We start from the raw sequence: 144,179 nt of genomic DNA, 5'->3' as shown, positions 1-144,179 counted from the left end.
AGCCGGAATCAAGATTGCTGGGAGGAATATCAATAGCCTCAGATATGCAGATGACACCACCCTTATGGCAGAAAGTGAAGAAGAACTAAAGAGCCTCTTGAAGAAAGTGAAAGAGGAGAGTGAAAAAGTTAGCTTAAAACTCAACATTCAGAAAACTAAGATCATGGCATCCGTCTCATCATTTCATGGCAAATAAATGGGGAAATAGTGGAAACAGTGCCAGACTTTATTTTGGGGGGCTCCAAAATCACTGCAGATGGTGACTGCAGCCATGAAATTAAAAGACAGTTTCTCCTTGGAAGAAAAGTTATGACCAACTGAAACAGCATATTAAAAGCAGAGACATTACTTTGCTAACAAAGGTCTGTCTAGTCAAGGCTATAGTTTTTCCAGTAGTCATGTATGGATGTGAGAGTTAGACTATAAAGAAAGCTGAGCACCAAAGAATTGATGCTTTTGAACTGTGGTATTGGAGAAGACCCTTGAGAGTCCCTTGAACTGCAAGGAAATCCAACCAGTCCGTCCTAAAGGAAACCAGTCCTGAATATTCATTGGAAGGACTGATGCTGAAGCTGAAACTTCAATACTTTGGCCACCTGATGTGAAGAACTGACTCATTACAAAAGTCCATAATGCTGGGAACGGTTGAAGGCAGGAGGAGAAGGGGATGGCAGAGGATGAGATGCTGGATGGCATCACTGACTCAATGAACATGATTTTGAGTAAACTCCAGGAGTTGGTGATGGACAGGAAGGCCTGGCATGCTGCAGTCCATGGGGTCGCAAAGAGTCAGACAGGACTGAGTGACTGAACTGAACTGAGTGGAACACCAGCCATGGCTAGGTCCTGATTTATGTGATAGGGATAGATCAGTGAAGACAGTAGATAGTAATTCCTGCCCTCCAGAAGCTAACACTCTGGTAGGGGGACAGCAAGGCTGCAATGGCTCTAAGAATTCACAAAACTGTAAATGACTCAGCCCTGAAATGCTCAAAGAAGACTCTGTGGAAGTAATGGTGAACTGTGTGTTCAATGAAGTGGGATTTAGATATCTGGAAAGGAAAGCCAAGAAGAATGCATTCTTGTAATTTGTTAGAGTTTTTTGTGAATTAAATCAGTGTTTTAGTTGGTGTTGGTAACACACAATCTGAAATCAACTTTTAAAAACAAAGCACATGAGGTCGGCCTTGATTTAAATCCTTCAGTGGATTGCCACTGCTCATAGGATAAAGTGAAAGTCAAAGTGTTAGTCACTCAGTAATGTCCAACTCTTTGTGACCCCATGTACTCTAGCCTGCCAGGCTCTTCTGTCCATGGAATTCTCTAGGGAAAAATCCTGGAGTGTGTAGCTGTTTCCTTCTCCAGGGGATCTTCCCAACCCAGGGATTGAATCCGGGTCTCCTGCATTGAAGGCAGGTTCTTCATCCTCTGAGCCACCATGGAAGCCCAAGTCATAGGATAAGATCATAGGAAAAGACCAGGCTCCTCAAAGATCTGGTCCCAGCATACCTATGAAACTTCTTTTTTACCCTTTCTTGTCCTTGCTCAATAAACTCTAGCCACCCTGACCTACTTTCAATCTTTATACTTTTCCAGTTTCATGCGAGGCTTTTTGATCACTTTGCCTAGAAGGCCTTTTCCCTGTTGGTTTGCTTAACAAACTCCTACTCAGCCTCCACCTCTCAATTAACTGACATTTTCTCAGGGAAGGCTTTTTGTAATGTGCTAGTTTATGCAAGGTCCCCCAGTTATATGCTCTCAATATCCTGTATCTTTCCTTCAGAGCATTTCATAGAATATAATTAACTAATGATCTGTGAAATTACTGGTTTAACATGTGTCCTCCCTCTTGATGGGAAACACTTTGGTGGACATTCAATATTTGTTAAATAAATATAGGAGTAACATGAAACTCTTGTAACCATCGAGGCCCTTTTATGCTCCAGTGACTGTTTACTGCAGGTACTCCTCATGTCTGGGAACAGATGACCCTAGATTTCCTCAGGGTTGGAATTGCCAACAATGAAGTTTCTAGTAGAGTATAAGCTCTACCATCTCCCTTGTCTAGAATAGGGTAGAGACTGAAAGAAGTTGTTACCGCACAAGGAGAAAGAGCCAAGCTTTGAGAGGAGGAGAGATGATGGTGTCATGTGTGTATGTGAAGAAAGAGGACACAGTTCGTGCAGACAGATCTCTATTTTTCTTTTCTTTAAAGATATTAAATATCTTTAAATATCTTTAAATGAAGTTAAAAATAAGATAAGGTAAACTGTTCAAAACAAGGAGGGCATATGAAACAGATGGTTTGGGGAAAGTGTAGGACTGAAATGACCCTCAGGCAGTAGGAGAGAGAGGCTCGGGAGAAATAAAAAAGTGGCTGGCACTGAGGTCCTGATAAGCTTGACAGTAGCCCCTTGGGGAGACACACCAACCTTTAGAGGCTTAGAATTTCCTCCAGCTTGATCAGTAGGTAAGAGAAGCCAACAGATTGATATAGATGTGGGATTTTCCCAGGAGAATATCATGACTAGGTGCAAGTACCTCCCCTTCCTCCTGTGCGTGTTCAGTCATGTACGACTCTTTGCAATCCTGTGGATGGTAGCCCTCCAGGCTCCTCTGACCATGGGATTCTCCAGGCAGGAATACTGGAATGGGTTGCGTGCCCTCCTCCAGGGGATCTTCCTGATCCAGGGATTGAACCCATGTCTCCTGCGACTCCTGCATTGCAGGTGGATTCTTTACCGCTGAGTGGCCAGGGAAGCTCCTTCCTTGGGGCTCCTAATATGTTACTTAAATCATAGAAGAAAGTCTAAAAGTTAGAAAGCAGAAGAATGAGGGAAGAACGCATCTCACCACATGAACACACATACCAGTAGCACTTATACTGGTAAGTATATTATATTTTATATTTATATTTAAATATATATTATATTTTATATATATTATACTATAATTATTTACATTTTTGAATGCCTGATTTTATTGTGTATGTAATGAAAACCAATGAATCTATAAAAAGGTATATATATTTTTTTAATTAAAAATAACCTTTTATAATGATAAAATTATGTCTCAGGCATGTGGCAAATTTAGATTCAAAATACTTTACTGAAAATGAATGGCAGGTGCCCTTGTTCCCTGCCCTGCTTTTAAAATATGCAGAATGGCCTATCTTTTTTAATCTCAATCTTCTTTTGTAGCCAGTTTAATCATTATCAAGTATCTTTTGCCCAGATATGATCTTGTAAGTAAAAGTTTTTTGCAGTTTTCAAAATTGCTGGAAAAGCAGTTTTGGACTGGAGGAAATTGTTGGACTAGAAGAAAAAATAAAGTAACTATTCTCCATGTTCAAAGTCTATAAAGTGCTCATTCAAACATCACCTCTTTGAGAAATGTTTAATTAGAAAAATTATTTTTAAATTATATCATAAAAAGATATGAGTCAAAAGATTGGAAAGTTTCCTGTTTTCATTTTTCACTGTGCTGTAACTGGAAGAAAAAAGCCAGTGAATATTTGTTGACTGAAGAATGAAAAAAAGTAAACATCAATGTACATCTGCATATCTGCCTTCCAGAAAGAAGACTCACAAACAGGCTGCCTCTGATGGTTACAGGCAGTAAAATGTACATCAAAAAACATAAAAGAATTTCAGGGAGGAAGTTCGCCCTGCCTTTCTCTAAGTTAATATCCATCTGAGCCCTGATATAATTATTAATTACATTTAATTAATATACTTATGTAATTAATAATGTAAGTAATAAGGTTAATTACATTTAACCTCAGTTTAAATGCGATGCTTCAGTCCTTCCTGAGCTGATCCTTTTTCTCTCACTTACCTTTCTACCTGTCTAAAGCCAACTATACAGGGAAGTAAACAGCTCAGGAAGAGGAGACCTGTACCCCAGCTGCTAGAAGACCAGTTGCATTATTTTTTTGTATCCTACTGGGATGAACAACATTCTCTGACAGCAGCTGGTTAGCTACCCAACATCAACAGGCTCTTTTTCCTCTCTGTCTTCGTCTATCTGGTACATCTTTGCCTGCTTGGCTTCCTGGCCTGTTGTTCTGCTCCAAGTCATGTTAAGAAGTGCACACTGAATCTTTTTCTCCATTCTTCCTGGACTGTCCAGTGGGATGTGCCAACCTCACATCTTTTCTCCAACCCTCCATTTCTGGTGGGAAGAAATTCAATTCCCTGCCCCCTGTGAGCAAACTCCAAACCCTATCCTATGCACACACATCTTGAATGTTCTAAATCCCTGGGTTACTGCCACACCTAAAGAGTCCAGATTAAAAGGGAAATATTTACAAATGTCAAGCTAGAGTTACCTGAATCTGCTTTTATTTAAATTAGCTGGGTAATAATTCATACCAATGCCATGCTTAAAGGTACAGAATGCGTCTGTCAGATTGTAAGTCATTTACAAGTACTTTTTAATTTCAAGGTTATTTCTGGGAGCTCTGAAGTCCTTGATTTCACAGATACAATTTGACTGACATAAAACATGAAATACAGTTTTATGGAAGGTAGTTTAGATGCTGGGCTTCCCTGGTGGCTCAGACAACAAAGAATCTGCCCGCAATGTGGAAGATTCAGGTTTGACCCCTGGGTTGGGAAGAACCCCTGGAGAAGGGAATGGCAACCCACTCCAGTATTCTTGCCTGGAGAATTCCATGGACAGAGGAGCCTGTCAGGCTGCAGTCCAGGGCTCACAAAGAGTCAGTCATGACTGAACGACTAACACACACACACACACACACACACACACACAGTTTGGATGCTGTCCCTTTCCTCCTGTGACTTTAGAAAGAAATTCTTTCCAGGATTTCAAGTTTCTGTGAGGAAGGGGGTTTTTCTGGGAACTGTGAGATCATGCAGCCCTCCAGGTGTGCAGACTCTTCCTGTTCACAGGGCCAGTGTTTTTCAGAGTCCTCCCTCACCTTCCCTCCTCATAATACTCAGGCTCATAGTTACTCTCTAGGTAGGGAGACCTGGGGCACAGCATGGCCAAAGTTGGACTTAGACTAAGTCAGCTTCTGGAGCTGCAGCCCTTACTCCTGATGTGTTCTTCTTATGTCTGTTCAAGGAAAGAGTTGAAAGAACAGAGATCACCAAAATGTTCCATCATCTTCCCTGCCTCAGAAATAAAATGAAAGGTTTATCCCAAATTAGCATGAGACTGCTCAGTGCTTAGCTTTATCTAAAATATATAAAAGTCAATATGTGCTGCTGCTGCTATTTTCTTGTCTGATTGCCATTGCTGCTACTGCTAAGTCGCTTCAGTCATGTCCGACTCTGTGCGACCCCATAGACGGCAGCCAACCAGGCTCCTCTGTCCCTGGGATTCTCCAGGCAAGAACACTAGAGTGGATTGCCATTTCCTTCTCCAATATGTGCTATATATGGTTTCTTAAAGTTCAATGATGTTTTGCTTAATCCAATCTTTATAAAACATTATCATGTCAATATTTAATCAACACAAAAATTCATGAGCTATTTTACCTTCTTTTGAGGGGTAGCAAGTCTTCCAATTCTGTGTGTATTTTGTACTTATGTTCTGTGCTTAGTCACTTAGTCGTGTCCAACTCTTTGTGACCCCATGGACTGCATCCTGCCAGGCTCCTCTGTCCATGGGGATTCTCCAGGCAAGAATACTGGAGTGGGTTGCTATGTCCTCCTTCAGGGGATCTTCCCAACCCAGGGATGGAACCCAGGTCTCCCTCATTGCAGGCAGATTCTTAACCAACTGAGGCACCAGGGAAGCCCATTTTATACTTATAGCAACTTCATTTAGTGGCTTTGTCAAAATGAAGACAATAAAAATAAATTTAATAGAATGCATGATTATTTATGAACTAGGTTTGTCTTTATTTTATTACTTGTTACAACACCAGTCTATAAATAGAACAGTGAATCTGTGTAACAGTAATCTGTGAATCTGTGTAGCAGCTAACTCTGCTGTTTTTCAGACTTTCAAGTTGTGTGAAAACCATAGTTTTACTGGTATTTTGCAATTTTGTTGTTATGAGGTATGTCTCATTTTGTGCTCTTGTCCCAAACCCGGTGAATATTAGAGGCGGGATTGACTGCTTTCCCTTCACTGTATGACCAGGTGCAGTGGAGGAGAGCCTCCTTAAGTAGTACTTACCACTGAGCTTTCTTATTCCTAAATATCTTCCCACCTTCCCTCTATTCCCCTCAATCTGTCTCCTTCAGTGAAATAGATATCAGTCTTTATTGACTAAATAAATGTGATGTTTTTATTTTATAAAGACTCACTTCTGTTATCTAATTGGTACATAACATCCTCTGAGAGGCAAATAAGGAAATAGGCTGAAAAAGTTTAAGTTCCTGGGGTCAAAGTTTAACAGTTTCACCCAGGGCTCTTCATTTTAAGTTTTCACTCCTTCCACTTCGTAGCTGCATTTTGGACTTGGAGAAATGGGCGTCAGGGAAGTGTTTCAGCATGAGCAAAGAAACAGAAAATAGCTCTTTGGGTTAGCTAAAGCTCATTGCGTTCAGAAAAAAATAGAACGTGTGGGAAAGAGCAGGGCTTTGGTGATGAAGCCTCCGATGTCAGCTTTGGGATCTTGTGTATTATTCTGATAGTTTGCATGCTGTATATTTTTTTTTTAGGGAGAAAGTAATTGAAGTAAAGAAACTTTATTTTTATCCATAAAAATACTGTTTATTTCCTCTTGAGTTGAAGCTGGTCTTCATCTTAGTAGAAGCAGGAGCAAGGAGAGAAGTCGCTCAGCTTACACTTGCCAATGATAACTCCCAAAGCCCACGGACTTCCTTCATTCCCCCGGGGTGAGCAGGAAGCCTCTAATCCCAGCCAGCTGGCTGCTCTGAGAGTACAACTGGACAGGAGAACCCAGATTAGAGAGGGTGGATACCTTAGTTCCAAACTGACCATTTTTCTGCCAAATGCCAGAAAAAAGGAGCCACATTTTTGTACAAAGGACAAGGCATTTCTTTTTTCAATTGATAGATACTACTTTATGGACTCTGTTTTTAAGGTAAAGGAGAACTATTTGGATTTTTCTTTTAAATTCTCAACAAGGCATCAGAGCCATGCCTTTAAAACATGTTTAAGATCTTATCATTCCTTTGCTTAAAGCCCTTCCAGGACTTTTGTTCTCCTTGGAGTGGAACTCTAAGCCCTTGAAACATCTCTGCCAGCCTTACACAATCTAGTTCTTCATGACCCTTCCAGTCTCTTCTATTTATCTCTCTCTTATTCCCTGTTCTCCAGCCACACTGGCCTCCTGGTTGGGCCTTTCACTCACCAGATATCCCACTGCCGCAGGACATTTGGTCTTGTTAATCCTTCTACCTGAGCATATTTCCCCCAGATATCTACAGAGTTCAGTCCCTCACCTTCTTGGCTCAGTGGGTAAAGACTCTGTGTGCAATGCAGGAGTTCCAAGTTTGATCAGGAAGATTCCCCTGGAGGAGGAAATGGTAACCCATTCCAGTATTCTTGCTTGAGAAATCCCACGAGCAGAGGAGCTAAGTGTGCTATAGTCCATGGGATTGCACGAGTCAGACACAACTGAGGGAGTGAACAACAAGAACAAACTCACTTTAGTTGTGTCCAACTCTTTGTGACCCTATGGACCGTAACTCATCAGGTTTCTCTGTCCACGGGATTGTCCGAGAAGAATACTGGAGTGGGTTGCCATGCCCTCATCTAGGGGATCTTCCCCACCCAGAGATTGAATTGAGTCTTTTGTTTCTTCTGGGTGGGCAGACAGATTCTTTACCACTAACACCACCTCGGAAGCCCACCTTCTTATCATCCTGGCTCAAACATCCTCTTCTCAATGAGCCCTCACTAATCACTCTATTTAAATTGAATGCCCATTCCAGCATATTCTCTCTTTTTTCTAGTTCATTTTCCAACACCCTACTCCCCACCTGGCATTCAAAATCTTACCTTTGTAAGTTTTTTCTTGGTCTTTCTTCTTTCAATAGGCCGTAAGCACCAAAGGAAGAGATTTGGTCAACTTGTATTCACCCAGCCCTACAACAATGCTTAATATGTGAAGATGATCAATTAATATTTGCTGAATGAAATAAGTGGGATCTTTTATTCTCGGAAGATTGTGAGTTAGCATTGCTTTGGGTCTTTTGTCTAGTTAAAGTAACTGTTAACCTTCTTATGGATTTCTATGAATCTAGAGGAATTTCTTCATCCCCATGAGTATTTTGGATTACAGTGTTAGAAGCTTCCTTTTTGTTTTTTTATTCAGGAGGACTAGCCATGTCATTAGGGTTTTAATTGGACTGCACAAGGATGGCCTGTTTTTTGTAGGTCATAGAATGGGGTTTAGCAAATCATGAAAATCTTGAAAAAAAAAAAATTTCCATCTGCTGGATGGGACACGGGCACCATTTATGGTTAGGAAAATTATTACTCTATCTGCCTATTCTGTCATTTCCACCCTGATTCTGTGTTACATGTGTGCATTTAATTTGTGCTGTTACAGTATTGTTTTATGCTTCAGTTCAGTTCAGTTCAGTCGCTCAGTCGAGTCCGACTCTTTGCGACCCCATGAATCGCAGCACGCCAGGCCTCCCTGTCCATCACCAACTCCCGGAGTTCACTCAGACTCACATCCATTGAGTCAGCGATGCCATCCAGCCATCTCATCCTCTGTCGTCCCCTTCTCCTCCTGCCCCCAATCCCTTCCAGCATCAGAGTCTTTTCCAATGAGTCAACTCTTCGCATGAGGTGGCCAAAGTACTGCAGTTTCAGCTTTAGCATCATTCCTTCCAAAGAAATCCCAGGGCTGATCTCCTTCAGAATGGACTGGTTGGATCTCCTTGCAGTCCAAGGGACTCTCAAGAGTCTTCTCCAACACCACAGTTCAGAAGCATCAATTCTTCGGCACTCAGCTTTCTTCACAGTCCAACTCTCACAGGAAAAACCATAGCCTTGACTAGACAGACCTTTGTTGGCAAAGTAATGTCTCTGCTTTTCAATATATTGACTGCTAATTTTGGAAATGCTTCAAAGCATGTATATTTTTCTCTATAACCATGTTTTAATACTTGAGATCAAAGATCCATGTGACTATGATATCTAAAATGGTGGTGTATGCAAAGGCTCAATAAAGTACAGGTTGACTCATATTTATGGTGCAGTGATGACTGTCTTTTAATTCTGAAAGTCAAATAATGCCATAAATTATAATCGTAATCTGTGGGTATCAATTATACCAAGCTATTCAAGAGCTACATATGAACAAATAAATCTTGCATGTTTTTAAAATATCAAGATATGTAGAATCAAAGAGTAGGAGAAAAAGAGTAAGTGAAAGAATAATTTTCTATTATACTACTTCAAATTTTATCTCTAGTTTACTTATGCATTGAGAACATTTTCAGAATGCTAATTAATCTTATTCAACTTGATGTGTCTTGCTTCCATATAGTGTTATAAAATTAATTGGTATAGTATTCATAAGAACAATTTTAGTGAATTTTTCAGACTCATAGGTTTTCCTTATGCTTCACTGACAAGGAGTTTTAGAAGAGGGGCAAAGTTGTGGTGGAGCCAGTACTAGTGGTGTACAGCTTTATTCCATTGCAAGATGGAAGCTAGTCAGCTCCGAGCTGGAAAAGAAGCACAAAGAAATGTCCCCTAATCCTAGATCAGAATCTCTTGGCTCTCTTCAAGTCTTACCCAAACCCACGTTATGATTGTGCCCTTCACTTCCTCTCTGGCATGCCTCCTCCCAGTTTCCTGGTGTCTCAAGACTTTAGAGAAACAACACTGTGCCTCAGAATATGTTCAAAGTCCCTGAGAATAAAGTCTAATTATTGGAGATAAAATGGCCTAAGTTTGTAATTCAAAAAATGGTCCTCAGAATTTTGGAGCACTGCAACAGAGAAACAGTTGACATGTGTTGCTATCACAGCAGGGACATCTGTGAAGGGGTTTTAACATTGTTGATGCCTGTAACATTTTTGCCACGTTTGAGTGCCTGCTCAGTCACTTCAGTCCTGTCCAACTCTTTGCTAACCTGTAAGTCGTAGCCCACCAAGCTCCTCTGTCCATGGAATTTTCCAGGCAAGAATACTGGAGTGGGTTGCTGTGCGGTAATCCAGGGGATCTTCCTGATCCAGGGATCAAACCTGCATCTCTTATGAATCCTGCATTGGCAGGCATGTTCTTTACCATGAGAGCCAAGTTCAGTGGTCTGAACAATGTGTTCTGGCTTAATATGGCAGGCTTGAGTTTCTACGTTACGGAAGCCAAAACTGTCAATTTCTTCAAAGATAAAATGTCACAGTCTTGTTTCAAAATTTTCTCTAGTACCCATTGGTTTCCTTAATAAAGTGTAAACATTTTAGCCTTAGCATTTCGGTCTCTCCTGAAATCTCCCCTCAGACAAGCTGGCTCAGTCACTGTTCTTCAGATTCCAGTGGAAAGGCCTCAGGGATTCCTGTTTGGTGTGCTTTTGCCAACAAACTTCTCATTCACTTAACATGACCTCTGTGCCTACATCGTTAAATCCAGCATCTGTCATAAATGCTCTTTTGATAAAGCTATGCTCCAATTTTGATTTTCTAGGCATTTAATTGCCTGGAGTACTCCAGATAGTGAATTTGATGTCAGATCTTATCTCTTACTAGAAGTGAAATCTTGGGCAAATTCTTGTCTCTCTAAATCCCAATTTCTTCATACATTGAATGGTGGTAAAAATATCAAATTCAGAGTTTAGTGAAGGCCAAACTTAGCAGACTCTAATAAATTGTAGAAATATTAGATATATCATAATTTCTGTTCAATACCATGTATGGTTATAGTAGTTACCATTTATATATAAATATCCCATTTCTCCATGTACACCCTGAAATTCTTGAGAGTGTTGTATAGTATATGCTGTATATGCCTGGCTAAGTCTTTTTCCATTCTATATAAACAAAGGCATTTCTCAATTTATGGAATGAATTTAATACAGTGACAAAATGCTTCTGGAGTATCTCATGTTAAGTATCTCATTAGTTGGTTAGTAATATGTAAGGATAGTGCTTAATTCTTTGCTGTTGTTAATTACAGGGGACATGGGGTAATTTAAAATGGAATTGTGACAAAGAGGATCTAAGTTCTGTATATTAATTAAAAAATTATATATCCCTCCTTTTCATCTCTCTGCCAGAAAACCAATGCTGAGTTTGATCAAATGTCACCTGTTATTCATCATTTTAGCTTTAAAAGCTAGGACCCTGCCTTGAGTCTCTGACTTCAGGGTGACTTGTAATTCAACCTATTGGGGTCCGACTGTATATCAAAACACAGTGCTTTAATTAGATCTTTCAAACAGCTGACAAAAGAAGAAACATTGAGGGTGGGGTAAAGAGAGAGAAAAGATGCTTCGTTTTAGGGACCTATTTTTTTTTTTTTTTTTTTCCTTTTTATCTTGATCAAAGGACCTCAGTGGCTGCTTCACAGACTCAAATCAGTGGAGTCTCCAGGGTTTACATTAGTTTCTCTCTAGGGTAAACAGGACAGCCTGCAGCAGAGCAAGGAAAGTATGTAATGTAGCCAAATAGATTATTTTTAAAAACACGTTTTGGTTATTAATTTGAAGTTGAGCAATCTGTTTTTCTATATGAGGATACAATGATTACAAGTGTTCATTAGAGCTTCAAAGCTTGGTCAAAGGCAACATGAGATTCACCCAGTATTCCTTTTTGCTACTGATTGGTTCGTGATGGCTCACTGTCAAGTGATGGCTTCCAATGAGGGCAAAAAGCATGGGCTCGCCTTAGAACTACAAAACTAACAGGAATATTATTTTTCATGATTCCTTATAATTTAAATGCTTTGGAGTATTTAATTGAATTAAGAATAAGGGAATTGTTCAAGTCACTTTTTAAAAATCATAGAAACTGTGCAATTGCTTGAAAAATTAGGGAGAGAAAAATTATTGGATAAGACTTAATTGTATTACTTAGAAAAGCAACTTTTAGCAGCTCAGAGACATCTAACAAAAGCTTTAAAAGACTCATTTGTATTTACTTAAGAATTCTATTTGTATTCTATTTCTATTTGTATTCTAATTCTATTCTATTTGTATTTACTTAGGAGTCCTGACAATCTTTCAAAATGAACTAATGGTAAATATGAAGGAATAAAAGCTTTAACTGCTGTATGAAATGAACCATAATGCAACAATTAAAAGAGTACCATTAAAAGTGATATTTGTAATATGGGATAATGTTAATAGAAAAAGTTTAGACACAAAATTAGGTTTATATTATTTGATTAAAACTATAAAAAACAAAGTAATGTATAAAATATAACAAAATGCTAATAGGATTATATCTAGGTGTAGGTAGATATCGCCTTAACTTTTCTCATAACATTTAAGGGCAAATGCAATTTTATTTATTTTTTATTTTTTTGCAATTTTAAAATAAGAGGCTATTTCTTCCTGTTGAAAATATAGGAAGAGATCTTCCTCTCACTAAGCTCCTCTGTCCATGGAATTTCTCCAGGCAAGAATATTGCAGTTGGTTGCCATTTCCTTCTCCAGAGGATCTTCCCGACCCAGGGATGGAACCCGCATCTCCTGCAATGGCAGGCAGATTCTTTACCACTGAGTCACCTTGGAAGCCCCATAGCTGTGAGTACGTCCTCTCTTTCTGAAATATATGTAAACCCTTTTGGAAACTAGATAGGCCTTTGTCAGCTTCATGAACCAGGAACATTTCTTATCCGGGAACTATCTCTTTGAAATGCAAACATCAAAGTCTTTTCCCTATGAGGACACGGTGGACAGAATAAACCTGGAAGTCTACGAACCAGGAAGCGTCCTTGTGAGTGTGAGTACAGTGTGCTAAGGCAATCCAGTCCTGTTGACTCTTTGTGACCCTATGGACTGTAGCCCTCCAGGCTCCTCTGTCCATGGGATTCTCCAGGCAAGAATACTGGAGTGGGTTGTCATGCTCTTCTCCAGGGGATCTTCGCGACCCTGGGATCAAACCCGTGTCTCTTAGTCTCATACACCGGCAGGCGGTTTCTTTACCACTAGCGCCACCTAGGAAACAACCTCACAGACATCTAATCTGTTCAGTTTGTCTGCCTTGATTTTGGACTTCAGACTTAGCAGCAGCAGCAGCAGAAGGCAATGGCACCCCACTCCAGTACTCTTGCCTGGAAAACCCCATGGACGGAGAAGCCTGGAGGGCTGCAGTCCATAGGGTCGCTGAGAGTCAGATACGACTGAGCGACTTCACTTTCACTTTTCACTTTCATGCATTGGAGAAGGAAATGGCAACCCACTCCAGTGTTCTTGCCTGGAGAATCCCAGGGATGGGGGAGCCTGGTGGGCTGCCGTCTATGGGGTTGCACAGAGTCGGACACGACTGAAGTGACTTAGCAGCAGCAGCAGCAGCAGCAGCAGCAGGGCTTCCTTGGTGGCTCAGGAGGTAAAGAATCCACCTGCAATGCATGAGACCTGGGCTCGACCCCTGGGTGGGGAAGATCCCCTGGAGCAGGGCATGGCAACCCACTCCAGTATTCCTACCTGGAGAATCCCCATGGACAAAGGAGTCTGGCGGGCTGCAGTCCAGGGGGTCACAAAAAGTTGGATATGACTAAGCGACTAAGCACAGCACAGCACAGCCTTCAGAGCTGTGAGAAGGATATGTTTGTTTGAGCTCCTCTGCCCCATCCCTACTCTGGCCCTGGCCCCACCACACATAAAAGGCAATGAAAACATTAAAGGAGACAGTCTCCCAGTCTCTGTGGGAGGACAGGAGCCTTAACTTGAATGGGCACCTCACTCCAAGGTATGAAACTACTTTCTGTCATAAAAATAAGAAAACGGTGTTTTCCCTCTGGCTAGTTCAGTTACCTAGCATAGATGGTCACTGAATTACCAGGTGAATTTAGAATGAATTCTGTATGACTGATGGTGCTGTCCAGCCCTCCCACTTGAGGATTAGTTATTATTATCTTGAAAATAGGTATGTATTGGGCTTCCCAGATGGAGCTAGCAGTAAAGAATCTGCCTGCCAATGCAGAAGATACATGAGATGTGGGTTCGATCCCTGGGTAGGGAAAATTCCCTGCAGAAGAGCATGGCAACCCACTCCAGTATTCTTGCCTGGACAATCCCATGGGCAGAGGAGCCTGGTGGGCTACCGTCCATAGGGTCACAAAGAGTCGGACATGACTAAAGTGACTTAGCCTGCAATGGACTCTATCAGTTTTGCTATATAAGAGGGTAAAACTCCTTTCTATCTTTATAGTCTCCTAGCAGGTTACCTGTGATGTGCATTATAGTCTGCTTTAGTCCTTATTCAAAAATAAAAGTACTGTCTTTCTCTATTATCTTTTTTGGGTTGGGAAAGCATTGTGTTTTTAATTATATTTCTCTAATGATTTCAAATTTTATATAATGAGTATTATTATGAATACAGTGGGAAATATTTTATTTTATAATTAGCTTCTATTTTTGTAATTGATTTCTTAACCTTTTTTGTTAACCACCAGTTAATAACCACTTTATTTGTTTATCCTGCTCTAAACTATAAACTGTTCTTAGCTCTAGATCGACTTTTCCAAGTCAAAAGAATTCTTTTGACTGTCTGTTCCATTTTCTTCTGAGCTGCATGTTGTAGGGTGTTAAGCCTGGGAAATACCTGTTTAACATATTGTTGCAGCTAGGAGCTCCATTGATCTCTCAAGGAGATCTGCTTAAAATCTCCTCTGCTTTTCAAAGCAACCAATTTATTGTTAGTCTGGTTAGCCTTCCTTTGGGCTCTGCCTTCAAAATATTTCTCTTCTTCTTTCTTTCCTCTATTGAGAATCAGAAAACAACAAAAAATATTTTACTATAAGGATGTCCTAAATATTATATTCTATCTTTCTGTCTACTTATCATCATCTATCTTTGTGTTAACAATTGATTCAGAATAGAATAAACCAATAGTGTTTTATAAACTGATTATTGTTTATCTGAAGTTTAAATTTAACTGGGCATCATGTATTTATAATTTTAAATATAGAAACCCCACATGTATGATCATCATAAATATGCTTATTGGAACCATTTTCCTCCAGATGATAATTTCTTTACCCAGGTCAGGGTAATTTTATAGTCTATTATTTAAAATAAGTTGATAGATTAGACACAGTGAAGCTAACAGAAAACACATAATTTAAATGAGTCGAAAGTGACTTATTTCTCAGATAAAAAGATTTCTCCTATTCTTTAGGGAAAATTAAGTTTCCAATTAAGATACTGGAAGATAAGCATCATTTGAAAGAGTAAATCAAAGAAATCATATTTTGTTTATAGATTTTAAAATTTTTTTCCTCTTTACAAATACATTGCTGTAAAATTTTGAGTAGAAAATACAAACGTATTTTGCTATACATAAATGAAATCCCACTACTTTTTTCCCACTCTACAATATAGCAAAATTTTTTCCTTGCAGTCAAAAGAGTAAGTAAGTGCCTGTTTGCTACTAAGTCCTCTAAACTTCTCTATATTCTTCTTTCTCCTTCCCCTGAGTGCTATAGTTCACGTGTATAATGAGAGACACCTTGAGACGGCTGGTGTCAGTAGCTCATTTCCTCCCCCTTTTGGTAGCTAGCTAGACTCCCGTCTGAGGCTGAGGAAAGAACAAGCAGATGGTGGTGCCTGAATTTGGGGTTCCCCTTTTCCAACAAGCCTGTTTTTAATGTCCCATGACATTGTGAAAAGAAGCTCCCTTTGTTACATTGTCAAAATCAAGTGGCCATTTCCTACTCCTCTTTCTCTCTCAGTACGTAGAATAGTAGTATCTGGTGAGGTCTTCTTCTGACAATCCCTGTTCTCCCTCCTCAGCTTGCCCCCCACATGCCCCCCAGCCCCGCAAAGAGCTACACAGCATATGCAGGGCAATGGGATGGCTTTGCCTTGCTGTTTCCCCGACTGTATGTTTTCCCAAAGCGTTCACTTTACTTCTGGTTGCTAATGTTGTGTGTTTCTTTGCCCTCATTGCATGTGTACTTTCTGAATTGGGGGACCGTAACAGTCAGGTAATTTAGAATCAGATCTATCTTTTCATTGTGTCTTATGAAACCTAAAGGGCATGGACCCCTACCCCAGAGTGGAAAACAGACATCAAAGCCATTCTTCATTCCATTCTGAAAATTTCCCTTTGCGCTTTATAAAATTTCAGAAATTAGAACTGCTAAGGAAAAAAAATATTTGAAAAGGTCAAGATTTTCGATTAGGTTTTGCCAGTACCATATTTTTTTCTTCTCTTGAAATGGATTTGAGATTTAAATAATTTTGGAAGCTTTGTTGAATAATCCATGAACATTCTGTTGCAGGAAGAGGGACTCCTTCCAGGGCCTGAAACTGAGCTCTTGTCTAACACTCGGAAATGAATTGTCTGAGGAGACACATGTGCTGACAAAGCAAGAGATTTTATTGGGAAAGGGCACCCGGGTGGAGAGCAGCAGGATAAAGAACCCGGGAGAACTGCTCTGCCACGTGGCTTGCAGTCTAGGGTTTTATGGTCATGGGATTAGTTTCTGGATTGTCTTTGGCCAATCATTCTAATTCAGTCTTTCCTGGTGGCGCACACATCGCCCAGCCAAGATGGATGCTAGCGAGAGGGATTCTGGGAAGTGGACAGACACGTGGCATCTCCTTTTGACCTTTCCCGAACTCTTCCGGTTGGTGGTGGCTTATTAGTTCCATATTCCTTACCAGGATCTCCTGTCATAAAACAACTCATGTGAATGGTTACTAAAGGGCCTGGCCAGGGTGGGTGGTTTCAGTCAGTGTGCTTCCCCTAACAATTCTAGAGTGTAAATTTCAGAGTTAGAGAAGAGATACCAGGTGAATTAATATATTTTCAGGTTTTGTAAATTGATGATCAGGGTAAGAGGTGCTTGCTTGGAGCACAAATGTAAAATGTAGTTTAAAGAATGATCCTCAGTGATTTGTTAATCTTCTTCCCTTTAAAAACAGATTGAATACCTTTATGTGAAAGACTTATTCCATATTCTTCTTCACAAAAATGTTAATATCTGAAGTACAATTTGGGGGGGAAAAAACTCCATAAATTCCTTTATTCTCTTACTAGAAGTTTGAAATTTCCATGTAGTACTCTCTAACAATTTGAGCCTGTAAACTCTTCTGATTTTACTGAGATCCATAAGTAAATGATCCTGCTACACATCAGTGATAATTTCACTTTGCTCTAAAATACTGGAGAAAACAAAAAGTTGGCCAACAGGTGCCATCTTTGATCATTTTTCCTTATGTTTAAGGCATTAATGTTAAGTTAAACGTTTCATTTTAGAGTAAGTTCTGCAGTAACATTTTGGATTTTCCCACTTCCCTTTTATACTCTGCTGTGTATGACGAGGGCTGTGAGACTACACTGTATCTTCTAGGCCCCTTTGGTACTGGAAGGAGATCTGGATGATAAAGAAAGAGAAGCTTCTGTCTTCCAGCTCCCACCCAGTGATAACTGCCATTGTTGTTGTAATGATAGTGATGGTGAGGCGATTTTAAACTCAACAGTCCAAATGGAAGCTGCATTTTTCTATAGGAAATGGTTCTTATTTGGCATCCTAGAACAAGCCCTGACGGAGCTTCCAACAGTGCGGCTTCAACATTAGGGAACATTAGCAGGTCCTAATCTCTAGGTATTAAATCTTCTTTCTTGCTCCTCTAGCCCTCATCATCAGTTTGTTTCTCCAGATATTCTGTCCCTTTGTTATCAATTTCCCGTTCTTATATGTTTCAGTTCCTATTGTTTCTATCCTCCTGACTGGTCCCTGACAAAGTACTGCTTTGAAGCCACTAGATTTCCTAGACTACAAGTAGCTTGGGAACCTTTGTCCCTTTCCCAGGTGGCGCTAGTGGTAAAGAATCTGCCTACCGATGCAGGAGATGCAAGAGACAGAGTTTTGATCCTTGGGTCGAGAAGATCCCCTAGAGAAGGAAATGGCGCTGCATCCAGTATTCTTGCATGGAAAGTTACATGGCAGAGGAGCCTCTTGGGCTTCGGTCCATGGGGCTGTAAAGAATTGGACAGAAGTGTATGTGTGTGTATGCGCACGCGCGCGCACACACACACACACACACACACACACACACACAGATATGTGCAACAAACCAAATGGACCCCAAGGACATTATGTTTAGTGAAAAAAGTTAGATTTTCACCCCCACAATATTAATAGTGTATGATTCCATTTATATAACATCCTTGAAACAATAAACTAGATGGGTAGAGAACAGGTTAGCGGCTGTCTGGGCACAAGGATAGGTTTAGTGGGGAGGCAGCACAAAGGAATTGTTTTGTGATGGTGCATCAAACATGTATTTTGATTGTGGTGGTGATTATACAAATTTGTACATGAAAAAAGGTGCATAAAACTACACACACACACACAAATGAATGCAGGTTTTAAAATGCAGGTCCTAATGTCAGTTTCCTGGTTTTGATTTTACACTAGAGCCTCTATAAGGTGTCATCATCGGGGAAGCTGGGTAAAAAGCTGGGAAGCTGGGACTCTTTGTTCTATTTTCTCAGCTTACTATGAGTCAACTGTTACTTCAAAATAAAAAGTGTATAAAACTGTGTTGGGTACAAGCCAACTCAATAAAAATTAGATAACCTGATTTTCTTTGTTGGTGAATATTTTGTGGCTTTTATGTCAGCCAAGAAAGCATAACCTTTTTAGATACAATTATTGACTGGGAAGTTTAGTACTCTTGTGCTTTGGGGAATAAAGTGCTGTCAACAGTGTGGTCCCACAAAATGAACAGAACATGCTACTAGAGGAAGAACAGTGTGTTAAGATTTCTCCTGGCATTGGCTGCTAGAGCAGGAAAAGCTGAAAAATGGGGTTTCCCCATGTGTCCTCAGAGACCTGGACAGCCAGTCTTTAATTATTCAGTTGCTGCAAGAATCAGTGTTTCTAGCCAAGACACATAGTAATCAAACTGATGAAAAGTAAAGATAAAAATAAAATATTAAAAGCAACAAGGGAAAAATGACAAATAACATACAAGGGAACTCCCATTAGGCTATCAGCTGATTTCTCAACAGAAACTCTACAAACCAGAAGGGAATGGCATAATATCTCTAAAGTGATGAAAGGGAAAAACATACAACCAAGGATATTCTACCCAGCAAGACTCTCAATTCAGATTTGATGGAGAAATCAAGAGCTTTATGGACAAACAAAAGTTACCACCAAAGCAGGTTTACAACAAATAAAGGAACTTCTGTAGGCAGGAAACATGAGAGAAGGAAAAGACCTATAGAAAATAAACCCAAAACAATTAAGAAAACAGTAATAGGATCATTTATATTGATAATTACCTTAAATGTAAATGGATTAAATGCACCAACCAAAAGACATAAATTGGCTGAGTGGATGAAAACACATCCATCGTATGCACTTTCACTTACCACATCACTCTGATTGACCCCTCAAATTCTATGTAGTTATTTTATATTGCTAAGTTAATCATGGAGAAGGCAATGGCACCCCACTCCAGTACTCTTGCCTGGAAAATCTCATGGACGGAGGAGCCTGGTAGGCTGCAGTCCATGGGGTCGCTAAGGGTTGGGCACAACTGAGCGACTTCACTTTCACTTTTCACTTTCATGCATTGGAGAAGGAAATGGCAACCCATTCCAGTGTTCTTGCCTGGAGAATCCCAGGGACAGAGGAGCCTCGTGGACTGCCGTCCATGGGGTCGCACAGAGTCGGACACGACTGAAGTGACTTAGCAGCAGCAGCAGCAGCAAGTTAATCATGTTCCCAATATGGCTTGCAATTATGATCCTCTTTTATTTTTTGTCTGGCTATTGATTGTGAAAACTGATACACATCTTTCACTATTGAAAAAGAAAGAATTAGTGTTTTTAACCTTTAGATTACATGCCACAGAAAGTCATTGATTGCAAAATGGAATTTAAGAATTTCTAACAATTATCGTGATTATGTATTTTGTTTACAAGTGCTTGATTCCTTCTAAGTTCTACTTCCTGCCAATAGAGAATAAGTATTTTAAAATAAGCTGCATTGCATGTTATGTTATCATTTTTTGAAAAGCCCCTGATGCTGGGGAAGATTGAAGGCAGGAGAAGAAGGGGATGACAGAGGATGAAATGGATGGATGGCATCACTGGCTCAATGGACATGAATTTGAGCAAACTCTGGGAGATGGTGAAAGACAGGGAAGTCAGGCATGCTGCAGTCCTTGGGGTCACAAAGAGTTGGACATGACTAAGCAATTGAACAACAACAACAATTTTAAAATTGTATTTCCTCAGGAAATATATTATGTCATTTAAAAAGGAAGTTTGGGTCCCAAGCTGAATATTGAGTAAAGTAAAACAGATAATTTAAACTTCTTAGTACTTCCAGAAATCAGCAAAAGTTGGAGAGATGAGTTTTACCAATGAAATGATGATGGAAAGGTCATAGACCACTCTCTTTACTACTGAACTGGTACTAGGTAGCTGCCATCTAAAAATAGTAGGATGTACTTAGAGGCATATTTGAAATATGAGCTATAATATGGTGGAACTGCCAAAGGTCTAGTTGTTTATATCTTTCAGTGGATAAAACTCTGAGAATAACTGCATAAACCATCACTGTTCTTGTGGTTAACATTAAAATAAACTGTTCAAAGGAGCAGAAAATGTTGCACCAACAGAGGAAAAAAATATTAGCCAGGAGTGAAAAGCACAATTGAAAAGACAAAATTGCCTGATTATTAAAATCTGCTTAAAGAAAATAACCCCAATCTTGGTGAAACTCCATGCTATAGTTATGATTATATCTGTTTGGAGATTAAAAAGAAACCAACAGGATGAAAAAGATACAATTATTAAATGATGTTTGATGTTTGATAGTTCTAACATACAAGAAGAATGACTGATTGAAAGATGAACCCTAACCTTGCTCTTTATTTTAAATTGGAAAGCATGGACACTGATAACTTGGTAATTTAAAAATCTTTATCCCAATTTATACAGATTGAAATTACAGAAAATGATTTTTAAACTGTATATGAGATTTCTTTTTAATTAGTGAAAATGCCCATTGATGAGTGTTTGCAGAGAAATGAATCTATGATGTTGATATTGATGTCAACAAGGGGTCACCCTTTTATATTCTGCATGAATCAGCATCCCTGGGGTGGTGCGTCAATAATATCCCCTCTCAAAGAATTTGTTTTTTTGCTTTTCTTTGTGGATTAGTGGGCTGGACATAAATGCTGAATTTTGTTGAAAATTAACAGAAATAATTATTTAGATGCTTATCTTTTAGATAAATTTATAAAGAAATGGGAAATGAGTTTGAAAATCTGCGCTTTGACATGTATATGTGCTGGTTTAGGCAGAGAAATCTGCTGATCAAATTAGGGCCCTCCCTGGTGGTCCAGTGGTTAAAGAATCCCCCTGGCAATGCAGGGAACATGGGTTTGATCCTAGTCCAGGAAGATTTCACGTGCTGCGTAGGCGTACTGCAACTACGGAGGCCCACGCGCTCTAGAGCCTGTGCTCTGCAACAAGAAGAGGAGCCCCACTCTGCAACCAGAGAAAGTCCCCGCACAGCAACCAAGACCAAGCATAGCCAAAATAAATAAGTAACGATTTTAAAAAGATTTTCAATTTAGTAAAACTACTGTTTTAAGAGGAAAATTAAAAACTTGGAAAAATGGCTAAAATATGGGTTAAAATGATGAATCACGGCTTTATCTAACGGCAAACAGTAGTTCTCAAAGTTGGCTTATTGAGCAAAACCATTTTAAGATTGAATTATCTGTGAAAGCTTTCACCGGGTGTGATAAGACAGCAGTTAAAATGTGACAGCTGTGAAGAACTGACATCGACCATGAAATTTTGGAAATTTTAATTCAGTGACATGTGGTAAAAGTTAGTCCTATATTATTATTTTTTTGTCTTCACAAAAGCCCTTCAACTATGTTTCTTCTCAGACAATAAAAAAGAGAGCCTTACAATATTTCACATAGCACACTGACTTTTCAGCTAAAAGATACTTAAGTTTCTACCAGCAGTCAATTCAAACATTCAAGAATACTATCTCGCTGGTAGTATTCTTGTCATTTTATGCCAGTGATTATGCTTATAAAGTTTACAAAACAGTGAAAACAAATGATCTCTATTTGTAGGCATATTTTAAGTGCTGAAAATATGGTGACACCATCAAGAAGAGAAATTACTATACAAAGTAAATTCAGCTGGCTCAATTTTGGGAAATAAATAATTTCAGTCCATGGTAATTAAATAAGGAAGCAGAGAGGAAAACCTATTTTGATTTTCCTGATAACAAATGATTAAAGCATTTTGTTACTGTTAAACGGTTAACAACAATTTTTTTTTTTATTCAACAAATATTTATTGAGCTTACTTTCTGCTGGCACTTTCCTAAGCACTTGGCACAGTAAGTGAACAAAGCAAACACAATCCTGGCTTGTTTAAGGACTGTAAAAATTTTCAAGTTATGACTACCCTAAATGAAATGATTTTAGACACCACCCTTCATGGATCAAAGCCTTGTTGTAGCAAAGGGGCTTGTATAAGTCAATGAAGCTATAAGCCATGCCATGCAGGGTCACCCAAGGCAGATGGTCAGATGAAGAGTTCTGACAAAACATGGTCCACTGGAGGAAGGAATGGCAAACCACTCCAGTATTCTTGCCTTGAGAACCCCATGAACAATATGAAAAGGCAAAAAGAGAGGACACTGAAAGATGAGTCTCCCAGGTCAGAAGGTGTCCAGCATGCTACTGGGGAAGAGTGGAGGGCAATTACTAGTAGCTCCAGAAAGAATGAAGTGGATGGGCCAAAGTGGAATTGATGCTGTTGTGGGTGTGTCTGGTGGTGAAAGTAAAGTCTGATGCTATAAAGAACAACACTGCATAGGAACCTGGAATGTTAGGTCCATGAATCAAGGTAAATTGGACATGGCCAACACGAGACGGCAAGATTGAACATCAACATCTTAGGAATCAGCAAACTAAAATGGATGAGAATGGGTGTATTTAATTGAGATGACCATTTTACCTACTACTGTGGGTAAGAATCCCTTAGAAGAAATGGAGTAGCCCTCATAGTCAACAAAAGAGTCCAAAATGCAGTACTTGAGTGCAATCTCAAATATGACAGAATGATCTCTGTTCATTTCCAAGGCAAACCATTCAACATCACAATAATTCAAGTCTATGCCCCAACCACTGATGCTGAAGAAGCTAACGCTGACCAGTTCTATGAAGACCTACAACACTTAGAACTAACACCAAAAACAGATGTCCTTTTCATCATAGGGGACTGGAATGCAAAAGTAGGAATAATAGGCAAGTTTGGCCTTGGATTACAAAGTGAAGCAGGGCAAAGGCTAACAGATTAGGTTTGTAAAGAGAACATACTGGTCATAGCAAACACCCTACTCCGACAACATGATTCTACACATGGACATCACTAGACGGTAAATACTGAAATCAGATTATGTTCTTTGCAGCCAAGGATGGATAAAGCTCTCTACAGACAGAGACTTTGGGTAGTTATTTTTTTTACTATTAGAGAGAACTTCCTGGAAATGTTAAAAAACAAAAAACAAAAAACACTGGTCTTGATACTCTCTTATTTCTCTAAACAAGTCGTTAATTTGAGAATCAGAACGGTACTTGAGTGAGTGTGGGAAAAGTGAGCTGATGGAACTGGGTGACCCTTTGGTGCAGACCTGTGGGGCACTGACAGTCTGCGGGAACCTCCTCCCCTAGAGACAGAATGGAGTAGTACAATGGCCAGAAATTTCATGTCCTCAGGCCCTGGCCTTTTGGTTTGTTTTAACTGGATGGCAGAGCATCAGCAGTGGATACTCTTGCTCTCAAGTATCTTTTCCTCTGCTCCATGCAGCCCACCTCCTTTCCATTCAGGACAGAGCTCAGAGAAGCTGATTAAGCTTCACCTTCTTTAGTTATAATATCGCTGCACTTCTTTTTCCCTGAGACCATATTTTATTCCCAGATGCAATATGGGTGTCCCCTATGCTTTTCCACTTCATATATACAGTCATTTTCTAAGTTCTTCTAGACATGGTCTTACTCTTTGATGTTGTGCCTATTTCTTTTTTTTATTGAAGAAAAATGTCACGTTCAGTTTCTGGGGTATCTAATTTTGCTCTTATTATATGAAGATTTTATTTATGGGTTTATCTAGATAAAATTTTAGATGACAATAAAAGGACGGTGGAAAGAACAGAGTATCAGTCTACAGGCACCACCCTTGCCTGTCTTTTAAAGTCAGATGAGATGGCTCTGTGTGATTTCTAAGGTCCTTCCTACTCTAGCTTCTTCTCTCATTTCTAGACTCCATCATAGATTCATAAAAACAGAATCATTTTTCTTTCCAGAAGTTGCCAATCTTACCTGTTGGATTCATGAGATCATTGTAATATGTATCAGATTTTAAGTCTTAAGATTTTTTTTCCCACTGAGACAAAGATTATTTTCTATGATAAGAATTCCCACAATAAAAAATGGCTAGGCACTTGCCTTAAAACTCCTCCTGCAATTTTTTTCTTTGCTTTCTTTTACTTTATGAAGCTCATTTTTGGAGAGGCTTATTTTCTGAGCTGTAATAAAATGAAGGTCATGGGTCTAGATTCTGATAAAGTTACATGCATACTAAGTTGTTTCAGTCATGTCCAACTCTTTGCACCCCTCTGGACTGAAGCCTGCCGGGCTCCTCTGCCCATGGGATTCTCCAGGCAAGAATACTGGAGTGGGTTGCATGCCCTCCTCCAGGGGATTTTCCCAACCCAGGGATAAAACCCATGTCTCCTGCAGCTCCTGCATGTGGATTGCACATGGATTCTTTACTGCTGAGCTGGCAGAGAAGTCCCTCTGATTAAGTACTTGCTACTTAAGAAATGTGCAGAATTTGAAGTGAAATAGCACTCTACTAGAAATCTGTGGGGCTTTCCGGGTGGCTCAGTGGTAAAGAACCCACCTGCCAAGCAGGAGGTGCAGTTTCAGTCCCTGGGTCGGGAAGACCCCTGCAGAAGGACATGACAACCCACTCCAACATTCTTGCCTGGGAAATCCCATGGACAGAGGAGACTGAGGGGCTACAGTCCATGGGGTTGAAAAAGAGTCAGGCACAACTTAGCAACTAAAACAACAATAACAAGAAATCTGTGTGTGTCTAAAAATAATGTAACTGCTTTCATAATGTAGGAGCAAATTTCAGAGGAGTATTTCTTTTTAAAACAAACTTAATCAGACTTAATAAGCAGATAAATAGACATCAAGTGGTGTCACTGCATGAGAAACTAGATGTGTTTGCATATGACTGGGTGCAGGAGTTCAAGCAGGCTTGGTCTTTAGACTACCATCTTGAGATATTTTAGGAGAAGCTAGGTTGAACTGTGTACATATTTGAGTTTAGACTTTAGAAAACTCTCAGCTGGAGTTTCACCAGTAAAAGAGGAAAATATAAATGCTCTTCCTCGTGTATACACATGCCACCACGAGTGTTTCCACACCTATTTTACTTGATAGTTTCCAATGACTGAAAGAGATTTCATTATTGAGTAGCTGTTTGTCAGCAAGTGTGACTAAAAATCATTTTAAAAAGTCTGTGTGGGAAAACAGATTCTCGTATTTAGGTCCAAATGTTTTCTTAGTATGACGTGGAGACTGGCTAAATCCTCTATGTAGAAGTAATCATGTTTTGTGCATGATAATATCTGGTCTTTGTCATTGTCTATGTAAAAATAAATTAAAGTTATGAATAATGTTTAAAAAAGTGAATTATACAACATCATTTGTATTTGGCTTTGATCATAAAGCAACACAGGGAGCATGGGCAAGGGTTGTGCACATGTACACACACACATACACACATACAGGCACACGGGCACAGAAACTCACACTCTCCTCTGCCTCATTCTTCTTCCTTTCTGAGATCAATCTACAACATCAGTAACTCTACTGAAATAATATAAGATTTTTTTTCCCTTCAAAAGTCTGCCAGGGAAAACTTCTAATCAAGTGCCTCTGAAAGGTTTATAAACCCCTAAAATCCAGTAATGATGGTATAATAAAGGTAAGTTTTGGGGGAAGAAAATGCCCATCCAAAGTAGAAAAACTACTGGCTAAAAGTCACAATACATCAAAAATGTATTTTCCAGGATAATTTCCATTTAACTGATAGGTTTTTCCATAAAAAATTATAAAATATGTAAAAGAGAAGACAGAATATTCAAATAATACTTGTTTTAGTTTTTCCAACGTTACAATCAAGGAGTTGGAGTAGATACTAAGTTTTTTTTTTTTCCCAGCGCTAATATTCTATGATTTTTGTCAACATAGGATGTTAAAATGTATCCCACTGTTTTATTCAGATGGTTAGAACAAGTGGCACAAAATTGTGATGTGTGACAATATCACCCTTTTAATTTACAGATAAGGAAGTCCCAGAGAAGTAACATGAATATATCCAATGATACACATCATTAGGGTATCAATGAATGTCACTGCTTCCAAATCTCCCTAATTAGCAAGTATTTTGTTCTGTGTTATTAAGGACTCAAAATTCCCTCCCCACCCCTGGAAATTCTCTTTTAGTAGTTATGGGGTGAGGCCAAGAAGTAAAAAACAACCCTCAATATTTGACTTGTAATTCAAGTTAGGACCACAGACCCACGTCAGACTACCTGGGATACAGCGAAGGAGAGGAGGAGCTTTGTCGCACAGCCCTTGGGCAGGCTTGTGCCCCACTGTTACACAGCAGGATCTTCCGGTTCATTATCTTAGGCCACAGTCTCCCACCTCCCCAGGGTCTTCTCCCTTTTAGATGAACAGCATATTATATGAGTGACATCACTTGATATCTAGGGTACTTTTCTCTTACAGTCTTCCTATGGAAAAGGATATGCCTGAAACAAAAAGAATTAAAAGACTGGATCTGTAGCCCTTTCTTACCATCTGCTCCAACCTCACGTTCTAGAAGTTTAATTCTGCTCAACTCCCGGAAACTCTTCTTATCGGAAAATATGAATCTGGCCATCACCATGCAACAGTCTTGAGCCTTTAAGGCAGTCTGGGATTCAAAAATTAATTACTGTACGTCAAATCATGGTGTGATGAAGTGAATTTTCCTAAATTGTTAGAATGTATCACAAGGAGAAGGCTCTTTGAATATCTTTGTAATAAGAATTCGTTAAGCTTTTGGTAGTAAAAGAAAAGTTTAAATAGAATTACTATCTAATAATGTAGTTGGCTTTATACAGAGACAGTGGACAGCAAAGTTGCTTCTAAGATCATTCATGTAGAATTCCAAGCACCTCAACGTTCCTATTTCTGTCAGCTCTCAGTATATGGATATTCACTGTTGGCAAAGTGCAACCACCAAAAAAGTTTCTGCCCCTTATGCTACCCACGGATGCCAAAGGTTAGTTTAAGGCTTTTTGAATGTAGCACACTGCAAGAAATACAATTCAGCTCTCAATGAAATATCGTTCCTGATTTTCTTTGTTAATAAAAATTTGAAATAGTCTCTTATCTACTAATTTCAGGGAAAAGGTTAAAAAAGGAAAAAGTGAATAACTTACCTCTCACAATATGCATTGCTCCAAATGCTGAAAAAAAGCTTACTAAAATTTTGCCAAAATTAGAATTCAGCCTAACCAAATTTCTTTTTAAACCATATTTAAGGTATGTTTGTTACTGAAGTTGTCAAAATAAATTAATTGTTTAGTTATGTTGTTTATAAAGCAGTCTTATGCTGGCTCTGAGGATCAAGTATACAGCGAAAGCTATAATAGACTGCTGAATGATATATAAAAGTTTTTGTGGACATTTTATGTTTGTTTTATAAGGCTGATCTGTTTCAACCTATTTAAACTTTTTATTTATTAATATTTAAAAGAATAAATGAGGAGATCAATGGTATTAGTCTATCCTTTTTGGGTTAAGGAACTGAGTTGGCTGTAGAAACCTACTAACCTTAGGTATATGTATAGTTAGTTTTCTATGTAGCTGGGGCCAAGAAAGTGGTTAGTTAATATATGTACCTCAAACGCCTTAAGTGGATACCTATTAAAAGGTACAAAAATATAAATAATACTGTGTATTTTAAAAATTTTTAAATAAACACAAAGAATATATAGGTATATATGTTATAATTTCAAAGTCAACACTAGCACATAAGTTTTACTTATCTAAATACATACTGACATTTCCTGTATCAACACATGCACCTACAAAACACATAGCCATGCACATAACCTTGCTTTCTGCCACTTGCAAGAAAGTCAGAATATACAATATAGTACACTGTTTCGATGTAAATCATGTTGGCAAATTAATGAGGATGGCATTAAAAAATTCTGATCTAGGAAATCAAAATACAAGAAGATAATTACTCCATAGATTAAAAACACTGAAGACTGATGGGAAGTTAAGGTTTAAATTGTCCCAGTAATCTTGAAAGATACAGAAGAGATAGAATTGGTTGTAAACACTCGGAATACTCTGTTTGGCAATCAGGACTTTTGTAGTCTAGCAATCCAGGCCAGAGACTTAGACCATCGATGCTTCTGATCGCAGAGGAATGGGGAAGTTGTGGGCAGTTCTCCGCAAGGCAGGGGGTGCTGAAGGAGATCTAGATGCCCATCTGGATGGGAGACGGCGATTTGCTGGTCTGGCAGGTCGGGAAAATCCTTTTCCAGGTGAGGATTTCACTGCCATGGATTCCTAAGACACAAAAGAAGACCTTCACCTCACCATTCAGGCACCAACAATGAGCTTAATATACTATGGATCTCAACTGTAGGATTAATGTATTTACCATGTTTACAAGCAAGAAAAATTGAAGAATCTCTTTGTCTAATATTTGTGGTCTGGGATGTTTTCATCAAAACAGCTCACTTTGAATATGAATATGGCATTTTCTAATCTTGTGGATCTCGTCATACTAAGTTTTAATACAACTAATTTCTAATTTCATAGAACTAACCATGTAAGTTAATCTTATGTTAGAACTCAAAGTTTATGTCAGGTAACATTGATATGATGGAACTAAAGATTTTCCTTAGTGGAGTGTTAGGATATTTCAGTTTTTTAAAGATAATAATTTAAAGAAGAATTAATTTGTGTCCGGTTATTTTATGTCAAGTTATTGACACTTTTAGAGATCATAAACAAAAGGGACACAAATCACCAAATGATTTGTCTGATGCTATCTTTTTTTTTGTTCACTAAGAACCACTCTTATTATCAATCTTTTAAAAGCTTCAAAATTATCTTCAAAAGACTTTAAAATAGAACTTTGTTCTTTTTAAAAATATTTACTTTTGGCTGTGCTGGGTCTTAATTGGGGCATGTGGGGTCTTTTGTTGCCGAGTGGGCTCTCAGTTACCATGTGTGAGGCATCTCTCTAGTTGTGGCTCTTGGGGTTAGTAGCCCCTTGGGCATATGAGATCTTAGTTCCCTGACCAGATATCAGACCCATGTCCCCTGTATTGGAAGGTGGACTCTTAACCACTGGACCACCAGGGGTGTCCCAAATATAAGAACTGCTCTTAAGGATCTACAGTAGAGGACCCTTCTCAAATCTCCAATCATTGCAAAAATGGGAAATATTTAATAATATTTGTTAATGAGAATTTTGGGCTGATCATTGTGTACATGCTCCCACGTCCATGCCCTTCCATGTGAAGCCAGAGGACCTTACAGGTATCTATGGGCTCAACTGAACAACAGACATACAAAAGCAGGATAGTTATTTGCACTTTGGGCAAACAGACAAAGTTTCTGATCAACTGGATGTAAACTGATATTTTTGTAGGACTTGAAAACCACATAAAAATTGCTCACACCAGAAGGAGGCAACTTGCATCCTTTAAAAACTATGCTGCATACACACTGTGCTTTGTAAAACTAGGATTTTCAAAGTATTGCCTATTATAATAATATGTCACCTTGGAGCTTTTTATAAATTATGTGTATAAGGTACTGATGGATAGCTCTTCACTGTAAATACAGATCTCTTCAACCTCTTTTCTCCCCTCTAAGATTATACTCTTTTGCAAGCACACTGTAATAAAAAAAAGGTAACAGTTTGTTTAAATACCCATTTTGGGGGGACAATTTCCACACAAAGAATTTATACCTACAATAATGACTTTAAAGTTTTTATGCTATACTATCATTTTTTTTTTCATATACTGCCTTTTAGCTCCACAATAAGATAACTTTATGAGGCACTATTTTAAACGATTTTTTTTAAACCAAACTCATATTCATGTGAATAATCCCATGAGGAAGAACACAAATCAAATTCTGGGAATGACTGAACCAATCATAGCTAATAACAGAAAAATACAAGTTATTTTTAAAATACTTTCCATATACTTTAACAAATATAAACACTTTAATAGGATAAAATTCTATAAATGAACAAACTCACATTCAGAATATTCTTTAAGAAAGAAACACAACAAATAATTGATCATTTTGTTCTGGAGCCCATTTATTACATATATTTTCTGCTATTTCAGAATTTAAACAAAAGCTGTAATGTGCTAACCCCAGACTTAAAAACTAAACTTTTAAAAGTTCGTGCTGAGTTACAATCCTAAGGTTTATATTTATTCACAAATGAAGGGTCAAAGAACTAAGAAGATGTCAAAACATTTGCCTATGTTCTATTTATATGAATGGGCAAATGACCGAACTCTGAGCCATTGCTAAATATGGATGCAGTTCCACCAAAATATGTTAAATTGCTTTCTCACCTCAGTTACCTTTTTCCGATCTACTCCTTGCCTCACTTGCTGTGCTCCATGCATTGCTGTCTTGTGCTCAAGCTCTTGTTCTATTTGGAGCTTTCCTAAATGTTGACCTAATGTGGCTCCACCACTGACATCAGAACTACATTTGGTCCAGTTGGCCTGGAAGCATCGAGAATTCTGCAATGCAGACCCCGCAGATGTCTCATAGGTTTTCAGCAGCTTTTCCACCACACCATAATTTGACCTGGGGTCCGCAGACCTTGGCCGGCCAGACAAACTACTTGGTCTCCAGTCATGCTCGTGAAGCATATTCCGGTAACTGCGAGGGCTTATGGGCTCCCGCGTTTGTCTGAACTGGCCTGGTGTGGGTTTTTTGGTGGAATTATCAGGCACATTTTCCCTGGGCACAGGCATGGGGGCACTGGTTTTCAGAACGTCAGAAACACTCTCACTGACTGAGACGTTGTCTGTGCACGCAGTCAAGGTCTCACAGCGCTGAAGATCTTCGGATCGTTCTGAGCAGCTTTGACTTTGTTGTACAGCATGACAATTTCTATCTGTTCTAAATACAATTCTGTTAAATTCATCAGTCTTTTTTGCCAGCTTTTCATTCCCAGTAGTCTTTTCAAAGCCATAACTGAAACTTCTCAGTGGGCCGCTGCTCTGTGACGCTAAGGAGCTACAGTCATTGCTTATATGAAGATCAGGAGGAGGTTTAGCAGAGTGATCTGGAATTACCTTTTCATATTTCGGCTTATTGGGAGTAGAGCAGGCTTTCTGAAACCACAGTGTAGAGGGGCTATTTTTTGCACAAACCCCAGTGTTGCACGACCACATGCTAAGTCCAGCATTTTCATTACATGGAGGCTTGTTATCTACTTTGGCTTCTGGTGCCAAAGAAGGAAACGTGATACCATCATTCAGAGTCTTCCCTTCATTTAGACCCAGCAGTGGCATCTCATCATGCTTCCAGAGAAAATGAGGGTGGCTGTTCTTTTCACCTTGACCCTCTTGGGCCACCCAGCTGCTGTGGTCTAAACATTCCTTCCAACTTTCATGGGCTTGTGCAGAATATGAGCTGGGAAAATTTCGAGATGTGCTTCTTGGAGGAGGAATTGGCGGAGTTTCACTTCTTTTCGGATCAGTTGTATCAATTCCATCTTTTTTCTTGGAATTGTTCTGGAAAACATTGGTACAGCTCAGATTTTTTCTGTTTTTCCATTTTTCGTTTTCTAAACTGGTTGAAGGAATGCACTGGCTGTTGTTGATCATGTGACCTCCATGAGGAGTATTCATTACATTTGGTGTTTCCTGGAGAAAAGAATCTGACTTCATCCTAAAATTATAAAGCATGCTATATTAGTGATGACTTTGTTTATGATAAGCTCTTAAAAGACACTGGGCCTAAAACAATGGATTCTGATATAGGAAAAGGAGTCACAACTTCCTTAAACAATATTTTTATATAAATTTCCTAGTACAAAACTTCAAGTCACTTTTGCTGTAGGATAAAGACCACCACTCAGTGTTGTATTCAAGACTATATACGTAGTCTGATCCAAACTGTCTTTTTAACTGTCTCTCATTTTCTTCTATTACCTGAAACTTCACCTGCATTTAGACTTTGTATAGTCTCTTGGGTGTCTCCTATTGGTGTTCCCATTTCCATAGGTTTTCTCTTGCCATTTCCTTATGTCAGCTTGGCCTACTGAATTCCTATTCATAATGTCTTCTGAGCTCAATCTCCTCCCCTCGAATTTGAAATAACACTCTAAGAAATTAATGAAATAACATTCTATTTCATTCCAGAAATCTGAATCAAAGCACAGAGAGACATGAGCAATACCAAATGGGAGGTGTTATTTGGACAAGAAAGAAAAGTGAGCTTTTTTTTTTTTTTCTGATGAGTAAAGGACATATTTTTTTTAAAAAGCTGCAGTAAAAATCATGTGGCTGCTCAAGCTACAGTGAGTAATCTGGCATAGATGGAATATAAAACAGAGTGGGAAAGAATGATGACAAATAAGAGAGAAATGCTAGGTCAAATTGTAATAACTTTGAATTACATATTAAGAATTTTGAGCTTTTTTTATAAAGGCCATGAAGTCACAGTGAGAACTTTATACCAGGGATGGTTTGTAAAAGCAAATTGGAAAGTAAGAATTTTCTGAATTATCGAAATAAAAACCTAAATGTAGCAATAATGTGGGTTCACAAATTAACATTAATTAATCATATTGATAAATAGAAACCACATTTATACCTATTTAACTTCCATTATGAGATAGCTTATAATAAAGCACAGATGAATGCCTACTAGGCAAAAGCTAAATGGGAAAAGTGGAAGGCAAAATTATGTATAAAACATGGTTGGGTAAGTAAAATCTGTTGTTAAGTCAGTACAAAAATTCTCTCTGAACTTCCAAAGAGATGAAGAAAAATAAGGGTTCACATTGCTATAGCTTCTCAGAGAAGTACGCTGTCCCACAAGGAGATAAATGGTGATTTTAGAGCAATCCATCACTTAACTTGCAGAGAATCCAATTTATTTTTCAATTTGGCTAAAACTTACCCTTAGAATTATATAGGTGTTTCTGAACTGAAACAGCATTTTTACAGCACTGTGTAAATACATATGTGGGTATGTATTTACAGTACGTTGTTCTGAAAATTATGAATGCTTTCATTATATACATAATAAATGTAGAGAAATAAATAATTCAGAATATTTCAGCAGAACATCATTATAAAATTAAAACACCATACTGTTAAATTTGACACAGCTTAAAGATGTATTTGGAGAAGGCAATGGCACCCCACTCTGGAGTGGAAAATCCCAGGGACAGAGGAGCCTGGTGGGCTGTAGTCCATGGGGTCGCTAAGAGTCGGACACGACTGAACAATTTCACTTTGACTGTTCACTTTCATGCATTGGAGAAGGAAATGGCAACCCACTCCAGTGTTCTTGCCTGGAGAATCCCAGGGACGGGGGAGCCTGGTGAGCTGCCGTCTATGGGGTCGCACAGAGTCAGGCATGACTGAAGCGACTTAGCTTAAAGATGTATTTAACTAGGTTAACCCAGCATACTGTTCCACTGGGCAAATACTCCAAACAAAAAGAATGCCATTGCATACACTTGTTAATTTACTATTTATTATGGTGAGTGTTGGGGTTTTCCAGGTGGCTCAGTGGGAAGGAATCCACCTGCCAATGCAGAAGGCAAAGGAGATGTGGGTTTGATCCCTGGGTCGGGAAGATCCCCTGGAGGAGGGCATGGCAACCCACTCCAGTATTTTTGCCTGGAAAATTCCATGGACAGAGGAACCTGGTGGGCTATACAGTTCCTAGGGTCGAAAAGAGTCAGATATGACTGAGTGACTGAGCACAAGGGCAAGTATAACTAAACTAAACATCAATAAAAAGTAAAGTACACATAATAGTCAAATTATAAAGAAAACAAGATTTACTTTAAGAATTAATGAACAAAGAAATGTACAATTTAAGCTTTTATCTCCTAAAATAACAGATTTTAGTAACATTACTAATTCTTGCTAACAAAGTGTTAAATGTGAAAGGTAATTTGGATTCATTAACTTAAAACAATATCCGTCTTGATTTTTCAACATAAAAATCATCATAGATGTACCAGCCTACCTTCTGTGGTTAGACCGCTTTCGAATTTCCTCTTGAAAGTTGCATAATTCTTCACTAACTTTGGCAAGTTCTTCAAGAGCCTTTATACATATAAGCAATATCATGTTAGCCCTTTGAAATGTAAATATTTCTTTAGAAACAGTCCAAGGCAAATCCCGTCTTACTTACTGTGTTGAGGGCGCCAGAGCAGCTCTTGTTCTCTGCCTCAGAAGTCCTCAGGTCAGGCCAGGCCCCATGTTCTTTTTGGTTGTCTCTGGCTTCAGAATCCATATACCCTACTTTTGATTTTTTGATTGTTTTTTGTTCCTTGCACACTTGATTTCTTTCCCTGAGTAAACTCTGCTCTGTTTTATCTTTTTTTCCCAGAATGTCCCTGGGATGTATCCCTGTAAATTTACGTTGTCCTGAATTGGGGTAATCTGGAGAAGATTCCATTTTATCTCCAACAGCCTTCTCACAATCAAGATCAATGACCTTAGCACGTTCACTCATGTTGATTTTCCTCCGACGCTTTACTTCATGGCAGAGCTATAAGGAAAACAAAGATAAAGTTTTCCCCCTAACCCACTTTCTCAATAGTTTTGATCCTAAACACAGTGTCCTGAGTTCTCTTAGCCATATTACTATATAGTGGGTCTTCCCAGGTGGCACTAAGGGTAAAGAACCCACTTGCCATTGCAGGAAATATAAGAGACTTGGGTTTGATCCCTAGGTTGGGAAGATCCCTTGGAGAAGGAAATGGCAACCCACTCGAATATTCTTGCCTAAAGAATCCCATGGACAGGGGAGCCTGGTGGGCTACAGTCCCTAGGGTCAGACATGACTTAAGCTACTTAGCACGCATGCATACATAGACTGCTCCAGGGCACTAATGCTTATGCTTCCAAACTATGCTTCTAAAATCTGGATTAGGTGGAGCAACTTTTGATGAACCATAAAGACTACATGTAGTAGGGCAAAGAAGGTAATTTCTATTTGACTAGAAATCAATTCATTCAAAAATGACAGAAACCTGCGTTTATATATAGATGTCATAATGATACAGAGCACTGTTAACAAAATTGGAATGACCTCAATCAATTACTGGCTGCTGCTGCTAAGTCGCTTCAGTCGTGTCTGACTCTGTGCGACCCCATAGACGGCAGCCCACCAGGCTCCCCCATCCCTGGGATTCTCCAGGCAAGAATACTGGAGTGGGTTGCCATTTCCTTCTCCAGTGCATGAAAGTGTAAAGTGAAAGTGAAGTCGCTCAGTCGTGTCCGACTCCTGGTGACCCCATGGACTGCAGCCTACCAGGCTCCTCCGTCCATGGGATCTTCCAGGCAAGAGTATTGGAATGGGTTGCCATTGCCTTCTTCCAATTACTGGCAATGTGCTCTAATTTAACCAACATTAAGGCCATATTTTAAAAATATATGATCCTACTTGTAAGTCAACATTGAACTGTCTAAATGACTGACAATCTCACATAGTAACTCAGCTCATTCTGTCCCCTAAGTAATTGTCTCATCATCAAAAGACGCTTCTTTAGAATGTTACGTGAGTGAGGAGTAGGTAATTCTCAGACTTGCTTTTTTTTTTAACTTCCAAGGCTATATGCATTCAAAAAAAGTTTCTTCCTTTGTCCTAATTAAATGTGAGCCTGTCCTATGTAATACAATTGAACTCTAAGGCTTTGATCATCTATTAGTTTATTAATTGCCCCAAATTATTTCTTGAGGATTTAGTTTAACCTGCAGGCAATTAGTGACTTTCTCTTCAGGCTTGAGTTCTGAGAAAGCTTGTCAAATTCCAAAGACTGTCAGAGAACTATTAAAGCAAATGACTCTACATTTTACAATCACATCCTATATCTGCACGAGATCTATTAATCAAAGAATAACAGATTAATTTCTGCTCAGTATTTATGCAAATCTCAGAGAGAAGCACTAGAACATATTTAATGCCTGAAGGATATGCAGTGCATTTATTGCCCTAGTCATAAATTTGTCATTGGATAAAGTCAGGATAGCATCAAATTGCCATCATGAATCAACCATTTTGGCTCCCGTAAAATTATCTGCACTGAACTTCTGTGGGCATTATAATTTTGGCCGACCTTGAGGGGCATAAGAAGAAGCAACCCTCAAAAGCACCAGGCTAAATCTAAGGATGTTCTTGGTGGCACTGTCCTCTTATAGAGGAGTCATGGGTGAAAACAAAATTGCTTCAATGTAAAATTAGGGACCAAAGTACTATTTCTGGAAAATTAGTCTGATTTTGTTTCCTGAATATTGAGAAATATGCATCTGATAATTGTTTGTTACTTGCTAGAAAGACAGACCTGCTGCATGCATTTTGCAAGGGATCCTTCCTCTTATCTTCATTTCACCTTTCTCTTCTCGTTTTGAAATACTTTAATTTACACAGAATTCTATTTGACATCTTAAATTCTCTTGGGGACTTAGGTGACGTATGAAAAAACAAAAAACATTATACTATTGGGAAACCATTTACTCTGTGCAAGGAAATCTGTTACTTGGTCCTCAGCTGTTTTCAATGGGTATCTGATCATTCAAACAAAGGACACAGGCAGGAAAGATGGCAAAGTGATTAAAAAAAAGAAAAATTCCCAGCTGTCTATTAACTCTGTTAAGAGTAACTATCTGGATCAGTCTAGGTTTCAAAGATCCAAGTATCTACATCTTCACTTTGTAACAGCAAATGCAATGATTGTGGATAGTGGCTGAAAAAAGAATCATTAGCATCTTAATACCCAATACTGATCCTTTCACTAATGATATATTTACTTGGAATCACAGAAGTTATAAGCCTGCACCTAAAATTGTCAAATTTTCTAGCATATGACTTAATAAGTTGTGTCTGATTTAAAACACAGAATTTGTGATAAATAAGAAAGAAATACAGTCTCTTAGTCTGGTGCTACTAAAGAACCTGCCTGCCAATGCAGGAGACATAAGAGACACAAGTTCGATCCCTGGATCGGGAAGATCCCTTGGAGGAGGACATGGCAATGCACTCCATATTCTTGCCTGGAGAACCTTATGGACAGAGGAGCCTGGTGGGCTACAGTCCACAGGGTCGAGAGAGTCGGACACGACTGAAGTGACTAGCACGCACACATGCACACGCTTGTAGTATCTTACATTTTTCCAAGTGTAGACTTTTAATTTTAGTTAACAATATTGTCTTGACTTTCTATGACATGTGAGGACAATTTCCTGTTTTTCCCAATCTTTTCTAACCCAGCTTTGTAGCTTCTAAGCAGGAAGATATTAAAGGTACATTATTACAGGTACAAATACTGGGAGTGGAAAAGGATACATACATACTCTGCCATTTTATATAAGGAACTTGAGAGTATCCATGAATTTTGGTATCCATGGGGTCTCCTGGAGCCATTTCCCGTGTCTACTGAGGGACAACTGTATTGTTATGACAAGGGGGACACAATGCTAGTCTTCAGGTATTGTGGAGCATCCTCTCTGGGTGGGTAGTCTGGGTAAGCACATTTTTCAAACATATTCTCAGGTATGGTGCTGTACCATGCATGCATCATGACATAAATAGCACCACAGCTACTATCCAAGATAAAGAAAAAATATTCCATTCCTTCTGTCAGTATTTTTACGGACTATCACCTAAGTTGGAAGTATGTTTAATGCCTGCTAATTGATAGGGCTCATATCCTCCATAGATGGAATCAGCAGAGCTGTCAGAATAATTATTTGACATTAACAAATTTAACCAGACAGCAGACTGTCTTAGCTACCATCTTAAGCTACATGGCTTAAACAATGGGCTAGACTAATCCTGACTCCCTTAATTATTTTGCTCAGATGCTAGAATTATCTGAGACTATTATTTAATGGATTTTCCAAACCTTGAGAAGCCAGTGACCTATGAGTTCAGGTTTCAAACTGGCATTGTAGACTCTGATTTAGCCATCTCCTTTTTGATCCAATTGAACTCTGGGTGGAGGAGTTAACAGAGGAAGCAAAATGTATTTTCCAAACTATAGAAGGACAAGAAGCAAATTCTCCTTTCAATCTGCAATCATCTACTACATGCCTGACTTCTCAGCTGGATTTTCCAAGAACAGTCTAACGGCCATGTGTTAGTCACTCAGTCATGTCCAACTCTTTGCAACCCCATGGTCTGTCCATGGAATTCTCTAATAGAGTAATGGCTATTCTTTTTTTATTTTTCCTTTTAGCATGCCAATTTTTATTTTATTCATAACTAATTACATGGCTGTTAATAAGAAAATTATTTGCACTATAAACAAAGCATCAGCATTGATTGCCTGTGAATGAAGACCAAGGAGTCTGTTAAAATAACTGTCTTGACAATGTGCCCAAAACCATGTAAGTCAACAGCAGAGATGTTACAAGAAAGCAAGATAAGTATAAATAATTTTCAGTTGGAACAAGCCTGAATATACGTCAATGCAGATAACTAAAGGAAATATTCAAGGTCCAACAGGCTGAAGGGATTAAATTATTATTTGTATCAGATTCTGGGCATGTCATTTTTCATACTCTTTTATAATAAATGTGCCAATAAATGTGGTGCACCTTGCCAGAATAAATATGTCCACTGTCATTTTCTTTTTGAAATACGACACTCCTTTTGGTTATACTGAATTATTGAGTACATAATTTCCTTTAGTAGATGTTATTCATAAATTATCTCAGAAAAGATCTAGTTTTAATGCCCAATTGTAATAATCCAAAGGTATGTTCCACTAATTATGTTTTTCTTTTATTTTCACACTGAGCTCAGCATTTGAAAACTCATGCAAAATACATACCTCACTTTTGATGCCATCAGAATTTTAGTCAGAAAAGAGTAAATTGACATATTTTAGAGTTTTCATGCCAAGTTATAAAATAAGTATAGTCTCTACACTACCAATGGGTTAGGTTATGCTATTTTCAGTCTAATTAAGTATCACTGAGACATGTATCTTTTAGGTAGAATTGGAAAGTAAAAACAGTTTCCAATACAAAACAAGCCAAAAGGATTTTCATTCTGAGTTTTAAGTTTCCAAAGTATTCAAACAAATCAACACGTACCTCTTCTATCTTCTTCTGCATTATCTTCCATTGACTTTCCCATTCCTTTCTTTCATTGTCAAACTGGTCCAGTAATTCCATTTTTTCCTTGTGCCAGTTAGCCTCTGTGTTCTCCCACTGCTTGTGCAGGTCCATGGCAACCGTGTGAGTGTTAGTGAAGGGGTATTTCTGTTCGTCTCTGCCTTCTCTTAACTGTTTCTTGGAAGCTTGGAGCTGTTTTATTTGAAGCCGTCTCACTTGCCTTTAAAACAAAGCCTAATATAAACATAACAAGAGAGAGTTCCAAATCCATGTGCTTTCTGGAAACATTTTATCAGACTGTCAAGAGCCATTGACATAAACAAACCACAGGAAAATTGGACTCAAAAGAAGAGATGACAAAAATATCTGCTTAAGAAGAGACTAGCACAATCAAAAACAAAAAAAAAGTATCGTTCAGGTTTTTTTTCTTCCTCTTTCTGAAACCAGACAGCAAAATTACAGTGGACAGGATGGTTAAATGCATGTGTGAGATATAAGTATTCCTTAAACTAACCACCTAATCTAAAGATAGAATTTTTCATGACTATTTAAGAGTGGAAGTATGAAATTCAACCGGATAGTCACAGCTACACAACTGTGGTAGATTCTTCTGCAGTAGAATTACTCCTTCTGTTCTGATGCAACCAGATTATATAATTTTATGATTTTTAAAGTCCTGAGACAGTGCTATGCTACAGTCTTCACTTTATACTGAAGAGCTCAATCTTGTGGCAAATGTAGTTACTGTATCAATAAGACCCCAATGTTGGTAGTCAATCTGGGACTGATGGTATCAGCAAGAAACCAAACTAAAGCATGGAAAAATATTGTCATTATTTTATTTCATCAAGTAAAATACTAAAGCAGCAAAATTATTCTGAAAACCATGTTAGAACTTATCCATGCTCTCTTTTCCTTCTAATAGCAAATTTGGAAAACTCAGCAGTGGCCACAGGACTGGAAAAGGTCAGTTTTCATTCCAATCCCAAAGAAAGGCAATGCCAAAGAATACTCAAACTACCACACAGTTGCACTCATTTCACACGCTAGTAAAGTAATGCTCAAAATTCTCCAAGTCAGGCTTCAGCAATACGTGAACCATGAACTTGCAGATGTCCAAGCTGGTTTTCGAAAAGGCAGAGGAACTAGAGATCAAATTGCCAACATCCGCTGGATCATCGAAAAAGCAAGAGAGCTCCAGAAAAACATCTATTTCTGTTTTATTGACTATGCCAAAGCCTTTGACTGTGTGGATCACAATAAACTGTGGAAAATTCTGAAAGAGATGGGAATACCAGACCACCTGACCTGCCTCTTAAGAAACCTATATGCAGGTCAGGAAGCAACAGTTAGAACTGGACATGGAACAACAGACTGGTTCCAAATAGGAAAAGGAGTACGTCAAAGCTGTATATTGTCACCCTGCTTATTTAAATTATATGCAGACTACATCATGAGAAACGTTGGGCTGGAAGAAGCACAAGCTGGAATCAAGATTGCCGGAAGAAATATCAGTAACCTCAGATATGCAGATGACACCACCCTTATGGCAGAAAGTGAAGAGGAACTAAAAAGCCTCTTGATTAAAGTGAAAGAGGAAAGTGAAAAAGTTGGCTTAAAGCTCAACATTCAGAAAATGAAGATCATGGCATCTGGTCCCATCACTTCATGAGAAATAGATGGGGAAACAGTGCAAACAGTGGAAGTCTTTATTTTCTGGGCTCCAAAATCACTGCAGATGGTGACTGCAGCCATGAAATTAAAAGACGCTTACTCCTTGGAAGGAAAGTTATGACCAACCTAGGTAGCATATTCAAAAGCAGAGAACAAAGGTCCATCTAGTCAAGGCTATGGTTTTTCCTGTGGTCATATATGGATGTGAAAGTTGGACTGTGAAGAAAGCTAAGCACTGAAGAATTGATGCTTTTGAACTGTGGTGTTGGAGAAGACTCTTGAGAGTCCCTTAGACTGCAAGGAGATCCAACCAGTCCATTCTAAAGGAGATCAGTCCTGGGTGTTCTTTGGAAGGACTGATGCTAAAGCTGAAACTCCAATACTTTGGCCACCTCATGCAAAGAGTTGACTCATTGGAAAAGACTCTGATGCTGGGAGGGATTGGGGGCAGGAGGAGAAAGGGACAACAGAGGATGAGATGGCTGGATGGCATCACCAACTCAATGGACATGAGTGTGGGTAAATCCCGGGAGTTGGTGATGGACAGGGAGGCCTGGTGTGCTGCAATTCATGGGGTCGCAAAGAGTCGGACACGACTGAGCAACTGAACTGAACTGAATAGACTAGATATCAGAATGTATGTTCTGATACTGAATTTAGAGTATTGAAGAAAATGTTTTAATCACTTTGCAGGGAAATCTTTGATCATACTAAGCACTGATTGAAATAATTAGATTTCTAGCATTTAGGGCATGTGTACTCAGGATTTTAAGATGAATTTTAAAATACCTGATTGGTAACTCTTTTATAACTCATCTAAAATTTCTGAGATTTATTTACTTACATTAGAATGGGGGATATCCACAAGGTTATTATAAAGATTAAATGACATGAATAAAAAGAGATTTGAGAAAGATAAAATTTCCCCTATTTCTTGTTTAAAAAAAAATCTTGTGCTGACTTCCACTGAAAGTATTTTTGTTAGTAAAGCCAGATACATTTTTAATGGGTAGAAAAGCATGCTTAAAATGTTCAAATCTCCATCTAAGATAATCATGCCTAAAAGAAGTCTTTAACTCTTCAACTTTTTAGGCCACGACCAAAGTGCCTTGACTTATGAGGTGGCAGATGATGCTACTTTTGAGCTAATTCTCAAGAGCCATAGCTGCCTGGGTGCTGGCATTGTCAAATGAAGCCCACAAAACCAGGCAGCAAGCCTCAGTTTGCAGTCATAGAAGGCCGCATATTTCATATCCCAAATATAAACATTGAAGACATTGGATTTTTTTTTTTTTGGTCAGGCTGTCCTGAATGTGCATATCATGTGCTAAACTGTGCCAAACATACACTCTTGAGCTGCAATCTATTAATGAATTATAAGAGACTAATAAGGGTCAAAGAATATCAGTGCTATATGCAGGGCTCCACCCTCAAAAAACACCCCAATAATGTTAGGACCTATATGGTTATTCTTCTCTCAAAAAATTTGTTACAGATACTTTGATCATTCTTACCTACTTCTTTGGCACTCTACTGTGACTAATTTATCCAAGAAAAAGAAGTAATTTCAGATTTAGCCATTAAAAACACTACCGTGTCTCAATTTTATCCAGTTTTGCTAATCTCATTTTCCATCCTCTCTGTCCCCCTTCCCTCCTTTTGCTACCCTCCAGCCCTATGAGACAGTGACCAGAGGTGCGTGCCACAGCAAATGGAAGTTGCCCCAAAATAATGTGTCGATGAAGACATAACATAAGAAAGAGAGTAAAGAATACACAGAACTTTGTGTCTTAGTAAATCTGTTACTGATTTTGATTACTTATTAATCTTCTGCTGCTGCTGCTAAGTCGCTTCAGTCGTGTCTGACTCGGTGTGACCCCATAGACAGCAGGCCACTAGGCTCCTCTGTCCCTGGGATTCTCCAGGCAAGAACACTGGAGTGGGTTGCCATTTCCTTCTCCAATGCATGAAAGTGAAAAGTGAAAGGGAAGTCGCTTAGTCATGTCCAACTCTTAGCGACCCCATGGACTGCAGCCCACCAGGCTCCTCCGTCCATGGGATTTTCCAGGCAAGAATACTGGAGTGGGGTGCCATTGGGTTCATCTAATTCACAGGAAATGGAGACAGTGCTAATTTTCAGAGAATACAGACTGCTTTACTATATGTAATTACTTGTGAGCTAAAACTATCTTGCAGACTAGCAGATATTTAACATTAAAACCTCTTAGGAAGAGTGGAATGCTTTAAGATATCAAGAGAAAGTTGCAAATTTAACCAATCAAGTTATAGAAAGAGAGCAGGCTAATTTCAAGCGACTAGAAAAGAGGTGCTATGATAGTCCATGTTTCATTCCGTCTTTAAACACTAAATGTACAGAAATCATCATAAGAGTCTCCTACAATTATGTAGCAAATGGCTTCAATTTTTCTTTTCATTTCAAATTCTTCTTGAACCACTTTCAAATCAGGGTTAAAGGGCAACAGACCCCTTTCTTTTTTACCTACTTGAAGAACATCATCCAGGAAAACCTTCAATCAGGCTTGCTCCTGGTAACAGGACTACACATGAATCCAGGTAATGTTCCTGAAGCAGACAGAACCCTGCACTTAATTGCAAAAAGCCAAACTCATCACTTAATACAGAGAAGGACCAGAGCTTCTACAGAGCTTCTCTTTTCCAAGACTAGAGCCACATCTAGTGCCACAAAACTCAATGGCTACGGATCAAAAACAAGCCTTTGAGAGAAAATTCCTATAGAGCAATGTCTGTGTCAAATTCTGTGGGTTTATTGTACTTTTCACTGTCTATGTCTTGTCACAAATGTCAAATATAATACAGCTGAATATATTGCTTTCTCCTCCAAAAATAAAGTGGGGTCCAAAGCATTTTGTGAGGATTAAATATGCAAGAGAGAGAATGCTTAATCCAAGCACCTAACACCGTTTCGGATCATACTAGGTGCTCAATAAAGGGCTGCTTTCTCCTCTCTCCTTTCTCCCTCTCTCTTTTTTTGGTCTTCCCCTGCACCCTTCTTTCTTTAATCTATCTTCCTCTAGATAAAACTATGATTTTGATTTAATTAGAAAATTCACAGAAGCAAGTATAATTGTGTGGACTCATATTTTTAATGGTTTTCCTTTGCCTTCAGTGTTTTTCAAGTATTTTAAGAACAGAAGGCAAGTTAAAGATTTAGGAATTTTTTTTATTGTTAGTAAAAATCTGAGTAGATGAATCCTACATAAAACTGTTCTTGTTATAATTCTCCCTAAATGTTAAAAAAAAAAATCCAACTAAATAGGGCAATTTTGTAGGGACATAATGTTCTGAAATGAAAAGCTATGGGGTAAAATGGCTCAACCGATTCAAAAACTCAATTTCAGTGCTTTCTGCGGAGGCCAATATCAAAGTTCTCTTTGTTCCTAGCTATCTCTCTTTTTCGCCCACAGATACTGGTATCTCCGTGGGAGAGAAAGAAGAATTTCTGCTATCTACATCCCTCCCCAGGTCTCCTTGACTCTCCATTTCACTTCACTGTCTCCAGAATTTCATTCAGAATAAAATGTGTAAGAGCACATGTGAAGTATCAGAGGGAGTTGCATTACTCAGTCATGCACACATTCTTCCCCCAACAACTCTAAGTGAGCATTACATAATCCACTTTAACCCACCTCTCCCTCCCCAAGGCCGGAAGCCAGATTTGTAGAAGAGTTGTGAGTGGGTTGCATAAGTATGATGATGAGAGGAAAAGAAGTTCTGCTAACCTTCCGGCCCTACTAGGAAGCAAAATTTAGGAGCAACACAGGACTTTCACAATAAATCAGTTCCATTTTCCATGTTAGGCTCATGTAGGCCATGGTAACACTTCTTCATCTGAGGGATGCTCCACTCTTAACTACACCTTCATCATTACCAGTTCAACCTTCATCTTCCCCACTAAAAACTGGATTTTAGCCAAACAAATGAAACAATGTTAGGAGAGCAGACTGGATGGCAACTTCTCCCTTTGGAAAGTTTTGTTCCTAGTTTGTTTCCTATTCTCTGATTTCCTTTCCCTAAACATGCTACTTTTCATATCATGGAAACATTTTCATTTGTAGGAGGTTACACATTCCAATAGGAATGCCACTGGTACTGCCAACCTCACAATTCCTAGAACAACCGTTTGCCTTGGAAATGCTTTGCTTCCTCTTAACTTTGAGGAATCAGGAATTCCCTTGTCTATACCCATCAAAGTTACACACCATTTGCTTCCAGGATTCTCCAGCCCTTTCTCCAGGCTATTAGGAATCACTTGCAACAATTCAACTGATTAACAGACCTTATTCCTCCCTTAGTGTTCACTGGCAAAGGCATCTTTCCAAAGAAAACCATGACTTGATTCTGTTACAAGGCAAAAGGGAATTTTTAAAACTGGCTATTTCAACATGTTCTTTATCTTCCAATAGGGTCAAAGGGATATTACCACACACAATTCTGAAAAATCAATTTTGCCTTTCCATTATCTTTTTGTTCTCTCTTCAGTTATATATTCAAACTAGAAAATATCCAAGGATAAACAGATGCCTAAAGTTAACCAGCTTAAACAGTAGAAGACATAGATTAAGGTTCCCTCCTAACTGCAGATGAACCCATTATGAATGTTATGCACTTCAACTCAAATTACAGAAACACTTATCATGCAGTTGAGTAAACCATCATCTTGGATGAAACCACACTGATTTATTTTTCCCTGCCATTTTCAAATGCCAACAATTTCAAAGACTGTGAACTTTACTCGGCAAATGTTAAAAAGTCTTCATCCTAATGAAACTAGTTTTCAAATAAATAAATTTAGTGAAATCCTACAGCAGGGAAAGCGGTTTTCAAAGTTCTGAGAAGCAGTGTTTGAAAAACCGTCTCACAGAGCGGATGGCACCATCAGTCCAGAGTCAGGATATCCACTCACGGCAGCTGAACCCTTTCTTCCCTGGGAGTCAGTAAAATCCGTTACGCACCCCGCCCCACTGTTTTGAAGCCCAGGCACTGATGCTGAATCAAGCAGATGTTGAAATCACCCTCCACTTAAACCGTATCCACAGCTTTAAACATGTCAGCAGCAGCCCCTCTCTATATTTTGCCACAATTACTCACTTGCTTTCAAACTGTCAGAAAACAAACATACCTTTTTGCACTGGGGAGAAATCCTACAGAGGTCCAACCACCGGTCAACCTAGCAATGGGAGGACAACTGGTTGTTTTAGAGTGAAAAGCCTTTGACGTCTTGGAGCAGTGAATCTTGCTTCTTTGCATGAAATGGGAATATAAAATCAGTCCAACCATTCAACAGAGAAGTACTGACAAGTCCCTTTGAAATCTCTACCACTTTCACAAATCAAAAAGCTGCTCAGCCCAGTGTCACAGTGGCAGCTGAGACTACTGTGACGTCAGTTTCTCGGAGGCGGCCTTCGAGTCACCTCTTCCAACCAGAGCTCTGTAACTTTAGAGCAGCTCCTACTCTGGGTAAACAACTCCAGGTCCAGGACATTTTTAACTTTTATAAGGGAGCCCAGTATTTCTAAACTTGCCAAAAGAGCTGGTGTTAATATCTCACGATGACAATGGCCAATTTTAGATTTCACTTATTTGGAAAAGTTAACTCCTTGTTTACAGGCAAGAATCATCTGGCCTACCTCTCTCTTCCCCCCTTTCAGAACTGCGCTTTTTGGTCCCTTTGGAAGTTGGTGTTTTATGTGGCAGAAATTTCATATATATAATCTCAAAAGATTTGTGAAGATGTATCAAACTTCTGTCTTGAAATAAGGTAGAAATGGCACATAAAGACTAGCCTCCTTCTTTGTGATTCATTGGTAGCTTGCTGCCTATATCTATAGCGATGGTGATGTCTTTCTGCTAGAGGAAATTAGATACCATGGGAAAGGACGGTATTTATTGTGGGAAGGAAAAAAGAAACAATGAGTTACTTGTTTTCAATTAAGGCATGCTGCAGCCTAATTCAGCAAATATGCTAGATAAAACTTTAAATAATAAGGGCTTATCCTCAAGTCCAAAGTCTGTGTGGTCCTTAAGGCACTACATATTCACTCTCACAGTATTTTGCTGCTTCCAGATAAATGGTTCATGGGGAGCTAAAATGTTTACTATGTATAACCTTCTCATAGTAGGACTTTAGTATACGTAGGACAATTAAATGAAATCATACTTTGTGTTTCGAAAGCCCAGCCTCATAATCTCAAAAGCAATTAACAACAATAGTAGTTATAGTAATAATAGTGATGACTCATGGAGAGACAACTCTGCACAGCTCTGTGCTAAGTACTTCTAATAACTAATGTATCTTCATTTTAGTTCACTCTTGCAGAAAATGTGTCTGTAGATATGAATCCAATTTTACTGATAAAATCAGGGCTCAAAGAGGCCAAGTATCTTGCTGAAATTCACAGAAGCTTGACTACATCAGAGGAGTAGGTCTTAGAACTGGATTCTCTAATTGAGGACCCTGGAATTTTGTCACAGAGATATTGGTTTCAAATTACTGCTACCACTTATCTGTGTGAACTTCAAGTTTGTTAATTCTGTAAAGGGATAATTTACTTAGTAGGGATGTTTTAAGAGTATGGGGGGTGGGGGAAGGACTTACAGTACCAGGTACTAGGAAATGTTAGCTCATTCTGCCTCCATCCTTATCAGGACAGAAGGAAGATCTTGGCAAGGGGGTGGAGGTGGGAGTTGGGGGGAAAGGAATATCCCCAAGGCATCTCTACAGAATTATCTAATGAAATTGTTTCTCCTACCCTCTCTGTCACTCCAGACCTCTTAATTTCAATGTGTCTTTTGTAAATCAAATTCAGACAGTTTTCCACACCCTGTCAGAACTTCAGATAATATGTAGCTAATTACAAAAGAATTACATTGCTCTCTCCTCTGTACTTCACTCAATAGTACCTATTTCAATGTCATTTTTGACAGATGTTCCAGTAATTATTTTTTGCAGTTGTTTCATCTGCATCTTGTCATGGTAAAGTTGACCTTAAATTATATATAGAATAAAAATGAGGGATGAAAAACTGATGGAATTTCACCCAAGTCTACCATTTTTTTCTAGTATTTACCAACCTTTTCTGTTGTATAATTTTATGTGTATTAGCTAATATTTCCAAGCTATATTTCATACTTAAAGAAATAAAGTAATACAATTAGATGACAGCATATAAAGGCAATAAATATTCAGCACAGGTATTTCTGAACCTTACCACTAAAACTTTTAAGGAAATTTGTTTTAAGAAAAGTTCCTGCTCTTATGTACACAAAGCAAATGGATTTTAAAGACTGATGCCAGTATGCCCAGCCATAGAGTAATACTCAGACATTTAGAAGTTCCTGACATTTTCAAGCAGGAGTCATAATTGCTGAAAACCTTATAGAAAAAGTGCAGTTTGTTGCATAATACAGGTTACTTTGAACCCATTTAAATATTTAAAACTTCTAATGTGAAACTGACTCAAATTATTGCTCTATACCTTGGAGAGCATTTGGAAGAATCATTTGTATCTGATGTCATACTAATCCTTTTTCAATGTATAACAAATATGTAAAAAAATGCATATAATAATACTTAAAGTAAATGTAGAAACACAAGCTGCTGTCAAGAAACAAAAACAGAAAATCCTGGAAAGGGTTTGAAATGATCTGTATAAATGATGATATTAAGCCACAAACTAAAACGTTTTGGAAAGGGGGCAAGAGGAATATTGAGAGCATAAATGTCACTAGGAGGTGTTTCCAAACTTATAGAATTTTATAGCCAGAAAAAACTGCAACTGTCCAGTCAAGCTTCTCATTTTACAGCTGAGGGAAGAGGCCTCGATGTTATTTACTCAGGGTCACAAAGCCATTTACTAGCAACATCAGGAACAGAATCCAGGTCTGCTAATTCCTGGGGGAGTGCCTCAAAGTTTAAAATTCCAACGAGCTCAAGGTAAGGAATAGAACCCAGGGATGAGAGTTTTGGGCATAAGACACTGACTTCTAGCCTTGCCAAATCTTAAATTCACTTTTTCTAAGTCCAAATGAGGGGACTAATACTAATATTTCATCTTCCAAGTATGATGCAGGAGTCATATAAGACAGTATTTGTAACTATTTATCTTGAAAAGTTTGTATCGTTCAATAATATAAGTCCTTGGTCAGAATAAGAAGAAAAAGAATTTTAACTGAGTGATCATAAAAAACCTGGGGATTAAAGCACCGACTTTGTCTTTAGCATATAATGCACATTTCATTTACAGTTCTCTATCTGAAGAATGATTTTGAAGCACCACAAAGTAGTTATTTATTTCATCTCTTTATGCTATTACAGCTCTGGCCGTATATTAGATTGGGTAGCTTCTGATTTCTTGCTTGTACAATTTTCAGGCCCTTCTTCCTTTACTCTTTAAACACATTTGCCAGCTAAAGGAGTACTGTTTTTCTATTTTTATTGTAAAGAGATGGAAAAAATTGGAAGGGATGACTTTGAAAAACTGAACTCATAGCATATTAAAATTTAGAAGCTATTACAGGTGGCAAATCTTAAATAATCCTTCCTTACAGTATAGTATCTGCCCTTTGCAATTTTTAAAATGCTTTATATGGAAACTCTCAGGACTTTCTGCATTTTTCTGAAACCAAAACTGCTTAAAAAGTCTTCTAATTTGAAAAGTATAAATTTTAACAAATTATATCTATTTAATAAAAATAAAGTGCTTCATGAAACATCTCAGTTGTTTAATAGAACTCTCTTGAATCTTAATCTTCCATTCTAAAGAGAGGTCTTGGGTACTTTTAACATTCCACTTAATGAATATTTGTGAGCACCAACTCTGGGCCAGGTGTAGGGTTGGATTCTGAGGACTGCAAGAATAAAGCAAATCTTTGTCCTCAACCGGCTCCATCGCCTCTGAAGATCCCTGCAATAGCAACGGCAGCGTGACTACCCACTTCCTGAGTATTCCTTGAAACAAATGAACAAATACGGAGCACCTCTCTTGGTAGTCCCCACAGCATTCTGCCACCGGGAGCACCATTCAGTGTTACTCTCAGACCCTGCTGTATGCTGCAATCACTCAATTACTTAAAAAACTCTCCTCCAGAGACTTTCTGAACCAGACCACCCAGTGATGAGGCCCAGGTTTCTTAATTTTTATAATGTTCTACAGCTGATTCTGTCAAGTTTGGTCCTGTGTTTATGAGTCATAGAATGACAGAGTCTAGACTCTTGTGTTAGTAAAAGAAATATGGTGTCGATACTTACTAGAATCTGTTTGGGGTGATCTATTTTCCATGGAGTTACATGTTCAGATTGTCATGTTCCAGCTAATGTGCTATGTTCCCAGTGCTGGATGTTTTCCCCTTAAAATCATGGGATGCTGGCCGTCTCCTCTACTCTGAGGGATGGCGACATGTCAAATATGTTAGCCAAGCAAGTCTGTCATGGGGTTTATGTACAGGCATTTCCAGATGACAGAAATATTCAAAGGAAAGAGTTTCAAACTATCTGATTTATTTTTTTAAGTATTGGCCTATATTTTGAAGAAACAAAACATTTTTAAAACATGTTTAGTTATTTAGGACTAGAGACACATCTTGCTGACGATTTTCCAATTTGTTTCTGGCATCTCACTGTATTAAATTTTTTTGTTATTATATTATTATTTGTTTTTATCTCACTATATTATTTCCAGATTCTTGACTTGGGAAATGTTGATACTGAAGATAATGATAATGTTGATAGTGATGACAATAAAAGCTAAGTGACACAGGGACTCTTCTGGGGCTACCTCTCATTTCATTCCAGAAAAGGGCCTTGGGAATGCCTGTCCACCACAAGAGGGCCACCCTGAGACACTTCTGTTAGGAAGTTCCAGCGAGAGAGCAGGGCTCAGAGGCCATTGCTGCTACTACTAAGTCCCTTCAGTCGTGTCTGACTCTGTGCGACCCCATAGACGGAAGCCCACCAGGCTCCCCCGTCCCTGGGATTCTCCAGGCAAGAACACTGGAGTGGGTTGCCATTTCCTTCTCCAGTGCATGAAAGTGAAAAGTGAAAGTGAAGTTGCTCAGTCGTGTCCGACTCCCAGAGACCACATGGACTGCAGCCTTCCAGGCTCCTCCGTCCCTGGGATTTTCCAGGCAAGAGTACTGGAGTGGGGTGCCATTGCCTTCTCCGGAGAGGCCACTGAGAGGGTGTAATAACTTGAAGGACACAGTAATTCGTATTCTCCCCACCCTGCCCCATCCCAGGGTGTTTCCACCCCACCTTTATCTTCTACCAGAAATGTTAGATTTATCACCACTAAGTGACAGCATTACATTTTAAGTAACTGTCTGATAAAACGCCATTGACAGAGGAAGCGATTACTGGCTAGTCACAACTTCATTCAGAAAAGGAGAACCAATGAAAAGAACACGAGAAATCCTCCAAAAGAACAACCCATCTCTCTAGTCTACTTGACTCCTAGTTCAAAAAGGAGGTTAACAAAAATGCTAAAGGATTTAAGAAAGATGATTAATAGAAGCACAGAGCACTGTAACAAGGAACCAGAAACTGTAAAGAGGAACCAATGGAAAATAGATAACTCAATTGCCATGATTACAAACCCATCTAAAAGAAGAGGAGAACAGCCAACACACAAAAAGGGCTGGAAAGAACAATCAATATAGGTAAGCTTTGATCAGAGCCTGGGGAACGAAGCTGTTTCCTTTGTGGGCTGTAGAGCAGACAGACAGACAGAAGGTCAGAAAGAGGAACTGAATGAGTGGTGCTAGATTTTGAGGGGCTAATGTGAGAGGTCTTGATACCCAGGTGCAAAGAAAATGTGGCATCATGACTTGAGGAGGCCATGCTAAAGGATCTGGAGATGAGAGTTTAGAAAGGGAGGCCCGCAGTCATACTTCAGATCCTTTACCGTGGTACAAGACATTTATCTTGGTACAAAATAAAACTTAAGAGTATTTATTTAATATATCTAATAATGCATCGATAATTTAAAAGAAAAACAATCAAAATAAGTAAAATATTATGAACTGAACTTGAAAAACCCTCAACAGGAAATTTGGTTTCAACAACATTCAAAGAAATATTCTCATCCTCAAGTCAAAAGCGTTACATGAATATTTTCTGAAAGGATGAAAAACTGCTAAACACCATTGATTATATACGTGTATAGTAAATTTTAGGGCTTCTCAGGTGGCGCTAGTGATAAAGAACCCGGCTGTCAACAGAGGAGATATAAGAGACGTGGGTTCGATCCCTGGGTCGGGAAGATCCCCTCGAGGAGGGCATAGCAACCCACTCCGGTACTCTTGCATGGAGAATCCCATGGACAGAGGAGCTTGGTGGGGTACCGTCCACAGCGTCCCACAGAGTCACACACAACTGAAGTGACTTAGCACACACGTGTAGTAAATTTTGTGAATTCGTAAAATCTTACAATTTTATTTTCAGATGCTGGATGTGGATGGTACCCTATTTAGCTATAGAGAAACTCATACAAGTGTGAACTAAAAAAGCTTTTATAATTGTAACAATGAAATAAAATAATCAGGAAATGTCAACATATTTAAGCTTATTAAACATAAACATCTGAGGTATAACATAAGAATAGGTCCTTTGAGACAACACCACCTGGTTTGACAGTGGCAAGTGAAAGGTGGAGATTCTTCCTTGTTTTTAAGAGTTGAGTGTTGCCTTTCCTGCTCCTATTCTTTGATCAAGCGAGGTTGCAACAGCGCTGTACTTGAAAATGGCCCCTAAAAGTGTCAACTTTTCTCACTTTCAATCCTGACTTTACATTAGAGCATCTGACCTGAAGCATGACTGCCAGATGAAAATGAACTGTGGTTCTATAAGAATATAGCTACCAACACCACATGAATATTTAGAGTTAAGGCTTAGCGACCAAACTGACATTCCAAAGTTCACTGGCAGCTGAGGAAATAATCGTATCCCACTCTACCACACAGAATGAAATGAAGGCTAGGGAATGCAGGCCAATACACATTCCAGGCTCAGCACTGAATTTTCCCTTGTTTTGAGTTTGAGCCTGTTCTGCTTAAAAATAGCCAACTGAATTCTTTTTTTCTTAAATCTCAGCCAAATTACCAAAGACACTCCTTCCTACGCCCAAGAATGTGCAAGCAATGGAATTTTTGTTTGTTGGAATTTATTTTCAGGGTGATGTTTAAATAGCACAGTTTTCAAATGTGCAAATAGGAGAAGAGTCCCTGTTTCAATAATTGGAGGACTGTGTTTTCTTCATGAATAAAGGAGCCTGGATGTTGCTCTCTTAGAACTAGCTTTATATGACAAAGACCATGCAAGGAACAGAATCAAAGGGGAGGGGAAGGGAGATAGTAGAGATTTCCTTTCTGAGGTCTTGGGAGTCATCTCTGTTAACTTTTCTTCCCATGACTATATACTGCAGTGTAAGGAAGACATTCACCCTAGATCCTGGGTGCTCACAGAACAGCCTCATGTTCCAAGGAGAAGGCGGAAAGGGACAAGGTTAACTTCCATCTGCTGGCAATTTGCTGAGACCACCTTCCAATTACTGGCCCCCAGCAGTGCCCTGAGATAGAGTCAGGCCTGAATTCCCTGACACTGGATGCATTTCCCATTGTACATCACAGTGTATAAAGATGTGTGTGCACACACAGGCACAGACTGGGTAATCAGTTCTTCAGTGGGTGGGGCAGAGTCGGAAAGAGCCTCCAAGTCAGTCCTATTTCCCCTCATCTTTTTCTTACTGAGGTTTATATACAAAGAGCCTGGATGGAGTTCAAATTTCTCATGAAATTCTTCTATAAAGTCAATAGCTTAGGGATCCACAGGTAAGGTTAATAACACTGTTGCCAGGAAGAATTTAATGCTTCACAAGAGATCTGAGGACAAGGCTGATGTTTTAGATAGCCTGGACCTCCCTTGGTTACCCTCTCCTTTCTTGTTCAGGTCACAAGATATTGTTGATATATATACTGCACGCATGCTAAGTCTCTTCAGTCGTGTCTGACTCTTTGTGACCCTTATGGACTGTAGCCCACAAGGCTCCTCTGTCCATGGGATTCTCCAGGCAAGAATACTGGAGTGGGTTGCCATGCCCTCCTCCAGGGGATCTTCCCAACCCAGGGATCAAACCCACATCCCTTGAGTCTCCTGCATTGGCAGACGGGTTCTTTACCACTAGTCTATGGGGTCGCACAGAGTTGGACACGACTGAAGTGACTTAGCAGCAGCAGCAGCAGCGCCATGTGGGAAGCCTACCCCTGCATTGATTTCTGTATTCTTCTATCCAAGAATGCCTAGGGGGTTTACTGTGTTCTCTTAGGGAAATCTAACATGCTATCAGGTATGCAATAAAGAATAAATTGCAACCACAAATCTGTTTTTTGCACTTTGGTAAGAATACAAGTCAGAGTTAGCTGTCTATATCTCTGTCCTTGTCAATCAGCCAGTTGAAAGCTGTGAAAACGTAGAAACTGAACCTCAATTTCTTCTATACTTAACACAGCCAATACTTCAAAATGTGTGTTAAATAAACAAAGGATCCATGCTCTATCTTTTTGCTCACATCTCTTATGTATGCTTTCTCTTTGGGGTTTGGAGGTTAGAGTCAGTTGGCATCTGTTATCCCTGGTGGGTTTGTGGGACACCATATCCTCTCTGTGGATCACACGGGGAAGCTTTGTGGCAGAGATGATTGTGTAACAACAAAGTGGTGGTTTGTTATGATGTGTTGGGGGGGATTATCTTGAGGTTTTAATTCAGCGTTTACATGCACCATTATCTCCAGGTGTGTGTGTGACCCTGACACACACAATATTCATCGTGGTTCTCCTTTCCGACACGTATTATTCTGATTTGTCTTCTCTAGCTTTGTTTCTTTCAAAAACCTGTTCGAATGAAAGGGGGAATTTTCTAACACCATTACCAGTATGGAAACAGAGTTGCTTTGTCATTACAGGTCTCTGGCAAAGGCCATATGACAAAGGTAGACATGCTCTATAAAGAGGATACAGATGTTCAATGAATGCTTGGAATTTTAAGGTCTACTAAAATCTAGACAACCAATGATAGTATCACACAGTTTGCTGTGACATTGGTATATATGTTGTATATACCTTATATGCATATTTTAATAATTCAAACATCTAAAGAAGTGGTTCTTGGGAGTTTATATATATATATATATATATATATATATCTGCTTGGGTTCATGTATTGGATTTCAATTAATGTAAAGTAGCATCTCAATTCTAAAAACAAGCCAGGAATTCTGATGTGCAGCTAGGATTGAAAACCACTTATGTAAATATTTAGTTTTTGGTTCTCCTCGTGGTAAAGATAATTTCAATTCCAAAGCCAGTTTCTTAAAGCCACACAGGGTACTGAATATCTATAACATTTCTGAAGTGAACACGTGCACTGCACACCATGCTTCCTCATAGGAACAAAGCTAGGAATCTGGGGATGACACATATTTGAAGTTCTGGCCCTTTTCCTCTAAATGCCAGTAGACCTTTCAGTCACCGTGACTGGAACCTGAAACACCTCCAATAACTACCAAATGCCTCATAGGTAGATGAGAGAGTCATTGCTTAGCTGACTGTATTCCAGTCCAAAGGCAATAAGCATTTCATTTAAATTTCTGCCTCAAACATTTACTTTCAGCTCCACTTTCATTGCCAAAATGATTCCTCTGAGACAGCAAAAGTGAAAGTTGCTCAGTAGTACGACCCCATGGATTGTAACCCGGCAGGCTCCTCTGTCCATGGAATTCTCCAGGCAAGAATACTCAAGTGGGTAGCCATTCCCTTCTCCAGGGGATCTTCCTGGTCTGGGGATTAAACCCGGGTGTCCTGCATTGCAGGCAGATTCTTTTCCATCTAAGCCACCTGGGAAGCCCCCAGGATGGCAATCTGGGGGTTAATCAAGGTTCTAACAGTCAAATTCTGATTTTTAATTAATTTTTTATTTTCAAAGTGGCTTCTTTCCTGGAGATGAAATATTTTTTAAAGTGACATTTGTATAATTGATTAACTATAGCATTTATGCTATTTCATTTGTTCTTGTCATGAAGCTCTATCTAACCACTTGAAATCTTAAGATGAAAAGCTGGGAAGTATGTACTGACAGATTCTAACTGTTGGTTAACCACTCCTAACTCCCAGTCTCTTTTTTCTCCAAAACAAAGCAAAAACTAAAACTAAATTAAAAATCAGGTACATTAAGAGTAGGTATCCCTGATGGCTCAGACGGTAAACAATCCACCTGCAATGTGGGAGACCTAGGTTCGATCCCTGGGTGGGGAAGATCCCCTGCAGGAGGACATGGCAACCCACTCCAGTATTCTTGCCTAGAGAATTCCATGGACAGAGGAGCCTGGGGGGCTACACTCCACCGGGTTGCAAAGAGTCGGACACAACTGAGGAACTAAGCACATTATAAACTCAATTTTTAATTATTATGTAGTTTTTACTAAATTAACACTAAAAGGGAAATTTACATGCCGAGGGATGAGGACTCAAAAGACTGTGGCCTGCACCAACTTCTGTACTGGAGCAAAGATTTTCCATATATCATTCTTTATGCCTGGGGCAAGATACTTCATTTTGTTACAGATTTTCATATCTATCCACCAACTCAGCAGTATTTCTAAGTAGGTAACGTCAGTTAGTGTTCTCAATCACTCAATCAGCATGACTCAACATGACTGAGTCCAGTTTTATACTCTGTAAATTGCCAGTGAGATGGACAGCATAAGACCTTTTGGCTACAGGAAACCTATCCAAACCACTTTAGGTAGGAGGAGAAAGGGCAGTGCTGAGATTCACCAAAGTAAAATTGTCTACAGAGCAACTCCCACTGGAACTATGCTACTGGCTTTGGACTGTGATTTCATGAAATTCTACTGATTTACTATTTTTTCCCTACTCAAAATACTTCATATACTGAATTTCTAGCATATTTCCTGCTCCAGAAGCAGTCCTACATGGTAACCTATTACAGAGGACAGGATGCCAGGCAACAAACCTGATTAGCAACATACAGCTCCAAGTATAACAGGTAAAAAGGTTTCCCTGGGGGCTCAGCAATAATGAATCCACCTTCGACGCAGAAGATGCAGGACATGTGGGTTCGATCCCTAGGTTGGGAATATCCCCTGGAGGACAGCATGGCAACCCACTCCAGTGTGCTTGCTTGGAGAATCCCATGGACAGAGGAGCCTGGTGAGCTACAGTCCCAGGAGTCGCAAAGAGTTGGAGACGACTGAAGTGACTGAGCACACACGCACATAATAAGTAAACACAGATATGGTTGGTTTGGTCCGAATGGTTGAAACTGGTCAAATGCAGAGGACAAAGATAATTTCCTTCTCAATGAACTAACTAATCCAGTCTCATGCTTCCAAACACGTAGACAAAACACCATCAGCATCACAATGACTTGTTTAGTTTCCATGATGGTCACATTTTATTTCTTCACCATAATTTTTGCTGATACTTATTGGTTATCAAAGTTATTTTGTTAATCTGATGCAATTTAGCAAAAGCACTTTATAAATCTATACATTTTCTAAGATGTGACCAACTTGTGAATGTCCAGATTTTGAATTATCATAATAGTCAAATACTGAGAAATAATTGAGAGACTTGGGAAATGTTCACAGTCATTCTTACAGTGATTTAAGAAGAGTACAAATCAAAATGTAAAAGAAAGTAGTAAAAATGAAAATGATTTATAAAAAGAGAAGTTGTACTTCCACCCTTACCTGAAATATTTAATGCTCAGGCTTCTTACTGAATTTGGTAGTGGGAAGATGCGTCTTTTTAAAGAAATAAGCAGTCTTCAGTGTTTTTATAGCATTGGTTACTACAGAAATTATACTTCTTTTACTTCTTGTCTTGAAGGGTGAACAAAACAAACAAACTGAAATACTACAATGAATGGTAAACGATGAAAGGTTTACAGTACAAAAAACAGTGTAAAAAGGAAGACAAGTTTAAATATTGTTGTGTAAGAAAGTGATGAAAATAATACAAGAATGAGAATAAGTAAAATGATAGGCTGGAACATCTGGGAAGGTAAATGCAAAGACAAAAAGAAGAATTAATTAATAATAATTTTTAAAACTTAAGTTTATATCAACTAATCTACATATCCATTCAACTTAAAATAAAGACCCCTCCCTCATATATACTTACAAAGTCTGAAAGCCTACTGTTATATACATACTTTCTCTTACTCTGATTGCTATTTCTTTCTGAGAGTATCATTGAAAAAACACATGCGCAAAGTATTCAAAATCTGCAACAAGGAAATTAAAAACCAACTATTTGACATAATACATAGAGAAAAAAATCATTAACATTTCAAAATTCAACAAGTTTTATCATAAAACTTTTTATTTTTTTTAATAGCAAAGCAAAGCAGCATGCAAGATAAATAAGCAATAGGGTTGGGATTTTTCTAGTTGTGACTAACAGGCAGTTAATCTAATATCATGCTTCTGTGTATAAACTGATTTTTAGATGTAAACCTCTTGCGTGCCTTAAAAGCCATGCATGCTGTTGCTCTTCTGTGGGTTCTCCAATGGATACAAGATACCAGGCTTGCCAGAAGGGTAGTACTGCCTGTTTGTTTTGTAAACTCTCTTTTATGTGGTTAACTCTGACAAAATGCATTGGTTTTTGGCCACCATACCTGGCTAGAGGAGATCAGTCCAATTCATCAGATGTGCCTCTACAATTAGGATGAAGGAAAAATGCTGGTTTTCCCTGTTCGGGAATAGTTATTACTATTTCTCTGAGTTAGTGTTGCCTTGAGGCTAAAGTGTAACACTCCTTCCCCAGCCTGAGGGTCTTCTATAGAACGGACAGTGATTTTCTCTAGAAATAAATATCATGTTACTTTGACTGGTGGTAGGTACAACAGCGGCTTCTATCTGCTCCTCTTGTAGGGAGGGCTCCAGACACAAAAGCATCTCTCTTTAGCTGGTTCCCTGGTGGCTCAGCGGTAAAGAATCCGCCTGCCAATGCAAGAGATACCGGTTCGATCCCTGGATTGGGAAGATCCCCTGGAGAAGGAAATGGCACCCCACTCCAGTATTCTTGCCTGGGAAATCCCATGGACAGAGGAGCCAGGTGGGCTACAGTCCACGGGATCACATAGAGTCGGACACGACTGAGCGACTCAACAACCGCCACCACCACCAGCAGTGATGCATCAATACTGATCATTTAGTGATTTAAAAGTATGTTAGGCTTAATTTGAATCTCGGCTAGAAAACCACAAGCCGGCAATTGAAGATTTCTATTCGGGATCTTCCTGCGGCAAAATCTATTAGAATCAGTAGAGTTAATACTGAAAATGTCGACCTTCAATAATAATGTATCTTAGAAATCCTTTCATCTTTACACAAAAACTGGGGGAAGGGAGAGGTGGGTATATCTCTCTCTGAAACAGATCAGAGAGGGAACAATTAACTTAGCGATTGGATGACGAAAACCTCAGGCCTGAAGAAGGACAGGGTGAAAGAACAAGTGCGCCGTGGAGCTTCCAAGCCCAGAGAGGCTCTGAGCTGGGGTTTCCCTAAAGCGGGGCATGGAGGTGGGTGCGCGGAGTCGCCCCTCCGGGGACCGCGGCTCCGCGGACCAGCCTCGCCAGCGCCGTGGCTCGCAATAGGCAGAACTGTACCTGACTCACGGATATGGGCTCCTCGGCGCCGGGGTCGTCGGCGGACTTGGGCACCTCGAGGCGGTCGATGAAGGTCTGCAGCTCCTTGCGGAAGGCCTTCATCTGCGCGTTGATGCGGTAGAGCAGCTCGTGCTCGCGGATGCGGCTGCCGTCGTCCTCCTCGTCCATGAGTCCGAACAGGTCCCCGTTGGCCACATAGATGCGCGCCTCGGTGATGATGGTGCTGGTGTCGGCGATGAGGCGGTCGATGGTCTTGCCCAGGCGCTCGGCCTCCGAGCGGATGTCCTTCATCTGCTGCCGGTCAGAGAAGCTCTTGGGCCAGGGCCCCGGCGGCGGCGCGGGGTAGAAGGAGCGGGTGGGCGTGAGGCAGCGGATGTTGCGCACCTCCTCCGAGTCGCTCTCGCCGCCGATAGGCCCTTCTCGCTTGCGATGCGGCGGCCGTGAGTCGTCATCACTCTCCTTTTTGCCCGCGTCGCTCTCGGCGTCGCTGTCACGCGGGCTGCCGCGGATGCCCAGGTGCGAGGCCAGGTCGTAGCGCTGCATGTTGGACATGAGCACGCGGTTCTCGTACTGCAGCTGCATGACCTTGCCGCTGAGCTCGTTGATTTGCAGGCGCGCCGCCTTCAGCTCCTCCTGCAGGGCCTCGGTCTTGGCGCTGTCGTGGTGCCGCGCGCTCTCGTGGCCCCCCGACTTGTATTTGTACTTGTTGAGCTCCGCCGTGATGCGCTTGTTTTGCTCTTCGAGGTCAGCCACGTTCCTACGCAGCAGCTCCGTCTCATCCTCCACCAGCTGCAGGTGCTGCCGCAGCTCCGACAGGGATTCGCTCTGCTCCCTCATCAGGGGGTTGGCCGAGCCGTTGAAGTCGTCGCCCCGCAGGTCGTCCAGTTCCGCCTTCAGGCCTCGGTTCTCCACTTCCAGTTCGACGATCTTTCTGCCCAGGATGTTGGCTTCTTCCTCCACCAGCCTCAGCCGCAGCTTGAGCTCGGCTTCTCTGGTGCTGGGCGGGCCCCCGGCTTCTCCTTTGGGCAAAGGACTGTCCAGATCCCCGTAAAAGGATCGGTACTTCTGGAGCTCGTGTTCGAATCTGTCCTTTTCTTTGTCAATCTTGGCCATTTTCTTTCTCATCAGAGCGGCTTCTTCCTTCACGAACTGCAGCTGGCATTTCAGATCTTCATTGTCCTCCTCAATTGGGAAAAAGAAAAGGAAGGGGATAGGAGCTCATTTTTCATGTAAAGAAAGAAAACAACCAAAAAGGGACACCTGCGGAAATCATTCCCTTGTAATTTAAGATTTAATGAGACAGAGGGAGAGACAGAGACATAGATGCTGTATGTTTTCTCCAAATCATTTAAATTCTTTGGCAAATAAAAGATCAGGACAACATTATATCCTGAAAACAAAAAGAGAAGGGAATATAAGAAGAGAAAAACTGTGGTCATCACTATTCACAAAATTATATGTTCCCAGTGCATATCACTGGTTTTGACTGTCATTTTCAACAGTGTTCACTTTGTTTTGTTTTTCTTGCAGTTTGAATTCCCCGGAATGTAGTAAATATGAAAAACATTCCCTGGAAGGAAGATGTGGTTGGTATGCACTCCCTGCCATTTATTGAGCTCTGACTCTTAGCCAGAGTCTATAAAGTTCTCAATATATATGACCTAATTTAATGTGTAGAGTAAATTTAGTAGTAGGTATTACAAGAACTGGTTTAAAGATGTTCAACAAATTGTTCAAGGTTACACAGCTATTAAGTAGCAGAGGACCAAGGTGAAATTTGAATTCAGTTCTGACATTAAGGCTCAGTTAGGCACATGATCACAGAGCCATACAGAAAATAATCTATCCTCCATCTTTATTCAAGGGAGAATTGTTTTTACAGCCTTTAAAATAGGTAAAGTTTAACACAGGAATGGTCCATCCAAGAAGAAACTGGTTCCACCTAGATCACTTTTATTTATTTATTTTTTGCTTTAATTTTATTTTATTTTTAAACTTTACATAATTGTATTAGTTTTGCCAAATATCAAAATGAATCCGCCACAGGTATACATGTGTTCCCCATCCTGAACCCTCCTCCCTCCTCCCTCCCCACACCATCCCTCTGGGTCGTCCCAGTGCACCAGCCCCAAGCATCCAGTATTGTGCATTGAACCTGGACTGGCGACTCGTTTCTTACATGATATTTTACATGTTTCAATGCCATTCTCCCAAATCTTCCCACCCTCTCCCTCTCCCACAGAGTCCATAAGACTGTTCTATACATCAGTGTCTCTTTTGCTGTCTCGTACACAGGGTTATTGTTACATCTTTCTAAATTCCATATATATGCGTTAGTATACTGTATTGGTGTTTTTCCTTCTGGCTTACTTCACTCTGTATAATAGGCTCCAGTTTCATCCACCTTATTAGAACTGATTCAAATGTATTCTTTTTAATGGCTGAGTAATACTCCATTGTGTATATGTACCATAGCTTTCTTATCCATTCATCTGCTGATGGACATCTAGGTTGCTTCCATGTCCTGGCTATTATAAACAGTGCTGCGATGAACATTGGGGTACACGTGTCTCTTTTAAAATGGGATGTATTCCCATAAGTCTGAAATGGCTAGAACTGGTTCTGCCTGATGAAAGAATGGTGGAGTAGATCCTACAGAACAGGGGTCCCCAACCTCTGGGATCTAATGCTTGATTATCTGAGGTGGAGCTGATGTAATAATAATAGAAATAAAGTCCAATAAATGTTATGCACTTGAATCATCCTGAAATCATCCTCGCCCACTATGCCCTTGTCTGTGGAAAAAACTGTCTTCCATGAAAACTGGTTTCCCTGATAGCTCAGTTGGTAAAGAATCTGCCTGCAATGCAGGACACCTGGTTCGATTCCTGGGTCAGGAAGATCTGCTGGAGAAGGGATATGCTACCCACTCCAGTATTCTTGGGCTTCCCTTGTGGCTCAGATGGTAAAGAATCCACCTGCAATGTGGGAGACCTGGGTTCTACCCCTGGGTTGGGAAGATCCCCTGGAGAAGGGAAAGGCTACCCACTGCAGTATTCTGGCCTGGAGAATTCCATGGGGTCTCAAAGAGTCAGACACGATCGAGTGACTTTCACTTTCACTTTTCATGAAAACTGGTCCCTGGTGCCAAGAAGGTTGGGGACTGCTGCTATAGAAGTTCTTCTCACACATTTGTAGGCACCCTTCAAACCCTAATCATTAACTAAATGGAAAATTACAAACAGAAAAATGGAAATCAACTCTTTCTCTGAGAGCCAATATAAAAGCACATTATAATGTTCAAGGACATATTTCCCAAGGACGATTTCCCCAAATTCTCTTTTAAGCAGGAACTTTGGGCATATCATGTGACTTTGGTTTCTTTATTTCAAAAAATGGGAATAAAAATGCCTTTCTTTTCCAGCACTGAGTCAGCTGTGTTTGAGGTGAATTCTGGTAAAAATGTAGCAACCACGGAAGGTGAAGGTGAGGAGAATAACGAGCTTCTGCCAGGGATGCTCAGTAAATACAGCCCAGAGCTTTCCAGATGGAAGAGAGGGAGAGTGGGGCACGGGGCTCTTATGCTCCCATCCACTAATGAGAATTAGTATGAAGGTCTGAGAGCTGCTGAATGTGCAGAGCCTTAATGTTACATTCTTTATATCATTACATCTTCATACTAGCCCCACGAGGAAGCTGATATACAAAATCTACTTTATAGATAGGGCAGCTTCACAGAAGAGCCCAAGTTAATGTGACAGAGCACATCTGTATTCAGACTGATTCTCAAAATCATGTTTTTCCACTGCACATGATGCCTCTAGAAACGATGTGCAAGAGGAAAAAAGTAGGACAATGAGTTAAAATAACAAAATCAGATGTGTTGGCTTGTATGCTTTCCTCTAGAAGGGGTTCACAAGAAAGGAGAGAAGCCCAGAGAGATGAGAGAACCCCAGGAGCACAGTGAGAGAAAGGGGTTAAGAATACATGTCACAGGAAGATTAGATATGAAAATCCATTTCACCAGGAAAGAAAGAAGCTGCCTTGTAAGAGACTATGTGTGGGGGTCCCCTGGACTAATTCAGTGAGAATGAAACCAAGGACATATTGTGTGTGTTAGTTACTCAGTCATGTCCGACTCTATGCAATCCCATGGACTGTAGCCCCCTAGGCTCCTCTGTCCATGAGAGTCTCCAGGCAAGAATATTGAAGTCGATTGCCAAGCCCTCCTCCAGGGGATCTTCCCAACCCAGGTGTTGAACCCGGGTCTTCTGCATTGCAGGTGGACTCTTTACCATCTGAGGCACAAGCCTAAGGACATATCACAGTGTCTAATATCACATCAGCAGAAGAGTCAAAGATAACCCTGATGTTTTTGAGCTTAGGTGTCTTGATGAATTGTGTTGCCAATAACAGGAACAGAGACTGAACAAAGAGGATCAGCTTTTAGGGGAAGAATATAGGTTTAAGTATATTAAAATGTTGCCTTTGAGGTGTGTCCACAGAGGGATACCCAGTAGAAACATCTATCAGTGGGAATCTCAGGCCCATGATTAGCAAGATTACAGCCCTGGACCCAGAGACAGCTTGGGCCCAGAGAGGAGGACATGAGGATGAGATGCACAGAGGTGATGGCTGAGGCTATTGCAATGGCTTCAGAGGCAATCAAAGGGGAGAAGAAAAGAAAGGGAGACTGAAAAGAAATGATCAAAAGTTGGAGCCCGGAGCAGGACAAAGTCATTAAAGCCAAGAATTGGAAATAATGCTTGAAGAGAAAGGTGACCAACAATATGCATGCCGAATATGCTTTTATCTAGACTAGATTCTGTCAGGAAGTAAGAGTAGGTGAGATGGGGAAACCAGCTAGGCTCCATGTTCTGTCAAAGTCCTTGACTGCAAGGAAGGCCTTTAGCTGCTAGTAAAAAAAAATGTTCACATAACACTGCAGTTTGAATCTAACTAAAACAGCAACACAGTTTAATATATAAGTCATAGATTAGAATAGAATGACAAGCAAATATAAAAGAGGAGGATATCTCATTTGTGTATATGTAAGCTCTCCTGTCCATTCTTTCATTCCATTTCATGCAATGAAAACATTAGAAGTATGTTATGAGCTGGACATGTATTCCATGTAGCAAAGTCATGAATCCTGTATGTCAATGTGCCTTGCATTCTGTATGTCAGAATCCTGTATGTCAAGGTACCTTGTATCCTCATCCTGTAACCCAAGTATTGTAGGCACCATTTGGAACTGGGCAGGGAAATCCCATACGTAAATGTGAATCAGTAAATCAGAGATTGTATGGAAAGTGCCTGGTTGAAATGTAACTGATCAGAAATGTTTGCTCCTATTTTCCACAACTAATGGCAGTCAAGAAACATTACAATGCTTTGAGATGCAAAGCAAGTTATCTTTTTTGTGTGTGTATGGTAAAGACTCACTCTTAAGAAGATATAACCATAAGAGGAAGGGGAACATTAAGATGATGAGGGCCCAAAGAAGAGAGCTGAACTTAACTTTAACTTAGCCATTTCTAGAGCTAAACTGCACTCTAATAAATTAACTAATTGGAAAAGACCTTGATGCTGGGAAAGGCTGAGGGCATGAGGAGAAGGGGACGACAGAGGATGAGATGGTTGGATGGCATCACTAACTCAATGGACATGAGTTTGAGCAAACTCTGAGAGATAACGAAGGACAGGGAAGCCTGGTGTGCTGCATAATCCATGGGGTCGCAAAGAGTCAGACACAACTGAGTGACTGAACAACAACAACAACAACTCATTTAATCTGTGCAACAACTCTCTATTATGACCCCATTTTAAGGATGAGGAAACACAGGCATAGAAAGAATAAGTAACTTGTCTAAGGTCATGTAGCTGGTATATGGCAGAGATTTCCATGTAGGCAACCCAGTCCTAAAGTTACTGTTTTTAACTGTTCTGCAAGACCATTTCTCAGTATATAAAGTCACTGTGCCACTGGAGGAATATGTGGGGAATACGTAAAAGAAAGTGAACAAAATGAAATACAAAGCTATACAATAGTAGCAGGTTGAACCATATGAAATAGCCATTTGTGTAGGTCAGAATCAACAGTATATTGGCAATTTCATATGGCTCATCTAGAAAAGGGGTACATGGAAGTATTCAAAAGTGTGTATTGATCCTACTCCAGAGTGCCAGACATTAGACACTGATGAGCACAAGCTGAATAAGATGGTCCCTGGCTACAGTATGGGGGCTTCCCTGGTGGCTCAGAGGGTAAAGAACCTGCCTGCAATGCAGGCCCCAGGTCCCACTGAAAAGCTAATGAAAGCTGCATGTGTCTTTTGGAGAAAAGTGCCTACATGCACATGGAGTGGGGGTCCACAGAGCCAGGAACAAGCACTTAAGGATTCCTGGATTAGAGAATATGGGTGAAAAGAATAAATAAACTTTAACACGGGAAGTATAAGAATAGGACAAACATAAGTTAAAACTGAACTGAACCGAACTGAACTGAAGTTAAAAAAAATAAACTGTTGGTTAAGCTGACTTAAGACTTTAAAGCAAGGAGTATAAAGCACCTTCTCCCTAAATGAGGTTGGGGAAGAAAATTGATGGATAAAATTATGGCAAGACAGAGTTAGAGAGTTGTGGTGACAGAGCATATATGAACTTATTAAGGGAGGATGAGACAGGTACAGATTGTAAAGAATCCACCTGCAATGCAGGAGACCTGGGTTTGATCCCTGGGTGGGAAAGATCCCCTGGAGAAGGGAATGGCTACCTACTCAAGTATTCCTGCCAGGGAAATCCCATAGACAGAGCAGCTTATTGGCTATAGTCCATGGGTTTGCAAAGAGCTGGACACAACTTAAGCAACTTAGCATGCATGCACAAGACAGTTACAAAAGGGAGACGACTTTGGTAGAAGACTTGGGATTCTAGAACTGCTGAGGCCTATAAATGTTCATGTCAGTACCAAGGGGAAAATGAACAGAGAGGGCAGAGAGAGAACAGGAAACTTAACAATTACTATGTTATGCTTTTAAAAAAGAATGAGATCAACTTTTTCAAATTTGAATATTTAAACATTGCTTTAGTTAAAATTATTACCAAATGAGAAAATACCTTGTAAGAATGAAAAAAAAAAAAAAAAACATATGCTATAGTATTATAGATCCCAATTTACATCTTTAAGAATAAATATTTAACCAAGTAATTTTAGCGAGCCATAATGTCATAGCTCGGAGAAGGCAATGGCACCCCACTCCAGTACTCTTGCTTGGAAAATCCCAGGGACAGAGGAGCCTGGTGGGCTGCAGTCCATGGGGTCGCTAAGAGTCAGACACGACTGAGTGCCTTCACTTTCACTTTTCACTTTCATGCATTGGAGAAGGAAATGGCAACCCACTCCAGTGTTCTTGCCTGGAGAATCCCAGGGACGGGGGAGCCTGGCGGGCTGCCGTCTATGGGGTCACACAGAGTCAGACACGACTGAAGTGACTTAGCATAGCATAGCAATGTCATAGCTGACCCTAAATATCTCGTCTTCTGTTTTAAAATCTCCTTTATTATATCCACCAGCACCTCTGCTCACCATAAAGCTAGTCTTTACTGTAGCTGTTCTAGGTTCTTAACATGCCCATGTTGAGGACATGTTTTAAGTTTTATTTTTATTCTTTCATTTCTTTTCTTGGCTCCCCCAATCATGGTAGAGAGAATTACTTCATTCTGGGACTCTCCAAAACCATCATGAGTCTCTCTTTTCCCTCTGCCATCTTTCCTACAGCATTCCTTTCTTTCTCCTCTCCTGATACTATAGGAACAGCTATTCTAATGTCCTTATTAATTATGGGTGAACAAGATTAGCACCATGGGTACAGTTCTTAAATGCAGCAACGCATAAAGGACTAAAGACATTTTGCTATGTGATTACAATACAGAAGCAATAGTAACAGGAATGTTAGTGGTAGTTTTTTAAGCAAAGATACTGAATGTTTTATATTGCCTCCTGCATTTATAGCTACATAATGGATACACATAATGTAATTCTGTTTTACACAAGTATGTCTCGTTAATATGTCTATATATGAAGTGAAGTCGCTCAGTCGTGTCCGACTTGTCATGACCCCATGTACTGTAGCCTACCAGGCTCTTCCGCCCATGGAATTTTCCAGGCAAGAGTACTGGAGTGGGTTGCCATTTCCTTCTCCAGAAGATCTTCCCAACCCAGGGTTCGAACCCAGGTCTTCTGCATTGCAGGCAGAAGCTTTACCATCTGAGCTACCAGGGAAGCCCTGGTACAGGGAAGCCCAGAGAAGCCCTATATGTCTACATATAGATGTAGCTTATCATTATGTACATTTAGAGGTGTTTGATGTACTAGTTGAAATTTTATTTCCACATACCTCTGTGGGAGTCTGCTGAGCCTTTTTTTCAGATTTTGGCAAATCTTTGCTTCCTCTTCTCTTTAAAGATAGCTGAAACAAAGCATGAATAGGTTTAGTTTGATAAACTACAATTTAAATTCAATTTTAGTTTTAAGAGTTCTAATCTCCTATGATTAAAAAAAAAAAAAAAGCCAAATAAAAAGTTCAATAATCGTAAGAGAGGGAAAAAATCCAAACCATATATATCTTACTTTGGATGGGAATATATATCACAATAGAAGGATAGCTGGCAATTATCATGTTGAACTGAGAAATAGAGGAAAACTACCGTAACGATGCAGAAAAGCAACTTGGAGGAAATGTAGATCAATAACTTAATATACTTATATTGCAAATGAAAGCAAATCCTTGTTATCATTCTACATCATGGAAGAAAAAAAAAAGAAGAAAGTATTATTTCTGGTTGGACTTAAGGTTGTTATAAGATTATCAAGACCAACTCTCAGTAGATTTATATAGAATTTGAAGAATCTTGCTCTTTCCTAATCACTCACTCATGTAAACAAATATGATACACATGTCCGTGTACACACTTACACACGTGTAATACAGTTGGGAGTGGTAGGGGTTACAGTGAAATGGAGGCATCATGCTTTTTCTAAAGGAGCAGGATGATGAGAAGGAATTAGAAATGTAGGCTTTTTCAAAAGAAGCTGGAGATTTGGATAGTTATGTAAAATCTTCCACGTTTTACTTAACTGAAATTCAAACAAACAACACTTCGCAGGTCAAAAAAAATACACATTGAGTGCCAAATCCTCTGAGACCAGCAGTGTTTGATCTCTGGTGCTCGGTTCCATTTCTCACCACCAGTAAAGTAAAGTCATTCTGTATGAGTAAGAATCCATATGTATGAAAATCTATCATGTACCAAATATTGAGCTGGACACACAAGGATCAAACATATAATGTACCGACCATCAGTAAGTTCACAACCTGGCGAGGAAGACAGAGATACAAATGCAAACAATTTAGTGCAAGTTGGCAAATGCCATGATTTAGGTTCTGTAAAGAAAGGACTTTGTCTCAGTGTGGCATCTCCACCATGAGAATAATGGTTGCCACAGAGCAGATGTTGAAACGAAATATTTGCTGAACTAATGAGTGAATGTGAAATATGAGATTCTGAGGTCAAAGAGGAGGATGGCGGTACAGGCTGACAGTAAAGGCAGGCTCGGTTTCTCAAAAGAACAGGCTTCATGAATTTGCCAAGAACTGCAAATTAAATTCCTCACATGCTAATTTCTAACCCATTTCCAGTGTTAAACACAGGCATATGTTCAGGTTGCAACTGCTTTCATTCAGTATAAAATGGTAACTACAGAGCCAAATGAATAGTCTACGTGGTTACTTATTTCTCTTTTACAGAAATTCTCCATGTTGCTTGTATAATTTTCTTAGAAGCTGTGGGGACTGATTCACCATAACCAAAAGTGATTTAGGAATGAAGCAGCAAAAACTGTCTCAAGAAAACCAGGAATACAGTAAGCCATCACTAGGGACTCGTGGAACCATCTGTACAGGGGCTATCTATGAAGACATGCCTAAGTTCATTTTATTAAATATTTATGGAATGCTCTTACTTTGAATTTATTCCATTATATGTTTATCTAGTGCTTGCTAATGTACTTCATGAAAGTGAAAGTGAAGTCGCTCAGTCATGTCCGACTCTTTGCGACTACCAGGCTTCTCTGTCCATGGGATTCTCCAGGCAAGAATAGTGGAGTGGGTTACCATTTCCTTCTCCAGGGGATCTTCCCGACCCAGGGATCGAAACCAGGTCTCCCACACTGGAGGCAGACGCTTAACCTCTGAGCCACCAGGGAAGCAGTACGATAGTAACACTAACACAGTTTCTGCTCATTATGATTTTCCTGATTTACTTAACAAATGGTCTGTTCAGTCTGCAATTTAATAGTGTGGTGAAAGCAATGATAATGCAGAAGCAATATTAACTGGCATTGAGTACTATTCATATCAAACACAATTTTTTTAAGTTCACTTTGTAAATGATAAGGGGCTTCCCAGGTGGCACTAGTGGTAAAGAACTTGCCTGCCAATGCAGGAGACTATGAGATATGGGTTCAGTCCCTGGGTTGAGAAGATCCCCTGGAGAGCAACCCACTCCAGTATTCTTGCTTGGAGAATCCCTGGACAGAGGAGCCTGGCAGGCTACGGTTCATAGGGTTGCAGAGTCGTGCAACCCAGAATCGTTGTATGACTGAAGCATCTTAGCACAAACATAGATGGTAAAAATAAAGCTGAGAGAGGTTAATTAGATTATTTAAAGCAGTGGTTCTCCAAGTATGGTCCCCACAGTAACATCATCAGTGTCACTTGGAAACTTGTTATTTGTGTAAATTCTCAGGACCCATCCCAGAGCTACTGAATCAGAAAGTCAAGAGATGGGGACCAGTGAGTCATGGTTTAGCCAGCTCTCCAGGTGATTCTGATGCATGATAAAGTTTGAGAAACACTAGTCTAAAGTCACTGCTTGGTAAGTAGCAAAATCAGGCCTTGACCCAAGTCTTTCTGATCTTTTGTTGCTGTTGTTGTTCAGTCACCAGGTCGTGTCCAACTCTTTGTGACTCCATGAACTGCAGCACCCCCGGCTTCCCTGTCCTTCACTAACTCCTGGAGTTTGCTCAAACTCATGTCCATTGAGTTGGTGATGCTATCTAACCATCTCATCATCTGTTGCCCCCTTCTCCTTTTGCTTCAGTCTTTCCTAGCATCAGGGCCTTTTCCAATGAATCAGCTCTTTGCATCAGGTAGCCAAGGTATTGGAGCTTCAGCTTCAGGATCAGTCCTTCCAGTGAATATTCAGGGATGATTTCCTTTGGAACTGACTGGTTTGACCTCCTTGCAACCCAGGGGACTCTGAAGAGTCTTCTCCAGTACTATAATTCAAAAGCATCAATTCTTTGGTGCTCAGCCTTTTTTATGGTCTAACTCTCACCTCCATACATGACTACTAGAAAAACCATAGGTTTGACTATATGGACCTTTGTTGGCAAAGTGATGTCTTTGCTTTTTTAATATGCTGTCTGGTTTTATCACAGCTTTCCTTCCAAGGAGCAAGCATCTTTTAATCTCATGGCTATGATCACCATCCATGGTGATTTTGGAGCCCAAGAAAATAAAATCTGTCACTGCTTCCACTTTTTCCCCTTCTATTCATCATGAAGTGATGGGACCAGATGCCATGATCTTAGTTTTCTGAATGTTGAGTTTTAAGACAGCTTTTTCACTCTCCTCTTTCACTCTCATCAAGAGGCTCTTTAGTTCCTTTTCACTTTCTGCCATAAGAGTGGTATCCTCTGCATTATCCAAGGTTGTTGATGTTTCTCCCAGAAATCTTGATTCCAGCAAGCTTGATTCTGATCTTTATTATTTACTAGACCACAAAGAAGAAAGGCTTAATCCAGCCTAGGGCTGGAGATGGAATGGGGAGCTAGAGATGATTTCCAGAAAGAAGTAGAATCTTATCTTGACTCTGGTAGATGAGGAGTAATACAGCATGGCACCCCACTCCAGTACTCTTGCCTGGAAAATCCCATGGACGGAGGAGCCTGGTAGGCTGCAGTCCATGGGGTCGCTAGGAGTCAGACACGACTGAGCGACTTCACTTTCACTTTTCACTTTCATGCATTGGAGAAGGAAATGGCAACCCACTCCAGCGTTCTTGCCTGGAGAATGGGCTCGCACAGAGTCGGACACGACTGAATTGACTTAGCAGCAGCAGCAACACAGCTGAAGATGGAGAGGAGAGGAAAGAACAAAGCATTCCATGTAGAAAGACCATTGCTGGGACAAAGATATTTGGGATTCTGTAACAAAGTGTGAGGAGAGGGTGACATGGGATTTACTATCAGATCTTGAAGGACATTGAATAAAGCCTCGATTTTATTTCAGGAAGGTCAAACTATTGTCCTGATGTCAATTAGGACAATTAAGAAGTATAATTATTAATTTATTACATTTCATTAGTAAATTAGAATAATTAAGTAATGATTAGATTACATTATTAGGTTAATTGAATTTAATTGTTAAATCAAGTTATTAATGTTTTAAAGGAGTGTCCATAATCAGACTGTCATAGAAGAAATACAAAGACACAAAGGAAGCAGTCCAAATGACCATGAAGTAAAGGGATGACATTAAAGGGAAATGAGGGAAAGCATGCTCTAGTTCTGAGAACTTTTGGTGGGGGGAGGGGGGGGCTTTGTTTTTTATTCACTACATAGATATAATATTTGTTGACTTCTAACCTAATATACTGGAGAAGGAAATGGCAACCCACTCCAGTATTCTTGCCTGGAATATTCCATGGATAGAAGAGCCTGGCAGGCTATAGTCCATGGGGTCGCAAAGAGCTGGACACAACTAAGCGAATGTGCATGCCGGCACAGCATGTATATGGTACTATCAGATCAGATCAGTCGCTCAGTCGTGTCCGACTCTCTGCGACCCCATGAATCGCAGCACGCCAGGCCTCCCTGTCCATCACCAACTCCCGGAGTTCACCCAGACTCACATCCATCGAGTCAGTGATGCCATCCAGCCACCTCATCCTCTGTCGTCCCCTTCTCCTCCTGCCCGCAATCCCTCCCAGCATCAGAGTCTTTTCCAATGAGTCAACTCTTTGCATGAGGTGGCCAAAGTACTGGAGTTTCAGCTTTAGCATCATTCCTTCCAAAGAAATCCCGGGGCTGATCTCCTTCAGAATGGACTGGTTGCATCTCCTTGCGGTCCAAGGGACTCTCAAGAGTCTTCTCCAACACCACAGTTCAAAAGCATCAATTCTTCAGTGCTCAGCCTTCTTCACAGTCCAACTCTCACATCCATACATGACCACAGGAAAAACCACAGCCTTGACTAGATGAACCTTTGTTGGCAAAGTAATGTCTCTGCTTTTGAATATGCTATCTAGGTTGGTCATAACTTTCCTTCCAAGGAGTAAGCGTCTTTTAATTTCATGGCTGCAGTCACCATCTGCAGTGATTTTGGAGCCCAGAAAAATAAAGTCTGACACTGTTTCCACTGTTTCCCCATCTATTTCCCATGAAGTGCTGGGACCGGATGCCATGATCTTCATTTTCTGAATGTTGAGCTTTAAGCCAACTTTTTCACTCTCCTCTTTCACTTTCATCAAGAGGCTTTTGAGTTCCTCTTCACTTTCTATGGTACTATATGGTTATACAAATAGGATTGGGAAATATTTCACTCTCCCACCAAAGGGCTAACTATTTATGATGGTAAAAAGAATGCAGATGATTAACTAAATCAGTAGACAGAATTAACTCTATTTATTAATGAAGAACAAATAAAAGATGGAGAGAGGAAAAAAACAGCTATGATTCTCTTTTTTTTTTCCTGTTTTTGGCTGTGTCCCTCAGCTTGTACAGCTTCCCTGGTGGCTCAGATGGTAAAGAATCCACCTGCAATGTGGGAGACCTGGGTTCAATCCCTGGGTTGGGAAGATCCCCTGGAGGAAGGCATGGCAACCCACTCCAGTATTCTTGCCTGGAGAATCCAATGGACAGAGGAGCCTGGCAGGCTACAGTCCATGGGGTCGCAAAACGTCAGACACAACTGAGCAGCTAAGCATAGTTCAGCTTTAGGATCTTAGTTCCCAGCCAGGGATTGAACCTAGGCCGCCGGGGGTAAAAGCACAAAGCCTTGGCCACTGGACTGCCAGGGAATTCCCTATGACTCCGGATCTGGGGAAATCAGAGAAAATCACCCAAGAGGGCTGATATTTGAAGGATACATGACATTTCAACAGAAATAAAACCAAGTAAGCAACAAGGGCAAAGACGTGGAGAAATAAATGTGCTTTATAGATTTGCTGACTTATGAAAAGAAGTGATGGAGGTAGAGACACTGTAGAGTTGAGGTATAATGCTTCAGGGCTGGAGGTCAGCATGTGGAGGTAAGAAATTTACACTTTATCCTGTGGGCAATGCTAAAATGAGCCCTCTGAATTAATATAGGAGAAATGCTGAAACTAGGCCATCTTTTCCTAAGAGACATTTTCTATTTTACTTTTATTTAAATATCACTCAAGTGGGATGTCAAACTCAAATAGAATTCTGAGTAAAGGTTTCCCCCTGAATAAAAATAAATTGCCTTTAAGGCACATCTAGGGCCACACATACCTTTAAGTAACACATTTAAATTTTCAATAAATATTTGACCATCTTTTCATATTCCAGTAAGTTTTTATTAACTTTCTGACTCCAGTGAAACAAAGACAAGAGACTCACTTGGGTAGAGAAAGCTGGAGAAGTAAGTGAAGTCTAAACAGCCTCTTTCCTATGAGGATAACATTTGTCACCTCCCTCCGCTCCCCATCATCCTGTCCCATCTTCATGTACTAAATCTAGGAACCTCTATAAGGGGACCAGTTTCGGAAGCTAGAGCTAAATCTCATATTGGTTCTCATAGAAGGCACTTCAGGTGACTCTCTAGAGAAATATACTGAGATCATGTCTTCTCCACATCGTAATTCTTTGCATTCCCATCCTCAGCTATCCAAAAGACTGAAATTCTTTTTATCCATGTCAAGGCCAAGAATTAGAGAGTTTTACCCCAAATTGTTTGCATAGCAATTATATAATTTGGACTTGTGTTCTAAAATGTTTCGAGACTGACTTCCTTCAGCGATTAAAATTTGGGTCATTTCTTAATATGTGGTATCTTTGTGCTTTTAGGATATTAAACAACAGAGAAGAACCTGCCTAAAATTATATCTTTATACATGTTATATGTATAAAAATCTCCTGTGTTTTTTAATAAAATTAAAGAGAGGCCTATTTGCATAGCAATTAAATTAAGAAGGAAACCATAAGTGTATTAATATAGGATTTGTTTGTGTGTTAGTTACTCAGTGGTGTCCTACTCTTTGTGACCCCATGGACTGCCGCCCACCTCTGGGACGGCTGCCCAGGCTCCTTTGTCCATGGAATTTTCCTGGCAGGAATACCAGAGTGGGTTGTCATTCCGTTCTCTAGGGGATCTTCCTGTCCCAGGGATTAAACCCAGGTCTTTTGCATTACAGGCAGATTCTTTACCATCTGAGCTACAAGGGAAACCCAATATTGGATTTATGGAGCACTAAATGTATGCCACATACTTCTCCAAATACTTGATATGTTCCCACTCACTTAATCTTACCAGTCTTAGGAATTTGCCACCATCATCTGAAGCAAACAAGAGATAAACCTCTCAGCTTGTGTTAGAGCCAGGATGTACATTATCCAGCTCACAACTCTTGCTCTGAACAAATACATTACATCCCACTGCTACTCCAAAAGAATTAAAGTACAGAGTTATATTATTTCTGGCCATATCCTTCTGCATGCTATTACACCATGGCTGCATGGTGTACAGAGGGCACTGGTCTACAGAGATTACACAGGAGCAATGTATTTTCCTATTTTCAACATAGGAGTCGGCAGAAGTGACATATACACCCATTGGTTCTCACAGTCATCCTGTAAATGCTTGTGACTTCAGGGCAACATTGGAAGTGAGGCACGAGGATTTCTGACTAAAATCTAAGGAAAACTGAAAGTGGCAGGAAGTCTGGCTCTGCTACAGTCTGAATGTCTGTGTCTCCTCAAAATTCCTATCTTGAAATCCTAAAGCCTAAGATGGTGGTGACAGGAGATGGGGCCTTTGGGAGGTGCCCAGATCACGAAGGTGGAGCCTTCAAGAGTGCCCTTATCAAAAAGACTTCGGGCTTCCCAGGTAGTTTAGTGGTAAAGAATCCGCCTGCCAATGCAGGAGATGCAAGAGACCTGGGTTCGATCCCTGGGTTGGAAAGATCCCCTGGAGAAGGAAAGGGCAACCAACTCCAGTGTTCTTGCCTGGAGAATTCCATAGACAGAGGAGCCTGGTGGGCTGCAGTCCATGGGGTCGCAAAAGGGCTGGATGTGACTGAGCATGCACAAAGACAAATGCAGACAGAAAAGAGACCCCACAGAGCTCTCGAGCCTCTTCAGTCATGTGAGTATACTGGTTTGTGTCCTGGAAGAGGGTTCTCACTCGGCCATGCTGCCACCCTGATCTTGGACTTCCAGCACCCCAGACTGTGAGAAATAAATTTCTGCTTTTTATAAGCTAACCAAGCTAACCAGCCTGTGGTATTTTGTCACAGCAACACAGTTTGGAGGGAAGCAGGTGTGGCTCGGGTCACGAGAAGTCCTCCTCCCTCCCTTGGATTGCATCCTTGACACCTGGCAGAGGAGAGGCAGGTGAGAGTACCCAGAGATCTTGCCCAAGACCACATCCTCCGCTCTCTCCCCTAAACAAATGAGGCAGGGTCCTAAGCTTTCTGGGGCTTCCCTGGTGGCTCAGCGGTAAAGAAGCCACCTGTAACGGAGGAGACTTGGGTTCAGTCCCTGGGTCAGGAAGATCCCCTGGAGAAGGGAATGGCTACCCACTCCAGTATTCTTACTTGGGAGATCCCATGGACAGAGGAGCCTGGAGGGCTACAGACCATGGGGTCACAAAGAGTCAGACACAACTTAGATGCTGAGCATGCACGCACACTACCAAGAAGTTGGTAGGTTAAAACAAAATAATAAATAAAAGTCCACTTAAAAAATTCCATTTAAAGCTTAGTAGGGCTTCCCTGCTCACTCAGTGATAAAGAAGCTATCAATCTAGGAGACATGGGTTTGATTCCTGGTCCAGGAAGATCCTATATGTTCGGAGCAACTAAGCCCACATGCCACAACTATTGAGCCTGTGCACTAGAGCCCAGGAATCTCAACTATTCAGCCCACATGCCCCAAATATTGAAGCCCTAGAGCCCATGCTCCACAACAGGAGAAGCCGCCACAGTGAGAAGCCCACACGCTGCAGCTAGAGAAAAGCCCAAGCAGCACCGAAGACGCAGCACAGCCAAAAAGTAAATAATAAAAAAAGAAAAACAACAAAGCTTAGAAAAACAAAATGTCTCTACTTTTTCAACAAAAGACTGAAGAGCAAAAATATGTATGAGCTGAAAAGTATTTAAAATGGGACATATGAAACACCTTTGTTCTGTTCTATTACTTCTAAAAAATTTTTCTTTTTTATCAATTCATTTTTCCAGAGTGATAAATTAAGATTCTAGGTCTCGAAATCATTCTGTAAAGATTATTTGGTCCCAACACTCTTTAATGGCCTATCTGCCTTTATGGCTTCTACTTATCAGCACCTTTTCAACAATTTCTCTTCTATCCCTGGCCCTGGAAGTCCCCAGAGTCTTGACACTCTTCCCCAAAGTCAATTCTTTTTTTTTTTTTTTCGGCCATGTGGCATGCCCTGCAAGATCTTTGTTCCAGACCAGGGATCCAATCTGCATGCCCCTGAAGTGGAAGGATGGAGTCTTAACCCCTGGACAACCAGGGAAGTCCCCAAATTGCTTTCTTAAATGACCTTTGCCCTCAGTCATGCAAGGAACCAAGTTAATGACTCTCCTGACTCTTTCACTTGCCCTAGCCTTGGGGAAACAGCAATGTGGTAATTCTGATGTGAACTAAGTTGGTTTCCATGTAATATAATTCACCAGGGTTTTACAAAACAACCTGGAAATGATGTTCATAAAGGAACCTAACTTTGGGCTCCAACCAGTGTCTCTTATACATCAGATCTAAGACTTCATTAGTGATGAAGGCTTTCCACAGTAAAAACGTTTACAAAGCTGACTGTATTTCTCCCCTCCCAGTAGACAGCCCATTTGCAATGCGCCCCCATTAAGAGGCAGAGTCTTTTCCTGTACCTGTTCAAACCAGGTTGGCCTTGTGACCTGCTTTGACCAATAAAATATGGTAGGAGTAAAATGTGGTAGAAAAGATGACAAGCTAATTCTGACTACCCTCAAGAGATCTTGCTCATTTCTGCTCATTTTCTGTTGGTCTCATGCTGTCCCATATGACAGTCTGGGATAATGTGCTAGATGGAAAGAGTCACGTGGCCCAGTTATTTTCCATGGTCCTAGTCAATATCCAGCCAACTCCCAGAAGCAGAACCTCCCAACTAACTGGCTGCTGCTGCTGCTGCTAAGTCGCTTCAGTCGTGCCCGACTCTGTGCGACCCCATAGACGGCAGCCCATCAGACTCCCCTGTCCCTGGGATTCTCCAGGCAAGAACACTGGAGTGGGTTGCCATTTCCTTCTCCAATGCATGAAAGTGAAAAGTGAAGTCACTCAGTCATATCCGACTCCTAGCGACCCCATGGACTGCAGCCTACCAGGCCCCTCTGTCCGTGGGATTTTCCAGGCAAGAGTACTGGAGTGGGTTGCCATTGCCTTCTCCAACTAACTGGCAGATGACCACAAATATGTTTGGAGACCCAACAGAGACCAGAATAATCTATATAGAGAGCAAAATAATTGGGCAAATAAATGATGGTTGTTTAATGCCGCTAAGTTTTGTGATAGTTTGTTGCATATAAAAAGCTATTTCATTTACCAAACGTTTTTCACCATTGAAATTGAAAAATGATTCAGTTAAGTTTAAAAAAACAAATCCTTTATTCAAACCCCAGAAAAGCAAAAGACATATGTAAGAAGCCAGGAAAAAAAAGTTGAAGGGAGGGTCAAAAAACATAGGAAAAAATAAAACTCAATATACTTTCTTTGTTCTTACCTTGCCCCTACTTGTGTCAGTATTTTGATTCCATAAAATATTTTTTAAATAAAACTGAGCTTTAGATAAGTTATCATAAAAGCTCACCTTCCAGTTTTAAAATGCAGATACTTAAGATGGTTCTTTTCATAAAAGAAGGTGTTTAATTAGCACCAAAGGTGTGATACAAGTTAAATGCTAATAAAGTTCATCCTAACAGTCAAGCTTAATGCAGGGTCTGGCTCAGCATATTTTTGAAATACTTCTATTTGAACTTAGTTTTTATTCTTCTTTTTTTTTTTTTAATTTTATTTTATTTTTAAACTTTACATAATTGTATTAGTTTTGCCAAATATCAAAATGAATCCGCCACAGGTATACATGTGTTCCTCATCCTGAACCCTCCTCCCTCCTCCCTCCCCATACCATCCCTCTGGGTCGTCCCAGTGCACTAGCCCCAAGCATCCAGTATCGTGTATCGAACCTGGACTGGCAACTCGTTTCTTACAAAGAAATGATGTATATATCTTTACAGTGCTTCCCTGGATCCAGGTTTTTGTCCTTTTGTTTCTATAGTCTTCTCAGGCAAGGCAAGAAAAGAAATCTTGCAAGATGCCCTAATTAAGTCAATATGCAGAGTTGAAACATAAAAATTCAAGGAAAGTTGTACTGAGAAAATTCTCAATTGTATTTTAAGGACTAGATTTCCCAAACTTCTACTGCTTGCTATTTTCAAAGGCCAGAATGTAGGAAAGAATAGAATAGAGAAGAGAGAAAAAGAAATTAATAAATTCTGAGAAAAACCTTTGGAAGGTTTGGGAAAGAAAGCTAATCAACAATTTAAATCTTAGATTTGTTCCCAGAAAAAAAAAAACAATAAATAAAAAATGGAATTTTCCTCTCTTGGGGAACATGGTGATCTGAATATTATCACAGAGGTACAAGTCATAGTGGAGAGGTGTATCTGGCATACAGAAATGTATGTCATAGAGGCGGAGCTCCACATCTGCAAGAATGAATCTACCCTCTTCTGTCAGAAGGTTACTTACTGTCTTCTGTCCCATAAGCCCAGGCCCCACTCCTATCTTCTGAGTTATGAGGCTTCCAAACTTATTTTTTCCTTACCTCCAGTGACTGCCTAAATAAACACTTTTAAAAGCTGGAAATGTTAGCTTTCTGCTCTAACTACTTCAAACCAAAGCCAAATTGAAATAGCTAGGATCATGGGATCATGCATGTTCTTTGCTATTTCAAGGTTTTCTTTTAACTATTAAAATTTTTATTGGAGTACAGTTGCTTTACAATGTTGTGTTAGTTTTTGTTGTACAGAAAAGCGAATCAGTTCTGCATATATCCATACATGCATACATGTATTCCCTCTTTTTGAGATTTCCTTCCCACTGAGGTCACCACAGAGCAATGGGCAGAGATCCCTGCGCTAGGCAGTAGGTTCTCAATAGCTATCTATTAGTTATCTACTGTTTGTTTGTTTTTTTAATAAAATAATCCAATAAATTTTCCTTTCCTTGTTTCCTTCATCCTTCTCCCTTTGTGCTGCTGTAGATATCTACAGCAGAGGTCAGGTTGGCTGTAGAGGAGTAAAAATTCTTTATTGCCAAGGAACATCAATGCATGAGCTTTGTAGAACATGCTATCAAACCGGACCACCAATGAAAGGGAAAACATTTGAACCTTTGCCTATATGGGAATCGGGGTTATCTCCTCAGGGCCACATGGCTTTGAATGGCTCTAGATTTGCATAGAGTCTTTCCTTTTATAAAAGTCATTCTTTGTTGCCAATCATCATCACTTTAGATCTCTTCTGCTCCCTTCCTAGCATACTGCTTGTTATTAGTGCTTAAATGTTGTTAGATTGGAACCCCCTTTCCATAATTAGCACAGTGAAATTTAGGTAAGCCAGAAACTTGAAAAGCAAAATACCGAACTCAATTCCAGAAAATTCAGAAGATCTGAAGGACCATGGACTATCAGAAGGGAAAAAAAAGGAAAACGAATGTTTCTTTTATTAATGGGATGTGCTTACTACAGAACTAGAGGAAACGAAATTGGGAGGAAACTTGAGATAATATTGTAACAGTGGGGGCTTATAAAACCTCTGTGAAAAACATCCCTTTAAAAAGTTAAGTTTGGGCTCAGTAATTGCCTGCCTCCCATTGTATTGTGCTTTCTATCATATGATCAAACCATCTCCCGGATCCTTAGGGGGAATTAGTGTCTATATTCTCTAAGCTACTTGAGGACATTCAAGGGGCTCAAGGCTACTGGTGAGAGATTTTCTGGTACTAAAATCTCATACATCATTGAAGAAATCCTCTTTTGATGCAGGGTATAGGTTCTTAGAGGGTCTTCCAAGTTATTAATACAGCAATAAACTGATCCCAAAGCAAGATCACCTTGCATTAAAAAAGCAAAGTCAACATGATAACAGTGTTGATTATTATTCTCTGATACACATATCCCATATTACACTTGGACAGGTATACCTTTAAAAGGCCTAAGAAAGTCTCACACAATCAAACAGATACAGGACTGGAAGCTTTCTCATTTGAGACTTTTTTTCAAACCTGAGAGCCTGGTTAATGACTTCTGAAATAATAATAATTAAAAAATTATTTTATGTCTTAGATACTTGATCCACTGTAAATGTATGATTGCTAAGCTATGAAAGTCATCAGCAAATGCAGAGATTTATATTCCCTTCTAAACTGCTCTTGTTAATGAATTGAGTTCTAAGCACCACTGCATTTAGCAATTAAAATTCATTTAGAAAATTGTAGCTGGGCCATGAAAGCAGTTTCTTATGGCTTTTCTCTCTAATAGGGCAAAGAAAAAAATTGCAGCCAGCATTTGTAAATTAAAATAATGATTTTTCCAGTTTCTACATTGTGTATCAACCAGCTTCTACTTAATGTAGATTTTAACATCATTTGATTTTAATGATTAATTTAATTTTAACATCATTTTGTATCAACTTATAAGAAACATGCTTGAAGTACCATTAAGACGACAGGATGCTAAGGGCGGTATTGCATAGGTGCTTTAAAATTGTTCTTTATACAATCACACATTTAGATATTTCATGATAAAATTTCAAAGGTCAGTGTGTGTGTTGCGGTTAGTCACTCAGTCATGCCCCACTCTTGGCAACCCCATGGACTATAGCCAGCCAGGCTCCTCTGTCCATGGAATTCTCCAGGCAAGAATACTGAAATGGGTTACCGTTCCCTTCTCCAGAGGATCTTACCGACCCAGGGATTGAACCCAGGTCTCCTGCATTGCAGGCAGATTCTTTACCGTCTGAGCCACCAGGGAAGCACTTCAAAGGTCAGAGTATTCAGTAATTCCTGAAATGCACTTCAGGGGAGTAGAAGCAAGGTTCTAGGGTAATTCCTGGATGAGATTTAAAAGTGATAGCCCACAATTGCGCTTTAAAAATTTTGGAATTAGTTGCTAAATTTTAAAATGTGGACAGTTTCCATTTTAAAAAGGATGATTTCCAGTTTCAGTTGAAAAATTAGAAGACCTGGTAAAGTTGGGCCTTGATTATGGAGGGGCAACCATGGGCTGGAACCAAATATTGAGACATACACACAATATCCAATTAGTCCCATCACTCCTAACACAGACAACTTCACTCATTCATATAACCTTTTTGACCCCTAGTAACAGAGAAAAGTTCAAAGTCTGCCCTGGAACGCTAAGGTCACATATGTGGAAGGAGCTCAAGAAACTCAACCTAGACCCTGCCTGTACTTTTCTAGTAGTTTGCTTCTATAGAAGGCAATACAATCCCTTCACAAATGACTCTAATGGATAAAATATCTTTATTTTTATCTCAAATCTACTTAAAGTAGAAATCACTTAAAGCAATTCAAAAAATAAATCCACTTTATCTTCTGTACTATATCCTTTCGCTTAGAAGAAAGTGATTACATCTCAAGTATTTTCTTCTCTAGGCTGTATATATTGCTCATGCGTGCATGTTAAGTCAGTTTAGTCATGTCTGACTCGTTGAGACCCTATGAACTGTAGCCTGTCAGGCTCCTGTGTCCATGGGATTCTCCAGGCAAGAATACTGGAGTGGGTTGCCTTGCCCTCTTCCAGGGAATTTTGCTGACCTGGGATCGAACCATGTCTCTTATATCGCCTGCATTGGCAGGTGGGCCCTCTACCACTAGCGCCACCTGGGAAGCCATATACTGCCCAAAGTGTGTTAGTTGCTCAGTCGTGTCCGACTCTGCAACCCTATGGATTGCAGCCTGCCAGGCTCCTCTGTCCATGTGATTCTCCAGGCAAGAATACCAGAGTGGGTTGCCATTCCCTTCTCCAGGGGATCTTCCCGACCCAGGGATCAAACCCAGATCTCCTGCACTGCAGGCAGGTTCTTTACTGCCTGAACCACCAGGGAAGCCCCATGTACTACCCAGTTCTTCATCATATGACATGATTTCATGTCTAGTTTATGGTCAACTTAACTCCCTAAACTTTCCTTTGTGTAAATAGCTATGAATATATTTCTCTTTTTTTTTTGTATTTGTAGAAATTTAAAAAATCAAATGGTAAGATCACATTTATTCATATTAAGTTTCATTATTAATTTGGGTTTATTACTCTAGGATATTAACAATTTTTTATTCTTTCCTTACCTGTATTTTCCTTGATAGCTACAAGAGGGTTCTGCCTACATATTCTTTTATTCGAGTATAATAGATATTTACTAGAGATGCAGTTGAAATAATGTGAAAATATTTATATTTCTTATATTCTTTTGGAATAGGCCAAAAAGACGAATGTCTACTGCCCATGCTAAGTCACGTCAGTTGTGTCCAGCTCTTTGAGATCCTATAGACTGTAACCGACCAGGCTCCTCTGTCCATGGGATTCTCCAGGCAAGAATACTTGAGTGGGTTGCCATGACCTCCTCCAGAGGATCTTTCCGACCCAAGGATCGAACCCACATCTACTGCAGCTCCTGCACTGTAGGCGGATTCCTTACCACTGAGCCACCAGGGAAGATCCTCTTAAGAAGGGGATGTTTTCCCACCCACTCCAGTATTCTTTCCTGGAGAACTGCATGGACAGAGGAGGGTGGTGGACTGCAGTCCATGGGGTTGCAAAGAGTCAGGCGTGACCTAGCAACTGACACTCACACTTCCTTACTTTACTCTCATACTAGCCACTCTGTGTAATAATGAAATGTCTACTAGCTGCCAGAAATTGGGTTGGTGTTGTGCATATCAAGTTGCACCACAGCTTTGGATCTGAGTACTGGCAGTGAGAAGGACTACGGAAAAGTTACACAGTGTCTTGAGCCATGATGAAATATAAAAAGAAAATTTGATATTCAGTGATAACATTTTTTTAAAAAGAAACAAAAATTAGAAAAAGAGATAAAAGTATATAGGACGAAGACATTTCAACAGGTATAGTTTTTCCCATGAACAGGGCTGGTGCAGTTGGAACTCCATGTGAAAAAAGATGAATTTAGACACCTAAATCTCATGTTCAATGTTCATGTTCAATGTTTAATAAAATAGCTATAATAAAAAAGATAGAAAATAAATGTTGCTGAGGATGGTGTTAAATTGGAACCTTCCCCCATTGATGAGCCGTGATGGTTTCCAAGTGTTGCTAGTCTTCTCTGAATGCCTAGCCAGCTTAAATTAAGAATGTGTGCATGCTCAGTCACTCAGCTGTGTTGAACTCTTTGCAACCCCAAGAAGTGTAACCTGCCAGGCTTCTCTGTCCATTGGATTCTCCAGGTAAGAATACTGGACTGGGTTGCCATTTCCTCCTCCAGGGGATCTTCCCCACCCGTGTCTCTTGTATCTCCTACACTGCAGGTGGATTCTTTACCCGCTGAGCCATCGGGGAAGCCCCAAATTAAGAGTATGTTCCTTCAATCTTACCCACACCACTGTGAGTAATCCTATTCATTTGCACCATCTAAGGCAAATTTTATTTCCTACTGAAGCACACTGATTGATACAAAGGGTAAAGAAAAAATACCCAGAAGCATGCAGAGAGAAAGTAATTTGATACACAAAGGAATCAAAATCAAGATCAATCTCACATTTATCCACTGCAATAAAAATGACAGAAGCTAATGGAACAAAATATGTAATATGAATGTGAAAAAAATTCACACATAACGTGGAAAAAAAATTTTTTTCTCCATGATTCCTTTTTTTAAAATTTTTTTTACTTTACAATAAAAATTTTGACTTAAAAATTTCATTCTGCCATTCCCATGTGAAGTCAAGCAAACACTATTTTCAGAAGTGCAAAGTCTCAGAAAATAAAACATCTACAAACTTTCCTTGAAAAAAAAATTCAAGAGCATTATCTAATCAACTTAAGATGATATACAATTGAGGTCTCAGAAACGTAGAAGTTGTGGTTTAAAATCATTGACAATAAGTACTGAAATTGAATATACAGAATTGTTTCTGTGACTATATAATTACACAGGAAGCAAATATATTCTTTAAATTGAAACTTGATACTGCAACAATGAATACTTTAATAGTAATCTCATTCTATAATCCCATTTTAAATTAACAAATACGAGACAGTAGGTGGCTCAGATGGTAAAGAATCCTCCTGCAATGGGAGAGACCTTGGTTCAATTCCTGGGTTGGGAAGTTACCCTGGAGGAGGGCGTGGCAACTCTCCAGTATTCTTGCCTAGAGAATCCCCATGGACAGAGGAGCTTGGCGGGCTATAGTCCATGGGGTCACAAAGAGTTGGACATGACTGACTGACTAAGCACAGAAAATAATCCAAGGGACCGTACTAAGTAAAAGAATTCTTAATTCTGTGTTCCATTCTTGGTTTTGGTAATAGTGAAAACTGAAACTTATACATGTATTAAAAAGAAAATGTATATTCAGATATAAAAGGAAAAAAAAAACCGAGCAGAATTTAAAATGTCTTTTAAAATGGAGTATTACTCAGCCATTAAAAAGAATACATTTGAATCAGTTCTAATGAGGTGGATGAAGCTGGAGCCTATTATACAGAGTGAAGTAAGCCAGAAGGAAAAACACCAATACAGTATACTAACGCATATATATGGAATTTAGAACGATGGTAACAATAACCCTGTGTACGAGACAGCAAAAGAGACACTGATGTATAGAACAGTCTTATGGACTCTGTGGGAGAGGGAGAGGGTGGGAAGATTTGGGAGAATGACATGGAAACATGTAAAATATCATATAAGAAACGAGTTGCCAGTCCAGGTTCAATGCACGATACTGGATGCTTGGGGCTAGTGCACTGGGACGACCCAGAGGGATGGTATGGGGAGGGAGGAGGGAGGAGGGTTCAGGATGGGGAACACATGTATACCTGTGGCGGATTCATTTTGCTATTTGGCAAAACTAATACAATTATGTAAAGTTTAAAAATAAAATAAAATTAAAAAAAATATCTTTAAAGTATATTTTTTAAAAATTTATCTTCTGAATCATTATAGAACATAATTATTCTAATTTAGCCATATCTCTAAGTAAATGAATTCAATCATTGCATTTTACCCTTGAAGGACAATACTTTCCATATAACAGATTCTCCTAAATACAAGCAGACAGCTACCATTTCATGAAGTTCTATGAAAATGCTTTCTTCCATGTGTAAAGAGGCAGTGGATATAATCACATACCAACATATTAGACACTCATTACGCACTTGAATGCAATAATCAGTTGGGTTGTCTAATTATTTCTACTATTAGTCAAGGCTCTTGGCCAATTGAAGAATGCTTACTTTGTGAAGGAAAGAAAAAATAATGTAGTTAATTTTATTTACCACTATGATTAACTGGCTAGACAAATTAGAAATAACTGAGCTAGCCAGACAACGAATATAGAACACTTGAATTTTTAATTTTAAGCACTTCTGAGTTGAATCATGCTGAATACAAATGGCCTTATTAAGTGAAATATTTAAGTATAAAATGGAAAATGTCAGGAGAGCAGCTAAATGACATCTTTAAATGTCATCTTCAAATGTCGTTTACCATCTGGATAAAGATCAGTTTAACTGACCCTGAAGTGTAAAAATGGAATTAGAACAGACATCAAATAAGTGGCTGCATTTCCATTAAAATGCAATCAAGTACAAAATATTTAAGATATGACTGAATTTTCAATTTGGAAAACATTTCCTAATATACAGTGAAATTGCATGTTGTATTTACTCAAATGTAACACAAGTACTGGAAAACAAAGGAACCGAGTAAATTCTAATTTTAGGAGCTAAAGCTGGGCTCCTCTGACAGCAGTCAATGTCTTCTTAAACACGTCTTCCCTTGACTGTGCATTTATTGACAGCTTTTGCATGTTTAACAGTCTGCCTGTGTGAGTTAAATGAAATATGGTTCTTGAATTCAGAGAGCATAGAATTTAGCTGTGGAGTCAATAAAAGCTAAAAATTGATCAAAAGTATCTTGTGCTTGAATACAAGAGCCCTCTTCTCTCTGCTAAGATGTTTCTCTTTAAGAATAATGTTCACTGAGCAGCAGAGGTAGGAGAGAAACATTTATCCAGACACATGAGCACTGTCAGCCCTGTTGATGGTTGCAGGGGCAGGCAGGGCAGCCTCACTGTAAGCAGGTCCCCCCCAAACCTTTGCAAATGTGAGCTAATGGATGGCAAAGCAGCAAGGACTAAGGACATACCTCCTGCTTCCTGCCTCGGGACGGACAGAGTGGTTTTATAGTGAAGTTAGATGTCATAGGGAGCTTCAGAAAGTAGCAGACATTCATGGGAAAAGAGAAAGCAAAAGAGTTTCAAAGGACTACATAAAAGAACTGGAGTCCTAGAAAGACCTAAAATTTCAACTACATGGACTTAAAAATTCTTCCTAGGAGTTGTCTTAATCGGCTAATCTAGAGCTATCTGATATTATTATTATTATTATTATATTAACAACAAAATCTGATGTCTACATCATACCTGACAGTTTTTCAAGCACTTTCACATTTTATCTCCTGTTATCCTTGTGAACAGATTGGACAGGGAACATACTTATTTTCCTTTAAAAATTAAAGGAAAATAAAGGAAAATCACTTTATATTTCCTTTAATAAATTATTTCCTTTAATATTTTTTATTATTTCCTTTAATAAATTAAAATTATTTATTTTAATTATTTCCTTTAATAAATTAAAGGAAAATCACTCTCAGTGATTAAACTGAGAGTTGGGCTTTCCTGGTAGCTCAGTGGTAAAGAATCTGCATGCCAATTCAGGAGACGCAGGTTTGATACCTGGTTCAGAAGATCCCCTGGAGAAGGAAATGGCAACCCACTCCAGTCTTCTCGCCTGGGAAATCCTATGGACAGAAGAGTTTGGTGGGCTATAAACTATGGGGTCGCAAAACAGACATGACTTAGCGACTAAACAAGAGTCAGCCATTAACAAATCTATCTGAAAAAACACAGGTATTAAGTCTGTAAAAAGAACAGGCAGGATCAACAGACCTGAAAATATTTTTCTAGCTTTATGTTCTTAGTTTTTTTTTCTTCAAAGATTCCCTTTTTTGTGAGATAAAAGAGATTTTTCTTACAGACATCTTGAAAGTATTCTCTTAATGCTTGTCCAGAGCATTCCCTAAATGTGTGCTGGAGATGCAGACCTTGAAGATTCCAGAAGTACTGAGGTGCCTGTAGAGGACAGGTCATTTGTGGGGTCAGGAAAAAGATGGAAGTGGCAGCCTGAGACTCTGCAGTGAGACCAAGCTGGCCAGTGGAGACAGGGGTTTGGAGGTAGACGGACTGATGCGGACCTGGCCTATTTTCTGAGCATTAAGTGTTCATCTCGAAAATGAAACTATTAACACAATGATACATAAAGTGACTGGCTTATAATTAGCACTCAACACTGATGGCTATTGAACAACTGCAGCCCTGGGGTGATTTTCCACATCTCCCAGGCCAAATTAACTGCGAATTGAATGTCCCAAACATTGGCCATTTAAAGTAAATTTAGATAAGTCTTTGAGGGTGAAAGGATCTGCAGTCTTCTTCCATTCTCTAAACCTGCAGTTCACGCTTTCTCACCAAAGAACATGGAAGTTCAACTGCAGATTCGATGCCCAGGATGTCAGTGTCATCTCCCCTTCCAAGAAGCCAATGAAATCTTGTTTCAGGGAAGACTTGCTGCTTCTGGGGAATAATTGGGGTTTTCAGGAAGCAAGGTAGAGGCCTGGAAATTTCTAGGAGGCAGGAAAGTCTCAAGAGACCTCTAATGCTGGAAGTGGGGTGGCGCTGGAGTTAGTCATCTACTTCCTTCTCATCTTGTTTGTACAATCTCAGCAACCAAAGAAAGAGCCCTGATTCTGAGTCAGCTTCCTGTCCTCTCTGCAAAAGAGGGCCTGAAACACCTTTCCTAATTTCCATTCATCCGCTCATTAGAAATTATTTATTGCTTGTCCAATGTTGTCAACAACTTCCAGTTGTTGTGGATACAATGGTGAATAAGACAGACTCAGTCCTTACCCTCAGGAAATTTACACTCTAGTGCAGAAAAAAGCTACAGACAAGTGAAATATGAAATATCAGTTGTTACAATATTACAGAAGCACAGGGTCTCATTGACTACAAGCCAGGCACTGAGCTGGATGGAGTGCGACAGTGATCACAATAGGTGGGGCCCTGTCTTCACAGTGCTCATCGCTGAGACAGCGAACACCAGTGTGCATGCTGAGTCGCTTTAGCAGAGTCCGACTCTGTGACACTATCGACTATAGCCTGCCAGACTCCTCTGTCCATAGGATTTTCCAGGCAAGAACACTGGAGCGGGTTGCTGTGCCCTCTTCCAGGGGATCTTCCCCACCCAGGAGTTAACCCACATCTCTTATGTCTCCTGCATTGGAAGGCGGGTTCTTTACCACCAGCATCACCTGGGAAGCCCGAAAGTATTCAGCACAGGAATGCAAATACTTTGCTGTCAAATAAAACCTCTACAAGACCATCTTTTCCATCAGAAAGTAATTAACTTGAGTCCAGGGACTACTCTCATGGTGACATTAACTGTTATTCCCTTATACACACTATATGTACACACTCAGTAAATGTTTAAAAATACTTGCTAAATTAAAGTCAGATCAAAGTTTGGGGATTCTAGGCTCAAGGAAAAGGCTGAGACAGAGAAGAGATGCATTTTATGCCACTGCTAGAGGCAGGGCCATTCTCAGGTAGCCAAGAGTGGCCATGGGTAGAGGGCAGTGGTAGAGAACAGTGTTGGTAGTTTAGATCCCAAAGCCTAACGCACCACGGGGAGAAGTCAGGCACAGCTACACCCTGAGTAAGGAATGGACTAGATTGTTAAATGAGAGCTGGTTCTACACGAGATTTTTGTCTGTCACACACAAACACACACATACACACACACACAAGCAAAGCCATCTCAAAATAATTATTTCACGCTTAGAAATATAAAGACTTTCACCTTTAAAAAGCATCAGAGAACACAGCAAAGGAAACTATAAGCAAGATGAAAAGACAACCCTCAGAACAGGAAAAAATAAATGCAAATGAAACAACTTACAAAGGATTAATTCCCAAAATATACAAGCAGCTCATACAACTCAATGCCAGAAAAACAAACAACCCAATCAAAAAGTGGGGAAAAGACCTAAACAGACATTTCTCCAAAGAAGACATATAGATGGCTAGCAAACACATGAAAAGATGCTCAACATCGCTCATTATTAGAGAAATGGAAATATCAAAACTACAGTGAGATATCACCTCACATCAGTCAGAATGGTCATCATCAAAAAGTCTACAAACAATAAATGCTGCAGAAGGTGTGGAGAAAAGGGAATGCTCTTGCACTGTTGGTGAGAATGAAAATTAATACAACCACTATGGAAGACGGTATGGAGATTCCTTAAAAAACTAAGAATAAAACCACCATATGACCCAGCAATCCCACTCCTAGGTATATACCCTGAGGAAACAAAATTGAAAAAGATATATGTATCCCATTGTTCATTGCAGCACTGTTTACAACAGCTAGAGCATGGAAGCAACCTAGATGCCCATCGACAGATGAATGGATAAAGAAGTTGTGGTACATATGCACAATGGAATATTACTCAGCCATTAAAAGGAACTCATTTGAGTCAGTTCTGATGAGGTGGATGAACCTAGAACCTATTATACAGAGTGAAGTGCATCAGAGAGAGAGAGATAAATATCATATTCTAATGCACATACTTAGAATCTAGAAAAATGGTACTGAAGAATGTATTTACAGGGCAGCAATGGAGAAAAAGACATAGAGAACAGACTTACAGACATGGGGAGAGAAGGGAGGAGAGGGTGAGATGGAAAGAGTAAAAGGGAAACTTACATTACTATATGTAAAATAGATAGCCAATGGGAATTTGTTATATGGCTTAGGAAACTCAAACAGGGGCCCTGTATCAACATAGAGGGGTGGGATGGGGAGGGAGGGGGAGGGGATGTATATATACATCTATGGCTGATTCATGTTGAGGTTCGACAGAAAACAACAAAATTCTGTAAAGAAATTATCCTTCAATAAAAAAATAAATAGAAGAAAAAAGCATCAGAGAAGTCTCATATTATTTCAATAATAGCATAAAACAAACATTTGGATGTTTAACTAATGACCAGCACTCATTAACTCATGCCACACACTTTAGGGTGAAAACCAATCAGCCTTCCAGGGCAGATTTCATTGCAGAGAATTACAGTCAAAAACTTAGACTGTCTAGATGCTATCATTCCATACTGTGGTTTATTACTAATTGGAAAAGATGGTGAATTCTTTAGTTACCATGGGATTTAGATACCTCCTGAGGCCACTGGTGCACTAAAACTACTGAATACTCTGAGCGGGGCTCAGCAATGAGATCCAACCAGTCCATCCTAAAGGAAATCAACCCTGAATATTCACTGGAAGGACTGATGCTGAAGCTGAAGCTCCGATACTTTGGCCACCTGATGCGGAGGGTCGACTCATTGGAAAAGACCCTGATGCTGGGAAAGACTGAGGGCACCCCTGAGAAGAAAGGGGTGACAGAGGATGAGAAGGTTGGATGGCATCATTGACTCAATGGACATGAGTTTGAGCCAATGCTGGGAGATGGCGAAGGACGGGAAAGCCTGGTGTGCTGCAGTTCATGGGATCACAGAGTCGGACACGATTGAGCGACTGAACAACAACAGATTATTCAGAAAGCTTCACTTGTTCTTACCCCCTCACATAGCGTCTTCAGTTCTGATTTCCACAGTAAACCAGCTCCTTAGATGCTGAATAGTAGCAACAACCAAAGAGAGCATTGCAGGTCTCTGTGGTTAAAACCCTTCAGCAGAGCCCTCAGTGAGTGCACACTCTCAGTTTAATGCAACATTCTGATACCTGCATCTCGGTAGCCTCTGTGGCATCCATAAAGTGTAGTGTGTTAGTCACTCAGTCATGTCCAACTCTTTGCAACCCCATGGACTGTAGCCTGTAGACAGGGGAGCATCTGTCCATAGAGTTCTCCAGGCAAGAATACTGGAGTGGGTTGCCATTTCCTTATCCAGGGGCATCCATATGGCCACATTATGTGCTGTGCTGTGCTTAATTGCTCAATCATCTCTGACTCTTTGTGACCCCATGGACTGTAGCCTGCCAGGCTCCTCTGTTCATGGGGATTCTCCAGGCAAGAATACTGAAGTGGGTTGCCATGCCCTCCTCCAGGGGATCTTCCCAACCCAGGGATTGAACTCAGGGTCACATTATAGCAGGTGTTAAATTACTATTCAGTAAATATTGTTGATTGTATAAATGAAAAAATAATTACAGTAATAAAATAACAGTAGTGAAATGAAATGGCATCCTGACTACAAATAGAATTTTCAGGGAACACAGAGATGGATAACTTTATCAAGGAGAAAATGACACTTTTCTTGAGAGTATTCAGTTTAATTTCTACATTTATGAGTAAAGAAACTAAGGCCTACACCTTTCAAATTATTGTTCAACATTATAGGGAATGAGTTGGAGAAGGAAATGGCAACCCACTCCAGTGTTTTTGCCTGGAGAATCCCAGGGACAGGGGATCCTGGTAGGCTGCTGTCTATGGGGTCACACAGAGTCACACATGACTGAAGAGACTTACCAGCAACATAGGAAATGAGAGATGAGGCAAAGCCAGTTTCTAAACTCCATGACATATGAGGTTTTTTCAAATAAATCACCCTAAAATTCACAGCTAATGACAAAATGTCTTAACTGTATTTTCAGCAAAATTTAAATTCCTAATTTATTGATTGTATAGATGAGAACTGACAATTGTAACAAAGGCTCATCCATCCACTGGCTGCCATCCATCAACATATAAAGTCTGTTTAGAATTGATTTTCTTCATGGTTGCTCTAGGCCTGGGGTTGCCTTTATATCTGATCACAGCTAGGTGAGAATTTCTTCCAATATTTCTCCCTCTGCCTTGATTGCTACTTAACTTAGATTAATAGTGTACATCTACGGATTAAGTTTTCCTTCATGGTCCCAGAATTTTTCTGTGACCAAATTTTAAACTCTTTATTTCAATGAGAAGCCCTGAGCTTTAGCAACAACAGTGTGGCTCAATTGACTGAGAACCATTCAAATCCCTTTTTAAGGTAGGTTAGATACAGAAGTCAGGGAAGCAAGCTACTTTTCACTGACTATGTAGGTCACATGCTTCCATAAATGCATGGAAACACAGGTCAGCTGCTCAGGCCACTCAAAGTTCAGTCTAGAGCCCCAGTGAAAGTCGCTCAGTCGTGTCTGACTTTGCAACCCCATGAACTGTATAGTCCATGGAATTCTCCAGGCCAGAGTATTGGAGCGCATAGCCTTTTCTTTCTCCAGCGGATCTTCCCCACCCAGGAATCGAACCAGGGTCTCCTGCATTGCAGGTGGATTCCTTACCAACAGAGCTATGAGGGAAGCCCCTAGAGCCTCTGTTAAACTGGCAGAGTCCAGAATAGAGACTTAGTTCCCATAGATATGGTTTATCAGCAAACAGAACATACATTTATTGAACATTCCAATAAATGTTTCAACATACATTTATTGAACAATTCCTACAAAGCCTTGGGAACTGCATATGTACTCAAGGGGCAGAGGCTTAGTCCATTATTTTAAGAATTCATCATCTGTTTAGTGCCTTACTGTTTCAAGAATATAAAGTTCGAAATTCCAGCCAAGAAAGGAACTGTAATCTGATCCATTATATAGGGTGTGTACTGCTGACGTGGAGAAAAACATAAATTTGAAACTTATAATAAAAAATCAGTATGTTTCACCAATAGGCATGTTCTGATCTGTGAACCACTTTGCTTTTACTGAGAGCTTGGCATGTGGGTAAAAGAAAAGGGCCATTTACCCAAATGAGCCTTGGGAATCACTTCAAAGTGCATACAACTGCAAATGTGATTTCATTTTTAAAAAATCCAACAAAGCTTACAATTCGTAAATTAATGCATCTTTACAAATCCAACGATTGGTAACCTTGAACACAAGCTTTCCTATGCTTAGGTGCCACATTATGCTTTGCGTTTACTTTAGTTTCTTTTATTCCTGCCTGTGTTACTCAACAAACTAAGGCCTCTGAGAAGATGTGACTACAGTCATAGTATTTAATTGATACATTTCAAAATATTTATGGTAATTTCACCATAAAGATCAATGACTACTATTCCATTTTTCAGACCATAAGTTAACTACCAGGACCAGGGAGAAGTAACTTGGATGCCAAAGAAATTCCCCACTTAAACGTCTTTAGGGCTGTTTCTTTGCCGATTTATCACTCAGAATTTCTTGTTGCACCCTAAACATGCCCAATCAAAATGCAGCATGGTTACCATCAGCTCTTTATCTTACATAAGAAAATAAGCAGGTAACTGTAAAAACGCAGGAAAAGCATTTGTTTATTAAAGTGTTCTGTCTGTACAAAGAGTCTGAATAAACAGCTATAATCTCCATGTACTCTATAAAAATTTTAAAAAGACACTACTGTTGAAATTTATAGTACTAATTATTGTCGTGTTCTAGAGTGAAAGTTCACGGCAATAGATAGGCTATATTAACCAAGTGCACAGAAAATAAAAGTCCCAAGATAGATGGTGCTATTGCAGTAGGCCAGTTAAGAGCTCCCTAGAGCAACAGGCAGAAAAAGTTAAGAAAATTAATTTATTTTAAGATTTTGGGGTTGGGATTGGGGATGAGACAATACAAAGAGTACAGATTCTGAAATTAAAAAGATCTAATAAACATTCTCATCATCATCATCTAATTTACTCTTTTTCTCCTTTTTTTATGTTCAAAGACAAAAGGTCTTTAAAGAACTTCTGTTGGTTCATTCATTTCTCAAATATCTATCACCAATGCTTCTCCAAATGCCAGACTTTAGAGGTGACATGAGAAGACCCCTTCATTCTGAAGAGCACAGGGCTTTCAAAGCTTTGAAAATCAAGGTGGTTTCTACAGAGGTAAGACTTCATGAAGGGCAGTGACCTTCACTTAACTGTAGCAGAGACTCACCCCTCACAGAGCCTTCTCCATACTGTAAATAGCCTCCTCTATATTCTTTTTATTTTTTTTTTTCCTTTCCTGCCACAATGCCTGGCATGTGGAATCTTACTTCCCCAACCAGGGATGGAACCAGCACCCCCTGCATCAGAAACAAGAGTCTCAACCACTGGACCACCAGAGAAGTCCCTGACCCCTCGATATTCTCATGCTAGAGGTGCAGTAACCCAGTTCGGAATTCCAAAGGTTGATTGTTGGTTCCATAAAATAACTTTTAAAAAAACCTCTATCTCACTGATTGTGATGCTGAAAGACAGAAAATCAGTTTTACTAAGTTACATAAAGGTAACGGCATTTTTCTGCTGCAAGAAAGCATATTGCCAGTCTCTATCAATGTTTTATAATTGCGATGAGAATGCAATTAAGATTTCAAGCCAGCATCCTGAGAGGTCCCTCTTGTTTGCAGTTGGCAGAACATCAGCTGTTTCAATACAGGCAATGAGTAGCAGTAGAATCAGCTAATTACATCCATCCTGCCTCTTCTCAACTCTTCTGAACCCCTGGTGCCTACTCTGTGTTCTCAGGGGGAGAAGATAAGCAGATGGATGTGAGCAGGTGCATGGGACCTTGTACAGCCACCAACCCCGAGAGGGATTGGTCAACACCCTCGAAGCCAGTTAAACTCTCAGTAAACGGTTTGCAAACTCTGACAGATGGCGTATTGGTCCCTGCTGTGCTGCTCAACATCTATATGACTCCATACAAGTAACCAAACTCTGTGAGTTGGAAGACTGATTCTCTCTAGTATATTCTGTTTGACATTTTATGGTTTTACTCCATAACTAGTACATTGTTTTCATAATGGAAAGCTTGGCCTGGTTCTATTTACTCCACTGGTAGGACACCACAAAGGGCTAACAATTGTGTGATTAACACTCACCAAAGACTTAAAAACTGTTTCTGTTTTACACCCATAAAAGCAGATAATTAACTGAAGTTGTTGCAATCAGATGGGGGACAAGTCAGCTCCAAACCCATGACCTCTACTGCACAAAGTAAGCCAGTTACGATTGCACCTCAGTTTTTATATTTATCTTTTTAGAAGCTAACAAAATCAGCATTACAAAAATCTTATTTTTTGTAAGTGAAACATTTCTGATTTTTAAACATATTTTAAAACTACTTTTTCTATCTTTGATACTTTAGAACATTATGAAGGTCAACCTCAACTGACCTTCATATGACTACAAAACTTTCTTGCCAGAATATTTTTCATTTTCTCTTTAGAACAACATTTAAAATCCTTCAGATATTTTTCTGCTTTCTCTCCCTTCCTCTTTATTTCCATTTATTTTCCCTACCACCACTCAAATTCCCAAACTGAATGCTATTTTAGAGCCCATTTTAAAAATAAAAGGTTACTTTAAAAGCTGATGTCCTGATGAAAGTGAAAGTGTTACTTGCTTGGTTGTGCCCAACTTTTTGCGACCTCATGGACTGTAGCCCGCCAGGCTCCTCTGTCCATGGGATTCTCCAGGCAAGAACACTGATGTGGCTTGCCATTCTCTTCTCCAGGGGGTCTTCCCAACCCAGGGATCGAACCCAGGCTGGGTTTGGCTTTTATTCTTCCCAGGTGCATGAGAATTTCCTTTCTGGCATGAACATACACTCACACTGCCTAATGCAGCAAGAGTATTTTCCCAACTCAGAGTTAGAACCCCGAAGGAGGAAATGGTTATAAGAAAAAAGTATGGGAGACAGAATCAATGAAACGTATTTTTACAATGAGGATATCCCCAGGTTTCTTTTTTGTTGTTGTTGCTGGCAGTAAGATTATTTTGACTTTAAAGACAGAAGAGGTCCCATCTCTCTGGCTAATGGCCAGGCAGTTTACAGGAATCTTCCCCTTTCCCAGACACAGGATGAAAATCAGAAAGCTCTTATGCCATTCTTAAACCCAACTTTTCAGATAGTCACTTGAAAAACATTCATATAATACCAAATCACAAGGCATTTCTTTTTCATCCCTTGTAATTAGTGAAGTTTGTTTCGACTTGAAAATTTTTAATTGCCTAGACAAAGAATACGGAAGAATGCAAGTAAGGTCTGAATAAGGAATGAAGCCTTATTTATGTATGTGACAATGAGCTTTCTTTTTGCTTGTTACTAAGAAGGTATTTAACAGCTACTCTTATGGGCTGGATTATACCCCTTGCCCCAATTTACATGTTGAAATCGTACCCCAAGCAAATATCTCAGAACACAACCTTATTTGGAGAGGGTCTTTACTGAGACAATCAAGCCTTAAAAAAGTCATTGCAGTAGGTCCTAATCTATTTTGACTGGTGTCTTATAAGAAGGGGAAATTTGATCACAGACAAAGTGAATGCCATGTCTACGTGAAGATCCAATTTATGAGCCAAGGAGAGAGGCCTGGAATAGATCCTTCCTTCACAGCCCTCAGAAGAAACCAGCCCTGCTAACATCTTGATTTTTGGACCTATTTATTTAGAAAATAAATGTCTATATTTAAGCCACTCTGTAGTATTCTGTTATGACAGCCCCAGCTACTTCCTTAATTTAAAAAGTAAGGAAATCAAACTTTCCATTTTCCTGGCAATCAAACTTTCCATTTTTCACAAACTTCAACTGTATATTATTATCGAAGAAACATCTTTATACCTATGTTAATATTTGATTTCTCAAATTTAGGGAAAAAAATCTTAAATGGCAATGTCCCAGATTTCACAATAAAAAGCATGATCGTTGCAGAAGGTGCTGAGACTCACTGAAATCATTGAAAGTAACATTTTACAACTGAATACACTGAGGCAAATAGAAGTTGGAGAACTTTTAAGTCACCCAATTAGTTATTGGTGAAGACAGCCCTGTGGCTCCCAGTTTCTCTACTGTAGCACACAGCCACCCTCAGGTACTAGCTAAAAATCACGTATCAGTACAATGATGTTGCTCTGATTTGTCATGTTAAAAGTGTTTACATGATAATGTAAAATAAGTAGAAACTTTGACCGTAAAATAGTTTATCCCACTGAAACAGCTTTCTACAAATTCCTGCCACATGTTCTTGACTACTGATGTTTTCATTGTTACGTTGTAGTTGCATTTATTTCCCCCAGGGAACAATAGCTTTATTAATATACTAATCACCATCATCATGAACCAATTACAGTACACACATTGCTTTAGAAAGCAAAATAAGGACAACCTGGGTTTTGCTGGAGAAGCTGCCCTTGAGGTTAGACATGTACAGTTAAATTTGGAGTCAAGTTGAGGTCACTGCTAATGAAATAGAGAGTTGGTGATCTGTGTGGAAAATGGTTGCCTCATGGAAGCTATTCACTCACCAATAAAACTCACTTAGAGCAGGAAAAATTTAAGGGTTTTAACCCCGAAACAAACTTGAGCTTTTCTTAAAGTCTTGGTTTTACTTGAAAAGGAGATTCTATGTTATTTAATCTTTGCCATCCATCCTCTGTTTCTAAAAGAAATCCTAGTAAAAGCTGAATGAGAAGTTTTATTGGGAAGATACTACACACCATGTACATTCCAAAGGAATTTCACTGTAAACATCTAGGGAATAAGCTTTGTTAAAAGAAATGTTAAAAGAATTCATTGTTAAAAGAATGTCAGTTTTTCCTTCACTCTGGGTCCCTCAGGGATTCCCTGGTGGCTCAGATGGTAAAGACTCTGCCTGCAATGAGGAAGACCCAGGTTCGATCCCTGGGTCAGGAAGATCGCCTGGAGAAGGGAATGACCACCCACTTCAGCATTTCCACCCGGAGAATTCCACAGACAGGAGCCCGACGGGCCATAGTCCACGGGGTCACAAAGAGCCAGACTCAACCGAGCGAATAACACTTACCTGGGTGTAGTTACATGTTTATACCACTTTGAGATAAGCACAGCAATGGAAAGTGCAATATCTCAATTAGTGTATGGAAAGATCAGGATTTTCATTTACATGTTCAGAGAACCACATGTGTATTTGCTAATTTTCAATAATGCTTTTCACAAGTTGCACCATACGTTTTCAGGCAGTTTTCAAGGAAGAATACTATTTTATTTCCAATTGTTACTTACCACAAAGCGAATTATTTCTTGATATATCTTTTCTGTTTCTTTTACTCTCTAGTTATTTTCTTATTACTGATTTTGTTCTTTGAGAAGATTCAGGGAAACTTGCTAAGAATCATCTAGTAGCTAAAGTGGAAGAGAACTCTGATTCTTCTACTTGAACGAGTAGGACTAAGATGAATGTATTAAACTTACTAGTAAATAAATTTCAACTCGAAAGAAAATCTTAAACAGAGTTATGCTGTGATAAAATTAAGAAATGGAAACCCACTCCAGTATTCCTGCCTGGAGAATCCCTTGGACAGAGTTGCTTAGCAGGCTACAGTCATGGGGTTGCAAGAGAAGATCTTAAGGGCTGGGTGCTGGTGATCCTCTAAGCATTAGACCATTTGGGGGTTGTGTTATAAGGAGGAGTCAAGCAACAGTTAGATCAGATTGAATTGCCTTGATGGTCTTTTTCATCCTAAAAGTCTGTGGTTCTATGAACTCTGGAGAAATCTCACAGGATTAGCACTTCCCCCTCAACTAACTGAAGGCTCAGTCCTTCATACTTGTGATACCCTTTGGGTTTGGCATAGCTGTGTAATTTATTTCACTAACATCCATTTAGAGGACACACACAAAGCATCAGTCACAGTTCATATATGTCAAGTCAGAAGCAGGGCAGAGGTCAGAATTATTTCTTTGCTACTTATTTATTGGTATGAAAGCTTGTATCTGTAACTATATTGGGTGAGAACAACAAACTGTCCTACAATCATAAAAATGGAATTACTTTAACAGTCATATTAGTCTTTGGCACTCTCTATGAAGAGCTAAATATACACAACATGCCATGAGATAACCAATTACTAACCTCCTTCATTTTTTCCAGTTCGTTCTGTAATGCTTGCTTTGCTATCTCAACTTCTATAAGCTGTTGCCTCAGTTTCTCATTTTCATCCTCTGTTGTTGTTCGCTTTTCTTCCACATTTTCCAACTCATGGTGAAGTCTCACAGATACATCCTTTGCAACCTAAATTAAAGTGTTTTTTACCAGTAAAATATAATTAAAGACAATACAATAAATGGACTAGTTACATTAAAAGTATTAGAGCCAATACGTATATAGTATCTACCATATGCCAGGCATCCTTCCAGATGCTTTACATATAAACCATTCACACATATAAACCATTTAACCACCACAACAATCCCACAAGATAGGTTTGAGTATTATTCCTATTTTATAGATGAGGAAAACTGAGGCTCATCACGGTAAAGTAATATGCTCAAGGTAACAGAGCTAACAAGCAGCCAGGTAGTCTGGTTCTACACTCTGTTCCCTTAATGTCTACATGATATCATGGTTATAAATGTTCAATCGTGTTTTACTATGCATAGAGAAATTTCACAAATCTCCTCTCATTCCGGGTACCCCCGTTATCACTTATTTTAAAACACTTGAAAATAAAATTTTTCCAGGTAGAGTCTGGGGCTTGAATTTTGATCCTATCATTCTAGGTGCTTAGTTTTATGAAACATTTTAATCTTTAAGATTAAGTTAAAAAAATTAGTGTGTGCATTTTTGCCTCCTGTTTTAAGGTTACCTCAGAAATTTTAGAGTTTGGAACAAAAGTGAAGTAGTTTGGTTCAGTGACTTAGGACACAGACAGTGAATCTAGACTAGGTAGGGAGCCAGGCTGACCACTTACTAGCCAAGTTCCAGGGTTAGGGGCTGGGCGCTTAACTTCTGTAAAGGGGTCATCTTGTCACCTGGGAAATTATGTTATTAATAATCTCTACCTTATAGTTTTTTTTTTCCCCCCTTGAGAACTAAGTGAAATAATAATGTACGGAACAAGGCTTGCCAAAGTGCCTGGTGCACGACCGACATTCCACAAATGTCAGAAAAAGGAAAAAGAAATAATACAACTTGCATAAAATGTTTTCCCATAGCTTAAAAAAAAAAGATAATTACACTCAGTTTTGATATCTTGATGAAATTAATACAACTGAAATCGCATTTCATTTGTTGTCCAAGACAGTCAAGATAACATCTGATTTGCATTGTCCATGAATCTGCCTACAGTCAAACCCAATGAACAGACCGCACCTGCCCCAAACTCGCGTTTCCAAGCTGAAATTTCTCCACTGGCAGAGATTCTGAAGGAGCTACTTCACTAAGAACAAGGTTCTTTCATTTAGCTCACTCTCCCATTACTTTTCCTAAAGGAACCACACGAGACAGTGTTCCTTTCTGGGAGTGGTTGAAATGGTTAAGTACAGAAAGGAAGGACTTCTGGAAGAAGGCGGGGATGGGGGGGGGCGGCTTTCAGAGAGAAATCTCAATTCTAGTATCTTCCCCGGAGCTGTCCCTATTCTGGGCTTCAACTCCCCCGAGGAGTCTTCACCGCGCTGCTCCTGAGTGCCTGAATCCATCCACTCGGCCTGCATTTGGAGGAGGCTCTCTGGAAGCCAGATCCAGGCCGGAGCCGGCGCTCTGCCACACCCATGTTCCGCTGGGGAGGGAGGCGCCCTCCTCCCACCTCGGTAAGAGTCACGGTTCCTTCCCAGGAGAGTACCCCGAGCTCGCCCTCCGAAAGACCTTCCGTACACACAGGACTCTCACATCCACCTGTCTGTTCCTCCTCCTCCCCTTCCCGGACCTTGAATTGCTGTCATAGGCGCTGCGAAAACTCCCGCGTCCCTAAAGCTCTTGGCCTCTCCCCACTGAAGGCCCTTCGACGCAAAGAGCCCTGGATCCGCGTCCCCACCCCCGTCCCGTCCCCCGCGCCCGCCGCAGACCTTGAGGTCTTGCTCCAGGCTGCGCAGCAGCTCCCCGTCGATCTCGCCGGTCTGCGCGTAGCGGAGCCGCTTGCGCTCGGCTTTGCGGAGGCGGTACTGCAGGATCCGGCAGTTTTTGTTGGCTCTCTCCAACTCGTGGCGCATTTCCTGCAGTTGACAGGCGTCCTCCTCGAAGAAAGTGTCCCTCATTTCGTCCATCTCGGTCCTCAGCTCATCGATCTCGTTCTGAGGCGGGGACAGGCCGCGGATCAAAACTGGCCTCGCCCCCCCACCCCACCACACCCCTCGGACACATAACACGTATACCCCATTCCAACTCCAAATCCTCAGCTTTAGCGGCCCCTTTCCATGGGACAGGGATGACACGGAGCTGAACGAACAAGAAACTAAGGAAACGGGCCCTTGGCCTTCCCTCGCTCTCCTAACTCGAGTGCTCTCCATGAAAAAGTGAGACAAACCATAATAACCAGAGAAACGAAGGCCCGGATTTGGAGCCAAATAAAAACCTAACGCTACTGATCTCGAGCCCTCTGAGATCCGGAAGGGGCCTAGGAACCCCCTCTTCTCATTTCCTGTCCCCCTTCCCTTCTTCTTTAAGTGAGAGAGGGTTAGCCGCCTCTCACTTTGCCAGGACACGCCCTAATCCTCCGAGGCCCACTCCTCCCCTCCCCCAACCGCCCCCCCCGCCACTCACCTTGAGAGTCTCGTTCTCCTCCCTCAGCTTCTCCATCTCCTCCTGCATTTCTTCCTGCTCCTGGAGCTGCTGCGGGTGCGGCTGCGACGAAGGGGGCGCAGCCGCCTGCATGCCCCCGCCGCTCGCGCTGCCCTCTGCGCTCTGTTGGGGGCCCTCTGCCGCCGCCGCCATTGGGGAAGCGGGAGGGACAGCCAGGGGCTCACAAACGGCAGGGGCGCCGGCGACCGGAGAGCTGCGGTGGCTGCTGCTGCTGCCGCCGCCGTTCTTAGCGTGCATCTGAGCCGCGGCCGCCGCCGCTGCCCGCTCTTTCTTCAGATGGAATTGGATGAGCTCAGACTGCAGACATCCTTCCTTCCAGTAGCTCCCTCCAGCACCGCCGCCACCCGCCACCACGCCAAGACCGGAATTTCTGCTGCCGGGGCCTGGGGTTTTGCCCGCAGAGGAGGAGGAGGATAGTGAAGGGGAGGCCCCCTCCCCGCCGCTGCCGCCCCTCTGCTGAGCGCGGACGCTTTTCCCTCGCCAGCCCCTGGGCGGCGGCGGTGGCAGCGGAGCGCCCCCCTCCCTTTCCCCGGAGCCACTGACGGCTCCTCCTCCTTCCCCACCCCCTCCTCCTCCTTCTCCTAGCGGAGGGGGTTCCCCGAGTTTAGAGGACGCGAGCTCTAGCTCCCGGAGCGGCTCCTCCGACAGACCAGGCCTCCTGACACCCACCGGGGCCACGGTCGCCACTAGGGCTGCTTCAGCACCAGCTACAGGCTGGACAGCTCCCGAGGCCGCCCCCTTGGGCGCCGGGGGCGCGGCCTTCTCCGCTCCGCCTCCGCTTCCCCGGGCGCTGGCCGGAGGCGCTGAGCGGCTCCCGGTCTTGTTGCCCTGCTGCTGCTGCAGCTGCTGCTGTCGACTAGAATTGAGTTTAGTGCCAGCCCCTACTGGGGCCCGGGTGGTCGCGGTTGCCTGTCGGACAGAATTGTCCCTCAGTCTAGCGGGTGACTGAGCACGCTGCTGCTTTCTGCTGCTGCCCTCCGGGTGCAAGCGAGCCTCAGTGGCACCGGTGGCGGCAGGAGCCGCGGCTGTGAGAGGGGCAGCGCCCCCCGTCGGTGGCTGACTCATGGCGGTCTAGGAAGAATCTAAGGGACGTGATTTACAATAGTCCATCACCAGATCATTCGCTTCCCTCTTCACTGCCACCAACCTTCCTTTCTAATCTGAGACGGAAACAAAAGAAGGAAAGCACACAGCATGTCTGCGTTGTTACAGAGCAAAGGCTGATTCCCCCAACAGGAGAAGCCCTAGAAAATGAGATTTGAAAGGCGCTTTATAGAAGCCTTGACTTTACAAATAGGATGCAGAATTGTCAATTCTCATTTCGCCCGGGGAGGCGCTATCACCACCCCACTCTACCGCTGTAAAACGAAGATCTGAAAGCTGCTGAACCTAACATTCTCACGGTAGCAGGTTATGGCAAGCATGGAGTCAAAAGGAATTGATGGGAGGAAGGAAGTTTTTTGTTTCTTCTTCTTCTTTTTTTTTTTTAAAGAAGATAAGGTCAAGAAGAAGCTTCAGAAGGAAAAGATGTCCATATGCTAGAATTGTCAATACCTTGATATTTCAACTTCGGTTTCTTCACTATCATATCTGCATTTCAAATCCTAGTTTTGCGGAGAGAGTTTTAATTAATATTCTCAAATGTCAATTAGATGAAAAGGGTTTTCCCAGAGAAAATTTGTTATGGATAAATGATACTCTTCTCAAACCGATCTAACCCTTATTGTTGCTTTTAATTAGAGAAATGCACCCATTTTCCTTCCTTTAGACTAGAACTGAAAGAAAATAGAAATGATGAATGGCTTCAAATCAAATTCAGTTTCAAGAAAATATGGCATTAAAATCTTCTATATGCTTTCATCATTAGCAACCCTAAAGGTATTTTTTCTTTTAATTAATTTTTTAGCTTTGAGAAATAAATTAAAAATACTTTTTGAATAATTTATCGTGAATGTGCAAAATCTTTTAAATTAGAAGTGGTAACTTTTCTACACCTATCCAAATTTCATTGTTTTTGTGAATCGTTTTAGTTTTAAGGGTAATTGCTAGATAGAAAGCATTTTCATTATTAAGCATCTCCTCAGATGGCACCTAACAGGCAAAGTTATACTTTTAAAGTGCCCAGTCCTTTCCATGAAGTCAAATTAAGACAGAATGACCCTACACCCAAGAAGCCTGGTGCATCCTCACTGTGGTACAATTAACTCCTACTGTGTATTTTTTTTTTTTTTCTTCAAGATAAATCCATAAAATCTGGAAAACAACTCAAAACCCATTGCCTCCTGGGTTCTTCTCCCTACTGATTCAGCTTACTCAGCTATTCAATTAGGTGCCTTTTCCTTAGAAATATAATTTCTCTCTAAAGCACTGAAAAGGGCATGACTAGGCAGAAAGTTCTGTTTAAAAAAAAAAAAAGCTCCTATTATTAGAGAAGATATTTGCTAATTACTGTACTAGCATTATTCCTGATATTGTCTAAGTACCATAACTTAGTCAATGTGTAGTAATACCTCAATTTATAAAGAAATATTACTGGGAAGGCTCCTCCATCTGCCATTCTCTTTCAGGAATCTCCTTCCAACTCGGTTTGGAAAATAATACTGAACAAAGAAGAGATGGTGGGAGGGTGAAGGAACAGTCGTCCATCAACTTATTTTCTATATGTTCTCCCAGAGCAACGTGCTCCGAAAATATCTGAATACCTGGCCTAGCTATTTGGCAGGTCACACTAAGGTGGATCACCCAGATAAGTTATACTGCCAACGCAACCTTATTTTTATTTTGAATTAGGCATAACCACTCTGAAGCTGAAAGCCACCAGAGAACGCTTAATTCACCCCCATATAGTTCTAATACAGGTGAGGAAGCTCGAGTTCCAGGAACTCGACTCCCACAATCAAAGGTACCTGGCTGCTGTCACGTGGTTCTCACAAAGTGACAAGATGCTGTCTCTCTTGGAGGCTTCCCTTACGAAAATCGCCAAGCAAGCACCCCAGCAACGGCCTAGACCAACACTTTTACTCTCAAGCTTTATCTGCCCACTGACCCACCCAACCCTATATCTCATCCCCATCCCTTTAGAAAATGCAGAACTGCTCACTTTTTAGCAGAGGCGATGCTTTTTGAAGTCAATCGACAGCTCTTTCCTTCTGATCTTCCGGGGACTTCAGGATTTATTGTGTCTTCAGGAGACGAGGAAAGTTTCACTTCGCACTATTGTATATGCGACCGTCTGGCTGAGCACTTTGACTCTGGGCCGGTTCGCACCAGTTCCACACCCACTCGCTTTCTCCAAACAATGGTGTGAACGCGGAGACTCAGCGGCCGGGAGAGCGAATGACTCCTTCGGCGTCCGCGGCCGGGCTGGAGCTGCGGCTCGGAGCCGGCAAACCCGCGAGGTACCACGCCGTGCCAGACGCTCCCCGGGAAGTGCACTGATATTCATGAGCTGACCTCACAGGCCTGGGCAGGGGAGGGGGCGGGATTGCAAGGGAGGACAGGGCAGAAGTAACCAAAGAGAGGCTATTTTCAAAAGGGAAGAGAAGGCGGGGGCGGACGCGGAGGGGAGGGTGGCAGGCAGACAAAAAAGGGCCGGAGCCACGCCCGAGATGGAAGACCCCGAGCGGCGCTCATAGGTTCCGCTGCACTCGCATATCCCTTGGCAGAAGCTTCCAAAGCCGTTCGGAATCGGATGCGCTGGTTTTCCGCAGAGCTTTGTTCTGGGCCGGATCAATCTCCATCAATTATTTACTTGAGCTCTGGTCTCGGGGAGGCGGATTCCAAGAGCCTTCCGGGTGTGATCGGCGTCTCTCGATGCAGCTGCGCGGCGCTGGCGGGCGGCAGCTGGGAGGTCTCTTTGTTCCCTCACTTTAATTCTCGGTTGAGCTCTCCACGCGGTGCACCCTCCCCACCCCCAGCCCGGGCGGAGTCTTCAGACGTCGTCTCCACGGGGAGATAGATAATGGTCGCCAGATACGTCGTCCCGCAGACAAAGGGTTCTTGTCACGCCTCGACTCATTTAGTACAAACCGAATAAAAACCGGTTTGCAGCGATCCCTTACAGACGGGTTTGCCTTCGCTCCATTTTCTTCTCTCCACTGTGAACACAAGGAGCAATTACCGTGGTCCACTTCATAGTAGTGCATGTGGGTAACAAGAATCATCAAGAATGTTATTTACTGTAAGATACGAGTTTAAAGCGGGGGGGGGGGGGGGCTGGCGGTGAGGGACTTCTGAATATATGTCTTGACGATGCACAATAATCCATACTGCTCCACAGTAAGAGTATTTAAAAATAAGACTGGAAATTCTCTTTTTCCTTCCTTTTTTTTGTTTGTTTTGGTGGGGTGAAGTGGGTGGAGGGAAGTAGGAAGTTCTCTTTCTTACCTTTAAGAATTCCTTGGTGAACTTGAAGATGAGAAAGAAAATAAGCGCTGCTTTACAAAGAGTATTTTTATTTTAAATTTCTCTAACAATATTCTGGTTTTGCATGTGAAAGAGGATCGATATCTGGAAATAGTAATTTTTATATTGACATGAATTTTAGTGTAATATTTTATTTTCCAAGCGTAACACCTTGCATTAAAAATGAAATAACACATTTTAGGAGTGGTTTGCATACAAGCACTATCATTACAGTGAAACATAAAGATGCTCAAGCCCTGGTGATTAGTATCTCCAGCAATATATAAGACAAATATAGCATCAGGACAAAATTATTCATATGTTCATCTGCTCCAAAATAGATCAATGCCTGTTTTATGCTCGGCACTGTCCAAGGTGCTGGGTATGCAAAGAAAAATCAAGAAATAGTTACTGTTTGGGTAGGCTCAAGCATGTTGATGAGAAATGGGATGATTTCCATATAATCCTTTAAATACCTTTGGAAGGTGGAAATGGGATGTCTATGACATCTGCCATGAATAGTTCAGACTTTGACTAACATACCAAAAATAAAGGGAAAACAGCAAGGTAAGATGTAATCACAATTTACTTGGAATCTGCTTTATTTTCTTAAGAAATACTAAGATTGATTTAAAATGGATAAAAACATTTTTCAGATTAATCTTTACAAATCAATTAATGATATTATAAACATAGTCTGTGGACACAAAATCTACCTCATGCTGCTTCTTTAAGAATTTGTACTCTGTTTAGGTATCAGTTTTTCCTTAGTCGATATTGCTTATTTCAATGCAATTAGTAACTTTAAAAACATCTAATAAAAATCAAGAATTGATTATCATACATCTTAAATCAAACAGCCAATGTACTTAAACATGTCATTTTATAATATAGTATTATGCAATTCAGGGTTTAAAGCTAATAATAAAGATTAAGTGCAAGCAGTGTTTAAGATGCTTCTTTACTCATGTAAATGTGCCATAAAAAGAACTTTTGAATTGGAAATTTATCTGGCTTGCTATTTTATTTGCTAGTGACAGAGAAAAGCTGATGTTTTCAGATCCATCCTCTGTTTTCAGAGAATAATTTAGCTTGGATATGTGCCATTGTCTTGACCACTACTGACATATGTATGCTGTAAAAAAACATGTTATGTGAATTACATTTTAGATAATAGTTTATGAATCATAGACTCTTCAGGTTGTAAACATCATGATTTATCTTTTTAATCTCTAAGCAGGTTACAAACCACATTATACTTTAGTTTAGCCTAATTTCAGCCATCTCAATAAGGTCTGTTCTACAATCTCCTGGATCAAGTGAACACATGTTATAACTAAACATTAGGACCAAAAACTGAGGGTTAATTCATATACTGGATAAGGCTGCTACTTGTGAATGGCAGAAATTGCTACTCTACCACAGGTATTTTATTTACTCTTGTTTTTTGCTGTTGTGTAAGTTTGCAATTGCATATTGCATACCAAACTTCTGTCGTACTACTTCTATAAATGTTCATGAATATCAACTCTTGATAATTCAATGTCTAGCCACTCATTATAGCAAAAATATTATCAAGCATCTGATTTTAATACCATTTCATTTTCAATCATAATCTTAGTGAAGATTTTTAACAAGTCTAGTAGTTATTATATAAATTCTATATACATTTAAGATTCTATACACATTTAAATTCTATATACATTCCATACACATAAATTTAATTAAGTTATTAAATTTTCCCTAATCTTACGAGTTTAACAGCTCAGAATTGTCAATTTTTACATATCAGTGCTTTAAGAATTTTTTGTCTTCCTACCCTAAATCCTCCTTCATCCCTGGTGGCTCAGATGGTAAAGCATCTGGCTGCAATGTGGGAGACCCAGGTTCGATCCCTGGACTGGGAAGATCCCCTGGAGAAGGAAATGGCAACCCTCTCCAGTACTCTTGCCTGGAAAATTCCATGGACAGAGGAGCCTTGTAGGCTACAGTCCATGGGGTCGCAAAGAGTTGTACACAACTGAGCGACTTCACTTCACTTCACTTCAATGTGAGTATAGTAGACATCCTAAAGTAATTTAGGATAGAGTAACCCATACTTGGGAGAAGGCAATGGCACCCCACTCCAGTACTCTTGACTGGAAAATCCCATGGGCGGAGGAGCCTGGTATAGGCTGCAGTCCATGGGCCGCTAAGGGTCGGATGTGACTGAGCGACTTCACTTTCACTTTTCACTTTTCACTTTCATGCATTGGAGAAGGAAATGGCAACCCGATCCAGTGTTCTTGCCTGGAGAATCCCAGGGACAGGGGAGCCTGGTGGCCTGCCATCTATGCGGTCGCACAGAGTCGGACACGACTGAAGTGACTTAGCAGCAGCTTAGCAGCAACCCATACTTAAAGCTCAACATTCAGAAAACTAAGATTATGGCATCTGGTCCCATCACTTCATGGGAAATAGATGGGGAAACAGTGGAAACAGTGTCAGACTATTTTTTTTGGCTCCAAAATCACTGCAGATGGTGATTGCAGTCATGAAATTAAAAGATGCTTACTCCTTGGAAGGAAAGTTATGACCAACCTAGATAGCATATTAAAAAGCAGAGATATTACTTTGCCAACAAAGGTCTGTCTAGTCAAGGCTATGGTCTTTCCAGTGCTTATGTATGGATGTGAGAGTTGGACTGTGAAGAAAGTTGAGTGCCAAAGAATTGATGCTTTTGAACTGTGGTGTTGGAGAAAACTTGAGAGTCCCTTGGACTACAAGGAGATCCAACCATTCCATTCTAAAGGAGATCAGTCCTGGGTGTTCATTGGAAGGACTGATGCTGAGGCTGAAACTCCAATACTTTGGCCACCTCATGTGAAGAGTTGACTCATTGGAAAAGACCCTGATGCTGGGAGGAATTGGGGGCAGGAGGAGAAGGGGACGACAGAGGATGAGATGGCTGGATGGCATCACCAACTCGATGCACATGAGTTTGGGTGAACTCCGGGAGTTGGTGATGGACAGGGAGGCCTGGCGTGCTGTGATTCATGGGGTCGCAAAGAGTCGGACACAACTGAGTGACTGAACTGAACTGAACTGAACCCATGCTTCACTGTGAAACCTTAGAACAGCCTTTTCTATATTCTATTTGTAAATATTTTCTCCAGACTGTCTTTTGCCCTCTGATTTTGTGGTGTTTTGCACAAAATTCTTAATTAATATGTGGATATATTTTTCTTATTCATTCTTTCTTTTTTTAAAAGAAACTTTATTTTCTGTCAACCTATTTCCATTTTGAGTTTGTTGAAGAACAACTTAAGACTACTCCGGGGTTGTTCCTACCTATTCAGTGGTCTGAGCAGTGGGAGCTGCAGACCAGTCTTCATTGACAGGCTTGAGTGGGGAACAGCTGAATAGACACAGAAAGCACCTACACACCTTCAGGCCAGTCCATCACCTTAGCTTAGGAAGCAGCGAACTTTGGAGTTAGAGTGGTCCAGTCACCTGGAAATTCCTCCCTGGTCACAGCCTTCTCAGCTGCCTCCTGCTTTTCTTTGTCAGTCTCTTCAGGATTTTTGGAGACGCAGAGATCAGATGTGACCTTCAGTGGGTGTTCACAGGAGATGGTGCCACGCAGGTGCAGAACTTCCACTACATCAGACCCACTGAGTGAGCTCCCTTGTTGCACAGAATGGTGATGTCCACACAGCACAGGGGAGAGTCTGTGTTACATAGAGCAATGCTAAATGAGTTAATATATGAGGCTTCTGTAAGAGGCCAGTGGTCAGCCCTGGGATCAGTAACCACCAGAAGTCTTGGCCCCCAGAAGGCTGCCTGGATCTGGTTAGTGAAGTTTCCAGAAGAAAAGTGGCCAGCAATAGGAGTGCCTCCAGTGGCAGCCCCGGACTCCAGCACAACTGAATGGCCGGTATTCCTGGAGAATGTGAAACTGACATCAGTTGGGTTTTCAATGGCACCTCTGACACGCTGCCAACAGAAGTTTCTCCCAGGTTCTCTTCATACTTATAATGTACATTCCATGAGCTTTCCTTTGGCAGATGTGCCATTCCATCTGGAAGTCAAGGTTGGGGCCACCTAAGTGGGTTCCTGCAGCAAGAAATTTGAGGACATCCTTCTCCTTCATTTGCATCACATCAAGGATTTTGGACATTGTGAAAGTTTCCCTTTAATTTAAAATGGAGATCCAGAACAGTGCTGTATGAGCTCCTGTCTTGGCAGTGCGGAAAGCACATATACATTTTTCAATAATATATTTATAGCTGATGGACTGGCTTCAGAGATGGCAATGGCACCCCACTCCAGTACTCTTGACTGGAAAATCCCATGGACAGAGGAGCCTGGTAGGCTGCAGTCCATGGGTCTCTACGAGTTGGACACGACTGAGCGACTTCACTTTCACTTTTCACTTTCATGCATGGGAGGAGGAAATGGCAACCCACTCCAGTATTCTTGCCTTGAAAATCCCAGGGACAGGGGAGCCTGGTGGGCTGCCGTCTATGGGGTCGCACAGAGTCGGACACGACTGAAGCGACTTAGCAGCGGCAGCAGCAGCAGACTTTGGCTTAGAAAGGTCTTCCCATTACAAAGTTATAATATGTTTTCATGCATAGTTTTAATGCAAATATAATTTTTAGAAATTTAAAAATTAGCTGCTTTGAATAAATCTGGAAATTATTTTTGTGAACGATGTGCTATAGTAATTTAAGTGTGGTTTCAAGAAGTAACCAGTTATCCTTTCTCCACTGGCTTAAAACTAATAGTAGTAGCTGTTCTTTGTCTTACTGAGATGATTATAATTATAAATAATATCTTTTGATTGCTGGTGAGGATGCTTCAGTTGTGTCTGACTCTTTGTGCCCCCATGGACTGTAGCCCGCCAGGCTCCTCTGTCCCTGGGATTCTTCTGGCAAGAATACTAGAGTGAGTTGCCATTCCCTTCTCCAGGGAATCTTCCTGACCTGGGGATCAGACCCTCATCTCTGGTGTCTCCTGAATTGTAGGTGGATTCTTTACCCACTCAGCCACCTGGGAAGCCAGCCCAACTTTTCAAGTATTTATATTATTTAAAAATTTAGTCCTAAAAATAGGTAGGTACTGTTACATTCTCCATTTTATACATTAGGTTATCAAAGTTCAGTGACAGTAAATAATTTTCCCAAAGTGAAAATTTAGTGTCAGACTCAGACTTGAACCAAGCCGTGCTAGCTCCAGAGCGCATGCTCTTAATTATCATACTGGTTTTTCTTTTAAATAGTATTCCATATTCCAATAATAATGGCATCTTTTCTGCATTACCCACTCTTTTCATTGATCTATTCCTATGCTGACATATGCTACTTTAATTATAAAAAATTCATAGACCACATTGACATCTGATAGGGCATGTCCCCTTTTATTCATTTAAATCTTTTCTGTTTCCTTATGTCCATTTTTTCTCTCAGGTGAACTTTAGTTTATCATGCTTTCTGGAAATCCTGCAGTGATTATCTAACTTTATACATCTACTTGGGAAAATTCATATCTTTGTAATATTAGAGTATTTTTGCATGGGAATGTAATCTACCTATTGATTTGAATTATTTTAACTGTTCCTTAACAATGTTTCTTTTGTGTTGTGGTTATAATCTTGCACTTGTGTTTTGGCTTTATTTTTAGGTATTCCAAAATATTTGTTTCAATTGTAAGCAGTATATCTCTCAAGTATATTTTCAATTATTTGTTGCTATGTATGAAAACTATAATTAGTTGATTTTTGTCTCTGCCATGTAGCTGAATGATACTGTAAATATTAATTGTTTTTCATTCACTATGTTTCTTTTTTTATAGAAATGAAGAATATGAAAGCCTTTTGAATTTCTTTTAGAAATGAAGAATATAAAATTGTTACACAAGTGAAAAAACAATCCCTGAAACTATCCATTACAGTCACTACATTTTATGGATTTTGAGCTAGACTATGTGTGTGAATCAAGTTTCTTCACTTGAATGATTTTTCCTTGGCTGTTTGTGGTTTTTTTTTTTTTTTGCTTTTTCTTTTTTTCTTTCACATAAAAAAGTCTAAGAAAAAATGATATGCCTATTTACATTACTATGACAATTTCAAATCTTGCTTAAGCCACTACAGAGTGCCTGACAAAGTGAAAACAGCGTTGTGCAGTGAATTCTTTCACTGTGTTTTATCAACGTCAGCACTTTTAAATGGCAAAAACTTCATACTATGAGTGTCACTGAGGCTCTGAGACCACCTAATGAGTATTTTGTTTAAAGAACACACACACATCACATTAACATATACCTCTGAAATGTGAAAAAAAGGTTAGGGAAACAGCAAACTAGTGTCAGCCATTCTATATGAAAGTCCCCATTTTGGCCAGAATCATCTTGCCAAGAATGGACAGAACTAGCATAAAAGCAGGTTTTAAAAGTTTAAAAAAACAAGCTACCTTTACAGAATGTTTCAAACTTGATAGTGTTTCCGTACATTGTTTCTTTTAATCTTTATCACAAAGTGATAGTGCTTTAAATCAAAATACTAAAAAGGAAATTAAAGTAACGTGCACTGCCTGATAAAAGGAAAATCACACATCATGATTGACAGCAATTGCACAGAATATGTGGAAATAATAGTACAGTTGCCTGATGTAAAGTCTCCGAACTAAAATTAGGGGACAAGCATTTGGCTAATTCTTTCAACATTTAATGTATTCCTATTTGGGATGCAATACACACACACACACACACACACACACACACACACACACACACATATATATATATATATTCAAAAAGGAAGTTTTCTGGACTTTCAGGAAGACTATCCTACCCTTCCACACTCCTCTTCCAAAAGCATTTTACAGTAATATAAGATTTTTTATATTATGAATAATTTGTGTATTTTCTAATTTTTTTAACAATATTTAGTGTTTATAAAGTTTAAAGGAAACTAAATAAGATGAAGTTCTTGCTCTCATGTTTATGTTCCGTAGCACAACTAATGGATACTTTTGAGAAAATATAAACCTAAGCAAAAATTCGAGTGCTGATTTTATGTAGGTGTTAAGGAAACTTACCAGAGGGTAATTTAGTCAGGGAAAATTTCATGGAAGGATAAAATTCAAGCTGGCCTTGAAAAAAATTACAGGTTTGACCCATTTATTGAATCCCCCTGGTTGACGGTGATCTATTTCTGCCTTAATTCTGTGTCATTCTTTCCTTTTTTTTTTTTTTTAATTGGACTTTCATTGAACTTTTAGCATATAAAGAACAGGGGCCATGTCTTGTTCACAGTTACATTTCCACTGTTTCTGTACCTATTCACTATTCTTTGCTCATAAATGATTATTTAGCCATAAAAATATGCACATTTGCATTATGTTGCTTTATTGTCATAAATGCATGTAATATTCTTCTCATATAGATTGTTTGGGATATGTGGGGCCACATCTTACTTATTTTATATCCTTCCTAGTTTTTAGAACAAGGTTTTGCAAATTATAAGTACTCCATAAATATTCTCAATTGAATGGGGATATTGCAAAAGAGAAGAGGGATTTAAGCAAAGGAAATGAAGGCTACAGCCTAAGGCAAGGAAAGGGTTCCTCAGTGGCTCTGTGGGTAAAGAATCCGCCTGCAATGAATGAGACACAGGAGACCTGTGTTGGATCCCTGGGTTGGAGATCCCCTGGAGAACGGAATGGCAATCCACTCCAGTATTCTTGCCTGGAAAATCCCATGGACAGAGGAGCCTGGTGGACTACAGTCCGTGGGGTCACGAAGAGTTTGAAGTGAAAGATGTAGAATCTTTCTGTTAACGAGTACTCGGGTATCTTCAGTAGTTTTCCAGTACCAGTTAATAACTCCAACTTTCTGGTTAGTTAATTCAAAATTCTTCACTCCTTTCTTTCTCCCTGCACACCTCCTTAAGCATTCAGGTAGTCTTATCAGCTGTGAATACAAAATAATTTCCAAATAGATTCATTTCTCACTACTTTCACGGCTACTATCACAGTCCAAGGTCTTCCCTGGTGGCTCAGATGGTAAAGAATCCACCTGCAATACAGAAGACCCGGGTACCATCCCTGGGTTGGGAAGATCCCCTGGAGAAGGGAATGGCAACCCACTCCAGTATTCTTGCCTGGAGAATACTATGGGAAAAAAAAAAAAAAAGAATCCTATGGACAGAGGAGCCTGGTGGGCTACAGCCCATAGCATCGAAGAGAGTCAGACACGACTGAGTGACTAACACACAGTCCAAAGGAAAATAACCACTTCCCTGAGAGGGTCACCCTGCGTCTACCCTTCCTCTATCTCCTATGTAGTAATGTCCACATGGTGACCAGAGTGATAGTTTCAAGTCAGAACACGTTGCTCTTCTGCTCAACCCTTAAAACAGCTTGCCAGCTTTCCCAGGGCAAAGCCCCTGGTTCGCGTATGGTTCAAGGAGGCTCCCTTAGTGTCTTCACCTTGCTGTACCCTTACACCCTCGCTTTTTGCTCAAAGGCTACATGCACACTCAGGATTAGAGATTTTTGAAACATTGTTTCCCTTCTGCTAAGAACTTTCTACCCTAAGATTGCCATTTGCCTCATGCACATCCACACCTCTTCTCGTTTTTTTTCAAATGTCACCTTCTTTGACATGTCGCAATATTCTGATTTCTTTATACAAGCTTGTGCCAGGTCAACAATTTCTACCTTACTTTTTTGCACCTTCCTAGCACTTACCTCCACTTAACATACTCTACATTAATTGAATTTTTCCTGTCTGTTTCCCCACTCTAGAATCTCCAAGATGGTAGAGCTTTCATTTTTTTCACTTCTCTAGCTCTAGGACCCAGGACAAAAGACCTTCGTAAGCACTCAAAAATGTTTTCACTTGTTTGAATAGATAAAAAAAATAAACGTGTAAGTAAATAAGTATCCGTGAAGATTTCAGATGTCAAAACAAAGAGTTTTGCTTTGATCGAAAAAGCACCAGAGACACACTAAAGATACTTGCAGAGAGAGGAGAGAGAGGTTGCCCATGGTCAGAAAGGACAAATCCAAGGAAGACAGAGTAAAACACGGATTTGTCTAATCCAATCTGAAATGATTGGAATCCGGTTTAGGAAAATAGTTAAGTTGTTGTTCAGTCACCCAGTCATGTCCAACTCTTTGCGACCCCATGGAATGCAGCACACCAGGCCTCCCTGTCCCTCACCATCTCCCGAAGTTGGCTCAAGTTCATGTCCATTGCATTGGTGATGCCATCCAACCATCTCATCCTCTGATGCCCTCTTCTCCTTCTGCCTTCAATCTTTCCCAGCATCAGGGACTTTTCAAATGAGTTGGCTGTTTGCATTGGGAAAAACAGTTACAGAAATGGAGGAAAAGTAATGAATTCCAAAGGGACAAATGTGTATTGGCTGAATTAACGACCTTGGGTGGAGAGAAGTGACATTTCACAGATATTCTAAATAATACTGTGATCTTAGAGAGCTGGAAACTGTTGGGCCACTTTCAACAAGAAAGAAGGTGGGAAGGTTTGGAAGAGATGACACTGCTATTATGGGGGAAGAGTAATGATTTATTGAGATTTTAAAAAAAATCATTCTGTTCCCATAATGCTCTTTATTGCAATGATGTAGAGGATGAAAGAAAATGAATTTTTTTATAGTCATAAAAGACTATAAAGCATGTTTTTATTTTTTATGTTTTATACAGCTCCTCCCCACATCAGACAGCTGTATTTGACCTGCATACTAATCAGGAGAGGAGTGATTCTCTACTGCTCCAGGTTAATTTAGAGTGTGTTCCTGCTGGGTCTAAAAGAGCCCTGAAACAATAGAGGGGTCGCTAGATTCTCTATGTCCCTATCCCCCAGCAGTGTGCTCATTTTAGGATTCTGCTTTCATAGGCAGCACATGGCATAACAGAACTCAAGATTCTACATGTTTCTACTGAGACAGAGAGAGCAGGAGAAAAAGGGAGAGCGAGAGAGAAAGAGAGGTCAAGATCTACACTGGTTTATTGCCTTGAGATTCTGCACTAGAACTGTACTATCTTCTGCCGTTTCCTTTAGTCGAGTTTCTGAGAATACAAGTACTGGGAAATATATGATTATCCCATTAGTTTTAAAGAGTAGAATCAGGACCAGAATAAAGTTATGCCACTTACTTACCATCCAAAAAAATAATGAACTGCCCAGCAGGAGAATGTTTAGGAAGGCTGAGCCATCCAGATTTTTTGAACTGAAGTGATGGTTGTAAGAAGTAACAACCATTTATAAAGTGCTTAGCATTTCTGAGGGAAGCACTTCCTTTCAAGGTTCAACTTACTTCTAATGAGTCACAAGCTTGAAACTGTTTCCCCTTATTTTGTCTTTTGCTGTCTTTGCACTTTTTCCTCTTCTGGTATTAAATACAAAGGGAGTTAAACTTGAAGGGATTATGGGTAAAGACTTAAACTGCTTGGCTATATTTTTGAATGAACAGAATGAGTGAGTCCCTTGATTAGTAAGAATTCTTTTGGTTAAAGTGATGATTACCCAAGTCAAACTAGCTGGGGCAAAAAAAGAGTATTTATTGGAGGGACATCCTGTTGCCAAATGTGAGAAAACAACTGGACTCATTAACTCTTGGGACGTGGACACTGCAGGACTCTCTCGGCCTCTTATCTCTGTGTCTCTGGTTCTTCAATGTCAGTTTTTCCTACTTCAGGCCAGTTCCCGCCCTTCTTCCCCGGCACCTGCATCCCACATTGTGATCCTCCCACTTCAGGGAAGCCCTGGCTGGCTTTCCCAATTCTGTTTTGAAAAAAGGGCAGAGAAGGATTCAGAGTCACTGCTTTTAGGACACAGGCTCATCCTTGGTGTATTCTGCCAAGGCCAAGAGGCCATGTCGTGGGGTCCTACATGAGCAAGGAGTCTTCTGCTCATTTCATAGATGAGGAAACTGAGGCACAAGGAGGCTAACTGACTGGTCCCAGGTCATTCAACTAATAGCAACACTATTTGATCACTATCTATATGCATCATTAATAAATATTAATTCAAATTGGACCTGCAATCATTAAAAAGCCATCTGGAACGAGCCTGAAACAGAGGGCAGTAAAAACAAGATGGTAGATGGTATTAGAACTGTGGTGCCGGAGAAGACTCTTGAGAGTCCCTTGGACAGCAAGGAGATCAATCCTAAATCAATCCAGATCAATCCAGTCAATCCTAAAGAACATCAACCCTGAGTATTCATTGGAAAGACTGATGCTGAAGCTGAAGCTCCAATACTTTGGCCACCTGATGCGAAGAGCCCACTGATTGGAAAAGATCCCGATGCTGGGAAAGATTGAAGGCAGAAGAGGGCAACAGAGGATAAGATGATTGGATGGCATCACCGATTCAGTGGAAATGAACTTGGGCAAACTCTGGGAGATGGTGAGGGACAGGGAGGCCTGGAGTGCTGCAGTCCATGAAAGGTGGGGGGCGGGGGCGGGTGGTTACAAGATATTCAATAGGTTATATAGCACCATCTAGTGGTCATCTAGAGAATTTAATTTTATTCACATTTCACTGTGATATTAATAACTGAGGAAGTTTTGCCTATTTTTAATAAGGTATCATAAGCCAGAAACATAGATTTACATCCAGAAATCTGTGTATTTTATGGTCCCAGTCATAAAACAGTGCACATCTAAAGGGTCATTTCAACTAATATTTACTAGACCAGTTTCTTAGTGCTGATGTTTAACAATATCTTTGAATTGGGGGAAAAAAAAAAGTGGAATAAATCCTCTTGTGGAAAATAGCCATTTATTCTCAAATGCAAAATAAAATGAGCCAGACTTCAAGGTTTGCAGGAGAGAGTCTTGTTTCTGGGAAACAAATAGTTGCTACTATGAATTAAGTAAAAGTTATATACAAATCCTAGGGGCCTTTCTTGAGATGAACTTGCTTATTCCGAAAGGACAGGACGGGAATCCGCGCTGCTCTACAGTTTGCTGCGAGAATAGGAAAGAGTGAGCCGCACGCAGGGGACAGATCTGGTTGGACAGCTTGGTCCTGAATGCTAAATTCTCCAGATGACCACGAGATGGCGCTTTATAACCTATTGAATATTGTCTTGTTCAACGGCCACATCGTGTCCGACTCTTTGTGACCACTCTGGTGCCACCAACTATTTTGATACAATCAGTCATGCTGCTTTCTTTTATAAACGTGAAACTTACAACAGGATGATTCTAGCATTTATTATTTCTACATACTACAGTAAAATTTCTAGGAAAGGGAAAGCTTACACAAAAATACTGACCTCTTGACTATTTTAAGATTATATTTAATTCAGCATAGTTTGATAATTTTTTAAATATAAACTTAAACTTCTATTACAGAAACGATATTTCATGGTGCAGGTAATCAATAAATTTGTCCCTGGAGCAATAGATGTGTAAAAAGAAATTTTACGTATCTTTAGAGAATTCACCATACCATGCTCTATAACACTGGAATCAGGCTAATATTTATGACCCTCCAGTTACTTGATGAGGTCATTCAAATCTTGATATGAAGACTTGACGCACATCTGCGTCTCCATTCCTCCCCTGCAGAAAGGCCTATTTCTATTCTTGATGCAATATGTGATTTGGGGCAAATAGATGTCTCTGGACTGGACCTCAGTTTCTTAAGCCAATAAAATGAGTTTTTTGCATTATATGATTTTTTCATATTTCTTCCTGTTCTAAAATTTAAAACTCTTTCATCTCAAGTATTTATATTTATATCTTACTATTCATATCTTACTATCATGATCCACTGGCTCCTGGGAGGGGAAATGAGGCAGATATCCTGTCAATTCAAGATTGCTAGAAAAGTAAATCCTAGCCCAAAAATGTTTTTTCTCTTCTGTAGACCTTATAATTTATAGCCCCCTGGTAGTTAAACATTAAAATAGACACCCATCTTTCCTTTCAGAAGATTTTAGTGTGTACGTGTTCGCTGCACAAGAGGAAAAGAAAAGAAATCCTGAGAAAACAGCTCACCTGAACATGATATTTTCTTCCTTCAGGCAACTAGATTTCATGATACGTGGAAATATTCTGAAGGAGGAAGCAGACAGAACAAGCTCCATCTTAAAAGCAGGACTCTGTCTTGGGCCAGACTGTGGGCTTTGAGCTATATGCCCAGTATCTAGGAAAGTGACATACCAACTGGAAAACCAGACCCCCCAGAAGGAAGAGCCCCACTGCTCGTACCTAGACTCTCCATTGCCAAAAGAATACCTTAATTATCTGTGTAACCGAATAGAATCATAAATTCTATTATGTTTATTGGGGTATGACAAGAGGCCTGGTGATAATTGTCCACTGTTAACTACCTAGGCTTAAGGCATATGAATCACGGGTTAACTTAGATTGTATCTTTCTTTTCCTTTGTTCAGACTAGTTTCAGGGAATTTGGGGAGCTTATATACACTTAGGGTATATAAGCTTTTGACAAAAACTGGTCGGGGTCCTTGGCTAAGAGGAGACTCTGCCTTGGGCCCGCCCGTGTAATAAACTGCACTCCACCATCTGCATTGTCATTCTGAGTGAGTTTGTTTCCCAAAACGCCTGACTACAACAATTCTATCCTTCCCTCAGGTAAAAACAGACCTGTTACTCCAGCTTGTTCAGTCAGTTCAGTTCAGTTCATTCGCTCAGTCACGTCCGAATCTGTACGACCCCATGAACTGCAGCATGCCAGGACCCCTGTCCATCACCAACTCCTGGAGTTTACCCAAACTCATGCCCATTGAGTCAGTGATGCCATCCAACCATCTCATCCTCTGTCGTCCCCTACTCCTCCAGCCTTCAATCTTTCCCAGCATCAGGGTCTTTTCCCATCTTCCCATCAGGTGGCCAAAGTATCAGAGTTTCAGCTTCAACATTAGTCCTTCAAATGAATATTCAGGACTGATTGCCTTTAGGAGTGACTGGTTGGATCTCCATGCAGTCCAAGGGACTCTCAAGACTCTTCTCCAACACCACAGTTCAAAGGTATCAATTCTTCAGTACTCAGCTTTCTTCATAGTCCAACTCTTATATCCATACACGACTACTGGAAAAATCATAGCTGTGACTAGATGGACCTTTGTTGGCAAAGTCATGTCTCTGCTTTTCAATTTGCTGTCTAAGTTGAGCATAGCTTTTTTTCCAGGGAGCAAGCGTCTTTTAGATTCATGGCTGCAGTCACCGTCTGCAGTGATTTTGGAGCCCAAAAAAATATATTGTCTGTCACTGTTTCCATTGTTTCCCCATCTATTTGCTATGAATGGATGTGACTGTTAGGTTGTTAGAATAGGAAACAGGGGTCCAGAATGGCGGTGGCTAAAAGACAAGGAGGAGAAAAGCCCGCGAAAATAGAACAAAAGAAGGTCCGAGGACCAAAGTGAGGACCTCAGGTAGAACAAACAACACTCCTGGCTAGCCCAATTTACATACAGCAGGCCGAAGGTGGGTGGGGGACATATAAAAAGAGGAGCCAAAGGGCTGGGGGTCTCTCTCTTTCTCTCCCGCGCTGGGGCTCTCTTCTCTTCACATCTTTGGGTTGGCAAGCCCTCAGGCCTCGAGGATGGATTTTCCTGCTATTATCTAAATAAAATAGAGCTATAACACGGAGCTGTAACACTAATTTGTCTAAAGAGCTATAACATAGTCTGTTCGAGACCTGAGAGCTGTGACACACCAAGGGCTTTAATGTCCGTCACTCCAAATCTTTGTCGTGATGAGACAGAACCAAGAAGTATATACTCATCTGACAGGGTGAGTATCAAGATGCCATGATCTTAGTTTTCTGAATGCTGAGTTTTAAGCCAACTTTTTCACTCTCCTCTTTCACTTTCATCAAGAGGCTCTTTAGTTCTTCACTTTCTGCCATAAGGGTGGTGTCATCTGCATATCTGAGGTTATTGATATTTCTCCCAGCAACCTTGATTCCAGCTTCTGTTTCACCCAGCCTGGCATTTTCTGTGATGTACTCATACATCATAAGCAGTGTAACAGTCTACAGTATAATGACAATAAAAGTGTGAATCCACCTTTCTGCAAACATGAGTTGCATTGAATTCTGAGTTATTGTAGTTATCTCAAGGCAAAAGACAGTGAAGCTGGAGAAAGGCTTAAGTTCAAGAGGAAAGGGGGCGGTGGCTGCCATTCCAAAAGTGAGTCTCAAGGAGTTAAACCTTTCCTCCGTGACTGGATGAGTGTGACCTTGGGAGTTGTACCCACCCGTATCTCAGGCCAAGTCAAATACCTGGGAGCCACCTTTCAGGTTCCTCTTTTCATTCATCCGCCATGCACGACAGCAAGAAATAATATTGTTTCTTACAGAGAAGACCACAAAGAGTCTTGAGAAAATTTCTTCCGTGACACAAGCAGGTTGTGGGCAGTTGTGTTACTAGATGAGGGGGCCAAAACCCCTTCTGGTCCCTTCACTCCTGTTCCTTTATGAAAAGCCCTAATCTTTGCATATGGGAATAGCATGGCAACAACTGTAGTTCTTAGGACACTGGGAGAAGATAAGATTAGAAACCGTGTAAACATGGGGAAAGGGCAAGAATGCAGGGCAAGAGGGCTATCGACTGAAAAATACGGTCACAGCCTGCAAGTAGGGAGTTATTTTCTTTGGTGGGAATGTTGAGCACTCTGAGCCCAGGAGACGGTATCTCAGTAGATCTGAGAAAATTTCTTCCGTGACACAAGCAGGTCGTGGGCAGTTGTGTTACTAGAGGAGGGGGCCAAAAGGAGTTTTGGCCCCTTCTGTTCCTTTAAGAAGCAGCATTTCTTGTTCCCTTATGAGAAGCCCTAATCTCTGCATATGGGGATAGCATGGCGACAAACTGTTGTTCTTACGACACTGGGAGAAGGGGAGATGAGACACTGTGTAAACATGGGGGAAGGGGGAGAATGTAAGGCAAGAGGGCTAACCCAGCCCAGGGATTGAACCCATATCTCCTGGGGCTCTCGAACTGCAGGCGGATTCTTTACCATTGAGCCACAGGGGAAGCCCATATTTGCATGGGTATTTATAAATTGTGCTATGTAATATTGCTGATTATTTATTTCATGCAAGTTTAACGCCCTCCCCACCCCGTCTCCCTGCCCTTCTCCCCTCTCTCTTCTGGTGTCCATTAGTTTGTTCTGTAATCTGAGGAAGCAGCCTATTTTCCTTGGTAAGACTTTCCTACTATCTCAAGGAAACGAACAAAGATGATATGCTCTGATATGAGGAAATACCATGCCTTCTTTCTGCACTTTCCAATAAAAGCCCTGCCATAATCTCAACCCCCCAGCTCCAGCATGCTGTCTCTCCTTGCTCCTTCGGCCTGTGTGCTGGTTGGTTGCATGTTTGTTTCTTCAGCAGAAGTTTTTAGTCTCTCAGATCAGTATCTCCCACTGTGGAATGAGACTCCAGGTCAGTTCAGTGACTACAGTGTGGAGAATGGAAAGTACATTATTGATCCCTGGGTATACCCTAAGAGAATGGGCATGTATAAAATCCTCCTGAACAAGACAGCCAATTATTTTGAAAAATTCGCACCAGATAATGAACAAAATTTTTTATGGGGATTACCTTTGCAGCATGGCTGGCAATATAAAACAGGTAAGAATGATTTGTTTTTACTCGTATGATTTTTCCAATCTAACCATGTGGTAATTGGGAAATGGAACTCTGTATAAACCAAATTTTGAAAATCAAGTTCTTTCTTTTTCCTCTTTCCCCCTCATAACCATTAGTTTTCTACTTTTTCTCCTCCATAAATCTTTCTGGGTTGCCTGTTTTGATTTGAAACTGCAGTGGGGCATATAGCATAGTTGCCAAACACAAAAAGACGTCATTTCCAACATATTGGGCATTCTACTTGAACTCCTACTAGGCACTAGATTCTATTCTAAGCACTGTGATGAACAAAATAGTCAAGAAGATATGCACTGAAACAGATGATGTCAAATTACTTTGAATTTCTTGAAGTTCTAACTATGATTACCTATACATGTAGATGGAGAGAGGCAAGAAAGGGATCTTGTTCATGAGGATGTTTCTCTGCAAAAGATCAATTCCTTTCAAAAATAAAGTACATTCTAGTGTTTAGTAGGCAGATATGTTTGGGCCAAAGATTCATAAATTATAAGATGTTTGGCTAGCAGAATGTCTTATGAAAGAGAATGGTGTCTCTTTCACTCCATATTATAACACTACCGATAAGGAAATTTGTTGGGGGCCAGAGTGAGGTACTCCGCCCGTGACAAAGGTCATGAGGAAGGAGGCTCGACATACGCAAAGGCGGGATCGAGCCTCAGGAGTCCCCCTGGAACTCCTCGAGCATCTACCCCCATAACCAGAGCCTGCCTACTTTACTACTTTGTGCTCTCCCCTACACCTCTGACTTTACGGGGGGCTGTCCCCCACCACCTCTTTCGGAGAAGGAGTTAACCTAGAGCTCCAGTTAATAATAATTCCTGGGCGTGATAAGAGTGTTTTAACCTACAAACTCCTCTGAAGGTTCTCTAGCCTGCCTGACAGGCTCGTCCGGCCACATGTGATTGCTCACAGCCTCCCAACCATGAGAGGCACGAGATGCTTTAAACCCTCTAAAAACAGGTTCTTTAGAGAAGTTAGAAAACTATTAGTATAAGTATAATGGGCTGATTAGAAATTGTATTGGTGAAGGGTTTTTCATTTGTTGAGCCAATGTTTGTTGCTAAGTCTCCACATCCCCTGCCCTTACACATGTTAATGAGTATATAGAAGAAATAAGTATTAACCTTTGATATTAATCACGTTAGACCTTAGGCTAAGTAAATTCTTTCCTTAACTAAAACCCACTACACCCTCACCCTATAGGAGCGTGACTTTATTTGGGTGGCGTCTGTTTTAAGAATACTTACCCCTGGAGAAATAAGTGTCCTGGTTGACTGACTGCTGTCACAAGGAGAGGGTCGTAAATTGTCGGCAGGCCCCCCTGGCCAGAAGATGATGTAACACCCCTAAGACCTCTGTATACATTTGTATGAAGCACCTGACTTTAATAAAAGTCAGGACTGCTGACCCCGCGTGACTTTTGCATAACATCTCAGTGTATAAAAGTAGACCATGGAAAATAAAGAATTGGGATCAGTTTCTCGAAATACTGGTCTCCCCATGTCTCTCTCTCTTTCACTCTGGCTGAGTCTCCATGTGGAGCGCGGAACCCACCATGCTTACTAATTATGCCTGGGCTTCTAAGATCCGACCGGGGAGGCCTCAGTGTCTCCTCTCCTTCGGGAGAACGGAAGGACGCCTGCGGCCTACGTAAGTGGTGCAAACTTCTTGTCTTGAAGTTTTATTGGTCTCCCGCGTAAACCAAGCTACTCAGCCTCTTTTCTCCACTGAATTTTCCTACTGAGCTATCCTCATTCTATTACTCTTTATATCCTTAATTAACATTTAATTAAGCAATTGTTTCCTGATCTTCGCCTACGCTGTCTCTCCTTCGAATACCCTGGATCAGCCGGGGCAGGACCCCGGCAGAAATTTGTTCTGTTCTGATGAAATAAATATATATATATATAGGGAGAAGATTATAGTTTATCTGAGATCTAAGGAGGAGTCACCTGCAGGAGCTCCTGAAGTTGGCTGTTCACACGCCTTTGTCAGGTGATGTCTTGAGACTCAAACCAGCTCTTTATCAGGCTTTTCCCAGAGTCAAAAAGATGGAGATCTAGGAGAAATCATTAGCACTATGGGAGGCATGCCAGTCTCAGGGGCCTAGGGGCCAGCAATAGATGGAGGCTGAATAGGCTGGTAGATTAATGTTTTTCTTATTCTTTCATTACACTTACATATTATGATCAAGCCTGAGTAAACTTACCTAATAATGGGCTTATATGTCTCCAGCATTTTCTAAAAGCAGCTGTGGGGTGGGAGTATTTCAGACAGTTTCCTTGCCATCCAAGACCTTACAACACAATTAAAACAGAAAAGATATCAGAAATGCAACAATGAGCAATAAATAACAACTCTTGGTTAAAAATTAAAGTGCAAAACAAAGGGACACGGTGGAGTCAGATGGAATAATCAGAAAAAAATGGATCTGAATTGAAATTTGAAATGTGAACGAATTTCCTTGGGGAAATGAAATCTCCTAGGGAATAAAAGTATGAACAAAAACAGTGGTTCTCAGGAGTGGCTGCACATTGAAAACAACTAATTTTCAAAACTATCAATGCCTAGGTCCTCCAGCAGAAACTCGACTCTTATCTCAATAGTATGGAAAATGAAGGTAAAGAACAAGTGTCTGACTGGGTGCAGTGTGTGTGTGTGTGTGTGTGTGTGTGTGTGTGTGCGCGTGCGCCTTTGCAGTTTGAGGAACAATCAGGAAAGTTCACACTTCTAATATTCATGCAGGTGAATAGCATTAGCAAGTTCTTTAATGATCATTGTTTAATAACAATCAGGTTAGGAAAAAGAATAAATACAAAAGCAAATAATATTCGAAACAGATCATTCTAAAGTGGAATATTGTTGTGATGTTAGATGAAGGAAAAGAAATTGGCCCTGAGATGGGAAACGAAGGTAAAGAGTGATAGGAAGAGAAACACAAGTCATGAGAAGATAAATGTTTGTGCTTCTTTGCAAACAAAATGAATTAGGCAAGGGATGATTATAACAAGTTTCAAAACGTGCACAGGAAATAATCTGTTCATCCTCTCTCTTCTAGGCAGATTGGTTGATCCCACCCGAATGACAGACTGTGGCTATGAATCTGGAGATCGTTTGTGCATCTCTGTAGACAGTTGGTGGGCTGGTATGTTCATTTAATAGCAAAATACTTAATAATCTTCCCCCAAAGAAAATATCCAAGTTAAAATCTTAGGGACAGAGACAAAACAAAAACAGCGCTATTGCTCCATAAAAATGAATCCACTTCATCATGTATCTCGTGGCCTTTCTGTCACATTCTAGGATTTAATGGCCGCAATTTCCGTAACGATTCCTTAGGGCCTATTTTACCCAGGGACTGCAACAAGGACCTGCCAAGGACAATGGCTTTTGAATGACCAGCTCTGGTGTTAGATGGGAGGTCCCACTAATCAGAGGAGTCTCCAGGACCAGGAAGGATGAAAAAGGAGAGAACGAGAAAATAATACTTTTTTCTTTTTCCATTTTGCTCAGACCAAATATATTTAACTAGGAAACTTGTAAAAATGTCAGAGATGAATGTATCACAAATCATTCTATCAATTAGTAATGTAAGGCTTCTGTCAGATATTTAATAGTCAAATAATCAGAAGGTATTTCCTAATTCTTTAATTTTATCTTGTGTGTTAGTGCTGAAATTAATTTACACACAATTTCTTTGAGATATTTCCCACTAATTAGAAACAAGGTCACAGTTAATTTCACTTTCTTAGAGTGGCACTCATTGTATACATCTTTACTTATTTTTCTTGTATGACACTCATTTAGTCTTTTCAAAGACTCAGAAATTGTCATGGCCACAGATCTAGAATTTAAGCTTCTTTTTTCTCACATGGACTCCAATAGTTTGGAATATCAGCCTGCTACCCTGGGGCGGAGGACTGCATTCAAAATGCATGTCTATGATGAAAAGTGTTCTGCATCGACAGTGCTAATCAGTACAACACGTTTTACAGTCAACTACATCGTATGTCTAAATTTGTTGGTATAGGTTCTACTTAGACAACAATTTTAAAAATCTTAATTCAGTGCTAATTTAATTATCCAAAGATTTGTTGCCAACACTTAGCCAACATTTTTGCTTCAAAGACTTAATGTGGGACAAGCACTTCACAATATCATGGTTGTACATTAAACATAAAATACAAAATACCAACACTGTACGCATATTAAGATAATTTAGAAAAAAGTCACATTTCATGGTAAAACCTCAGAAGTGTATCATTCTATGCACAAGTAGATATCTTTCTTCCATTTTTATATAATGCTTTGAAAACATGAATGATACCAAATTCATTAAAATTACTTTTTGTGTGTTAAAATGTTGTAGACAACTATTTGCTTCCCTGATGGCTCAGTGGGTAGAGAGTGTGCCCACAGTGCAAGAGACAACAGGAGACACGGGTTTGATTCCTGGGTTGGGAAGATCCTCTGGAGAAGGAAATGGCAATCCACTCCAGGATTCTTGCCTGGGAAATCCCATGGACAGAGGAGCCTGGTGGGCTACAGTCCAAAAGGTCACAGAGAGTCAGACACCACCGAGCAGCAGCAGCAGCACTCAACTCTTTTAGCCCATATTCATTTCTATTGTAGGGTTATTAACCGAAATGCGATAGAGTTATGTATATGATCCTTAGGGAGATTTTCAATATTTTGCAGTGACTTTTTTTCATGTTTCTGGATCTCTGACTTTTTGCTTAATGGCTTATTCCAGTATACTTGCCTGGAAAATCCCATGGATGGAGGAGCCTGGTGGGCTGCAGTCCATGGGGTTCCTAGGAGTCGGACACGACTGAGCGACTTCACTTTCTCTTTTCACTTTCATGCATTGGAGAAGGAAATAGCAACCCACTCCAGTGTTCTTGCTTGGAGAATCCCAAGGACGGGGGAGCCTGGTGGGCTGCCGTCTATGGGGTCACAGAGTTGGACACGACTGAAGTGACTTAGCATACAGATTACTTAAAAATATCCTCTTTCATATTTGTTGGCGCTTGTGGTAATGACAGGTATCTTCTTTTACAGATATGAATTACTTTCTCTGTGCACTGCCCTTCCTTGCTGCGGTTGATTCTGGCATAATGGGGATATCATCAGATCAAGTGCTGCTTTTGCCACCATCCAAGGACCAGACAAAGTTTTGTCTTAATGTTTCTAGTTGTCAGTCCTCCTTTCCTTCAACAATGAGGAAGTGGAATGCCCTTTACAAGGTGCCTTTTTCAAGTTCTATTATTTAATCTTTCAGGAGGTGGTAAGAGAATTTCTTTTTTTATTGGAATATAATTGCTTTACAATGTTCTGTTAGTTTCTGCTGTACAACACTGTGAATCAGCTATATGTACACACACACACACACACACACACACACACACATACATATATACATACACAGGCTTCCCTGGTGGCTCAGAGAGTAAAGAATCTACCTGCAATGCAGGAGACACAGGAGACATGGGTTCAGTCCCTGGGTTGGGAAGATCCCCTGGAGGAGGAAATGGCAACCCACTCCAGTATTATTGCCTGGGGAATTCAATGGACAAAGGAACCTCTATCATAGCCTGGCGGGCGACAGTCCATGGCATCGCAAAGAGTAGGACACAACTGAGCACTCATGCACATCCACGTGCTATGCATATATCCTCTTCTTCTTGAGCCTCCCCTCCCCCATTCCACTCTTCCAGATCATTGCAGAGCACTGAGCTGAGCTCCTGTGCTATACAGCAGTCTCCCACTAGCTACGCATTTTTACACCTGACAGTGAATAATGCCAATGTTGTTCTCTCAATTTGTCCCCCTTTCTCCATCCTCCGCTGTGTCCACAAGCCCATTCTTGACACCCGCACCTCTATTCCTGCCTTGTAAATAGGTTCATCAGTACCGTTTTTCTAGAGTCCACATATATGTGTGCTGTTTTGTTTAGGCTTTTGTGCGTATTATATGGTATAAAAATATAAGTTTTTATACAAGTTATATTAATATCATTACTTTACGGGCTTCCTTTGTGGCTCACAGTAAAGAATCTGCCTGCGATGCAAGAGACATGGGTTCTGTCCCTGGGTCAGGAAGATAGAAGATCCCCTAGAGAAGAGAATGGCTACCCACTCCAGTATTCTTGCCTGGAGAATCCCATGGACAGAGGAGCCTGGCAGGCTACAGTCTATGGCGTCGCAAAGAGTTGGACACGACTGAGCGACTACCATTTTCACTCTCTTTCATTTTCATTCCGTGACATCAAGGCATTACATGTCATTTACACCTTCTGAACCAATACAGCATTAACAGCAAATCTATCCACTCATCTCACTCTAAACAAGCCGTACATAAATGCGAGAGCACACACTGAATGAAAAGATTATTCTGGTAAATTGAACCTTCAGATCAAGTGAGCAATAACACTTGGGAGAAATATGATTATGGGGTTGGTTTTAGAATAGTTAGTTAACTTCTTTCAAATGATTTGATAAGTGGTCACAAACAGGTATAACTAAGCTATTATGTGGCAATCAAAACCACATATTCAATGACCAAACTAAAATACATCGGTGAAGCATAGTCATGGACCAAAATCAATGCAAAAAGAGATACTTGCTAGTTCTATAGACTGTTAGTTCATTTTTAAAGATTTTATTAAGTTATATATTCTTGTAATTTCCACCTTTTCTTAAACTTTTGTGGTAATTTCAACTATGGCAGCAGAAAAACAGCTGATAAACAAAAAATAAAGTTGTCTTGAGGTTTGAAAACAACAAAATTCTGTAAGGCAATTATCCTTCAACAAAAAAAATAAATTAAAAATGATTCTGACTTTGGGGGGAAAAGTGCTGTTCATCTCTTATAGATACATGCAATATTACTCTTAATCTGCTCCTAATCTACTCCTAATCATTATTGTAGTCTTTACAGATTGTTTGTCACTCATGGCTTGTGCAAATTAATCCACAGAAACAAAATTCTCCTGTGATGTAGACTATTGCTAAATTGGAAATGTGGACAAAGTGAAATTGTGGAGAGAAGAATTGTTCTAGTTGAGCAAACATGAATACATTTCTTCCCTCTACTGTAGCATTTGCAGTCACCTTCTAGTAGCTTCGAGGACTTATTGAAGTACTTGTGGGAGGCACATGTCTCAAGCTTGAAAGATGGTTACAAAATTTTTGAAGACAGGTAAGCATGGATCTCAAGTTACCTCTACTTAATACGGCAAATAAATTTTGGTCTTATCTATACCTTTTTATTTCCTAATATCAGTCTTCTTATTAAATATTATATTTAATCTTTGGGGATTAGTTACCTATATCATCTAAGGCAGGCACTCAAGCCATCACATTCTAAAACTAAAAATTACATTCTTAGTTTGTTGACAGAAAGTGATCTTTTTAAGAAAATGACAAGGGTGCCGTTCTGAGTGACAAATGATAACTGTACCCTGTTTCCGCTTGTCTTTTAGGTTAGAATATTATTCTAAACCAGAAATGGGTTTTGGGAAAGATTGGTGCGTGGTTCTGGACTATCTAGCTGCAGCCAGCTTTCCCACGATCTTCAGTACAGTATCTGAGTTCCAGCAGGCCCTGCCACCCCGAGTGCTTGTGGATGGGGACAAAGCTCCCTTCATCAGCGACTTTACTGACCTTCAGAACATAGTCCTGCTTGGTCTAAATCTTCTTTATAAAGTGGATAGCTCAACAGGTAAAGGCTTATAAACAATACCTTTAATCAATATCGCGTTGAATAGAGAAAGGAAGAAATAATGACGATCAAAGATACATGTTGTCATAACACATACTCTTAAAGAAACCAGAGCCATTCTGGTCCGAGTACTACAACAGTCATTAACTGAGGGTTGGGCTGATCATGCATGTAGTTACTGTTTAAACTTTCGGCTTAGGAAGGAGAGGCAATCATGCATGTTAGGCAAAGGTAAGGCAGTGTGGAGCGGGGCAAGCAATGCTCAGACAGAAAGAGAGCAGCCGACTTACGGGCCCTGACCACACAGGTCCTTATTGACCCATGAAGCTACCAGACTATCTCGTGTACTTTTTTCATCTACAAACCCAGATATATTCTTTCTGTTGTTGTTGTTACAGTATTTTTTTTAAAGCCTTAATGTCACTCTTACATTTAGAAAAAAAGAAAAACGTACCATAAGAAAACCAGCAAACTGACTTACATGAGCTCCCTCCCACCAGCCTTACCAGTCATGGCAGAAGTATTCTGCTTCAGCCCCTCAACTGCTGAGTGTCTTAGCAGAGTGAAAAAAAGAAATCTGTAATTGCAAGTTTGAATTACTACATCATCCCAGTTTTCCAGGCATGCACTTATGCAGTGTATCAAACTTAAAACATAATTAAGATATTAGTACTTTTAAAAACTAAAAAAAATTAAAGCTCTTTTTTTTTTTTTTTTTTTGAGCAGACCATTTTTAAAGTCTTTATTGAATGTGTTACAATATTGCTTCTATTTTATGTTTTGGCCATGAGGCATGTGGGATCCTACCTCCCCGACTGGGGATCAAACCCACACTCCCTTCATTGGAAGGCAAAGTCTTAACCACTGGACTGCCACAGAAGTCCCCCAATATTCGTATTTTTAAAACAACAACAACAACAAAAATGAATCTGAAAGATTTAAAAGATATAAAAGCAAAGTAAATGTTAAACTATATGTTTCTGAAATCTCATTTGCATTAGGTAGAATAACAAACCCAAACATTTTAGGAGCTTCTGCAACTGAAGTCTCTTCTTGCTTCCTCCAATAATGGTTCCAGGGCAATGTTCTCTGTCAGTGGCAGCTTTCCTTCACACAATGCTGACTGAAGATGCTTTCATCTCTAGCTCTTCCAACCCCCAACCTCTACATGATTCACATCTCACCAACAGAAGGATACTGTGTTGGAGAAAGTCTTGACACTTCCTTCACTTCATCTCATACTTTACTGGTATAACCTAGGCACATTATCCCATATTTGGATGCAAGCAGGGGCTAAGGAATTAAATTGTTGCCTAAGAACGGTTTTGTGTTACAAATCTACTCCATGAAAGGAGATGTTTTAGGATCTGCCTAGCCATCTCTGTCAAATTATCACATAGCATAATTGTATTCTAGGCCTGGATCATATAGACTGGCTCTTCCCTGCTAAGATTAAAGGGTAAAGAACTGAGTCAAGAATTGAAGGCCCTATACAGCAATATTTTGACAAGATTTGATTTTACCAAAATTTAGCTTTGAATTTAATATGTGGTTTTGAGTTGCTTTCACCAGAAAGAATTCAAGATTAAATATGGAAAACTAATGATTAAAAAAACAAACCTTGATAGTATACTTGTTTAGATATCACATAACAAGGTATTTACTATTATTTATCCACCGTTGTCATGGTTAATCACTCTTCACATTCCTGCTGACAGTCAGAATTCAGTAACAGCACAAAAGGCCTTGGGATCTCCAAATAAGCAGAGAATAGGGAAAACAGGTATGTTAAAAGCAAAGCATTAGTAAAATACAATTAGTGATATTCAAAAATGAGCATTTAAATTAATTAAATAAAGACACATATTTCTATTCACAAAAATCCTCTCAAAATATCATTTAAGTAACTTTTAGTCTCCAGAGATACTTTATGATGCTCTTCACAAGAAATCTGAGTTAAATTCACTGAATAAATAAGTAAAAACAGACTTTTCAGACTTCCAATTAGCTCTTTAACATTTCACTGATGAAGAATGTAATCAATTCTAAGAATTGTCATGTAGTTTAAAAAAATTTTTAATTATGTAAAATTCTCAGCCACCTGTCTATCTGCAATGGCATCAGCTTTTAACCCTTGACTACACATATTTTCCCCTTCATGGATCACAGCCTTGCCCTGGTGAAGGGGCTTGCATAACTCAGTGAAGCTATGAGCCATGTCAGGCAGGGCTACCCAAGACAGATGGGTCATAGTGAAGAGTTCTGATAAAACATGGTCCATTGGAGGAGGAAATGGCAACCCACTCAAATATTCTTGCCACGAGAGCCCTATGAACATCATGAAAAAGCAAAAACACAGGACACTGGAAGATGAGTCCTCCAGGTGGGAAGATGTCCAGTATGCTACTGGGGAAGAGTGGAGGGCGATTACTAATAGCTCCAGAAAGTATGAAGTGGTTGGGCCAAAGCAGAAACGATGCTCAGTTGTGGATGTGTCTGGTGGTGAAAGTAAAGTCCGATACTGTAAAGAACAATATTGTATAGGAACCTGGAATGTTAGGTTCATGAATTAAGGTAAATTGTATGTGGTCAACAGGAGATGGCAAGATTGAACATTGATATCTTAGGAATCAGTGAACTAAATTGGATGTGAACAGGTGAATTTAATTCAGATGACCATTATATATACTACTGTGGGTAAGAATCCTTTAGAAGAAATGGAGTAGCCCTCATGGTCAACCATAGAACTGGAAATGCAGTACTCGGGTCCAATTTCAAAAATGACACAATGTTCTCAGTTCATTTCCTAAGCAAATCATTCACCATCAGAGTAATCCAAATCTATGCCTCAATCACTGATTCCCAAGAAGCTGAAGTTTACTGATTTTATGAAGACCTACCTTCTAGGACTAAAACAAACAAACAAAAAAAAAGGATGTCCTTTTCATCGTTGGAGATTGGAAATGCAAAAGTACAAAGTCAAGAGATAACTGGAGTATCTGTTATACTGGAGTAACAGGCAAGTTTGGCCTTGGAATACAAAATGAAGCAGAACAAAGGTTAACAGAGTTTTGTCAAGAGAAAATGCTGATCATAGCAAACACCTTTTTCCAAAAAACCAAGAGATGGATTTACTCGTGGACATAACCAGATGATCAATACCAAAATCGGATTGATTATGTTCTTTGCAGTCAAAGATGGAGAAGCTCTATACAGTCAGTAAAAATAAGACCTAGAGCTGACTGTGGCTGAGATCATGAGCTCCTTATTGAAAAATTCAGTGTTAAATTGAAGAAAATAGGGAAAACCACTAGGCCATTCAGGTATGACCTAAATCAAATCCCTTATGATTATACAGTGGAGGTGACAAATAGATTCAAGGGGTTAAATCTGGTAGACAAAGTGCCTGAAGAACTATGGACTGAAATTTGTAACACTGTACAGGAGGCAGTCACCAAAATCATCCTAAAGAAAAAGAAATGCAAGAAGGCAAAGTGGTTGTCTGAGGCAACTACAGATAGCTGAGGGAAGAAGAGTAGTGAAAGACAAGGGAAAAAGGGAAGGATATACTCAACTGAATGCGTGGTTCATCACCCAATTTTAAAAAATCAGTCCTTGGTGCAAATTCATAGAATTTGAAATATACTTAAAACACTGCAAATAATTGAATAAGTAAAACCCATGCTGCTAGTACAAATGAAATTATACTCACTGCTCTGCACATAGTTTTTACTGGAAAATCTACATGGAGCTTTTGCAGTATCAGGACAGATCGATCTAATCCATTCAGTTTAAATTATATGTAGTGTTAATGAATACATCATAACTGTGGACATTATTTTCTGTTATAAACTATATAACAGGAAATACTACAAAAGTGGCACTTTATGTATGTATTTCTTGCCATAATTTGTTATTTTACCAAAAAATATGTATAAAGGAAATGTATTCAAGTTGGTAGGTCATATATTGCTGCTGCTGCTGCTGCTAAGTCGCTTCAGTCATGTCTGACTCTGTGCGATCCCATAGACAGCAGCCCACCAGGCTCCCCCGTCCCTGGGATTCTCTCCAGGCAAGAACACTGGAGTGGGTTGCCGTTTCCTTCTCCAATGCATGAAAGTGAAAAGTGAAAGTGAAGTCGCTCAGTCGTGTCCAACTCCTAGCGACCCCATGGACTGCAGCCTACCAGGCTCTTCCGTCCATGGGATTTTTCAGGCAAGAGTACTGGAGTGGGGTGCCATTGCCTTCTCCCACATATATTGCTAAATGGTGTTCAAAAATTTGTCAGGAGTTTACATTTTTGTTACAAATGAATTGAGTTTCCTTTTTTCTCCAACCTACTATCATATAGCAATTTCTAAAATTTGTGTGTAATGTATAAAGTGCTACTTCACTCATATTAATTTACAATTTCTTGAATAGGTGTTCTTTTCCCAGTTTTCTGGTTAATTGCTTATATTTCTTATTGATTTTTGTGTGAAAATCTGGTCAATCAATTTCAAATTTAAAGATTTATGTGTATAACTATCATGTAATGTATACATATATTTGTATCCAAAATACATAGAATTTTATTTAAAATAAACATTTCAGCAAATGAGTATACATTTTAATTTACTTGTAATTATTTTATATCCTTTCCAGGTTCACTATCTTTAACTATATGGAAAATTTTAATGAAGACACAGGCTGCAAAGATGCTACTTCTAGAGATTTTTGAAGCAATTCTTGTAATCTTTAATCCAACATTTCTGGGATGATTAGTGAATCAAAATGAACAATTCTAACTTGCTGAACAACAGTAATATCAAAATTTAACACTGTCACAATTATACAGTTTTCTTGTTTCTGGTGTCTTTGACTTATGCTCATGTGTTAGGACTTTGTCCATGCTGTCCCATCTTCAGGTTCAAATTAATGCTATCATGATTTTTCTCAATTAATAATTCTTGATTTTTAAATTTACTAATACTTAAAATGTTCAAGGTCTAAAGAAGATTGTATTAATCTATCATAAACCACTGAGAAATAAATAAACAGACAATAAACTTGGATGACTCTTCTGTTGTTATCCTATGTAACCCAATATCATGAAATTTAGACCAATATGTCTTGCTGACTTATAACCAAAGTCCAGAACATTTTAAACCGAAATACTGACAAGTTTTAAAACTCATAAAACAGAACTGACAAATAGAATATAGAATTAATTTGTTAGGGTTTTGTGTGTGTGTTTTCACTAATGACAAGTTTACAGCAATTAGGCAATTTTCCCTTCCTTTGGTCCACACTTGATAATAAATCCTTAAGGATCAAAGTTGTCAAGATTTTTCTCTGAGGAGACAGATGACACTGGGTAGCTGGTGGTGACTTTAGAGCATGAAGCTTTCATTGAAAGCTTTCCAGGACTTCCCTTGTGGTGCAGTGGATAGGATTCCACTTGCTAATACATGGGATACAGGTTTGATCCCTAGTCCAGGAAGATTCCCCATGCTGTGGAGCAATTGAGTCTGTGCACCACAGCTACTGAGCACATTCTCCAGCGTCCCTGTGCTGCAACTCCTGAAGCTGTGTGCCTAGGGCCTGTGCTCTGCAACAAGAGAAACTACCACAATGAGAAGCCCATGCACTGCAACTAGAGAAAGCCCACTTGCAGCAACGAAGACCCAGTACAGCCAAAAACAAATACCTGAATTAAGTAAATAAATAAATAAAACTGTGTGTGCCTGTCAACAACAACAACAACAAAAACCTTTAAAAAAGTAAATGTAAAAAAACCACAAATATGTCATTAAAAAGAATGTTTTCCAACAATAGAGACAGAATGAAGAAACAACGTAGGTTGGTTTTGGGGGGCTCCAAGGAGCTCGGGTTCTTTATGTCTCAGTGCAGAAGAATTCGGCAAGAGGCAAAGGGATAGAATAAGAAGTGGTTTATTAGAATAGGAAACTTGTGAGGCCTGCGAGCATGTGGGCAAGGGGTTGCTGCTCCCCAAGAACTTAATGGGCTACAGTTTTATAATCAAAGCGAAAGTGGGGAGGAGGAGAAGACCACCTTCTTCTTGAATAAACATCAGCAGTTCCTCCTCCATGGCTGGTGGGGGAGTTTTCTTCTTCCTATACGGTCAAGCCAGGACTGTCATGGTGCAGTGGAAATGAGCAAAAGGTGGCTATGAGGCAAAAGATCGATGGGCCCCAGGCTGGGGAGTTTCTCCCTTGTGTACAGAAACTGCATAATAGCAGAAACTCCATAAAAGCAGCATGATGGAGGAGGCTGGGCCTTGCACAGATAAGAGATAAAATACCACATATTCCTCATTCTCAAAGTCAAGGAGAGCTTCCCGACATACACATGAGCAGAAAGGTTCCTTAGAGGTCAAAAAGGGAAAGGGTGTCATCTCATAGTCAGTGATATCAACCTACCCATAGGTTTGGCTAAGAAATGAGCACGCACACATCAAAGGATCCTCAGATAAACCAGACTTAGAACCAGACAAGCAAGGTGATTCATCGAAGGAAACCTGGAAGAAATGCTCCATGAAAGTGAATCAAACTACCACGAGGGCACTACTCTCTGAGTCTGTCTCTGAGTACTGTACTCTTTTTTTCCTCCTAATAAATACTCTTTTTAAGAAAATTAGAGATACCAAGGGAAAATTTCATGCAGAGATGGGCTCAATAAAGAACAGAAATGGTATGGACCTAACAGAAGCAGAAGATACTAAGAAGAGGTGGCAAGAATACACAGAAGAACTGTACAAAAAAGATCTTCACAACCCCAATAATTACAAAGGTGTGATCACTCATCTAGAGCCAGACATCCTGGAATGTGAAGTCAAGTGGGCCTTAGGAAGCATCACTATGAACAAAGCTAGTGGAGGTGATGGAATTCCAGTGGAGCTATTTCAAATCTTAAAAGATGATGCTGTGAAAGTGCTGCACTCAATATGCCAGCAAATTTGGAAAGCACAGCAGTGGCCAGAGGACTGGAAAGGTCAATTTTCATTCCAATCCCAAAGAAAGGCAATGCCAAAGAATGCTCAAACTACCGCACAATTGCACTCATCTCACACGCTAGTAAAGTAATGCTCAAAATTCTCCAAGCCAGGCTTCAACAATACATGAACTGTGAACTTCTAGATGTTCAAGCTGGATTTAGAAAAGGCAGAGGAACCAGAGACCAAATTGCCAACATCTGTTCGATCATCAAAAAAGCAAGAGAGTTCCAGAAAAACATCTATTTCTGCTTTATTGACTATGCCAAAGCCTGTGTGGATCACACCAAACTGTGGAGAATTCTGAAAGAGATGGGAATACCAGACCACCTGACCTGCCTCTTGAAAAATCTGTATACAGGTCAGGAAGCAACAGTCGGAACTGGACATGGAACAACAGACTGGTTCCAAATAGGAAAAGGAGTACGTCAAGGCTGTACATTGTCACCCTACTTATTTAACTTATATGCAGAGTACATCATGAGGAATGCTGGGCTGGATGAAGCACAAGCTGGAATCAAGATTGCCGGGAGAAGTATCTATACTAAGATGACACCACCCTTATGGCAGAAAGTGAAGAAGAACTAAAGAGCCTCTTGATGAAAGTGAAAGAGGAGAGTGAAAAACTTGGCTTAAAGCTCAACATTCAGAAAGCTAAGATCATGGCATCTGGTCCCAGCACTTCATGGCAAATAGATGGGGAAATAGTGGAAACATTGGCAGCCTTTATTTTTGGGCTCCAAAATCACTGCAGATGGTGACTGCAGCCGTGAAATTAAAAGATGCTTAGTGCTTGGAAGGAAAGTTATAACCAACCTAGACAGCATATTAAAAAGCAGAGATATTACTTTGCCAACAAAGGTTTATCTAGTCAAGACTATGGTTTTTCCAGTAGTCGAGTATGGATATGAGAACCGGACTATAAAGAAAGCTGAGGGCCGAAGAATTGATGCTTTAGAACTGTGGTGTTGGAGAAGACTCTTGAGAAGTCCCTTGGACTTCAAGGAGATCCAACCAGTCCATCCTAAAGGAGATCAGTCCTGAGTGTACTTTGGAAGGACTGATGCTGAAGCTGAAACTCCAATACCTTGGCCACCTGATGAGAAGAACTGACTCATTGGAAAAGACCCTGATGCTGGGAAAGACTGAAGGCAGGAGGAGAAGGGGACGACAGAGGATGAGATGGTTGGATGGCATCACTGACTCAATGGACATGAGTTGGGTAGGCTCCGGGAGTTGGTGATGGACAGGAAGGCCTGGTGTGCTGCAGTCCATGGGGTCACAAAGAGTGGGACATGACTGAGCAACTGAACTGAACTGAACTGAATAAATACTCTACTTGTTTCACTATTTTCCATCTTTGCAGAAATTCCTTTTCTGCAAAGCCGAAGAGCCAGGGTCTTGTCACTGACCATCGGTTTAGTGGCTAGGATTCAGCACTCTCCTTGCCACCACTTGACCTCAATCTCCGGTGGGGAATTGAAACCCCATTTCAAGCCCCTGCTGGCTGAAGCCATCAAGATCAGTAACATATGCTAAAAATGGTAAATCATCTCAGGTTTTGGTATAATGCCACCTTTTTCTTATATTTTTGTATTTAATGCATACAAAGGAGCATGTCCTAGAACTCATTAACTTAAAGAGCTCACTGGGCAGGATATGGGTCTTAGGCCACCATTGTTTGAGTGTTTTGGGGCATGTCTCATGAAGCCATTGAACGGTTTTGTTGCTAAGCAAGCCTGCTTGGCTTCGTGTCTAAGCAAACCTGCTGTCTTGAGTGATCATTAACTTAATGGGAGTCTCCCACACTTTTACTTAAACTAGAATTCCCTAGTGTGATTAACTATTTAAATACTTGCTCCATTCCATTGTGCATGCGTGCGTGCTAATTCGCTTCAGTCATGTCTGACTCTTTGCGACCCTATGGACTGCAGCCCACCAGGTTCGTCAGTCCATGGGATTCTCCAGGCAAGAATACTAGAGTAGGTTGCCACGCCCTCCTCCAGGGACCTTCCTGACCCAGGGATCAAACCGGTGTCTCTTATGTCTCCTGCTTTGACAGGCAGGTTCTTTACCACTACTGCCACCTGGGAAGTCCCCTTTGTTTCTTTACTCTGTCCCTATCACCAGGACTCACCTGTAGACTAAATCTACCCACTAACTGTTGGAAGAAAAAGATAAACTAGTTTGAATAATATGGGCATCGGAGTAAAGAGGTAGTTTAAATCTCAGCTCTATTGTTTTCCAGGGTGAACTTGGGCCATTTTCCTAATTTCCTCCATGCCTCATTTTAATTATTGTTAAAAGAAGATTATAAAATCTACTTGCAGAATTATCTTCAGAAGTCAGTAAAAACAGAAAGTGACTAGGGCTCTTCCCAATGTGTAGTAAGCATCCACAAAAATTAGCAATTGTTGCAATAACTGTGCTCAAAGATCAGTGACATACGCTGTATTGTTGGAGCAGTAAAAACATCTTTGATGAGCCGAGACCATGACTTAAGTTTTGACTGAATCCAAAAGCACAGAGAGCATTTCCTAACAGAGGCCGTGCGGTAAACACTCCGCCAAAATCTTCTACCCCAAATGATGTGAAAAAACTATCCATTTATGAAATGTCTACACAAAACCAAACCCTCAATATTGCCTGAAGACAGACAGTGCTAAAAAGACAAAATAGCTCCCAATAAAAAGAGAAAACTCCACAAATACTAGCGCCCCAGGAACACAGGCTTTGATTCTGTCCAGGTAGGTGAGGAGGGTAGATAACAGAGAACAGCACACACAATATATATATATATATATATATATATATATATATTTATATATATATATATATTTATATATAAAAATATATATTAGTAGGTTGTATAGTACCATCTCTGGGCTTCCCTGGTGGCTCAGCTGTAAAGAATTCACCTGCAGTGCAGGAGATGGGAGATGCAGGTTTGATCCCTGGGTCAGGAAGATTCCCTGGAGGAGGGTATGGCAACCCGCTCCAGAATTCTTGCCTGGAGAATCCCATGGACAGTGGAGGCTGTCGGGCTACAGTCCATGGGGTCGCACAGTCGGACACGACTGAAGTGACTGAGCATGCACACATGCATGGTACCACCTAGCGATTGTCAACTGAAAAAATGCATAACCTAAAAGTTGAGAGCAATGTTTTATCTGGCAGACATTCTTAGGACTTCAAGCCTAGGAAACAGCATCCCAGATAATGCTGAGAAAACTGTTCTGCGGGGGCGGAAAGGGGTAAGGCAGGATATATGGGTGTTCTCACAACAAAGGACAGGTAGTTGGAATATCAAAAGATTACTGTTAATTAAAGAAAACCAGATATCTCAAGTTTAGGAACTTAGCGCTTTTTTATATGCATGGGAAGGTGCAAGAGTCTGGGCTCACTGAAATCATTCCTCTGATATGCATCTCCGCTATCTGGGACAGGATCCTGTGTTTTCTCATCCTGAGTTTCCTCAAGCTACACTGTTGGAGGTGGCTGCAGTCTGATGACTGCTAGATGCAGGCGGAGTAGGGGCAGGGGAGACATTTCCTGTTTCCATCCTGAGTTCCCTCAGGGCTCACCATCAGGGGTGACTGCAATCAGTAATGGCTGCTGCATCCTTTGCCTCCTGACATAGCAGGTAGCATTCTTAGTCCACATGATGGTTTCTTCTATAGAATGACTTGGGAAGTTTTATTGTGCTTAATGTAATCTTTTAAAAAGTATCAAAATAGGAAATAAATGTATATTCACACATTTGTATATTTTATGAGATCAGTAAGAAAACAGCACGTATGTAAAGGATCATTTCAGTTACTACTCAAGAAACCAGCTTTGTAGGGCTGGTGTTGACAATAATTTTGAAATTTTGCAGTATAAAATGATCCAGATTACAAGGTTTTCCATAGACAGTCTGGTAAGACAGTCTTATTTCTGGGAAACCAATAGTTGCTACTATAAATGAAGAAAAAGTAGGCATATGTGTATATGGAGATGGTCTGTGAGCTTGGACATCCCCAAAATGATGAACATAGCAACCATTCAGATCCTGATATCAAAACCTCATTTTCCAATAAATGGAGAAGGATGCCTTTGAGAAATGGCCAATTCTAGGGTTGAAGCAGATAAAAGGAAAATGAATTTAAAATATGCCGTAATTTCAGAAAGCAATAAAGTGTTCAAAACTAAATGGGAAGGGCCTTCCCTGGTGGTCCAGTGGCTAAGATTTGGCACTTCCAATGCAGGGGGCCTGGGTTTGATTCCTAGTCAGAGAATTAGATCCCGCGTGCCACAACTAAAGATCTATATGCCACAATGAAGATTCAGTACAGCCACATGAAAGTAGATAAATACTTTTAAAGATGGATATATTGTCAGAAAGGATTTCTACTGGCCAATACTAGCATAATGGGTTATTGTAAATAATGCTGTAATGAACACAGGGGAGTATATATTTTTTCAAATTAGTGTTTTTATCTTTTTCAGGTAAATACCCAGAAGTAGAATTGCTGGATCATATAGTAGTCCTATTTACAATTTTTTGAGGAATCTCCATGCTTTTTTTTATAGTAGTTGTACCAACTTACATTCCATTTTCTCTTCTTACTGAGAAAGAAATTTTAATTTGTAATGAATAATTTTATATCTATATTATCTGTATCACATGATCTAGCAGTCTTTCTACTTGTAAAATACGTTTGAATTTTATCCAGTAAATTTTTTTTATCAGTTTTCTCTTTATTATAATACTTTCCAAGGTTGATATATAGGTAAATTGAAAAAGATTTCAGTGAAAAACATAGTGTAAGATGGAAAGATAGTATAAGATTTAAAAATAATAACTCTGTATCCATTCTTTCCTATTGTGAAATTTTTCACATGCAACCCTCAAGTATGAGACATATGCAGCCTGTAAGCATTTCAAGAGGTCATCAGAGCTACTAGATTGTTAGTGCTCAGTTGACCTAAAAATATGATGAACATGCATTATGAAGCCATAATTTCTATAGGCTTTGTATATAATTTATTTGGTGTGAAAAGAATGGATAAGATGGTCTTAATATTAGATTGTTAATGTGGGTGCTAATGAGATATCATGTCATGCAATAATTTACTCATATTAATATTATTGCCATCACAATAAAGATTTTTATATTAGAACTTTATTCCTTAGGAACA

The 144,179-nt window shown here is 40.2% G+C and overlaps 3 protein-coding genes and 1 pseudogene across 6 annotated transcripts; 1 reads left to right on the top strand and 3 right to left on the bottom strand.

Annotated features, from left to right (window-relative positions):
* Positions 1-26,031: 26,031 nt before the first annotated feature.
* KIAA0408 (KIAA0408 ortholog) lies at positions 26,032-46,468 on the bottom strand. The gene is made up of 6 exons (XM_027551043.1): positions 46,415-46,468; positions 39,559-39,813; positions 34,649-35,008; positions 34,481-34,560; positions 30,829-32,161; positions 26,032-28,786 (listed from the first exon to the last, which is right to left on the bottom strand). The coding sequence occupies exons 2-6, from the start codon at positions 39,691-39,693 to the stop codon at positions 28,613-28,615; spliced, it is 2,082 nt and encodes a 693-aa protein (XP_027406844.1). The 5' UTR covers positions 39,694-39,813; positions 46,415-46,468; the 3' UTR covers positions 26,032-28,612.
* Positions 39,732-107,392, bottom strand: SOGA3 (SOGA family member 3). 4 transcript variants are annotated; one of them, XM_027551042.1, is made up of 9 exons: positions 106,320-107,392; positions 103,181-104,823; positions 102,487-102,711; positions 100,556-100,714; positions 68,380-68,451; positions 59,981-61,162; positions 58,056-58,360; positions 46,415-46,462; positions 39,732-39,813 (listed from the first exon to the last, which is right to left on the bottom strand). In XM_027551042.1, the coding sequence occupies exons 2-7, from the start codon at positions 104,282-104,284 to the stop codon at positions 58,250-58,252; spliced, it is 2,853 nt and encodes a 950-aa protein (XP_027406843.1). In that variant the 5' UTR covers positions 104,285-104,823; positions 106,320-107,392; the 3' UTR covers positions 39,732-39,813; positions 46,415-46,462; positions 58,056-58,249. The 4 variants fall into 4 exon arrangements, with proteins under 4 accessions (XP_027406843.1, XP_027406841.1, XP_027406840.1 ...); XM_027551040.1 differs by lacking the exon at positions 46,415-46,462 and having other exon boundaries at positions 103,181-104,994; XM_027551039.1 differs by lacking the exon at positions 46,415-46,462.
* A 3,540-nt stretch (positions 107,393-110,932) lies between these two features.
* Positions 110,933-111,918, bottom strand: LOC113898885 (annotated as a pseudogene).
* A 12,020-nt stretch (positions 111,919-123,938) lies between these two features.
* Positions 123,939-137,058, top strand: C9H6orf58 (chromosome 9 C6orf58 homolog). The gene is made up of 6 exons (XM_027551038.1): positions 123,939-124,243; positions 127,341-127,427; positions 129,344-129,528; positions 131,382-131,482; positions 131,766-132,004; positions 136,649-137,058. The coding sequence occupies exons 1-6, from the start codon at positions 123,940-123,942 to the stop codon at positions 136,762-136,764; spliced, it is 1,032 nt and encodes a 343-aa protein (XP_027406839.1). The 5' UTR covers position 123,939; the 3' UTR covers positions 136,765-137,058.
* Positions 137,059-144,179: the final 7,121 nt, after the last annotated feature.

The sequence above is a fragment of the Bos indicus x Bos taurus genome, chromosome 9 (genome assembly GCF_003369695.1).
Source record: "Bos indicus x Bos taurus breed Angus x Brahman F1 hybrid chromosome 9, Bos_hybrid_MaternalHap_v2.0, whole genome shotgun sequence".
Lineage (NCBI taxonomy): Eukaryota > Metazoa > Chordata > Mammalia > Artiodactyla > Bovidae > Bos > Bos indicus x Bos taurus.
Note: the sequence above shows the minus strand (reverse complement) of the source record. Positions and strands in the feature narration are given on the sequence as shown.

Excerpts from the sequence above, each read along its gene's own strand:
- SOGA3 (XM_027551040.1), bottom strand. The coding sequence starts at position 104,284 with ATGAGTCAGCCACCGACGGGGGGCGCTGCCCCTCTCACAGCCGCGGCT. Across the intron at positions 100,715-102,486 it reads GCCTGGAGCAAGACCTCAAG|GTTGCAAAGGATGTATCTGT; the intron begins GTCTGCGGCGGG and ends ACTTTAATTTAG. Across the intron at positions 68,452-100,555 it reads AACTGGAAAAAATGAAGGAG|CTATCTTTAAAGAGAAGAGG; the intron begins GTTAGTAATTGG and ends GCTTTGTTTCAG.
- KIAA0408 (XM_027551043.1), bottom strand. The coding sequence starts at position 39,693 with ATGGACCTGCACAAGCAGTGGGAGAACACAGAGGCTAACTGGCACAAG. Across the intron at positions 35,009-39,558 it reads TGCAGAAGAAGATAGAAGAG|CTCTGCCATGAAGTAAAGCG; the intron begins GTACGTGTTGAT and ends TTTTCCTTATAG. Across the intron at positions 32,162-34,480 it reads AAGCGGTCTAACCACAGAAG|GATGAAGTCAGATTCTTTTC; the intron begins GTAGGCTGGTAC and ends TTATAATTTTAG.
- C9H6orf58 (XM_027551038.1), top strand. The coding sequence starts at position 123,940 with ATGCTGTCTCTCCTTGCTCCTTCGGCCTGTGTGCTGGTTGGTTGCATG. Across the intron at positions 127,428-129,343 it reads TGTAGACAGTTGGTGGGCTG|ATATGAATTACTTTCTCTGT; the intron begins GTATGTTCATTT and ends CTTCTTTTACAG. Across the intron at positions 132,005-136,648 it reads TAAAGTGGATAGCTCAACAG|GTTCACTATCTTTAACTATA; the intron begins GTAAAGGCTTAT and ends TATCCTTTCCAG.